Here is a 144,179-nt window from a genome sequence, read left to right on the forward strand (position 1 = left end):
ATATTCACAAGATTTCGACGATAAGAACAAAATAAAAATCATTTGCTCTTATTTGCAATTGATTTAACTAAAAAAGAAATAGATTTTCCTAAACAATTATAGTTTAGTTAAATTGAAATGAAAATAGATTTCTTTGAAAAAGTATATGAAAATTGATACCAATTAGCAGCTTAAGATAGCTTTCAGTCACTACATCTTACCAGCTGAGACTCGAGACTTAACATAATAGGTTCGCTCTGTTGTTGATTAGGTATAGTCCCAATTAAAACATTCATAAAAAAAAACCATAGTACATACTATAATATCTATTTCGTGCATTACATATGTTATCACTTTAATTAATTGTATTTTTTAGCATAAGTTCCTCGATTTGGCCTTGGTCGTAGTAATTAAAATAACTAATAATAGTTGGTGAATCATCTCAAAGGATAGATCATATTTAGAATATTCATCAGTCGTAAAAAATTGCGAACACTAGACGACAGTTATGTGAACAAAAAAATAACAAATATAGCTTATTAATAAAATAATAAATATAGTATTAAGAAAAAGTCGATAATATTATATGTAGTGGAATAATATAATTAGGATTTTTTTTGATGCTTGATGCTTCATATAGTAAGAATATATTATTTGTAGCTACTTTTACAGTTGTTAATCTTCATTTAACACCACATTTTGAACTTGCTTATTATATTATGTATAGTGTATTTCCATTACAATATAAATTCCAAAGTAAACAGATGTTATTATAATTAATAGTGTAACTATCATCGCATTCAGACCAATAAATGATATATTATGGTATATAAAAGTTTACATGAAAAATAGTAAAGTAAAACCAGTTTACCTAAAAAGCGGTTACACTATAGATCTTTTTTTATCTGTATTTATACAAATAATAAAATTAGAGCGTCTGTTTAAAATATTTATATAACCGCTTGTAACTAAATGCTTATGTATGTATACACGGTACATATAAACCAAAATAGCATTTTTTAGATTTTTTTTCTCTGTTTATTCCGGCTAATTTTTGTATTATTCTGTATTGTATAACGGCCTTTAAGATATTGACTGATATTAAACTCGTTACCTTTTTCTTTTAAACGGTGTTCCTATTATAGTAAGTTGCTTTAAACATATGAAATACTTCTATATGATATGGGTAATATCATTTTATTGATAAAATATACTGAAATAAATTTTTAACTATTGGAATATACATAAACTCATATTAAATTAATATGGTCAAGTATTGCATTACTCGATGTTATGTTGACTTACATAAATTTGAAGAGAGCAATTATTATGACATATTTTAACATGTGCAATCTTGTAAATCTAAAAGTCTAAAAGCTATTCAAAGTTTGTAAATATTTGTCTGCACTATGATTTATTTGACATAGCATATATTTTTAAGTAGGTATAATCTTAATATTATATCTTACTTTTAAAATGAAATAACATTATCTTCGGGTATAATTCGGTATATTACAATATTCTATCGAAAGAACATTATTCTTAATTTTTAATAATTAACATTTCATAAATTCCCGGCAATAGGTAAAATTCTATTCTAAAAATAAAAATATCATGAGCTTTAAATATTTTTTTTATTTTGCTATGCTTTTTGCAACCTTCTGTTAAACTATAAAAAACGAATATAATATTACATTATGTCATAGCTATATAATATCCTGTTTATGATGCCCACAAAAAGAAGTATCACAACACGTTATAATTCTTGCCAATTATAACCATATGTACGATACTGTGTATTTAATACGAAATGCAAGTCACTATGTTTTGTGCTTAGTCAGAATTGGAGTTACACTGTAAAACGGTATTAATCTGGCAAAACGCACTGCCCATTTACCTTTACATAACCCGTTGGGCACTGACCACCATCAAATGCTGATTTACTTTGAACTGTTACATTATTAAGTTTGTTTTCTGTCGCACCTTCTAAATCACTTGCTTTCCCAACGCTTTGTATAACGGTTTTATTTGTTGAAAGCTTGAAGTCGATCGTAGAATTTGCTAGACCGTTTGAATTTACTGGGAATATATCTAAAGGTTTGACCTTGATTTTATCCTCGTTATCATTACTGTTGCTCGAATTGACTTCACTTGGAGGTAACTCACTTGTATTGTTTTGATTCGACTTCTCAGACATATTTCGCAATGCTTGAAGATCAATATTCGTATTTTCTAATTGAATACTAGGAGACAATAAGGTAAAATTATTGTCTTTTTCTATAGACGATTTTATTAACTTTTTATTCGATGACGAAATTGTCTGAGGCACTCCTGTTTTCTCAATGTTTATTAATTTATTTTCCTCGTTAGGACTTGAACTTCTTGTCTTCACAATAACTGTTTCAGTTCGAGTTACTTGCGACACAACAACTTCTTGACTGACAATATTATTTACTGTCAATAAAACCAGGAAAATATGCAAATTCAACATGATGTAATGGTTTCCTTGAATCACTAGATCAATTAATAAAGTTATATGTAATATTTTGTAATGTTCTAAATAAACATTTTTTATATAAAATGTCTTTGTTTGAAAACTGTTGGATGTGTAATAACCAAGTAATCTCCGTCTTATGCAGTTAATGCTACGCTTTTTGTATCCATGAAGAAATAATATTTATAATGATGTCGTGATAAACATATGGGGGAAATCCTATTGTGACGAGGTTTAAATTATTTATTCGGCCTTGCTTCCAAGTAGTTTGAAATTTAAATGCAGTACCTGACACGGCAAATAAATGTAATTGTTCCTATCTGCCTGTACATATTATAATATATAGTGCAATATATATTATTGCGTAAAACTATACGTAGGTACATATTTACTAAAATATTTTTAATAGAAAAAATAGTAATATAAATAAATATAATATTTCCAAATGTAATAAAAGTTGCTAATATTCTTCACTATGTATACAAATCTGTTTAGTAAAGGCGGAGCAGAATATTAATTACAAACTAGTTTATAAATAACATAACACTCATCTTGTGGTTTATCATATTATTATAAAAAAAAATATAAAAATGTTCTAAGCTATATATCAAATTTCTAGTTTTAATGAAAAGCAATATAAATCGAATATTTGTACTGCCTTAGTCTTTGATCCTGATGTCTAATTCAAAATCTTCTTCTTCTTTATCCTTATCAGTTTCTCTCTTGGGCGCTGTAACATTTTTATCTTTAATGTTATCATCAGGCAAAAGAGGTATAAACAATGGAGCATCATTGTCCGGTGACTTCGTTGTCACGGTTGGTGCGACGGTAAAGCTTGGGTTTTTGGTTGAAAATTCCGTGCTTGGCTGATTATTTAAATAGCTGCCATCTGAATTTCCATTATTATTATTATTGTTACCATAATTATTGTTTTGCTGATCCTTGTCGTATATGTTTGATTGATTAGGAGTACCGTTGTTTTCATTTCCATTTCCGTAATTATTATTATTATTATTTTGCTGATCTTTGTCATATATATTTGGTCGATTAGGTCTCCCGTTGTTATTATTCCCATTTCCATAATGATTATTGTTAATATTTTGCTGTTCTTTGTCGTATAGGTTTGGTCGATTAGGTCTATCATTGTTAATATTTCCATTACCGTAATCATTGTTGTTATTTTGCTGATTATTATCATACAGGTTCGGTTGATTAGGTCTACCGTTATTATTATTCCCTGGATTTATATTTGGATTATATCCGTAATTGTTATTACCATTGTTATAGTGATTGAAATTATTATTGCCATTATTCTGTGGAGGATATTGAGGTCTTCCATAATTCAAATATCCTTCGTTCGGACGATTTGTGTGCTTATTTGGTTTGTTTCCATTATGTCCATGATTATTGGGGTACCCTTGATTAAAATTATTATAGTTACCGTTGTTGTTAAAGTTTTCATTTCCTTGATGTGGTCTTCCTTGTGGATGGGGCCTATAATCATTGTATCCTGGGCCGTAACCTCCGTTGTTATTGAAGGGAGGTCTTTGTTGATGTGGAGGTGGCCTATGATTGCCAGGAGGCCGATAGTGTTCGTTCGGATTAGTTTCACTTTCAACGACCACTATGATGGTCTCTTGAGGTGCCTTCTTAGGTTGTTCTTCGCGATTTAAATGAAGTCCTTGAGCGATGCCACCAATGATACCACCAGCAACATTATGTAATTTTGAATGTGCTGACGATATTATACTACCCAAATCAATGTTTGCGTTGCACGCAGATATAGCAACGAAAAAAATTAACAGTTTTGTTTCCATAATACACAATTAGAACAATACACAAATGCAAACACGCAGCTATTCCGTGTGTTACGAGAAGCGACTGACCGCACGGTCAACTGACACAACTCATCTTCAACGTTCGTATTCATACCTATAACAAAACCTGTTCGAATCCGTATTCGAGATTTTGTTTTTAGTAGTCATTAAATTAAAGATAAAAAGGCAATTTTTGTATTTAATGATGAAATTATCTTATGTGTTAAGTTACTAAATGAAAATATATTCGATACATTAAATAATATTTAAATACTACACGTAGTTTAATGGAGATGCCGTTTATGTTTTTTGTAATCGTTAATAAAATTGTGTTTAATAAACCTCACTTACTCGATTTATTTCTTATTCCGTAATTAAAAAAAAACGATAATATTATTAATTTAAAAATAATGGACTTTCGATGGATGTATTTGTTTTGTCATTAATGTTCCATAATAAAGTTGGCACGGATATAGAAGACGTAGTATTTATCATATTTAGTATTATTAAGTTCAATTCTCAAGTCAACTTAATTGGCTTACTCGTATTTTCAAATTTCGTTTAACAATTTGGCAACTGTACTCGTTTTTGTTCTAGATTATTTTTTAAAGTAGACGGCGGTATGACTAATAGATGTGTTTGGCTTTTAATTGGTGGCACTCGAGCGACGTTGCAAATCTCTTGTCCTTAGTGATGGAAGTTTCCATTTAAATATATTTTTTTATCACGTATTGTCTAATAAATCCTCGTTTATAACAATAGGTGTCATATCTAGATTTTTTAAAGGCTTATTATTTATTAGCACAATTATTCCTCTTATATATAAAACTATACATGGAATTATAAAATAATATTTCACCAAGTTTATAAGCACCTTCGCTGACATCAGTAATGTGTATACATTAACGGGCAACGAAAATAATTGGCCTCCTAAATTACAAAATATTAGCTACTAGTTGAGCCTGCGGCTTTACGCTCGAGAAATTTACCTTAATAGAACACAAACTGTTCCCCTATTTTAACCCCTCGAGGGGTTTAAAAGAGTAGATTATGTCTTTCATCAGTTCAGCGCTTTCAGGGTGAAGAGATAACAGAGGTACTTTCGAATTTATAATACATATTAGCATAAGTAGTGAGTTAGTTACGTGAGAAACAAAAACTAACAAATAAGGAATTAAAGTTTCTAAGATTACGGATCAAGTTTTTTATTACTTCTTGTTTTTAGTCTGTATTCACTGAAGAAATTAGCAGAAAATATAAATAATTAATAGATTAAAAAACTTTACTCATGTCAGATTGTTAAGACAAAGTTTATTAGTAGGTATGACGATTAATCTACATTTATATTAGAAAGAGGTAGGTACAATTTGTTTTAATATTTAATTTTTTTTTCTATATAAAAGTAAATTTTGGAAGTATTTATCGAAGTCAAAGTCAAAAATATTTATTCAATATGGAAGTGTATCATTTTTTATTCATTGCCAAAATTTTAAAACGGGTTCGGAAATTAACAGATCTCAAATCAAAATCTCAAAGTGAACAACTGAAACAGTTCCAAAAGTCACCATCTACAAATTCTATTCACCATTACAAAATTATATTTATATAATTGATTCGAAAATATGCATATTATTAGGTCAGCTAGTAATTTTTTTATTTAATTCATTCATCCTAATTAATAATCTACACTCGGGTGAAGCTAGAACGGACATAATCGCTAATATTTATATGATTACGTTTTCTGTCTCAAAAAGATGGAATGTTATCTTTTTCGTAAAACGGGGTAAATTGTAAATAAAGAAGTAATGTCAATGACCACGATTGAGTATTAAGCAATGGAGAATTCTAAAAAGAATACCCATATTTCCTATTTAATAGCGGCTTGTAATACTTTTTCCAATACCTAATTGGATTCGAATATTGATCCACTTTGCTGTTCCACTTTCAAGACTTTTTGTTTTTGCTAACCATCTGGCATTTGTTGCGATTAGGTACTTCACGTGTACTTACCGCTGGTAAATTGGTTGGGGTTTTAAGTAAACAAATAATTACAGCATGTCCACATTTTAATAAATTAGGTAAATTATTTTTCTACGTAAGTAATTACCATACTCGATCGATTACGGGCTTATAATTTGACTATATTTTTTCTTAGGAAATACGCATTCTTGTATTATACCACAAAATATGGGTGTGTGACCATCTCCTTCCAGAGACCTCTTGCTACGTTCTAAAGATGGCGTTTATCATGTACGGCAGCAAAAGGTTTCTGCCTGTATATGAGTATGTAATAGATTTGTGGAGCCCGTACAGCGCTTTCTAGAGTGTTATAGATAACGCCCTAGACCACGGGTGCATCACACTTAAAGGCACTAAAGCAGCTGGTACGCACCTTCGTCAGCTTAAACGTCAGCGCGCTGCTATTCATCTCTACTCAGCACCTCATACGAGACCGGATCCACTGCCGCTAGACCAGCTTAAAAGGGAACCGTCCCGAACGGATGAGAACCTGTTGTGACACCTCCTGACCCCTTTACAATAGAGAATGAAAGTTTATTTGTGAAAACCGTTCAAGTACATGATACAAGAAAAATAATACACAAAATAAAACTGTAAACGTAAATTACTCCTGTATATTTAGTAAAAATTATAACAACGGATCAAATATTGGCAACCATCAATTTATGAAACAAGCATGAAAAAATATAATTCGCTGAAATTCGACTTCAACTGATAAGACTAATTATAAGACAATTCCTAGTACTTTGTAAAATCCCTGTTTTGCGGAAATTGGGCCAAAATAACAATGCAGGAAAATCATCACAATCCGCTTATGACACATACTTCCATATCCTAAATTTATTACTCGTATAAATTATTATATTTTAAGACTTAATACAAAAAATATGAAATAGTTTTTATAACAAGGAAAATCACATAAAAATTGTACGAGTATTATAATTTTAAAGAAAATCTTACATAGTAAGTTATAAGTAGTACCCGACATAAAATAATCGGGGGGCCACTGTTTTCCATGACGCGGGGATTTTATTATTTGTAATTGTAAGCTATTTCCTTGAGTAATTAAAAAAGAACTTCTACTCAGAAGTTATTATAAAAAGTATGTGAGGAATAAATTATTATATTTTTTTAGTAAGCTCTTTTTTATATTTGTTAAATAACAAAACATGGTTAATTGGCGTTAAATAAATAAAACGTTACGCAAAATACTTTGTTTTTTTTTTAATTATTTAAGTTACATAGCCGTAATAAATACTCTTATTAATTAACTGTTATAAATAAAATCAGATAAGATTTAGAACGAGTTAATCTACAATATTATGAGTTTTCTAAACTCTGTTTATGATATTAATTTATTATTGATTTATAAATATAAGCTTTTTCAAATATTCGTAATTAAAAGTATACGTAATACTGGTGAAAATCTATGATATTCTTCTACTAAGGCTAATATATTTATTAATATTATTATCGTTGTTAAGGTTAATTTAATCTTATTTCCTAATTAATTCTTCATAAGTTAAAATTCTATAGCGTTACTCATCCGACATTTCTCAGTGTGTTCAACTAACGACTTAATACGTAGCTATATACAGGAAAACCTGTTACAAACTCGTGTTGTATATCTTAGTCATGAGTTAATATAATTTTTTAATCACTCGATCAACATACTTTGATTGTTTTGTTTAAGTATGTAATACTATTTTCTGCATTTAATAAATTATAAACAGGTGTAATAATTATACCCTTGTACAAAACATATAAATGACTAAAAGGTTTACAAGTCATAGTAGTACTTAACAATGTATCATCATTCATTCATTCATTATCTTCAGCCTGATTTTGTCCACTGATGGACATAGGCCTCTCCAAGTGCACGCCACTGTGGTCTTTCTCCGGCTATTCGCATCTAGCTCCTGCCTGCCGTCTTGCGTAAATCGTCATTCCACAGTGTCTGAAGACGGCCTACACTACGTTTGCCGAGACGCGGTTTCCCCAACAGTTATCGGTAATAATGTCTAGTCACTGACTAATTACTAATACTTATATATTATATAACATTATATAATTTTGTCTATGTGATAAATCTCATTGTCTTTGATTGGGTATATATGGAGGCAACTGATAAAAAAATTAGTAGGTAAGGTAAGGTGAATAAGCAAGTACATGAGACAAAATTGAATAGTGATAACAAAACAAATACAAAATATGTAAATGTAGTAAACAAATACGATATATAAAACGAGTAAGTTTAACGCCTTAGAGTCTATAATGACCTGGGGGCTAATTCTACTATAGCCGATTCCAACGGAAGGAGGAAAAAAAGGTAAACATACCTTAAATTTGCGTATTTCGTGCAATTTGCTTATGAATTGGCAATATTGTGCACTATTAAGATATTATGATTAATATATATTTGTTTATATTACAACAATATTGCACTTGACCACTTATTTCAACTTTAATTTTACCTCAAAAATACCGATAACAGTTTCGTCAATGTTCAATACGCCCTTTTTCGCAAACCCATATTGAATATCATAGATTTATCATAAAAGCTCTCGGCCAATGATATCGCGTCAATTTGCTCATATATTATTTATTTGGTCTTTTACCTGTTATGATTGGAATAAAGTATAATTTATAACGGTTATAATACGTCTACGATAACAGAAAAATAAACCTCAACTCAATAGTAACTGAGGGTTAATTCTACTGATTTATATCGGTTATTGTATTATTTAGATCATATTCCGAACTGCAACTGAAATGTTGCGTTAGTAGAATTAAGAAAAACGGCTGGACGACTGATTATATTTCGATTTTATTAAGATAAAATGATATTTTGTTAGTAGAATCAGCATCCTGAAGAGGAAAAACTGACCGCTGAGAATGTTTTTTTTTTTAGTAAACAAAAAATACAGAGACCACCGGCTGATTTGGGTTCAAGCAACACAGTTTAAAAAAAATTGGTAGAATGAGTTAGGTACATAATAAATTTAATAAATCTATACTTATAATAAAATTGGCGTGTCTGTTTTTAATATTAAAACAGTCCTTTTTTACTCAAAGCATACGTATATACGGTACATATACTAAAATAACATTTTTTACAATATTTGTCTGTCTCTCTTTTTGTTTGTTGCGGCTATTATCTGGAACGGCTGGACTGATTTTGACGGGACATTCACGTGCAGATAACTGATATAATAAGGATTAACGTAGGCTACAATAATATTTTATTTTGTTAAATTCAAACGCGTACACACAGCTCATAACAAATATTATGACATTATTGTAAAATCATATTCCATCCATCTTATGTTATTTAGTAGAGCGTTAAAGTATGCTTTAACTCTCAGTACTAAGCAATCAGTTGACTCGTCAGCTATATACCCGACACGTTCATCGAAAAGTACCTTGGAATCAATAAAAACAAATACAATGCAATCGTTGATTATATTGTCTCCATAAATTACTTTGCCATTCAATTTGTATTGTAATAAAATCAATAGTCAATCATTTTCTAGTGAACCTTGTAACGTTGAATTCTTACAAGTTTAGGATTAAGGTTTTTGCTAACAATATACACATAGACAATTAAGACAACCATTTAATAAAAACGTTGTCTGTTTAAAAACTAAAATGATATCGTTTATATGAATATGTAATAATAATGGTCCCAAATGCGAACCTTGTGGGAGTCCGGATGGAACAGGAATAAAATGTAAGCAGAAGCCTTCCTGGCGTCTGTTAGACAGGATTTAATTTAACTCATGTACATCGATCTTAATTTTTAGAGAATATCCTTCTCAATTGAGAAATTGTGCTTAAAACTTGACAAAACAATGCACGCAGCGACCTCCCTGTAGCCGTACATCGTGTTTTGGACCAAGTCAATAAATGGTTTAAATATACTTTAAGGAATGCATCGTTTATTTATAGCATGGATTTGTGGCATCCGCATGGCAGAGTTTATTTGTTTATAATATGAACAATTCCTTGAGATCTGCAATCTACTTCAGAGGCCTGAAGGCCTTCCATCAGGTGAGCCTCCTACTAAAAAAGGAAACCGTTGTTGGGATGAGGATTTTGTAAATGTAGTTAAATATGTCCTCGTTATATTCTGTAGCAGTTACATAATTGATCATGAGATTATAGTCGACTTATATCTTAGCACATGTGAGTTAAATATTCCATATATTTAATTACCTACTTATGTAATTAATGGAAAAGAGCAATTACCGAGTAAGCCACCAGTCACCTCGGCAGAATCTACATTCCGAACAAGTAACCGTTAGCTACTTAATATTTACATTCATCTTGTAAAATGAAGATTTAGTTTTATTTAAAAGAGCTTAATACTCGATTTGAGTTGTTATAAAATAGTTTCTTAAAATACCTTTTCTTGTTCACGCGAAAATATTAGTCTTTAGTTAAGTAAGTTAGCGAGTTTATTGAGGTAAATTCACTGAAGAAGCATACCATGAAATTTGGCAATAAAATGGTTGGTTAAATCATTCTTAAATTATTATTTTAGAAATAAATTATGTCATTATTATTATCAGAATTAAGTTTCGTTTATCTGTTCAAACAAAGTCTGCGGTTTAGCCTGAAATATTTGGAGGATAGACGAAATAATGCGTTTTATCGATTTGAATTATATATTCATTGTATTATAAGCTAAATTTCTGTAAAATATTTACGTATTTAGAAATTGTGTTCTATAATGTATATTGTTTAAAGAAAATTAAATTGGCAACATACAACCAGTTCCTTACTGAACCTGTTTTTTCGTTTACGGAAATGTTATAAACAGGTTATTTCAACGGTTTTTTGTTTACGAATAAGCCATAATTGCTCTTCAGGTCCTTTTAAGCAAACTAGGGTGAGAACTAACTCGTTTTTTGAATGAAGTATTTATAATTCTACGTCATTGTATTTCATCTTCGTGAGATTCTTCGCCCTTTTTAGCAACGAAATCCAGTTTTAGTGTCTCATCTCATCAGCTCTTATAGTATTTTTACAGATTTTGTGAAATATTATCTTCTATGTGTATCGAAATATGATAAAATTGGAGGACTTTGTAATACATATTAAAATAACCGCTTTTTACTAAATGCTTATGTATACACGGCAATAATATATTTTTTTTTTAATCTGTGTATATGTATGTTCCGGATAATCTGTAGAACGATTGGACCGATTTTGGTGGGTCTCATACACCAGTATGAGACGATGTAATAAGGAGTAACTTAGGCTACTTTTATTTTAGAATTATATATACAATCAGTATCAGCTGTGCCCGCGCATGTAGTTTAATAATATTATCGAATATGATGATAATGAGTGCAGTAATCAAAATTTCAATTACCTTTAGAAATTTGAAATAGTCATTTGATAAAGATTTAAGTGTATTTTACTAAGATCCTAATAAACGAAAATTTGATAATTAATGACAACGGTGTGTCTCAAATAGGATCTTCCAATGTAGCATCAAACTCTGGGTTGAAGTCAAAATTAGTTTTATTAAATAAACCACCAGTTCTAAATAACAATTCGATAAAAATAACAAATGATCAGATTTTTACTGCTTTTTTCCCACAAATGAATTCTGTGTAATAAGAGTCATTATTGTTAATGTATTATTTTGTTTAAGAATAATACTTAAAAGCTGTTAGAACTGAGAATATATTTTTATTTATAATTTAATCGATAAAAAGTTTTTTATATTTTATAATTAATTATATAAACTATTATTTTAGAGCGGAATAATCCCTCACTTACTTTAATTATATGCGCAAGAACTTATAAATCTAATACGATCTAAATAGCTAATGTTGTAAACATAACATAACCGTATGATAAATCAATACAAAGCACGTTTTAGCAAAATATGTAAATGATTTAAAAGATAGCCGTTTAGTGACCTTTTGTAAATAATGTATTCATTTATGTCCAAATAGCTGTGATACTTAAGAAAATAACTCAATAACACTAATAAAAAACCTGTATTTTAATTTGCAATTTCAAAAGTGATGTTTCTTACAGGGTCGCATAATATTTGGTATTAGCGATATGTATGATATAAAATGTTTTAAAAAAATTATAACAGGTTCGTATCATGTTAAGATTATTAGGAATGTATGAAATCATTAAAAAATATTTAAATTGTCTATTGCTTAATCTCATTGTATCGGAATCTATGCTGAATAACTTCTTATCTGTGCCCGTGTCGCAATCTATTTGGGGGGTGCAGCGTGTCTTTTCTGATCTTTGGATTATCTTCTTTTATACGTCATCTGATCGTTCACATACGCAATCACACATACCATCCATGTCTTGTTCCTCGCTATCTACGGTCATGCTCATTATAATAATAATAAAACTTTTTATTTCAGGACTAGCCCATATAGTGTTAGTAAAACGTTTTTCTTTACTTTACAAATTTTAAAATACAAAACAATAGTATATAATTAAATTTTTTTAGATAATAATATTTATCAATAATAATTTTAAAATTTAATTTTATTTCAATAATCTTACAGTACTTCTCTCTGCGCTCACATATCCATACCATCTGAAACGGTTTCCTTTTTCCGTTATCATGTACATACTTGTTTCTTATTCTATCATTTTTTTAATCCAATCTAACATCTCAACATCCTCATCTCTGCTACATGCAATTTCATTTAATCCTTCTTCTTCAAGGCCCAGCATTCCGAGCCATACATGTCGCTTTACCAGACAATACATGAGAATCTATGCTGATTACATTTTTTTAATAATTACTTATGTAGTAAAATAAATGGCTATAGACATCTTATTTAATAGTAATAATAATGGAGTGTAATTTTATCTAAAGTAGTATTTAGTGCAACCAAAATGTGGATCAAACATTTTTTTTTCTTTTAATATTTTAGTAGAAATTATTTACTTACGTCAAACTTAAGTTCATATGTTTTATAATCTGTTCAATAGAATAAGGGATATAAGAAATAATAATTGCAAAATAGGTTTAATTAACTTTATTCTTATAAATTAGTAAGGCACACATTAGCTTTGGTTATAATATTACAATAGTTTTTAGTGACTTATACGACTATATTTTACATAATGATATATTTAACACTAGTTACATAAAATTTCTTCTTTATACTATAATAAATAATTGTTATAAGCACATTTATGTAATCCTTTTCAATAAATTTGTACAATTAAAAATTAGGTAATTATTATATTTGTACCTTTGCACAAATACTTTGTACAAATTTATTCGAAACTTACTGAAAACGTATCACCCAGTTATACAAACTTGGGTTATCGATATAAGCGTATTAAAGCGACGTCGAGATACGTAAATTTTGGCAAATTACTAAGATTTACAATATACGAAATAAAAAAAAAATGCAACACGTCGCTGTTTTAAAAAAAAAAATACAATTTATTGTAATAGACTTTTATCTAACCAATTAATAAACCCGCTTTAATTTTATTTATATTTATTTTTTTGCATTTAAGTTTTATTTTGTAAGTTTCAGGCGTATATATTTGGTATGTTACATTTATTCTTTGTTTTAATAGTGTGTGATGTACAGTTTTAATTAAAATTTTCTCCAAATATGTAAAGAAAAGTTTAATCCTTATTTATCTACAGAACTTAAAATTGCAAAACCAATAAAATGAAATATAATAACAATAATTGACAAAGTTGTTATATGACAGACCTGGTTTAGGTAAAAGTAGAAAAATAAGTTAACTTGTTGTGTTAAATTAAAATCACTTACAGTATCAATATTAAGCAGAATACAGGCTGTAAGTACTTTTTGTAACTTTTCTTAAAATAATTTCATAATTTTGCTTGTTACATGATAATCATCAAAGAGATATTTGTACAGCGTTTAAGAAACGAGTTTTCTCGCGAATGATATTTATTGTTTTAAGAAATTATTCGCATTGCTTTATCAGTGTACATAAAAAAATATTGGTTTGACTTTGTACTTAGAACTTAATCCACATAGAATTATGAATTTAAATGTTATATATAGACATTAGAGATTTTATTTGTTTTTTTTACATTGATAATAAATATTATTACGTGCGCGAAGCGTCACTAGGCGTTCATAAGACCTTAAGTAAAATAGAGCATTATTCATGTACACCCAGATAATGTAATATTTATATCAAATGATATTACTTTTAAATAAAGTTAAATTCCAAAAAGGAACATAAAAATAATGCCAAACTAAAATATAGTTCTGAATGTATATTCTAATCTTTTTTTTAAATTATGTTGTTTTTTTTAATTTATTATTTTATTATACATATTTCGATGTAATTTAATTTATACATAAATAATGGCTTAAATTTCGTTAACAAATATAGCACCTTTATTTTTAAAATAACGCGATACAAATTACGTGTAAAATATATATACACCTATAAGTTATAAAATATTACATTTTTTTATAGTTTTTTCCAAAGTGCAAATATACTTTAAAATAGGCAAAGATAAAAAAAAATATAACCAATGATCATATTATTATATGTTGCCAGTTGTTTAAAAATGTTTTTTTTTTTTTAGAAATACAATTATTTTATTATTATAGTCATAATAATTTATATCACGTTTAAAATAACATTACAAATTGCACGCTTAACACAATAATATAAATTCGGTCTTGGTGTCTAAAACTACTAACTAGATACGAACTTTTTTTTTTAATTCTAAGACAGTGTAGCACTGATGAACACACATGCAGGTCTATCTACATATCGGATACCATGTGGAGATACTACAGACTTTTCATAATTTTCTGTAATTTTTTTATATTATTTAGTGTTGATTTCTAAGAGATTTCTTTATTATCAACATAATAAATATGTATATAAATAAGTAACGCAGCCTTAATTTAAAATTAATAAAACAAAAATAATCCATATAATATAATATGTCTACCTCATATAATTAACAAAACATAACTTTGCAATAATAATTTGGTTATGTGAAAATTATATTAAATATATAATAATCTATTCATATTACAAATATTTGTTCAAATTAAATAACTTTACAAATTTTTAAAAGATTTTCTGTTTAAATGCTGACATTATCGCTGATCGTCGATATTGGAATCTTTTCCTCCTTGTCGGGGTTCGAATGTAACGGACAAGGCGCGCGTTTGAGAGATCTCTTAACTTGAGTTCGTTTGGCGATCTTTGGGGGTCTCTGCGGTTGCCTCGCCAACGGTGCCTTGGTTAAGTCACCCACGGAAGCTGACTTGTCGATAACCTTGCACTTATTGGGAGGCGCAGGGTTAGGCCGGGGTCAGTCGATCACGTGTTTTATCTTCACGTACAGCACGCACGAGAAGAAAAACCCGAATATGGGTATGACAGACATCCCGACGCCCACTGCTGCTAGTATTATTAGGTTGTCTCGTATGTGGTTTGTAAATTGAAGCATACATCCCTGGAAAATATAAACGACAATTTGCTTAGTTTGTAAACATATTATTTGAAAAAATACGATAAACTTAATTTATATATATAACCTTAAATGAAATGTCTCGTACACATAAAAGTTCATGAACGAATTAGTGAATGATACTTGTTTTTTTTTTAATAATATTAAATATTACTAGTACCGACTATGTTTTACTAAATCAATTTAATCAGGCTTATATTGTATACAGCCTGTTGTGTTTTCAATTAGTTGGGAGTATATATTAGAATTTATGAGTAATACAATATAGAAAATATATTCGGTGGCCTGAATTTACTTCTCGAGTCATTCGTTCACATAACACGGTAAAAAATAAGATAATAACACTATTGTGACTGCTATATTGCTAATATATATAAACTCGCAACTCCAGATATGCTACTGTCTGAAAGTCCGAACCCACCGCATTTGTTCACAAAATAATAATTTTATTTAGATGGTTCGGTAAGTGGTGAGACGGGGGACTATTGACTACGAGCAGTGATGCCAACTTCTGCAAATATTTCCCAATCGGGCCAACTTTGTATTCCCCTAAGTATGGCTATATTAAACACACCTAAAGTTTTCATGTTTGTGTGCACATTGTCAGAGAGGAAATTACCAATGTAAGTGTAACAATTTTAACCTGTAAATCTTTATTCGTAACTCTTTTCTTAAATTTTTTGCTTCCGCCTATTTTTCGATTCTTTTATCTCTTATCACACAATTTATTAATGCTTTTCCCGTCAAAATCCCTCTAAATGTTCATACATTTAGAGGGATTTTGACGGGGCTCATGCCCCTGGGCAGGTAGGCACTGTGGTGGCGCGACTCACGTCGTAGTAGATGTTGGAGGGGTGGTCGCGTGCGCCGCAGCGCGCGCGCACGCTGCGGCAGCACGAGTCGGGCACGAGCAGGCGCGGGTCGTGCTCGTGCCACGCGCTACGTCGCCAGTCCGAGTAGCGCAGCGCGCCGCAGCACTTGAACTGCGAGACACGTGCAAACTCAAAACTCAAACTCAAATAACTTTATTCAATATAGAAGCATTACACTTTCTTATTGATGGTTAATTAAAACACTACCACCGGTTCGGAAAAGAAAATACCCTGACCTGAGAAGAACCGGCGAAAGAAACTCAGCGGTTTTTTTTTTATTTTTTTTATTTGTCTCATATATTATTTAAACAATTTAATATGAGATGAAATAGCCAGGAGGCGATCGTTTCATTCCCAAGGTGTGCTATCGATCATAAACTCATTAATTGTATAGTAACCTTTTGCACACAAGCGTTCCTTAATAATTTTCTTAAATTTGGCAACAGAGGCATTTTGAACGCTTTCTGGGATCCTGTTGTAAAACCGTATACATTGCCCCACAAAGGAGTTACTGACTCTATGTAGTCGAGTAACAGGAGTAACAAGTTTGTGTTTGTTCCTTGTACCAATGCTATGAGTATCACATTTTCTCATGAAATCATTAATATTTTTTCGTACATACATAACATTGCAGAATATATATTGAGAAGCAACAGTCAATATCTTGATTTCTCTAAATTTATTCCTTAACGATTCTTTAGCTCCTAGGTTATAGATTGCGCGAATAGCCCTCTTCTGTAGCACAAATATAGTATGGATAGCGGCTGCGTTGCCCCACAGCATAATACCGTATGACATTATACTGTGAAAGTAACTGAAATATACTAAGCGAGCCGTATCAACATCGGTACATAATCTAATCTTTTTGACCGCGAATGCCGCAGAACTCAGTCTACTCGCCAATCCGTTAATATGGGGGCCCCATTGCAACTTGGCATCAACAGTAAGGCCAAGAAACTCAGCAGAATCAATTGGATCTATAGATTCCCCGTTAATGAGTACATCGGCTTTTACATTATGTACATTTGGTGTACTAAATTTCACAATTTTTGTTTTATTATTATTAAGCCTAAGATTGTTTACGCTAAACCAATGTACTATATCAGCTATAGCATTGTTTACGTCGTCGTACTGTACCTGTTTTCTATTAATTTTAAAAACTAAGGAGGTATCATCAGCAAACAATACTATATCATGTTTGTTCCCAACAAGAAAGGGCAAGTCATTTATATATGTGAGAAACAGAAAAGGTCCAAGAATTGATCCCTGAGGGACCCCCATACCAACTGAGACCCCAGGAGACCTATTTCCTTTAACGTCAACCCTCTGAATTCTATTGTTAAGATAAGAAGTCAGAAGGTCAAGCGCACATTCTCTAATTCCATAGTGATAAAGTTTCCTGACCAGAGTCTCATGTTGAACACAATCAAAGGCTTTGGATAAGTCACAGTAAACCCCTAAGGCATCCCGTGACTATTCCCAGGCTTCATAGATATTCTTAATAAGCTCGATACCAGCGTCTGTTGTCGAGCGACCCCTCGTGAATCCAAATTGTTTACTATGAAGCAGATTATGTTTGTTAAAATGTTCTAATAATTGATTTAGAATAATTTTCTCAAATATTTTGCTCAGGGTAGGTAGAATCGAAATTGGCCTATAGTTATTGGGGTCTGAAGAACTACCAGATTTAAATATTGGAATAACTTTACTATGTTTCATCAGGTCAGGAAATATACCACGTTGGACACAACTATTAAATATTAAAGCAAGAAAAGGTGCAATTACATCAATAATCAAATTTATCACCTTTAGAGAAATACCCCATAAATCAGCCGCTTTCTTGATGTCTAGTGACTTAAAGGCGCGTATTATGTCGTTGGGGTTTACAAGGGTAAAATTAAAGTTAGATTTACAAGCTCTTACATTTTCTTTCATCAATGACTCGGCAACATCTGGAGAAGATATAAGTGACTTAGTTGTCAAAACTGGTATGTCAGCAAAAAATTTTTCAAAAACTGTAGCAACTTCCTTTTGACTATTTACTACTTTATTATTATAATTCAGGCTCAATTCGGAGTTGCAACTGCCAACTCTACCAGTTTCACAATTAATAATTTTCCAAGTCATTTTTATCTTGTTATGAGCATTCTTAATTTTATTTTTTATAGTTAAAGATTTTGCCAAAAAGCACACTTTTTAAATAATTTAGAATAGTTACTTACATAATTGGCAAAAGTGGCATTATGATTGTACGTTCTTTCATTGTAAAGCTCATACATTCGTTGCCTACTTTTATGAATTCCAATAGTCGCCCAATCACTGAATTTTAAAAAGTTTTTTGTATTAACTGTTTTAGAAGTGAATATAGATTTAAAACTGTTTTTAATTAATTTAAATAGATTGTTATATAATACATTGGGATTATCATTGAAATGTATGTGAGGGTGATTAGCCATAATATTACTTCTAAACTTCTCAATACGACTTGCGGTCAAAGGAACAAACATTATCTTTTCAGAAGTACTTATTTTTTTAACATGAAAATTAAATAAGGCTTGTTGTCCACAATGATCTGAACTTAGGTTATTAATAATAATTTTGTTTTGTGGAATATAGGTAGCAAATATGTTATCAATGCAAGTTGCTGTGGAATCTGTTATTCTAGTTGGTTCTAAGAACAGATTTACCAGATTATATGAACTTAACAAAGATCTGAATCTAATACTTGTGGTTGAATTATGCAATAAATTTATATTAAAATCACCAGTAACAATATCTGGATCTAATAATTTCTTTATTAGATCCAGATAATTTAGATAGAACATTGTCCAATATATTTTCAAACAATTCATATAATCCACTAGGGGGCCTGTATACGCATACAACAATGACACGCTCAAGCTCTGCACAGGCTATTTCTATAGTTTGCTCAATAGAAAGGCTCACAATATCTTTACGTTCTTTAAATTTTATATATTTACACAGGAGTATTAAAGAGCCACCACGTATAGCTTTATTTCTACTGAACAGACTAGCAATCTGGTGCCCACTAAAGTTAAAGATAACCTGATAATTTAGAAGCCAATGTTCAGTTAAACACAAAATATCAATGCCATTACAGGTCAAAAATAATTCAATTTCTAAGTCTTTCCCTAACATTCCTTGAATATTTTGGTGCACCAGATTTACAATTTTTTTGTTATTTACTTTCTTATTATTTTTATTGGCTTCTATAGTAACTATTTTTTCACAATTATAGTTAGAATTATTATCGTTGCCAGAGACTACCTCTATTGTCTTAGAACTTAATTTAAATTACTTGGAACATGTTCCAAAATATATGGTCTTAAATTGTTATTATTATACTGCTCAATAGAAGCAGTTGTCTAGTCAACCAAACCATTGGTTGATTTTTTAATAATAAAATATGATAGCAAACTAGCTATCTGTCTCTTATAAAAATTAGATAGGTGACACCTATCACATGTCAATAAACAAGAATTATAATTAATTATGTTATTAATGTCAATTAGTTTTATTTTATTACATATATCATTTTTTGTTACATAATAAGTATTTGAAAGTGCACAACGACGGCATATTAAGGCCGATCATATTTCACAGTAAAAGAGTCGATATGTCCCAGTGGTAAGAACGAGCGCATCTTAACAAAAAATAGACACTTATTGTTATTCTCAATATATGCGGTTTAAAAAACTTTGGAAAATTTTATGGGAATATCATTACACATTAGAAAATCGAACTACATTTTTTTTAATATTTTAATAATACAAATGTACGTTCAATATTGGGCTTATCTATATAATTATAAATAAACTGAAAGGAGGTAATCCCTTCTTGGAAATAGGTCGTATTTTCAGTTTTTATAGACTAATTAATTTGTATGTTATCAATCTACTCAATATTATATCGAATTTAGATTGCTTTACATTTATCTTTTTATTTCATTGTGCTATCAAAAGTATGAACATACAAGCAAGCATCTTTAAAGTCTGGTACCTCAGTCTGCATGCTGTCAACGGCGTTGGTGACGATGGTGTCCAGAGCGTAGTTGGTTATGAAGGTGGTGTTTAGCTCGGCCCGCAACTCGTCTTCGACGGCCACCTCGTAGTAGTACGCGAGGCCGCCCGCACCCGCCTCCAGAATGAACGTGATCAACAGGAAATATGTATACTGAAATAGCACAACATTATATATTTTTTTCGTTATTACAACAACAACAACAGCCTGTAATTTCCCACTGCTGGGCTAAAGGCCTCCTCTCTCTTTGAGGAGAAGGTTTGGAACATATTCCACCACGCTGTTCCAATGCGGGTTGGTGGAATGCACATGTGGCAGAATTTCTATGGAATTTGTCACATGCAGGTTTCCTCACGATGTTTTCCTTCACCACTGAGCACGAGATGAATTATAAAGACAAATTAAGCACATGAAACAGCGGTGCTTGCCTGGGTTTGAACCCGCAATCATCGGTTAAGATGCACGCGTTATAACCACTGGGCCATCTCGACTATATATTTCGTTATTAGTTTATTTATAATAATAATAATAATAAATCTTTATTCATTAAAAAGAGATTGAACAGAGTGGTTTATAGTTTTATAATTGATTTGTACAATTGTATCTTATTTCAATCAGTTGATTGTAGTACTGTACTCCTCGCTAGTTTATAAAATAATCTGTAATAAGGAGTAACAGTCCCATTCCCTTCTTTGGATTTACATTGGCAAGTGCGTTTTTTGAGTTCTTGTAAATTGAATTAAAACTAGTGATTCCTATCAATAGAGAGATGAGATACATTGGTTCAGTCAAGGCAAAAACGATTTTATCTCGCATAATAGATTGGATTTAAATTAAGGAAATTTTCAACGGCCATAAGGATATTGTATAAAAAATATAAAAGCTTATTTTGATGTGTTATTAATATTAATTTATTTTTATTAGAAACATTTCAGTTACAGTCAAGTATCAAAAATTGTATATATTAATCATAGACAAAAAGATTAAGGCATAGACTATTTGACTGGTTTTTAAAATTCATTTTATATTTAGTAGAGGTTGAGGAACCCAGCAAAAGTTGATTTTTAAATTTCTCGTACATATTTGTCATATTTAAATAGCGCACGAAAACGCTACTTGGACAAAATGGCGCTCAATGAGGTCGGTGACGTCACTTGCCTGTTTTAATCTATGGTATATGTAGAAGACGAGCAAGGTTAACAAGCAAGTGACTTCATCATAAGCTCGGCCAATCAGAAGCGTTTTGTGTCACGTGACAAACGTTTAAAAAAAATTGATTTATATTCATTTATTTTTGAAGTTTTATTTTCAACTCTAGTTAATAAATAACCTTTTTTAAACTCATAATATATACTGATTACAATAACTGAGTCTTTATTTTTCGCATTGTCAAATAGCCTATTGTATTACTATTTACTTATTTGATATATTCCCAAAATTACATATAAAATGAACATATATTCGTTTATTAATTGAAAACGCTTTAACTCTGTAATTTTTTTTCAACGTTCATTCTCAAGCATCGCCATCTTAATTTCATATATTTTAACGGATACTTTTTATTGATGATAATTCTTATCTTTTCACTCGAAATAAATATGACGCATTATTAAAGAACGTTGGATCGATATAAAAAATAGATACATTCCGAATATTTATATTTTTATTCGTTGTTATTATTTAGATAAAAGATACGCTTCTAATTATAATTTCGATTGCGATAACAATAATATGTTAATCCACAATCGAGATAAAAAAAAATACTTACACAGAGTAAACTGGTTCTGTTTTCAGTCTTAAGACCGCAGCAGCCGAGGGCGCAAAGCGGTACGCCTAAAGCACCAGCGATTATCAGAAGGTATGCTATCGCGGGGTATGTTGGCGTCGGCAGGAGGGAGACGAATCTGTGCCTAGATGTCACTGTCCAAGCGCCAACTAGTAGAACACCGGCTCCTGCAAACTAGATATTAACAAATAAGTCACTAGTAATCATACCCGGCTTCCCAGGGGTCTACATACAACAACAGCCTGTAAATTCCCACTGCTGGACTAAAGGCCTCCCCTCCCCTTGAGGAGAAGGTTTGGAACATATTCCACCACGCTGTTCCAATGCAGGTTGGTGGAATACACATGTGGCACAATTTCTATGAAATTTGTCACATGCAGGTTTCCTCACGATGTTTTCCTTCACCGCTGAGCACGTGATGAATTATAAAGACAAATTAAGCACATAAATCAGCGGTGCTCGCCTGGGTTTGAACCCGCAATCATCGGTTAAGAGGCACGCGTTCTAACCACTGGGCCATCTCGACTAGTCTACATAAAACATTTATAAATAATTGGTCCTATTGGTTGGCACATTTTATCCTGACAACTTCAACAATCATATATTTCAGTCAATTTAGTCGAAATCTTAACGAATTATACACAACCTTATTTATGAATCACCGCGTCTATTGTTGAAAACGGTAGTTTTTTAGTCTATCGCATCCGAACTGTATGACTTTATTTATAATATGGGTTGAAAATAGAGCATGCAAAAGGTATCGATAAAAGGTATCGATTAAAGCGAGTTCAATCAGCAAATAATAATCTGTTATAGTACGACACAAATTAGATGTAGAATCGGAAAATGCAAGGGAATGAAAATAAAACCGATTACTGCCGATTTACACAACCAATAGAAATAGCTTCCTATCGCGCCATTCGACGCTATTCGTCGCTATAGATTCACGCGTCAGAGAAAGCAAGTGCATTTATATCGAGGCGTCAAATTGATGAATATATTAGGTCATATGATATTACAAGTTATTACGTTTGTGTAAAGATCATATTCGCATGAGAAATAAATATTGATAATTTGGGATAGCGTACTTAATTCGGATGTGATCGGTTTTACGAATTTAGCCGATGCGACATCTAAGTTGTGTCGTACTATACGAAATATTTCATCTGGTATAAGTTAAGATTACATTTACATTACAAAAATTATACTTTCTGACTTGTGTGAACAATTTAATTAATAACTTTAATTACAGTTAACAACAAACAATTTAATTAATAACACTCAGGATTAGTTAGAATATGAATAACATAAATGTTGTTTAAATATTGATTAACGAAATGAAATTATTGTATGTTGATAAGATTAATGTACTCTATTTGAAGTAGGCGAATGCAAGCAATTGAGTGGTATCATTAATATGCTCAAAGTTCATATTTCAACTTCGTTAAATATAACTAAGAATATAAACTATAATATAAATTATCAATTAAAAAAATAAATTTTTAAACATTCAAAAAATATATTTTTTATATTAGGAATTTTAATTTAGTTCTTAAACTGTTTCAGATTTAAAAAACGGTAACCGTTCTATTCCTATCACGCGCGAGGCGTTAATTACTTTAAAACAGACACGTCGGAAATTAGAAATCTTATGTAGGTTAAAAACTATAACAGTAGGCGTGCTACAACATAGGCGATGACATAACTTATCTGTTACACGTAAACACAGTTAAGGTAGTTTTCGTTAAGCCTAGCGATTGTGTAAACTGACAGAAAAATTCCAAACGGAGTATTCAATGTATAATATCACGACCAGTTTTAGTTTTAAATTTAACCGAAATTGCTCGTGACACTAGTTAGAAGCTGCCGCCAATATTTCCCGCGTTAATCGCAGTGTTTTTTTTAGTCTATAACCATTTTAACAAATAGGTTATTAAAAATAAAAATTAGTATTTGGAACTGGTTTGCTAGATCTTGATAAGCGCGTTTAAACAAACAATAAAACGATTCGGCTTTATTCATAACGATATATATCGGTTTAATTGGCTTAAACATGTCGAGATTAAACTTTAATAGTGTTAATTCGGGGCGTGGCGATAGTCGTTGATAAAGTATTAAAATCAATATAAGACAACGGTTACAAGAAAATCCGAGAAGAAATAAAAAAATTGCATGTTAAAATTTTTAATGTTAACATCTAATATAACTCATAGTATCATCTTGATCACAAAACTATTTTTTTTTTATTACAGATTACTTATAACGAGATACATGGCACTAAACCTTATCAGCAATAGATTATACCTGTATCGTTATAATCTTGTTAGTTTTGTGTAAATAGTTTAAGTTTTATTTACACAGCCAATAAAAATAATTGTTATACATTGGCATTACTTATTTGTTTTTTTTTGTTAGTTTTTTATGTATGTATCCAAACTAAATCTCTTTATTAACCTGTGCATTGAACATATATATGAGTTCATCTATTTCTTAATTTCAGTCTATTTCAATCGAAAGAATAAAGGTAAACAAAAGTTAGATTTTGGTATTCCATGTGATTTACTAATAGTTCTGCTATATCAAAACTACATGCAATTATTGATTGATGTATCTTAATTTATGATACAACACTTTTGATGTTATATGACTCAATAAAGGTATAGTAAAATTGTAGTCAATATTTAAAGAGATAAAAAAGCCAGCGCTGCGTCGTTCTGGTAAATGTTATCTGAGATATAGTTAATCGAGTAACTCTCACAGTAAAAGGAGAAAAACAAAATAAATAACTTTGACCTTGAATTTACGTATTACAGTGATATACGGCGAGTATTGTTGCCTAAAAAGGTCCTTTATTTTTTAATATAAATAAATTGTAATATTATTATAACAGTTTCAAGTACCTAGCTTATTAATTATAGCTTTAAGTGTAATGCTGTAAAGCTACATATTAAATGCAATTAAGAATTTGTAATTCAGAACGCAGTAAATAATTTCACTAGTTTCACGAAGCAACTTAACTTTTATTAGATTTCCATCATATTCCAATATAGGAATTTTCACTGAGGTTTATGCATAGAGGTACTGTATTGGTTCTCAAACTAAAACGGTTCTTCATTTTATTATAGAATTGATTAGAAATTAACTTTTTTCGTTTTCTTTTTTATTTAGTTAGCCTTTTTCAATTGATACCGCTTGTCTATTACTTGCCATAGATAATAATTTGGTTATAATATAAATATCATTTAAAAAAAATAGAAACTTACCAAAAATATAACATTGAATATATGCAGAACACACTTTAGGAAATTGACGCTACAACAGTCTGCGTCTCTCGATTTTCTTGGTTTAACTTTTTTCTTCTTAACCAATAATGCACTCGAGTCCTTCTTTTTTTCTTCTGCCATTATATTTTGCAGATTCTGTGGACCTCTGAAGATCTGAACAATTCGTTTTGAAACTCAGCATAAGTGGACACCTTACTTGTCACTTTCGCCCATGAAGATATCCTGAAATAACGAAAAAAAAAGTTATCTTGGTATATAAGTTACAGAAATATATTTAAAAGATCGTCATACTTACTATGTATAATTCGTATGTTATTTTTAAGTAACGAAAGTCATAAAATCAGTAACAATATAATAAAAGACAATAAGAACGATTTTACTTTTTATTGTTTTACTTTAAAAATGGAATATTACAACACTTATGCTACACAATGTCTCAAAATAAATGAAAAAAATATTAGTAAAAGTTCAAATAAAAAATCGTATATAAGTGATAAAAAATATTATTTTATGGAAAATTTAACATAGCAAACTATATACAGAACATCTCAGTATATAAAAATTAAACAGTTTTGTGTGTATTAAGCATTATTTTACATTCAGTCACTTTCATCACAATATAAATTCATTATCAAGTCCATTTCAATCCTAAGATTTAGATATACCTACAAAATATCAATACCAATATTATAATAGGATACAATGGCAATAGTCCATATTCAAAATGCTCATTGAAAATTTTCAATTCTATCAGTAGTCATTTAATTGAGGTATTATTCATCGTACTGGTTAAGAGTTACTTCCAATTTTTCGACTATTCTTTTATAGAAATTAATTTGCTGTCGCAAAAATTTTTGCATTGTAGCTTTCAAGTCCTCTGTTCTTTCTGATTTGAAGTGATTGATTTCGGCAAGAAGGGCATATGATATGACATCGGTTCTTCTCAATACTTCATTCAGTTGTGCTACTTCCATTTTGTGTTCAGCTGTCAATCTCTCACACTCTCGTCTTTTCTGCACAGCTCCCTTGTGATTCGCTAAAACGTCTGGAAATGAACCTACTATGCCCTTGTACAGATGGAATTTGTCACCGAGGGGTTCCCAATCATATTTCGGTTGATCCTCATACATCCTGCCAATTTCGATATAAGCACCGCCAGTCATTTTTATAGCAGATGTTAGTTTTGCAGTTGATATGACAGTCCCCTCGTCCAAGCTGAGGGCATTTCCTAAGTTATAAATTGCTTCACCCACCTTTTGACAGTCAGTTTTGTAAGGTCCTTGGAACCTCTTTGTTTGTGCTAAACACATATTGGTAACAGATTTTACTGCCGTGTCCATACTACCTATAAATGTGTGACATTGCTCTGTAATATGGTCTACTTGTGATTGCAATAAAGCTTTCTCAGGTACAACTAATGATACACAGTAGTTAAGGCCTAATAAGTTATCCCGCTCTGCTTGTCTTTTACCAGCTTTCCAACGTTTTTCATCTGTGCAAGTAAGAAAATGTTGCCACACATCACTTTTAGATAAAACAGGATGTTTACACATCCAATCTACAAACTCCTGTAACTGTACTCGCCTGCGTTCAATTAATTGTTCATCATAGCGGCCTGATATTTGTTTATCTGGTAGCGGTGGGATGGGTATAAGTGTAAATTTCTCTTGTAATCTTTCATGTAGCCAATCAAAATGCTTATATCTTCTAGACACTTGTATATTATTAAAGGAAGGAGTTAATTGATATGCTATAAAGCTCTTAATACCCTTGAATTTTGATTCTTTCTTCGGAGATGCAACTGTTACATTATACGGCTGTGTAATTTGGGCCCATACATAGCCATCTCCTTCTTGAACTATATAAACTTTTTCAGTTTCGGGCACCTCAACATTTAATGTTGCCAATAAATAGCTCTCTCCGCTAATTTTTGAAGATGGTGCAAATTTATTTTTTCTCACTGTTCCAACTGTTGAACCAAATGAGGAGGTGTTATCATCCATTTGTTGATTGAAGTCACTAATAGGCATTCCAGGTAATGGAGTAAGTTGTTGCTGACGGCTCATTGATGGCTTACTTTGAGGAGCACCTGGACCTATTTCTGAATATGTGTCATCGTCCCAATCATCATCCCAGCCATCATCATGTGAAGCTGCTCTCTGGTAATTATTATCTCCTGCACTATATTGTTGTTCACCCCATTCATCAGCTGCCTGGTCATATCTGGGTGCGGGAGGAGCTACTTTTGTTGGTGCTGATTCTTCTGGAGAGAGCTTCCTTACGTATGCTGCGGGAAACAAACCTGTTTGACCCTGAGCATTTTTTCCTTCCCACCATCCTTCACCGATATCTGTATTCAAAAGTGTTAACACTTCTCCGCAGGTGATTGACATTTCTGTGGTCCCTGGTTCACCCGCGAAGTCATACAGGGCTTGTACTTGGGCCGCCATTGTGGACCCTGCAACCTACAACAATATCGGAACATATTATTCACTGCAAAACATTATTGAAAGATTGATGTAGCAATTTTATTTTATCTTATCAGTGTTATCTAGTAATGTAGGGAGTATGCATAAAGGTGTGATAAAAGTAATATTCGCGTGGATTTAGTCACTAACAACTAAATTGGAACAAACAAATTAGGACGATATTCGTCGCGTAAGGAGTCGACACATTTTCGTAATAACGTCAATTAAGAACGAGATAAATTAATGAATGACTCTATGCCTTTATATTGAGTAGTTTCTAACTGATTTCTTATAGAAGTATACAATGTTTTCTGTATTCAAAAAAACAGTCCGTTGTGATGAAATTCGAATATGTAAATAATATGTTATGAAGCAGTTTTATTGAATTGCTAAGAGCCACCAATTTATTTATTTACTTATTTTTACTCAATATTTTTTACATTATATATAATAAGATTTCAAAAAGGCAATTATTGTAATAAAAGATTGAAGCTAAATTCTTGTTTTGTGATGGAAATCAATGACGTCAATGTAATAAGGTCTTGTAATAAAAGCACTGCACTAGGATAAAACTTGTTAATTGCATAATTTCATAGATCGATTCATACACAGTTAATATATTCGAAAAGATTAATTTATTACTTACTTTTGTTCACAAAAAATTTAATTCAAGGCGGATACACTACTCGTACAGTCATCTGAATGACAGATTGATTCACAGGAATTTGTTTTCTATACTACTATTGTTTTCATTTACGTGGCAGAACATTGATGAACCTCGTTTTTTTATTGGTTGTTAGAATATTTATTGAAAAGTAGCCAATCACAAGGCAGATACTAAACGTTAAAATCAATGTCAGGCTTGTGTTGCTTAGTTCGAAAATAAAGTTACGTTTTATAGAAGTTTGCGGATATACCCATAGATGGCGTTGAATACAAATAAAAAAATATTCTTTTAACGCCATCTATTTAACAACCCGATACATTAAGGTACAACACGGACAGTACAGTTCAATTAATTATCTTTATTGATAATGCCCTCTGTTTTTTATTGTTATTTGTGTATACAAATAAAGGATAGTGCATGAAGGTTTATATGGGAACTCTAACTGCGTACTGACATTTCATGAATAATACAAGATAATAATTATAATCCTAGTTAGGTTTTTACAAATGAATGCCCGTAGAAATTATTTAATAATATTTTTCAAGGATAGTTTGTTGTTTAGTAATACTCTTTGAATTTTAGAAATACAATAGTTACAGTTGCAACACAATAAATAACATTAAAATTATTTTTTATATTATCTAGCTTTTTGTAAAACTGCTACTTTAAATACTTAGGTATATTATTAGTGCTAAGGGCATTAAACGCAAAAGTGTTTAACTTTTATTATACTTAAAACAATTAGCTACCAATTTATAAGAACATTCATTGCCAAAACCGCTAAAAACATTGATCTAATACATCTAAATTAAATATTAAAGAGGCAATGAACTTCAGCACACGGTACCGACTTGTATATTTTGGAGTGAAGCTTCATCGGGAGCGAAGAGAGTACAATTTTCAATTTCGAATATGAGTAAAAAATTCCTATTACATAATATGATGCTTGAATAAAACATTTTTAATGAAAGCAATATTATTATTATTTGAGATGTGAAAAGGAGGTTTTAGTTTCAGTTTATTTATACTCGTATTTGTCATTTACAAAATTAGTTTTCAAATCATTATTACAATTTATATATTTTCTCAAAGGGCTCCTATGGGCTGCCATTTTACTTTGCAGTTTGTCTTTGTTAAATTCTAAAAACAATAAATAATTTCATAATTTCTTCCTTAATTTATAGTTATAAATATAATAATATCAAAAAATGCTTATTTCCTGTTTTTAAGCACAAATTTCATAATTAATTATGACCTTGGATAAGTTTTAGCTCACCGCAGAACTTCACGCTCGTTAGTTGTTTTCCTCAAAAATGCAAAATTAATAATGGAACAGGAATTCTTTTCTTTTCAGCGTAAATACTTAACCACCTTTCTGCTTTTCTTCCTGTTTTTTTGGTTTTATGATGTAATTTTTACGCAAGTATTAAAACTTCAGTGTAAAAATATGGACCGGCACAAAATATATTTACAAGAATATATTTAAGATTTATTTGGAATTACGGTAAGTAAGTCTTTGTGTTTTTTTTACTACCCTAACTCAACAAAATATTCTACTTTATAAATAAACTAAAATTCGTAGGAAAAATGAAATGAACTAGAAAAGAATGAAACGATTATCTTACCTTTGTATTTTTATGACTCAAAAGTATCTGTACATTTGAGTCTCACAACTGGACTAGTAATACATTGTTGGCAAGATTAAAGTGAATGACTTTCGTATTGGGGCAAAGAGAATATCCGATACAAACTATTTAAATGCTCTCCTTTGGTATTCAACAACGAGTAACATTTTTTTGAAAGCATTCCAACATAAAGTTTTATACCCAAGCATTAATTTGTTTACTTTTATTTAACATGCTATAGAATATACGTCACAGATAGGCTTGATAATACAATCATATTCAAAATTGCCAGTGCCATATATAAATTAATAGAAAAAGCATAGATTAAAAAATATATTTTAATCGTATTTTGTCTTTTCAATAACTATTTATAAACATCCTGCCAACGAGGCTTTTTAAAGTATTTCTACTAACAGCTGACAGTAACAAAAGTTTATATAATTAGGAACCATAAGTGTTCAGCCATAATTTACCCAATGTTGTGTACTTATTGATAACAAACCGCGAGGCCGGATTTGGTGAGGGTAAAATAATTAATGCAAATCTGACCATTTCTATCATCCCTTAAAGTGGATAAATTTAAAATTCTAAACATTATAAAATAGACATATGTTCCGAATTTCAGCTTTCTACACTTAGTTTTGTCTGTGCGTCGATAGTGAGAGCAAAATATTAGTTTTAAAATATGTATCTGATTTGTAAGCACCGAAAGTACCAATTTCGGTAAATCCTGATGATTGAAAATTGGCTTTTTAATGTCCATTTGTATAAAAAAAAACTGGCTACATTGACATTTTAATGAGTGCCGGTAAAGCTTATCTGAATTAAGAGTATTAAAATTAAAATCCATGCCTTTGAGCGGACTCCAATGTAATATGAAACTCGAGCCAATGCTGGCACTTTGTGGCGGGGTACGGATTAACGTAAGCACCGAGTAGGAGCACCAAAGACCGGGTGAGTGATACACAATATAAATAACATACAAACCTCCGAGTACTCTCCTTTTAAATAATCTGAAACAAGCATAAAAAGATTAAAATATTTTAAATGACAGTTGTTTTCGAAGTTTTTAAATTCAGAACACGAACAAATAATATTTGGAGATTACATTCATTCATTCATTCATTTGTCAAATGCAATTAAAGAAAATTGCGTCTTCTGGAGGTCTAAGAGGAAATTACTTAAAAGTTTATTTTTATCAAACTCATCTTTTTAATTTTTAATAACATATGCCCTAGTTTATCAACTAGCCTACTTAAAGTTATTTATAGTTAAAGTTTAGGAGTCAGATTCATGCTGTTATTATGGTATACCTCTTAATTAACGGGTCGAGTTCATAAGAGGTATAATGTTTATGAAATACAGGTGATGCTGAATTAATAATGAAATAAACAATTAAGGCAAATGAAAAATGAACATTATGATTGATTTGAGGTAACTTTTTTCTGTTTTAATAATATGTTAAGATATATATTAGTGGAGTAAAGAGACTTGAAAACAAACAAAATTTTCGGAAAAAATGTGAAGTACCTTAAGTTAGAGTTTTATTAATTACAAGCGATGTTAGCGAATTTTCTGAACAAAAGAATGTTATGTGTTGATAAAAAATTATGAACCGATATTTTCAATCATTATATTTGTATTAATTATATTTAAGATTAGTTTAATAGTAATATTTTTCAATAATTTTAATTTTACATATAACATTTGCAAAGTAAAAAACTGTAAGCCAAATATAGAGATTAAAATTTACATTCACATCCATTATTCATAGCGTAATTCTTACTACAGTTTTCATAGCCAAATGAACGAAGCTTGCAATCTCAATACACCTGTTTTGTCATTAATATGGGGCGCTCTAGAGCCCTTGAAATCAGAATATGTGACAACCGTGCACGTCTTACCGGCAGCTGCTGCCAGATGCGAGTTGCACTCTCTTCGTCACGAGCCATGTCTTTTTCGCTTGGCCGACTGCCAGCTTTAACTTCAATGTTCGAAATGCGTTTTATTCTACTAAAAAGACTAGAATATATTATCATTCCAATTTTTCTGTCACGTTTGCTTAGTTGCTACAAACCATAGATATCGATATTTTTTAACTAGTTCAATAAACGTTGCGCTTTTTTTTAAATTTAATTAACTCAGCTATTTTTAATTTTTAATCTGTGTTTAATTGTTTTTTTTTTTTGATTCAGACAATTTATGTATAGTTATATCATTATACACAAATATAATCATATACTAGCGACCCGCGTCGGCTATACACGAGTACAATGCTGATACTTAATATGCTACAGAATTTGTTTATTTACGACAAAAGAAAATTCTAAAATTATCAAGGTTTCTCTACTATATCGTGCATGTTTTATACATATAAGCCTTCCTCTTGAGTTAAATCAAATCAAATCAAAATAAACTTTATTCAAGTAGGCTTTTATAAGCACTTTTGAATCGTCATTTTACAATTAAGTGAAGCTACCACCGGTTCGGAAAGTAGATTCTACCGAAAAGAACCGGCAAGAAATTCAGTAGTTACTCTTTTTTAACATTTAAAAAATACAGAGTTATGTTAGTTAAATACCATTGTTTAAATTAATATTAGTCAATATATCTGTTGAAAAAAACCGCATCAAAATCCGTCGTGTAATTTTAAAGATCAAAACATACATAAGGACAGACAGCGGTGAGATACTTTGTTTTATACTATGTAATGATAAAAAAATATATATTACTTCAGAAATCATAAATAATTTGAGAGTATGTAGAGCAGAAAGCACAGTAATACTCCCTAAGTGTAGTGCAACTTAACATACATTATCATACATGAAATGAAGCTGCCAATATTGAAACGTAGGAAGCATAAATTAGTACGGTTCCTGAAACTCCTACGGGAACATTTCTCGGAACAAAAGTGATTAATTAAAGTGAGGGCTAGGAATAGAAGTCATAGAACGAATGCGAGTTTATTTTACTTCAATTTATTTAAGTATATGTTTAATTTCGCTAACGTGTAATTTAGCTTAAGTTATTTCATTTCATGGAAATGGTTGTATTAAAAAATACTTCTTATTTTCTATACAGACCTGCAGTCGTTATGATCGTATCATGAGAAAGTAATCTATGTTTCTATATTAATAATATAAATGTCAAAGTCAGTCTGTCAGTCTGTCTGGCGTTCTTTCGCAATTTTTATTTTTTTTATTTTTATGGTATAGGTTGGCGGATGGGCATATGAGCCACCTGATGGTTAAGTGCCGTAAGAAATATTAACTATTCCTTACATCGCCAATGTGCCACCAACCTTGGGAAGTAAGATGCTATGTCCCTTGTGCCTGTAGTAACACTGGCTCACCCTTCAAGCAATTGGAACGCAACAATACTGCGTACTGTTATTTAGTGGTAGAATATCTGATGAGTGGGTGGTACCTACCCAGGCGGGCTTGCACAAAGCCCTACCACCAAACCGCTTAACCGAATTTGATAAAATTTGGTGTGAAGCAAATTTGAACTCCAAGAAAGGAGATTTAGGTTACTTTTTTTGCCCAACACATGATTACCAACACCCTAAAACGTGTGCAAAGCCGCGGGCGACAAATAGTTGTCTACGCTAGTTGACATCAATGTCAACGTCATTTACAGCGATGTCGGCGACGGCGATTTGATATTAGCGATAGTACATTGGATCATTGTTAGAACTAGCGCGCATTGGTGATTTTTGTCACGGTGACTGTTTCGTCACTCTTATCAAGTCCGTGAATATGTACAGATGCAGACACAAATGTCACCCAATTGTCACGTCGTAACGTGCGCGAACCTCCATACATATTCATTCGACAAGAGTGACGAAACAGTCACCGTGACAAAAATCACCAGTGCGCGCTAGTTCTTACTGTTTTTGCTGAAATATGTTCGATCATTTCAATGATCCATTCGTCACTTATCATATGAAAATAAAAATATATGTTTTTCAAAATTCTTTAATAAAATTGTAGGAGTTCCGGGGTTTCAAACATTAAATTTGGTAGTTAATGATATTAATTATGGGTAATTAAAGAACACAAATAAATAATTATGGTGTAAAATAAAAAAAAAACAAAAGAGTTTCTTTGATAATATAAATTGTTATGTTATAATTATAATATAATATACAACAAAGGGTAGGGTTATAGGCTTTGAGGCTGTTGAGAGTGACGGCGGAGAGGATAGAGAACATTTAATATTATCATACGAGTCTTTTTAACCCCCAAGGCGCTTCAATATATGAGACACCTAAAGAAGTATTAGTCGGTTAATGTCTACTGCGGAGAAAAGATCGCATAATCTCTTGCGTTTCACGCTGTTCCAATCTATAGCTGATCTTTATCTAACATATGCCGGTTTTCTCATGGTTTTTTACCAACTTGCACGAGTACGACAAGGAATGGTGATGTCATCACCTCATCTTCATAATAATATATTTGAATATAATAAGATTGTCTAATTGTAAATTGGAAATATGTTTGAACAATACGCCCCTTGAAATGTCGTTCATAGTAAAATGAATTTATCAATCATACCAATGATTTAAATCTATGAAACGGCAAGATTAAAAATGTCTGGGAAATTTTATTATTGAAACAAAGTCTGAAAAAATGTAGTAAAACAATATTTGCAATAAATACATTAGTAAAGAAGGCATGTTATTCCAAACAAGGATGATGATTATAGTATAAAACGCTACACAGTTGATATTCATCTAATTGGCGTATTTCGAATATAGTTCAAAGTGTGACCTAAAAAAAAGTAAAGTAACAGCTTGTAAATTTCCCACTGCTGGGCTAATGGCCTCCTCTCCCATTAAAGAAAGGCCTTGTAAGTTGTAACATATTCCACCACGCTGTTTCAATGCGGGTTGGTGGAATGCACATGTGGCAGAACTTCAATGAAATTAGAGACATGCAGGTTTCCTCACGATGTTTTCCTTCACGGTCGAGCACGAGATAGATTATAAACACAAATTAAGCACGAATATATAGTTGGGCTTGCCTGGGTTTGAATCCGAAATCATCGGTTAAGATGCACGTGTTCTAACCACTGGGCCATCTCGGCTCAAGAGTGACCTATTTATTATTTTTTTTTTTCATATAACTCTTTATTTTGTGACATGCATGACAAGCATTACATGAACATGACCATATTTTAAATGTATAATTGTATATTTTTAATGTATTTGTAAGCCTACTTAACTGAAATATCAAAAGATTTGGAACTATATTGTTACCATTGCAACGAATTAATTTAAAAAAGATTGAACATTTAATTTAATTATTATATGGGTATTCTTTTTATAACAATATTTGCTTCTAAAACTAACGGATTCAAAAAGGCGTAAAAGCTTCCATGTAAAACATTTCAGGAATCTTATTTTCAAATACGAGATTATACCTGTGTTGTTTAGATAGGCAACGTGATTGCGCGTTGTAAGCCGAGATAAAACAAGACGTCGCATAATATGTTGCGTATAAATATACACGTATATATATTTGGAACATTACGGAATGCTCGTAAAGTAACAGACCATTACCTTTAAAGCTTAACCTAGCGGGAAACTCGAGCAGTTTAGGATTTCCAACGCCATTCCTCTTTCAAGACGGCGATAGTTCTCAATTCGTACAGCATTGTGCATTTAAAACGTATACGGACTCCTTTAATAGCTTCACGGATAGCACGGTTTCACCTGAGATTTTGAAATAGAAAAGTTTAATAGTTCTTTGAAAACATATTTGAAGGAAAACGTATGATTCTTTATTTTATAACGTTTATATATTAATTAATATGCTTCTTCTACTTATTCGTCATATCATAGAAGTTCGAGGAATCGGATTATTAAATTGGTTAGACAGTTTCAAAACAAAATGTAATACTAACTTGGCCTATTAAAAAAAAATTAAAAATAAGGCATATTACTTTTTTATTTGAACGTATTGGTAGTAGGCAGTGTATATAAAAAAAAACTGAACTTAACTGACATACTCTGTAATTAAAATGGCGAGAAACAGTAATTACTGAGTTTCTTGCCAGTTCTTCTTAATAGAATCTACTTTCCGAACCAGTGGTCGTTTTATTATATTTCAATATTGTAGTATGAACTCCTTTTACGAGCCTTCTATAAATATTATTTTAAATTTAATTTTGGTTCGAGTCGCAATTTCATCGTGTAACATAACTTAAAATTTGTAAACAACTAATGAATTCTGTTAACAGGTTATTTTAACTGGCAACATTAACAATTCACAACACACATAACTATATGTAGTATAATATTTTACAAGTTTATTTATTTATGTATTCATTAAGAAAAATATTTCTTTAATGATTTTTAGAAAATAAAATGTATGAAAAGATTCTTGCCAAATAAGATGTCCCATAGGAAACATTATTCAGAAATCGATATAAATCCACAGCAAACTAACGAAACCCTAAGCATCGATTTTTATATTTATAGAATTTTATAATTGGATCTAATACTTGTTGACTTGCAAGCCGGATGTACAACATACATATATAATTGTATTCAACTAACCGGATCCTCGATAGAATCTACTTTCCGAATCACTTGTAGCTTCACTTAATATAGTTGTTAAATGACGATTTAAAAGTACTCGTAAAAGCCTACTCGAATAATATATATTTTGATTTTGATAATTTCCGAAAATTATGTTAACTTCCGTAGAGTTTTAAATTAATTCAAAGTTTCACAAAAAATGTTTAAACATCAGTCTTTAATTCATTAAAATAACGAATACCATATTTCTCACATCAGAAAAAAATTCACAGGAGTTCCATTAGGAACAAATTTATATTTATATTTCCAATAACGAGGCCTTTATTTGATACCCGTTCCGTTTTCACACGGGAGGCTAAGGGCCTACATAAAACGTTTTTATCGAAGGACAAACATAAAGAAAAGATTTTTGGCATGAATGTGCAGAACACACAAACGAATTATTGGTTTAAGAACGAAAAACGGGCAAAAATATTCATTTTTATTCATATACTTAAAATAAAAGTATAAGGAATATGAATATTACTATATACTCTTTAAATTTTCTCATATTCAATATTCAAACTTCACAAACATATCTTAAATTCCCTGAAATAATTTATTACAACGGACATTCCGACACCCTTCTTGGTGAAATCTTAAGGGATCTTAACAATTTCTCTTTGCATTTCAGAGACAATTTGTCAACGTCACTAAAACCTAAGGAACAGTCGCGCCTATCCCTTAAATAATCAAATTAAATAATATCACTAGACAATTAAAATATAATAATAATAAAGTAAATTATCTATATAATTATCTTTGATTTAATCATCTTTTTTCATTACTTTGAAAATCGAATTAGCTCTTTTTGAAAAAGTCAAAACAATGTATTTAGGTAAAAGGTTTGGTTTGTTTGTCCACTTATTACTAATAAAATAAACATAATTATCTATGGTCTATTTCAATTTTGCTGTTTCTAATAAACGTTTAATAAATCGAAATCTTACAAGTGGTCATAAAAGGAGGAATGAAACTTTTATCCAACGAGTATATATTCATATCATTCGAAAAGTAATGTGCCATAGACACGGAAAACCAAGAAAAACATGGCCGAATGTTAGCCTCACGCGATACGAAAAAATAACCATTATTATAATTTAGCGGAAAGAAATCCGAAGTACGTTACTTTTTTTTAAGAATAAAAAACATTAAAAACTATTAAAATCAACTAATACTAATCCTACATTTTTATCATCTATCAATACAATACTGTGTTAAGTAATATTACTGTATTTTTTTAATTACTTCCAAAAAATGTTTTATGTACTATATTTGTTTGAATATTCTAATGACGTCAATTACAAAGTAAGTAACCGATGCGCCATTATTGGGTCAAGGTAAAATAACTTTTAACTAACAAAGTGGACTAATGACTATAATTAATTAGCATATGACATCAGTTTCAATGGTAAGCCTATATTCTGAGTCATCAGGGCGAGGGTTGGTCTGGTTTGAAACTTTATATTTACAGCGTAAGTTTTTGTCATAATAAATATATACATAAATTGTTAGTTTGTCACAGATTTTTTTGTCAAAGTCTGCAGCGATAAAACCAGGTATAATCAGGACAGAATTTGTATTGAGAGATGTACGACTTTTTTAAGGATGTACTGCTTTACAACCTTTTTATAAAAATATAAATAATTCGCAATAACTACTTAAATAGGCAAATAACATTTTCCCGTTGCATCTTATTTTATTTACATTTTTTACATTAACAGCCTGTAAATTTCCCACAGCTGGGCTAAGGCCTCCTCTCCCTTTGAGGAAAAGGTTTGGAATATATTCCACCACTCTGTTCCAATGTGGGTTGCTTGAATACTCATGTGGCAGAATTTCGTTAAATTAGAATTTCCTCACTATGTTTTTCTACATCGCCGAGCACGAGATGAATTATAAGCACAAATTAAGCCTGAATATGTAGTGGAGATCGCCTGGTGCTGAAACAGCAATCATCGATTAATATTAACGTGTTCTAACCACTGGGCCATCTCGGTTCTGCATGATAATACTGAAGGGAAATTTTAATCAGTCATCATGTCACCAGTGGAGGCAACAAAACGGAGTGTTATGTTTTATTGCAAATACTAGTTATTGCCCGCGGCTACGCTCGCGTTTTAGAAAATTATTTGTCATGTGTTAGGCAAAAAAGTGACTTTTGTCCTTTGTTGGCCTTCAAGTTTGCTTCTTACCAAATTAAAAGAAAATCGCTTCAATAGTTTGGTCGTGAACGAGCGGCAGACAAACAGACAGAATGAATTACTTTAACATTTATAATATTAGTAAAGATTTGTATAATATTGTAAAATGGATCAATATAATTTATTTTCGGTGTAGTTATCGCGTTGAATGTTATAAATAAATCTCATGGGCGTTAATTAGTCTAAGTATCGTGTTGCGATGTCGTTATACACGACTAACTTTTTCAGCAAACGATTTTTTATTATACACGTGACGAGCTATAAACTTTCAGTGGAATATTTCAACGTATTTCGTTAGTAATATTTCAATATTTTTTGTTGAAGTAAGATCGTCAATACAATCATCTAACTCAAGTTTACACACGTATACACACCTTTTTATAAACGAATAAGATATTTAATGGTGTATAGTAAATATAGTATACAACATTATTGCATAACAAAGGTTATTTAATTAGCCTAGCTAGGATAGCCAGTACTTCATCTGTGTTTCGTTTGATGACCGTGTTATAATACATTGAGGACTTTTGTCGTAGTTCAACCATGTAACTGTTTATAAAGATTATTTTTGTATGGAATAAATAAATTATTATTATTTTACCGTGAAAACTTCCTATGAATCAATAACATTAAATACTTAAAAATATATACAAATATGAACTAAAACTAATTACTGTATAAATCTTGACAGCGTGGAATGGTGGCAAGAATGCTTGCAGCCGTTTCCCCGTTGAATCGCAATTCCGATCCTCTGGGTAAAAAACGAACCAGCCCTCCTGTCACCAGAGGAGGCAATGAGGCGAGTGTTAACATTTTCCAAAAATCATGTAGTATGTTTTCAATATTTTTCGTCATCGCCGATATCAGAGCTGTTCAACTAATTCAATTTCGTTGTCATGTTTTCAATCTCACAACAGTTCTTTTTAGGGTATAAATATTCTGTAATGAATAATTCAATACATCGTAAGTAGTCTGTGAATATTCCCTACCACTTCTAAAGATCAATACGTACTCGACCTCAGAATACAGATTAGTTGAGAAATGATATGTGCATTAAAAAAGGTTTTAGTTGTTTTTTTTTAAGACGAAGATCTTAAGCGAAAAGTCCCGTATATTTAAATTTGTAAGTATTAATTTCGTACATCTTATACTGTGGTTTATTTTATTCTTTATAAGAAAATCTTGGCAGATGTTGTCCGTTCCGTATGCCCGTGCCTTAATGTGCCAATTGAAATGGAGGTCGGTTGAACGGTATGGAAAATAATGTCAGCACTATGTATCAAACGATATCAAAACCTTTTCAGAAAAAAATACACATCTACCCAACATTCAGTGGAATTCATAGAACAATTTTCGTAAAACAAATATTCTAATTTATTAAGTCGAAAAGAAAATTACCAAATAGCTTGGTATTATATCCAACATTAAAAAAATAAGAGAAATTTTCTTAAAAAGTAATATTAATTAAGTTCATATACGCTTTTTCATTAAGCTCTTTATTAATATCAAAGAGAAGTCAGTTAAATATTTCATGCGATATAATTAATTTTATCATAAGGAAACTGTGTTATTTTTGCACTGCCTGTTTTAAATTAATAACTAATGAGCGAATTAGTATGCCAAGTCACGATATAACAATTAAAACACATTATAATAATTACAAACTTCGTTCGTTACGATTTTTTTATGAATGTAATTTTTTAATGTATTATATATTTTTTTGTGAATTTTGTCCTAGTTCCATATACATCCAATTTTATTTTTATACTTAAAAAAAAAATTCTGTGGTCTACACAGCTGAAGGTCAATGATTTTTGAAATTATTGATAAACAACCTTATTTTCAAATGGTGTTCTATGAACAGAAGATTTATTGTATGATGTCATTCTACTCGCTGACTTCGTAAAGTGACTAGGCGTTTCTTTGAATGTCTTATTTAAACAGTTGGCTACGACATATACTGATAATACCCGTAAAATCTTTTTCGCGTGTTTCTGTACGATCGTAGTACTGCAGTTTACAATAATATGTCTAGAAATAACATGGAAATTTCGTTTCAAAGAAATTAACAGACGATTTGCCGAATATATAAAATAGTTAAGTATGTTTTATATATTTGACATTAAAACCAGCATTGTGATTTTGTTAATATTTCCTTCGTTCGACAACCGCCTTACTTATTAATTGAATATGTTATATGTTGCATATTAGATTTCACGTTCGTAATAATTTAAAAAAACCTAATTATAACCTAACCTGACCTAATTACTAATTATCAAAACAAACAAGTGATTACATTTGTTCTATTTTCATTCGGGATCGCTGTAACATCATATAAAAAAAAATTTGACAGACTTGGGCGAGGCTTGTCTTCGAAAATGTTTTCCTTCCCTGGTAGGCCTGGTTCCTACCTATAAGTTATTGAGGCGCTTGAATACTCAAAAGCATAGTTAAATGCTCTTAAAGAATAGCTCTTAATCGGCTTAATAGTTGAATCTAATAATATTGCATAAAAGTGTCGTTTTAAGGATTTAATTTATAATGTTAAGTATGTAAATGTTCTGGAAAGCAAAAGTCGCGCTGCCTGTCAAGAGCAGCCTACGTTCTCAAGTCTCGGCCAGATATAAAGGTCGGAGTGGAGATACCGCAGATATTAAAACGTATTTTTACTTTCAGGTTAAATAGTATACTGAGATATAAAAGGGAAATTCATACGATAACTTTTTTTTCTATGTTTATTACAAAACGGTTTATTTTGTTTCAATTTAAAACATGTCTCAATGATTTTTTTTTATTTAAGAGGTTTTTTTTTAAAGTCAAAAGCAGTTGAATGCGTAAGTGAAAAACGCATTAAAAATTAGTTATTATAATTTTTTTACTTCATTTTATATACAGAATAAATAAATAATAAAGCTGAAGGTTTAATTCAACGAATATTTTTAATGTGTATACGACATAATTGTCATATATTTTAATAGCAATGGCAAATGACTCAGTTGATAGAAACTGGAATTAAATCGAAGTTTACGAATTGTAAACAGTTCAACGATTTCCAGTGCTTAATTTTTGTGTTTATAAGTCTGCCTCGGCGGCGAACAAATCCTTCATACATTTGTCGAACTTTCAGCTAGATGTGTAACTCGCTCGCTCTAAACTATCCCCTTCCAACTCTTTTTGAGGCTGTTTCTCTTTACTATACACATGGTACTGTTTATTAAAGTCAGTCAGTCAGTAGATACAGTCTTTAAAACATCCCATTGCTCGCAAAGCCTGTTTAGGAGAAGAAAGGCCATTACGTTGCTAAAATGTGGATTAGTATATATGTGGAAGATTTTCTCACGAAGGTTTCCACCACCGAGCTTTTTTTTAAATACATTTTAGTTCAATAAAATTGCGCAGTGCGAGCTCTTCACTTTTAAGATTCACGTGTATTTAGCAAGTAGGCCATTTCGTTGAGTGTAATCATTAATTTCAGCAAATACCGTTATATATCAACTGGAAACTGTTTTACGGCTGGATGTAACCGATATCTGTAATCCCTTCTAATTGCGTTGAGACAATTAAGCTGAGGAATCCGAGCTACTGATCTAACTGAATTACGATTAAATTAATGGGAGATCACAAGTGAGCAGTCTTCTATTATTACATTAGACTTGTATGGTTGTATAGTAGTTGTGTCTTTTTTAAATATTTAGTATTATAGCAAGATTACCGTCTCGATATCTTTATTTTCGTGTCTTGGATTTCCTTTTCTTTCATATCTTGACTAGATCTTTACTCCGTTATAAAGTAGCAGCCTTTTAATCTCCCACTACTGGGCTAAGGTCTCTTCTCCCTTTGAGGACAATTGGAGCTTATTCTACTACGCTGCTCCAATGCGGATAGTTGGATGTACATGTGGCAGAATTTAAATATAGATACATGCAGGTTTCCTTACGGCGTTATCTTTCACCAACGAGCGCGAAAACTAAAACTCAAACTCAAACTCAAATAACTTTATTCAATATAGAAGCATTACACTTTCTTATTGATGGTCAATTGAAACACTACCACCGGTTCGGAAAAGAAAATACCCTGACCTGAGAAGAACCGGCGAAAGAAACTCAGCGGGTTTTTTTTTTTTTTTTAGTTGTCTCATATATTATTTAAACAATTTAATATGAGATGAAATAGCCAGGAGGCGATCGTTTCATTCCCAAGGTGTGCTATCGATCATAAACTCATTAATTGTATAGTAACCTTTTGCACACAAGCGTTCCTTAATAATTTTCTTAAATTTGGCAACAGAGGCATTTTGAACGCTTTCTGGGATCTTGTTGTAAAACCGTATACATTGCCCCACAAAGGAGTTACTGACTCTATGTAGTCGAGTAACAGAAGTAACAAGCTTGTGTTTGTTCCTTGTACCAATGCTATGAGTATCACATTTTCTCATGAAATCATTAATATTTTTTCGTACATACATAACATTGCAGAATATATATTGAGAAGCAACAGTCAATATCTTGATTTCTCTAAATTTATTCCTTAACGATTCTTTAGCTCCTAGGTTATAGATTGCGCGAATAGCCCTCTTCTGTAGCACAAATATAGTATGGATAGCGGCTGCGTTGCCCCACAGCATAATACCGTATGACATTATACTGTGAAAGTAACTGAAATATACTAAGCGAGCCGTATCAACATCGGTACATAATCTAATCTTTTTGACCGCGAATGCCGCAGAACTCAGTCTACTCGCCAATCCGTTAATATGGGGGCCCCATTGCAACTTGGCATCAACAGTAAGGCCAAGAAACTCAGCAGAATCAATTGGATCCATAGTTTCCCCGTTAATGAGTACATCGGCTTTTACATTATGTACATTTGGTGTACTAAATTAAGCCTAAGATTGTTTACGCTAAACCAATGTACTATATCAGCTATAGCATTGTTTACGTCGTCGTACTGTACCTGTTTTCTATTAATTTTAAAAACTAAGGAGGTATCATCAGCAAACAATACTATATCATGTTTGTTCCCAACAAGAAAGGGCAAGTCATTTATATATGTGAGAAACAGAAAAGGTCCAAGAATTGATCCCTGAGGGACCCCCATACCAACTGAGACCCCAGGAGACCTATTTCCTTTAACGTCAACCTTCTGAATTCTATTGTTAAGATAAGAAGTCAGAAGGTCAAGCGCACATTCTCTAATTCCATAGTGATAAAGTTTCCTGACCAGAGTCTCATGTTGAACACAATCAAAGGCTTTGGATAAGTCACAGAAAACCCCTAAGGCATCCCGTGACTCCTCCCAGGCTTCATAGATATTCTTAATAAGCTCGATACCAGCGTCTGTTGTCGAGCGACCCCTCGTGAATCCAAATTGTTTACTATGAAGCAGATTATGTTTGTTAAAATGTTCTAATAATTGATTCAGAATTATTTTCTCAAATATTTTGCTCAGGGTAGGTAGAATCGAAATTGGCCTATAGTTATTGGGGTCTGAAGAACTACCAGATTTAAATATTGGAATAACTTTACTATGTTTCATCAGGTCCGGAAATATACCACATTGGACACAACTATTAAATTTTAAAGCAAGAAAAGGTGCAATTACATCAATAATCGAATTTATCACCTTTAGAGAAATACCCCATAAATCAGCCGTTTTCTTGATGTCTAGTGACTTAAAGGCGCGTATTAATTAAAATGAATTATAAACGCATATTACACAAAAAAATTCAACGATGCTTGCCTAGTTTTGAACCAATTCAATTATCGTTTAATATGCACACGTTTTAACCTGGACTGTCTTGGTTCTGTTGTATTCGCATTTATTAAATACTCTTATGGCAAATAAAGGTTTTTGTCTTTGAAATATAATTCTATATTCTCCATTAAGTTAATCTTCACAATGCTTTGTTTCAATCTATTTTTATATCTTTGACGGCCGTTTTTCGGTTGTAAACTTAATTGCTTTATTTGGCTATATCAACCTATAGCTTCCAGATAAGTGTCGGTATAATAAATGCAACTTTACTGTACACATACTTATGTGTCTTTTTGATGTCATTTAGAAGTACCGTTACGAAAATTCGCCCTTATATACGGTGTTGGAACAAATACCACGCGTCTGTCGACACGAGTGCTTAGGTCTACTAGTGGATTATAGTTTAAGTTTTCAATAGTTGGCCCCCTTATACAGAGTCTACTCATATGTGGCTATTGAGGTAGCATCACTTTCTTACAGTTTCAAAATAAAAGCCCTTATTTGCACTGGGATAGGGACTGCAGAATATTTCAGCAGATTGTTCTATCATCTTTATTAATGTTGCGCCAGAAACAGATCAATTCCTGCTCCATGTAATATAATATAATAATTATGATCCTTGGAGAACATTTTGCACAAACGCAATCGTTTTAAAAGTATACAAATTTCTTCACTTGGTGTATAGGAACAACCTACTTCAACCTAGCGTTACCAACCGCTTTCGTTGTGTCATATGCATTAGTAATAGTCCTTGTTATGTCTTGTCTTGTGAGTCTGTTTGGCCATTTTTGGGCCAGTCTTTTAGCTATTAGATCGGAATCTTTCAGAGGCTCAGTGCCTAAGTCGTTTGTGAATCATGTAATTTAAGAACAAGTTTTGGTTTAAAAAATTATAATTAAGAAATGCCATAGATTTTTTTTGTAAGATCATATATTCATCAAGTACACAGCTGTGTTAATCGACAATATATTCGTTGGCAACCAACACACTAGCACCAAAGAGTTCCCGAGGGAAATGGGGAGGTATCTTTCAGTAATAAATACATTGTAAAAATAATACATCGTACAATAAACTATCCTATGGCATTGTAACTTGGAACCCGCTATAGTCTCCTTATATCGCTAAGCTTATTCTTTGAGTTACATAAGCCGAAGTCCTCGGATAGTCTAAAGTATTCGTATGGACCAGACGCACAGAATAGGCTTTTTAATATTTTTCAAATGGTTATAAAATAATGTCATTGTTCGTTATCCAGTTTCCAATAAGTTTTGTGAAAAATTGGTTGTCAACTATTTTTTATTCTTAATTTTCACGTTTATTAGAAAGTTCTTTTCGATATATGGTTTTTGCCTGATTCAGACATACATTTTATTTATACTGATATTAGTTATTTATGTCTTTTATAATTATCTTATATCAGATGTTCAAATAATGTATTTACTTTTATTATCACAGTGAAAGTCAGTTTATAGTAGTAACTGATTACAGCACAATGTTTTATCAATATTGTTGTGCTTTGTTGTATACGGCTAATACAGGTTTTTTTTTTTCAAATTGAACATTAGAAATAAAGACTGAAATAATGAGAAATATAGGGAACAGCTTTGTTCTAACTAAGACCGAGTTGTCCAATAAAGATTATGATTTTTCATGTGGAATTGTAATTTAAATTTTAGACAGACTGGTGTTATAATAATAATGTACCAATCCTTGCAAATACGCCACCAAGCTTGATAGCTAAGAAGTTATGTCCATTTGTTACACTGGATTACTCACCTTTAAGCTGGAAACACAGACCGGAACAAAAATGCTATTAACAGGTGAATGATGAGTGGGCAGTACTTACTGAGATAAGCTCGTATACAAAGCTAAATATAAGTAAAAGTCCAGTAAAACCTTATAAAAGATTTTTTTTTATGATGTTAATAATATGAGTACCTAATAAGTTGGGTTATTACAGAATATTGTCGTCAAAACAAGTGACTGCGAGCATCGCTTGCTCAAAGAATTCCTTTCAAAGAGAAGGTTTAAATTGGGATTCCATAAATAACAACAGGTTTAAAGATTATTTATTCTCATGAAAACAATTACATTACTTACACGAGAATATAATTGAAAAAAAAAATACAAACAATTTACAGGAATTTCGTTGTCGCACTTACATTTATCATCTGTTAAAATAACATACAAATCATTAAATAATATATAAACAAAAAATAACCTTGATTTGTAAATACTTTTACTCCATTTATATACTCAGATAGATGTTTTTGTAGTAATTTAATGAGACAGTTGCTTTTTGAATTTAGCAATTGTATTATTAAGATGTTAATTTTTTTAATATGTTCACTTTGCTCTTTCTGTCCATCCTAGTTAGACAGAGACATACATATGACATATTTCAGGATTGCTAGATGGATTCCTGTTTAAACTGTAACAGTTTAGTAACATTTATTGATCACTCACACAATGATTCCTTACACATACATGCATAAATCCCCGACCGTAACTCGGGTTAAGAGTATTCCCGTGTAATCACTTTGCGAGGCGTTGAATACGATTACGAATTATTGAATATTATATTATATCTGAGGGATTCAGAGTGCCTTTTTAAATATCATTTAGAAATTTAAATACAGAATGAATTTTGAATACCAAGGCCTTACCCTTAACATTTTCTCGAAGAATATTTAATTATATTAAGCCGTCAAGAATCTTAAACCCTTAGAACATTAAATTGAATGGGTTTTAATAAGATTTCTAATAATGAATTATTGATTTTTGTAATGTACGTGTAATATAAATTAAAGCATCACACACTATCAATCAGTCTTACGATTAAATAGCTTTTAAAATAATGACAAAATGTGTATGTATAAAATATCTCAGATGAGGTTTTCGTAATAAGGTTTTATATGTACCACAAAATTGTTTGGAGTACCAAGATTTTAATGAAAATTTTCAAAAGGTTTTGCTACTAAGTTCTTGATTAGGATTAAAACCGTATGTCAAATTGCCCTTAGTTGAAGGAAGTAGAAGAACGTGACACACGTAAACTCATTTATCATATAAGTATAGATGTTTATTCCAGCAGGGTTACTATTTATAGAACATAATATTTATGTTAAGGCGAGGACGTGTAGTGTACCGAGGGTCGGGTCACGTGGAGACATCCGCTATTTCACGGTCCGTGATACTCGAATATCGTCCTAAGCCAGATTTTCGTTACAACAACTCTCCAAAGGGTTCCGTACGTACATGTTTTGTCTTATAATAACAATGTTATATTTGTATTATATTATCGAGTGTTTGTTTCATCGGTTAAGTGTTTAGTACATAAGGCTTCAGATCTTGACGTATTGGGTTCAAACTCCAGGTCTCGAGAGTAAAAAGTACTTGGTTTTTCAGTCGAAGAATTCTCCGTTGTAAACTGGAATACGTTGTGAATTGGATAGTTTTAAAACTCCGGAAATATAAAACATGTAAAGTCTTCCGTGTTTTGACGAATTGTCATCCCATTGGATTATGAGTGTGTGAGAATAGACCGCAATCTAATTACGCACACACTCAAGCTTTATAATATGTACAGCAAAGCTATCTGTTGAGAATAGTCTGGAATTACCATCTAAAAGGTAATATACGTTATCACATGTATCTTTGGTAAAGAGAAATGATCGCACGAGAGAAGAAAAGGATTCAAGTTATAATATGTTGTCGCAATTATTTTGTAAAGTCAATGTGTTGATGAAATGTGGACTTATTACGTTAAGGAAAGTGGAATTTGTTTTGTAAATACTTAGGTATACAAATATGTATTTACCTATTTCTATACCTAAGTATAGCTATAGATAGCTGATATTAGATATTTACAAGGTATAACGTCACTATGTATTTATTCTAAGATCTTATGTTTTTCCTTATGTAACTATTGCGTTTTATTTATTCTCTTTATACACGTTGGATAATATCTATTTAATTACAATTTATACCTATATAATTTTATTTACTATTGATTTTTCAAAATTTTTTTTCTTACGTTACTAGTATTAAATTAAACTCATATTTAAATTTTATAGATATAACTTACATGATAATATTACACAATTTATATCAAAGTGAGTGTAATTAAACGTTAGTTAATAAAGTGTGTGTGAAGGTCTGCCATCAATCAAGAACTTCATTAACTAATCGTTTGTAAGCGATTTGCTCAGAAATTAATTGTCATGTTCATCACGTACGATGCAAATAAAACAAAAGTAGCTTCGGAATATTTTTACTGCTCTACCATTAAAAAGTTGAAATGACAATATAAAGTTATATTTTTAAAATCAAATTAAATTTATTTTATTAAAGTTGACTCAGAAAAGCACCTTCGAATAGTCATATTTTTAAACGTTGATTTTACCAAGAAGTTATGTAGCAAGAAACTCTGTAGTAGTAACTCTATTTCACTATATGATTAACAGAGGATGTCAATATATTACAAATAAACGTATATACATATATCCTTATAAATCAAGAAATATTAAATCCACACGTTTCTGTCATTGATATAATTTTGTATTAAGAAACATGCCTTATTTATGAATTTTTTTTTGTGTTCTGATACTATAAATGTTTTATATAAAAAGCCATTGATCCCCATTTCTCTCGCGAAACACTCACTCTTTTCAGTTTTATCAAATAATGTAAAACGAAAACGAATTCAATGCATAATGCAAGAAATGCTCAAACGGTCATTTATATTCTGATCATTTGTAAAGTTGCAAATTTTTGAAGATAAATCTCTCAGAATACAGTTGCATTTTCACTACTTTCGAATAGAAAATCTTGAAGCGGTGTCTTTGAATGTATTGAAGATCTTGGAACGTACTTTATCTCTCGTTTGTCATTTTGCGTGTTATGCCCTTTTGTCTTTGGCTATTTGTTTGTTTCAATTCGATTCGATATCACTTATTATCTTTGGGAGTTCATCTTATTAAATTTTTGATAACATAATTTATAATATCAAAACAATACTGCCATTTTTTCTGTACTTTGTATATCATGCTGAATTTAAGTTTATTTTAAATTCACTCTCTTTAGAACCCTTTTTAGAATGTTGTCTATTTTTAAATAACAACGTTAGAAATAACGTTTAATATTTTTTTAATATATTTTAAAAAGACGAAAGAGATATTAAAATAATATTTGTTTTTGAAAATTTTAGGAATCAGTAAGATTAACAACTGTTATGGGAAGAAAAGAAAAGTTATCACCTTTAAAAATGCTACCTTTGTATGTTCTTGTAATGCTAGGGGCTACGCCTCTAGCGTCAGAAGCCTTTAACAATTCCACTGCTCTGTCAAGCAAAAGATCAAAGATGTTATGTTCCTGTACCTCTAATTATACTGGGTCACTCAATCGTCACATACGAATACGTCCGAAAAATAATATGGCTTTGAATACCACAACTAGAGCTTGTTTCTTTAAGATCAAAAGAGAATCCGTTTCCACGGATTTTTCGAAAAAGGAATATGTTTTTTGATAAAACTCCTTTGTAAGTTCTATACAAATAATACAATTATTATAGCTGTGGACATTTACTCTAAGAACTCTTTGTTGCTATATTAAACTCTTTGTTAAACGAAATTTGCAAACTTATGTATGTAAAATTTATATAAATATCTAATGTAAAATAAAATTTATATAAATAGATAAGGTATCTGTATTTTGGTATGGTATTCAACAAATGTTTTATATAATACTTAGGTAAGTTTTTTTTCAGATATTTATGATATAGTGTGGGTTATTGAATAGTAAATAAAAAATGTAGTTTTTAGTTATTTTTCTGCCTAACATACATATAAGAAATATAGTATCGTATTATTTACTTAGTACTTCAAATTACTTAATGCACTATGTATAAAAACAAATGAAATACTTTTTTTTTAGAAACATTTAGGCTGTCGTTTTGTATATTTACAGAAGTAACTATACATATATATACTAACACTAGTAGTTGTTACTTCGCTTGATTTTCAACTAATCAAAGCTTTAGTTATGATTATCAACTGGATTGAGTAGCTTACTTATCTAACTTAACTAACTTTATCCTATGGCACATGATTGGGAGTGATTAAACAAAATGATTATGCTAGAACTTTATATTAAAATTGAAAATTAAATAAATTACTTTTTTTGTACAAGCACTTTATTTTTCAACCTTAATTATAAGATTTAATAAAAAAAATCTTTTTAATTTTTTTTATGGCTTTTCTTTGTGCCAAGAGGGCACAGATTATTTCGCCAATGTCACGTGCGGTAGAGAAGACACGATGGAGATTGAAAGGTGCAGTCGAGATTGCAGGCTTAAATTAATTTTAAGGGCACAATAGTAGTGGACTAGCAAAATTGTAATACTATTGTTGAACGTAAACTGAATGACGTGGTCAAGAAAGTGACGTCACCTGTCAAACGGAGTAAAGAAAGGAGCGTTCAAATTAGGTTGATACAGTGGTAAAAATTGTACTGTCAGTTGCGTTCTTGATGAATTTCATAGTATTTTTGTTGGTGTATAACAAAAACAAAGTCGTACGTATTTATTTTTAGTAAATGTTCAGATATAATAAATTTACAGAATTTAAAATTCTATATATTATAATTCAATAAAAAAATATAAATGAATTTCTCGCCAGTTCGTGCGGTAAAATCTATATATAGCTCTCTGTTTAATTTATATTTTAAAATTACGATTTTAAAAATGTTTCACTACGAGTAGTTTCATAAATTTTATTTCGTTCTACGTGAACACATTTATATTTTAGTATTGATATTTTAGTACATGATTTATATTTTGCATAAAGTTAAATTAATTTTAGGACAAAAAAGCTTATGTATTATACTTATGTATATGTAATTATTACATTTTTATGTATTTATTATACTGTTAATGGGATCTCTCAGTGGTCACGATAAAATGTTACGAGCTGAACTCTTGCGAGTTGACTACAAAACCCTCAAAAGGAAGGGATCGATTGAAAACAAGCAACTTTGGAAATGTGGTTCGGCTGCTGTATAATGTTCAATAAGTAATGATATTCGAACACAGAGTTTTGTTATTTATGTTATTATGTAAGGAACAAAATAATATTTAATATGCGTTGCACAAGCAGGTGACATGTGTCGTTTTGTTTCTAGTAGAACAGAAAGGAGCCTGAAAAAGAATGAGACCACTTCAGTTTAAACTTTATTAATACAGAGTGATTTGTTAAATTTAACAGAACCATTGAAGCATACAATTACGTTATAAATTCCGAACAATAGAAAATATTTTTTCTCAAACTTTCTAAATTTTAGACCATGGCTGCTGTAAGATCATCAATGGTCTTTTTGTTATAAGGATTTTACGCTTCAATAACCAAAACCATCGCCGAAGTGTCGGCATCAGCCTATTTTTGACGAAAATATCTAATAAAATTATTGTTTTAAAAAACGTCATGTCAAATAGGATAGGGTAAGCGATTAATGCTTGTACAAGTTACTAGCTTCCCATTTCCCAATTCTACTATTTTTTGAACTAGAAAATATATTAAGTAAGTAAAATACTCAATGTTTTTTCAAACAACAATAAAAATTAAAAATACACATATTTTATTTGAATGGTTTGTCCAAAAAGCCCCTAAAACTTCTTAAAACTTCAAACCTTTTCACAAGACAAACTTAAATGCCGTTTGGTATTTTGGTAGTTTCGATTTAAAATAAATTTCTTCGAATACGGTTGACATAATGACATTATTTAATATAAGACCTCTTTATACATGACTCTGATTATTTATACACTGTGCATATTTTCACGTAGTGTATTTTACGAGTTAATTTATGGTACACTTAGCGCGAATAACATTTTTTTATCAAGAATTCTTATTGTAGTACCCATATTCGTATGTTAATGTAATCGCAACACATTCGCAAGTCAAATGATAGAAGCAGACTTTTATTGACACTTGTTATACTATGTGCAAATGTTAAAGAAATGATCCTTTGTATTCCAATTACTGAAGTATCAACATATAAGATATGCGCCCTAATGTTTTCTAAAAGTACTCCCTTTATAAAGAGGTAAAACTTGTGTCTATGTAACGGGTAATCCCAGAACTAATGTTCCAATTTCAAAAATGTTATATAATTAATGAGTTGTATAGGGTATACATTATATTCATATTATTTGAATTATTAATAAATAACATTTGTATGTAGCCAGGTTTTAATTTAATTCCATTTACATTAATAATAATTGGTAAAGATATATCTGCTCAACTTTTCTTTGTTTATCAGGTTTTCTTTTATTTGGTACAGATATTGACGAGTTGTAATTTTCAATTACTTGTAATAATAATTAGAAAAATGCAAATATTTCTATTCATATGTAAGAGTAAAATATCACTTTACACTTATGTTTCTTTTAGTATTGTAATACTTGTGAACAATATTGATGACCTCAAAATATTTTTAAGATGTCCTCCGATGTTTCGGTCAGGGATTTCTTAAAAACAGCTTAAAGTTTAAATTTACAAAAGAGTGCAAGTCTGGTAATGAACACATATACTCTTTTCCATTACTCGCAGTCCGATTTTCCGTTAATTCGATACGACCGGAAAAGCCCGGATGTAAAGTATGCGGATTTACATGTTTTCCGCAGAGAATCACAATCGGGACGTCGGGATTAGCGACTGTATAAGTTGCTAAATATTCTTAATAGTATTAAATAGTTTAAAGGTTTTTTAATTATTTCTCACGAGATATTAAAGTATCTCTATTTTATTGTATGACTGACCAAAGTATGATTCACTTCCCTTTAGTTAAATTATATTTTGTTTTAATAACTTATAACAATCGTACAATCGTAACGCACCCATTGATTCAGAGTTTCTTTTATATTTACAATAATATCACGTTCTGTATTACATATTGGTTTACAGTCGTATGTTATGAAAATAGCACCTATGTAAATATAAGTGTTGTAATTAATAATTTTATTATGTTATAAGCCACGATACCACTGGATAACTGGAAAGATCTTACAACGATATACACATAATGAATTAGCTCAGGAGAGTTTCAGATATATTTATTTATTATAGATAGTGTAAGCCGTATTTAATTCCATTGTTTAAGTCCCAGGTAACAAGTTACTGGCCGGTTAGAGAGTAGTAATACGGCTGTATAAAAAAAAAGAAAAGCAAAAACAAAACTAAAGAAAATTGTTATCAACCAACTCCAATTCTTTTGAATAAACGCGAAGTTTCGCGGGAGACCCACTATTGAGTTCTGTTCAGTGGTTTGGCCTTAAAAAAAGAAACAGACGATCCGATCAGAGAGTTACTTTATACTATCTATCTTATTACTTACTACTACTACCTTATATCTTTTGAATGGCTTTGCTATATTTTTTTTTATAATGTTTTACATTACTATAATCGTAAGCAATTACTACTATACATGATCTTTATATCTCAGTGGGCCCGTGCTAAAAAAGCAAATACTCGTTTATTTTTTGTAAATTAACGGTTTAATTTTTATATATGACTCAAAATCAAAACATACTTTATTCATGTAAGCTTTTCAATACAGTATTGTTTCAAACGATATAACCTTTTCTTCTTGTTTTGAAGTCGTTATCCCTCAAGAAGCTCAGTAGTTACTCATTTTCGACCTTTAAAATACATAGTTAAGTCAGTTAAGTACAGTTAATTTCATGTATATACGATCAGAAATTTAACAAACATTAGCTCCACGTTTCTTTATCATCTATATAATCTTGTATTGAATAATAACTCATGACTGATTCATTTGCCTGTTGTTTTGGTTTAAAGCCATTTCAATTATAACTCTTAACTTTTTGTCCTCTTTTATTTCTTATAAATAGTCGCGGAATGACTGTGATATTTTAGCAGCGAGATCTGTCACGGCGAAAACTAACAAGAGTGCGACGCAAGAATCACTCCAGTTTTTTCCTAGAGCATTTTCTGTGACAGAGCAGGCATCAAGGTTAACGCGAACAATGAGGAAAGTTGCAGCATGAAATTAATATTTCAAGCTCGTTGTTATCGTCGTAGGAAAAGAGTAATGGTACTTTATTATAAATCTTTTAAAGATATTCTAGTTACTTCTATTTACAAAGCGTATAGTTTTGATTAAAATATTACGTCGTGAACTACTGGCCGTGATTTTGTTCGAGGACTTTAAACGTTTAAATACGGTCAACTATATGATCCATTTTATTTATAATAATAATATTAATTGTAAATTTTCATGAGCCGAGGTGGCTCAGTGGTTAAAAGTTCTATTAACCGACCATTGCGCGGTTGGATGAGGAAAACACTTTTGAGTTTTCGTTTACCAAAATTGTCCTATAATTCATTTCGTAATCGACAGGAAAAATATGCATATGCTGAGTAAAATTCTGCCATAGAACATTAACGATTCGCCTACATTGGTCCTTTCGACTTCCTAGGGATTTTTTTTAACTAAGAACTGATCAGTCTACAAAAAGAAGCCTTTTGTACCTCTTGTGTATTTTAATATGGGCTGATCTCTCTTCTTAAGTTAGGGTTAAAGGTTTAAGGTGGCATTTAAACCAAAAAAAAGACATCAAGAAATACTCCAAATTTAGTACGAAATTGCATTGCCTATTGGAATATATATTAAAGTTGGATTGTTAAGGATCTAAATTATAATAAAAATTACTGTACGAATTGGTCTGCATTTTCGTTAAATAAAGTGGGTTCCGTTTCCAACGTGTTAAACGTTTCGAGAAACAATTATCTTTTGATTTTGTCACGAATATTATTCAAATTTCATCGAATAATAAATACTATTCTTTTTGCCAGCGAATCGCTTTACGGTTATATTTTCTTGAATAAAGTGCTATTAAAACTCTTTGCACGAATTTTAAATATTAAAACGGAACGTGCGATTCTATTGGAAACTCTTATAAATTCAACTTCTTTTTTGAAAAATTCTCCTGTTATTTTTTTATTAAGAACGACTAAATAAGGAAGAAGTTCGAGTAAAAAGTGTACCATAATAAAGTGTATTTGTCAATTAATATTAAGTAAAAAATATACCAAAACCAGCGCTTACAATATCTAACTATACTGTACTGTACAATAAAGAAGTAATTACATTTTCTCCCGCCATTACGGCTAAAATATAATAGCAGCACAGATTTATAATAAAATTACCATCCGATGTAAAAAGCCACACCTACTTCGAGATTTTAAAAAATAAGCACTTAATGATCCTTTGTTTTAACGATAAGCTTTTATGAGTATTAAGTCAATTTACAGCAACATACATTATATGTACATTTGTTTTATGTGAGGTTATTAAAAACAAAATTATACTATTTAAAAAAAAAACTGCTCATACCGGTTTGAAGCAAATTTAGTTTTCTTTTCTTTAAGCGCCTTTTTTTTTACAATTCCCTCAATAAATAAAGTTCTTAGACCACAATAATAAAGTAAACGAAAAGTCAGATCTAAATCTTCATTAAGTTGAAAATATTTTTATAGAGTACGTGCCGGTGAGGCAATTTACTGCGGGCAATTCTCCAGTGGTTGCTGTCAGCTCGTATATCTTTTAGATATTGATTTCAATCTTGTCTAAATGAGCTCATTTCGAAGATATTACGTGAAAACGTGTCTTTTATTTTTAAACGATAGTTGATGTATACTCTTTATCGTAAAGATACCTTGCTATATTATCTTTAGACATAGCAATAATGAAGCAGTCATACTAGTGACGTAACGAATGATGATTAGCATTCGAATATCGAATACGTATAAATCATGCTAATACGTCGTGCATGTGAGTATTGGCTTATTAGTTTCTAAATACTTTATTTATTTATTTTCGGGAAACATACAGAATAGTTTTTTATTGTATGTGTTGGCGAACGAGCATATGACCCACCTGATGGTAACCTGTAATTACACTGTTTCACATTAACACTCACTTTTGTTGTTGTTTGGTAGACTAGGTTGTTTAGTAGGCTTGCATAAACTCTTATCACCAAGTGAATAAAAGTATAGTACACAAACATTTGATATCAAAACAAGTCTAACATAAGCCAACAAAGTTTCCACAGATACATTAAATGAGGGTGTAACTCTAATAAGAATAAGTAGTAAAATGGACAATAAATAATTAATTAAATATGAAAAGGTTACATACAGATGTGAATTTCGCGTTACATTTAACACACATATAATAAAACGGAAATTAACAATGATCGAAAAGAGTTTTAGCCGTATAAAAAATCGCATTAACGTACGTATTAGTAAAATAATCATCACTAGTTTATTTAAAAAATTAAGAGTGAAAATAAAAAAAAATAATTCGAATTCCTTAAAGTATAAATCGTTATATTTCCATTCAATGATTTTATACACTTTGACGGAACATAATTGAAGTAAAATGAAGCATAACACGAACAGACTGCTGGCAGATTAATTTGTGCACTTATCTAAACGACAAAAAAAAAGAATCATTTACCAATAATAATCGTATAAGACATCGTTTGTTATTAAATAATACGAAATGAATTAATGTTTGGATTTATGGATCTCTGCTGATAGAAGATAACCTTTTTGATCTTGTTTAAGAAGACATATTATATGTAAATGTATCAAAAACTATAATATATAATTTCAGTAGGATGAATATGTCTTAACAAAAGGCTGACTGGGAAGTTTTATGTAATTTATATTAAGTTGTAAACAAAAATTGTTACAAAGTTGAATAATATTTGACTCTCTGAAGGATAACCGTACTTTAGTAATATATGCTATAATTAAGTAGATAACCACAGGTCGTATATCTGTCGACTTTTCTTCGTATCTAGGTTAATTGAGGTCATATGGCTAATCTTAGATGAAAATATTGAAATTTATTGCTAGTCGAAGTTGTGTGCTCTCTGTATGGAAATTCACAATTTATGTATATATACAAAGCAGTGATGTTACAATATAGGTCATAAGATTTTATTGCATTGGTTTATACAAAATTGTTAAGAAAACTATTCCCTTGAAACTCTAAATAGATTAATTATTAGACATTATTATATTTGTAAAATTTTTGACCCGAGTCACAATTACCCGTCAAAATAAGGACACTATTCCGTTTTTTTTTAAATAATGAATAAACTTCATTTGAATAATGATCCGTACTGTAAATGTAAATGCATCGTATTTCACGCGTTCGTTTATATTTATGTAATAATTGTTTCGAATTGCACTGTAAAAGTTAATTTTGATAAATATATTATATGTCATTTGTTTTGATGATTTTATAACGATGATATTTTGTGACAATTAAATTTAACCAATGTTGTCGTTTGTCTGTGTAACCTACTATTTGTTTAATATTAGTTTTATATACATTACATCATAAAGATTGCCTCATTAATCTAGTGTCTATAAGTTTGTTAACCTCGAGGTTCTAGGCTTAAAATACAAGAGGGGCAGATTGGGAAAACCTGGCAAAATTTCTCAGTGTTAGCCCGGAGTCTTGAAATTGGAAGTGTAGACTACCTTTTCTTATAAAGAGTATTAAGTATGCGCTTAAACTCCTTCTAGTTGTGTCATTATGAGAACGCACAGAATGGAGAGAGCACAAGACTTGTGCATTATAATTTGTTTTGCGTAGTTGGTTAATGGTCTTTGAGAACAGCCTCAGAAATTAGTCAGGGGAACGTCATCATTATCTCATAATTTTAAATTTGGAATGTTTATTTTTCGTTCGTATACAAAAACTTATTGTATAATGTATAATACAGTTTTAAACTATTTATACTAGAAGCAGTAAAAACTACCAAAGATAAACTTGTTTATTAACATTGTATTGAGTATGTAGTAGGTACCAGAAAACCTTTCGTTTGCTTAATATGCTATAAAAAAACAACGTAACAATAGCTATATTTTGAATAGCTAAGAAGGTTAAGGTTATATAAAGATTAGCATACAGCCAGTCAGACTAAAAACTTTTTGCAGAGAGATTAAAAAAAAAAGTCAAGGTTTCATACAGTTCAATTCTATTATTATTTATAGCGTCATGGTCACGTGACTAAATTTGGTTTATACACTTTGATTCTTATATCAATGTTGATAAAATAGTTTATTTAAAAAAAAAAAACTACATATCATTTCGAGAAAATGTATTTTTCTTTATTTAAATGGGACCTAATAGAAAATGTACTCAAATAAAAAAGAGATATCCAAATCGGTTCATAAAAGACCGAGTTCTGTGGTAACACACAAAAAACTACGACCGTATTGAGAACTTCCTTTTTTTAAGGCAGTTTAAAAGTAAAGTTCGATAACTGAGCTGAAAATGTTCTTTTACCAAGCAAATATACTTTTAAACAAAAGGTTTCAAGCACAAGCTTCCTACTGCTTTTTTGTGGAGGAATGTCAATCAAAAATAGGTAGGTTTTCCAAATTCAAATTTGTATAATTACGTATAGTAAATATTAAAATATTATATGTAATCGAATACAAAAGTAGATTCTTAAAGTTGGTTTTCTTTGTTAATTTAAAAAAAAAAAAATTAGTGTTGTAATTTTGATAATGAATATAGATATGTCATTGCTCTGCTCAATCAAGATAACACCGTTTTTAGTTACAGAATTGTTTCAGAATTGTGTCCCGAACAATAAATTTTATGGAACTGTCACATTGTGTACTGGCAAGACTCAAAAAAAACAACTCTTATGAATTTAAAAACGAACGAAATCTATTAAATCGGAAATTTTATGAAGGCGTAACTAATTTAATAAATGCACGAGTATGTCTATTATGACTTCACATCTTAACTACACAACTCATCACTATCATCATCATCATAAAATTTCACATATACATTGTGTTACCTTTCTGGTGGTGGGTATAAAGAAACAATATTAGGTTATACAATTTTTAATGCACAGTAACATAGTGTTATAAACAACCAATTACTTAATTTACTAGTTACTTATGTTACTTCTTATAATGATTGTTATATAAAATTATGCCAGCTAGACTCAGCGTGGGTCACTTGGGATAAAAGGCAAGCTTGAAAATTCAATGTAATTCAATGCAATTCAATATAAGGTTGAAAATTAGGCGCCACTGACGATTAAATTAGTTGATGTGGTTTGAAAGAATACACCATTCGCCAGACCGGTGTAAACGAAATTTATAATATAATTAAAAGGGGGTACATCACCAAATTTTCCAGCTACACGTGGATACCGACAACAGCTTAAGGAACAGGCCTGCCTTCCTTGGAGTTGCACCAGCCGCTATCTGGGCACACTCAACCAGGAACTTGGAGCCGTTCACTCTTAATATTTCCATTCAAGAAGTCCACGTGGTGGGTAAATCCGATTAAAAAAAAAACCTCCTTCTGGAGGTTCAAAGTCCTGCTTACACAAATTGACGATCTCAACTCCGGAGAACCATTTCAAAGGGTCACTGGAAACCACAATTTACACATGACTACGACTTATCGAATTGCAAACCAATGCATTTAATCAAAAACAAGAATTAAAGACTTACAATTTTTTATGAGTCGGTAAACATGATATAAAGTTCTGTCAAACTTCAAAACTTCATTGTTAATATAAATTCTGAAAAGATAACTGCTATTAAAGCACTGAATACTAAACAACCACAAATTAAGAAACTCAATTATTAAGACAACTCACCGATATATTCAGTATATCGAATTAAAAGTTTGGATTCGGTGTGAAGCCGATAGTTCCAAAATTCAAAAAGAACGAAATCGAAAGTTCACGAACCTTTGAAAGGTTAGCGAGTGTGACCAGTATCACTACCAAAATACCCTTAATGAAAAAGGAATTATATCCATAATTAAATCAGGGAAATAATTTTGGAATAATTATTAAAATTAAGAAAAGTCAAAAATGAGGCAAAGTAAATTTATCATAACTAGACTCCGACACCTACATCGAAGAACTAACCTTCAAACTGGAAGACAGCTATTAAATTAATCTGAAACGATGTTAAATGACCTCTAATAAAATTCAACAAACGAATTAGATGATTAAAATCTTATTTTAATAATTGTTTTAATGCACCTTTAAAATAAATGTAATTTATTTTATTAATTAAAATTTTAGAAAATGCCAAGTCGAAGCGTTATACTCGCAACACCGACATAAATTAAGTGGGAAATGGGTCAATGGCACGGAATTTAGCGAATTGACACTTTTTTGACGTTTTATATAATTATAAACAAAAGTTAAAATTATGAAAATAATTTTTAATGTAACAATTGTCAGAGGTACATAAAAGGTCATGGAGTTAAAGCTGTATCTCCTCCATACGCGTAAAGACACAGGCGGAAGCTAGTTACACAAGTATACTTCGAATTAAACTTAAGCATTCCGTATAAGTAAGTGTAGGTAGTAACTATTTTTGTTATTTTATCATTGTATCAGCGAGTCAATAAGGAAGTATTGTTTTAGTATCATGACACAGTGCCGTTTCGTAGCTATAATATAATTTTAATTATGTAATTATAGCTAGTTAGATAAATTTTAAGTCCTCTCTGATTTGTATTCAAAGTCATGTTCAAACTTCACAATGAATGAATAATGTAGGTTCGGTAAAGTAATGAATGTAATGTATTGTTTATTTGCGTTTCATGTATCCGCATTAGGTTAACAATTCACAGCTAAGAAGCGCTATAGAGCTACATTGTTTGTGAAAGTTAATAAAGAGTGAAAGAGACGCAAGATTGACGGCTTCTTTTTGTAAAAGCGAGATATATCTATTTGTGATTTTAGTCGCTTCTTGTAATAGAAAATAATATGTATGTATTGATCATTAACATCTGACATATAGTCGCTGTTTGATTCTTGTATACAAGGCCAACATCAATAGTATACAATGCCATGTGTTGGTTGTAGTTTAAACTATTTTGAACCTTATTTCCTATATGATAAATTTAGTTTTACAATGTCAAAGTTTGTAATAGTATTATTTACTTGTGATAAGAAACATGCAAACTATAAAATTGTTTTTAGACTTACCTAATTTATGACGATTATTACTTTTTAAATTGCTTTTAAAAATCGATTAAAATTACTTCGGTATTAAATTTATATTTTAAGAAAAAAAAAACAAAACAATGCATTATCGATTCAAAGTGTCACTTTTATTTTTAATTCAATGTTTTCAATTATAGTTCGATATCTGTTTATATTCTTTTTTTGAAAAAAAAAAATGATTTAAATTATTTACGTAAAATTCCATAGAACTACAATTAGGTACAATTAGCTCTAGAAGCTTTACGTAATAAAACAATTATTGGAACATATCTTACCTTATATTATATATAAACTAACACATTCCAGTCACATAGTTTTAATTCACACACGCACAGATAATAATTATATTATATTAATAATTAAACATGTTCTATTTAATTTTGGCGCGAAATTAAGAACACATCGGAGCCCGCGAAACGCGATGTCGCTTCGAACGCTACAATCGAACTGACTTACATTAAGTAAGCTAATAAATAGTGTTATATAATAATTAATTCAGTTCTTCAGCTCAGTATTGTGTTCTACATAAATTAATCTTTTCTAAACTAATAATATACGACGGCAAAAACATCTGTATTTGTAGAAATTTCTAAAGCTAATAAATAATAGATTATAATTGGTGTTATAAAATATTTATCTACATATGTATTTTGTTTCGTTATTATACGGAACTCAAAATTACTAAAACAAAAAAAATATTTTATGATTACCTATTTAGTTAATAAAATGTAAAAATATATATTTGAATGTTCAATAAAGCAGTATTGTTATATTTATTCTTATATATTTTATGTTTAACATTAGCAATAAAAATACACATTGTATAACACAATAATAAACATATATAAATTTAAAGCAAAAAGCTTATGTATTTTCGTAAGAAATATTATGAAATATTATTTACTTTGTTAAGTTTTTCTAAAAATAATCGCATAGAGTTCAAGTGGCGTGGGTGCTATGGTGATTCTACTCTTAGCGATTGCCAGAAACGGTTTTCAAGAGCGGGTTTATTTAGAGACAATCTGTATCAGATTAAGGTTATCTTTTATCTATATGTACCTTTTAAATGTAACAGCTTAACTAGGAATAAATATTAGTAGTTTTGCTATTGTTTAAGTTATTAGTAATACAGCTTTGTTTTATAATATGTAAGAATCAAACAAATCTATACATATAATAAAATTGGAGTCTGTTTGTAATATTAAAATAGTAGCTTTTTACTCAATGGATATGTTACATACATGGTACATACACCAAAATAACATTTTTTACAATTTATGTCGGTCTGTCTGTCTGTCTGTCTGTTTGTTCCGGTTAATCTTTGAAACGGCTGGACCGATTTTGACAGGACTTTGACTGGCAGATAACTGTATATCATAAAGATGCTTATGCTACAATAATAATTTTTTTTCGCTTAATTCAAACGCGTACAAGATCGCGGTCACATCTACTTCGAAATAAAATTAACAAATTGGAAATATTGTTCATTTTAATTATCTGATAATGTTGAGTCTGTTGCTTATATAACCTTTTGTGTTTAATGAAGTCAAAATAAAGATGTTGAGAGGCTTCTGCGCCATTACTAAGTTACAGCAAATGTATAAAAACTTTCTCTATGATAAATTACATTTTGTATATTCGAACTTCCATACTATTCTATTAGTCTACTAATCTCGAATATATGTATAACCAAATCGATTGTAAATACCAATACAGTTTTTTCAAATTTATTTGCATTTTATTATATGTATTTAATATAATTAAACAAATGTTTTGGATGTAGTTATATGTAGTTTATTAGTATACTTAAATTATTGTTATTATCTCCTCTTTCTAACTGCACTTACCTATAATAGTCTTAAGCTTCTATCACCAAAGGTTGTCTGTGAAAGATCGCGATCGCTATCGATAAGCGATAAGACCGTCTTTGCTCAACATTTGTTGTTTTTTTTGTTTCTTTAATACCCAATAACTGTTGTGTAATGTGTTATGTAATAAAAATTAAAGTAACAGCCTGTGATTAACCACTGCTGGGCTTAGGCCTCCTCTTCCATTAAGGAGAGGTTTTGGAACATATTCCATCACACTGTTGCAATGTGGGTTGATGGAATGTACATGTAGCAGAATTTCGATGAAATTAGACACATGCAGGTTTCCTCACGATATTTTCCTTCACCGCCGAGCACGAGATGAATTATAAACACAAATTAAGCACATATATATATATATATAGTGGTGCTTGCCTGGGTTTGAGCCCGAAATCATCGATTAAGATGCACGCAATCTAACCAATGACCCATCTCAGCTCTTTCTGTTGTGTAATGAAGTATTTTAAATAAATAAATAAAATGTTTTAACACCTAAATTAAAGCGATTCCATCCCAACCAGTGGGTTTTGTAAGTCGGATATATACAAATGTTTGTATTCAGTTCATTATATCAACAGTATTAGTAGTTAATGTCTCAGTCGCTTTTGCACCAGCAAATGTTGGTTGAACTATGGTTCAACTAATGTTGGCTGGTGCAAAAGTATTCCCAAGGAAGCGACGGGATGAATTCGACTGAAAACGTTTACTTTACAGTAATTAGGTAGTAACAACAGGTATAGAGACCTAATCACTCAAGGTACGTCGCAAATGCATTAGTATGAGTGACGCTCATGCTTGCAGCTTGAGCTAAGATGGCCCAGTAGTTAGAACGCGTACGGTTAATCGAAGATTGCGGGTTCAAACCCAGGAATGTACTACTGAATTTTCATGTGCTTCATTTGTGTTTATAATTCATTTCATGTCGGATATTTTCCACATTGTGGTAACACTTGCATGTAAATAATTTCAACGAATTTTTACCACATGTGTATCCACCACCTCGCATTGGAACAGCGTAGCGTAATCTGCTCCATAAAACCTTCTCCTCAAAGGCAGAAAGGGCCTTAGCCCAGTATTGGAAAATTTACCGGCTGTTAATATTATGTAATGTTAATGTGCATGCTTGCAATACATCTTAGTGTACGTGGGACGAGTAAGAAAACGCTGCAAAAATACAAATTAGTTACATTTTATTGTGAGGAAACGCTCTTAACATTAGTTGAAGAACGTGTTAATATAAAATGTGAAATAAAACCGATTTAGCTGGTTTTAAGTAGGTAGGTAAAGTCGACTCACGCACACCAAGACATCTCATAAGTACAACCGTCATTCATTTCATTCTATTGCGAGTCTATAATATTTAAACGTGGAGACGCACCTACGTAATTGAACAGAACTATAATAATAAAGGAATATAAATAATGCACATAGGAGATGTCGTCGATGGTGTTTATTAATAACACTCAGCTAAGTACTGACTTTTTGTTCTCATATAATTATTTCTCGATTCACTCAAATATAAAAAGCTTTTCAATTATATTTATTAGTCGAGAGTGTTTTTGTGTTACTCGCTACTATTATTAAATATCAGCCATTCTTAACAAATTATTTTAGTAAAGTATACATTAATTTAAATAGCACCTTCTTAGGAAATTAATTCGAGTCCGACCTTTGTGTGAATCTCAAATAAGATAAGTAGGGATGCTGTTATCCACCCTAAATCTTAAAAGAATTCTGTTGAGAGGATCTTAACGCCTTAAGAACGCAATTTCTCGGAAGTAGCAGTTTAAAGTGTTAACTCGATTGTTTTTACTTTTTCATTTTTGTCGCCGTCGTTTATTTATCATTAAACGATTTTTTCATTTTTATAAATATTGTTGTAAAGAAAATGAAGTTTGCGGCTTCTGTTAAATATTTTTCCGGATTATTTTACCCTCTAAAAACCTTGGGACATTTTTAGATAATGAATGTTTCCACATATCGATTGGTCTCCGACTGGGAACACCGCTGTGTTCTGAGCACAGATGGCCTTGTGGAAAGGAGGTGGACTCTTTCGGTTTACATGGTCTCTCTTGCTCAAGCAGTTCAGGCAGGCTTTTCCACCACGGTTCTTTTAATGACACAATAAAAAGGGCTCTTGCCACCATCGAAGATCCTGCTCTTACTGAGCTTCGTGGAATTAGTCATAGTGATGGTAAGAGACCTGACGGATTAACAGTGGGTCCCTGGGAATGAGGACGGGCCCTTTCGTGGAACTCTACATGCGTTGACACGTTGGCCCCGCCCCCGTCTTATATTCGAGAAAAAATATTAAGAGCCGGTGCCGCTGCAAAAAATTAAATATTTTTTTTTGGTCCATTTGCTGTCGAAACGCTTGGCCCTTGGAGTAGTGGTGCAAAAAGCTTCATCAAAAGTATACTACCTCGCCTCATTTCCTCCACTGGTCATTGGAGGGCTGGTTCGTTTTTTGCCCAGAGGATCGGAATTGCGATTAAACAGGGAAATGCTGCTAGCATTCATGCCACCATTCCCCGCGGTCAAGATTACATACAGTCAAGATTATATACAGTTACTAGTTTTAGATCATATTTGTATATATTTAAGCATTTAATGTTATTAATTCTTATGTTAATAAATATTAATTATTGTAACTACGGCCACTTAATATTAACCTGTGCTGTTTACATGAATATAAAACGGCACGTATTTATTCCATCATCCTTCTCCCTTTATCCCAATTTTATTTGGGTTTAGCTCAGCATGTCTTCTTCCATACTTCATTGACTGACGTCATGTCACAAGTAACGTTCTTTCCTGCCATATCGTTTTTCACAAACACAAAGACGCGTATATGTTAGATGGAACAAATTTGATTTATGTCAAATAACGAGTTGGGAATCTTCAAGAAACGATTTTCCTCAAGGGCCAGTAAGACAATTGAAAGGTCTCCGTTGTTCCAGGATGTCCATGAGTATGGGTACCCATTTTCTGTCTGATGAAACTTAAGACTGTTTGATCCTTATTCCGTAAAAAACCCAAATGAGAGGAAATTACAATTTTGAGGCGGTCATTTCAGGATTTTATTCTTCGCAGTCTTGAGTTTCTTCGTACAGTGTAGCTCTACAGTTTAAATTTATTACGAAACCGCTGTCGTACAACTCTCTCCGAGACCTAATAAAATTACAAGTGCCCTCAAAACTTTATATTGTTTCTTTTAGCCTTCTTGTTGAGATAAATGGCAATTTTAAAGTTGCAATTACTAGTTTCAAAGAAAATGTTATAATAATAATGAAGCATCTTTATGCACTTACATAAATGAGGCAAAATCATTGAATTTTTTCTCTTGCTCGGCGGTGAAGGAAAATATTGTGATGGAATTGGATATATGTATGTCGGATGAAAGAAAAAATCTGCCACTTGTGTTTCTAACAAACCTCATTGAAACAGCAAAGTGGAAAAGCACCGAACATGTTACTCGAAATGGGAAAAGGTCTTAATTAAGGAGTGGACATTCTCAGGCTGTTACTTGATGCGATATTCGCCGGTATTTTTATTAATATAAGAAGCTATCTAGCTAGCTATTGGAATTTAAATACTTGTTATACTGTCTAGAAACATTGGAACTTTAAGGAATATTAATCAGCCCTCATACGTGACACTAACTTTGGGAACTAAGATGTCCCTTCGACCTGTATTTACATGAATTCAATTACTCCTAAAACTAGAACACAACTAAGTATTGTTGTTAGCTAGGATTTAAGACCAGTAGGTGGTACCTACAAACGAGCTTGTATCAAACTCTGCCAATAGGTAAACACATAATATGAGATTAAAAAAATGCAATATATGATTCAATTCGGTTTTTATTAAAATATACTACCTTTTAGAAGTTTTCCCATCTACACTACATGCTTATTATTACTTTATAAGTACGATTTAAGTAATTGAAAACATCGGAAGCGTCAGTTGTTAATATATATTTAATTTATTAATGGACTTCACAGTGCCTTTAACTCGTTCAGCGTCAAGTTCGTAGCATTTGTTTTAATTATAAATAAACAACTTCGGGAAGTATTTAAAGACTGAAATGGTTTCGCATCTTGTTACCGTAATTAACTTCTCGTTTTAGACAATTATAAGAAGAAATATTTATTTCAATTATAACAAATAGCATTTAGATTATCATTTCTGAATTTAAATTACCTTTCCTGTTTATTTGAACTATCTATTTAGGAACTATAATATATAGTCTTAAGAATATTGAATGATAAATTTGTATGAACATTGTTTAAAAAAAAATATGTCTATATCTTGACACCAACGCTGGAAAGTACTTGGCGGTCTCTTTTAGCCTGAGAATAACTTGAAAAGCTAAGCGCGCAAATTTGTCAATGTTGTCCCAGTTTGGGATTAAAACATGACTTATCTCAATATGCTGCCACGGAGGAGTCTTGAACTTTGCGCACATAACGCGACGTGGGGATGAGAGCGTAGAGAAGATTATTGCGTTGGTAACATCGTAGGCAAAAGAACCAGAGACCAGTTAAGTAACTAGTTAAGTAATTTTTTACTTCCACTAGGATCGCAACCTGAAAATTATTAACATGAGCTTTCATTGGTAATGGAAGCTCATATTAATAATTACCACCATAGGCTCCACGACCTTCAGAAACAAAGGAACGACTGGAGGGAAAAAGAGTAACACAGGCAGAGAGGGACATAATTTTTTTTAAATTTTAATAACATTATTTAAAAATTGGGACCAGACATTCCCAGTGGTTATAATGCTTACCTTAAAACACGATTGCAGGTTGAAAATCAGACAAACACTGCTGATTTTTCATATGCTTAATTTGTACTAATAATACATCCTGTACTTGACGGTGAAGCATTAAATTCTGCCAACAGACCCGTGTTGACATATGTGTCCCAAATATACCCATCAACGAGATAGGAGGCCTTAGCCTAGCGATGGGATATTCACAGGCTCGTACTTTACTGTGCATAATTAACATGGTTATTTCTGTTCGAATCGCTTTAATCAATTAATGTACGTAATTATTTTCGCTAGTAAAAATAACGTTCTGTTTTAAATTAAAGTTCAACGAAAATATCGGCAATAATAAATTGTAAATATCGTTGAAATTCAATCCTAAACAAATATTAGTATGGCAAAGCACCCGTGATATTAGATATTCTTAATTAAACCTACAATATTAAATTGAAAATAAAACTCTATATTAAGAAATATATATTTTATTAACAAATTATATAATCCGAAACAAATAGAAAAATATATCCGCTCTATTTCGGAAATAGAGCGGATATATTTTTCAGGTAATATTTGTTTGGGCCCGAGTTGGACTAATTAATGGTTATGGCGTTTACAACGTTTCAATTCTGTATAATTCGTATACTTACATGTGCTTTGTTTCAAAGTCCTTAGTATATCAAGATTACTTAAGGACTACTAATCTATTTTCTTATCTAAATATTTTTATCAGGCATAATTTATATTAATTGTATTATTAATATTATTAATAGTTTTCGTTACAAGTTTCATTTGTTATATACATATTACATCCAGTACAATATTTTATTGGGCGGACGGATAAATGGGCTTCTTGGGGGTAATTGGGCACCAACGCCCTTAGACATTGGCGCTGTGAGAAATATTAAGCATTTCTTACATCGCCAATGCGCAACCAACCTTGGGAAATATGTTATTCTTCGAGTCTGACTGACACTGAATACATGAAGTTTGGCTGTTTGGCGATAGAATATCAGATGAGTAAATATACTACGTATAAGCTCTTCCACTAATATTTACATAACTTTGTATGGGCTTCATTGAATGTACAAATATTTTTAGTAAGACTTTATATATCGATAAACAGATTGTAAGCCTCTCTTTACATATATTTTATTTTTAGTTAACGGGTCAACATGTCTCTCGTAACCGTCAACGTTTTTTTATGCTGAAATTGAATGAGGTATATATCACTGCTCCTAATTATAATATCTATATTTTTACATCCTTGTTATAACACTGGTTCACTTTTCACTCTCCAGATTTAAACAAAGAAATATAAGGTATTGATATTCTTGTCTAATAAATTATAGTCTGTGAGGTAGGAATGCCAAATCTATTTAATTGATTCTATTCCCTTGATAAAATAACCTTATATACAAAGTTCAGTAACCCAAACTAAAACGATGGCGCTTTTCCTTACAATTAAGTTATCTTCGTTTAGTTTTCAAACTCTTTGATAGTGTACCAAAAATAATTCAATATACATTTTACCCCGCTTGTTGTAAAGCGTTATCAGTTGTCCCTCTAAGGATACACTATATTTGAAGTTAACAAGGGAACAATTCCCTGGTGACAAGACCCGATGTTTGCTGACTGCAGAGCCATTGAGATTTCCGCATAAAGTCTCTGCAATCCGATATTTTCGAGCTTAGGACCGGAGTTAATACTCGTACTTAGATCTTTTGTGATACTTTACTATAACGTAAGATATTACACGGTTTATGACGTTGATTTACGTATAATATTACAATAATATAATGTATCAAATTTAGCAGATTTTTAAAAATTATATTTTATTTAACTTCCGTTTCAATTCCATTACAATGAAACAAAGCCTTAATATCCAGCTGCTTTCTAGCCGAGTAAACTATTTTTGAAATTAGACTTTATAGTTAACTTGAGATTAGCGGATACAGTGGAAGATTTTTGACTTTTACTTTGACATACAGACAATAAAAAAAAAGTAAAGTGAAATATTCAAAAATATTTCTTATGTTGTCATCCTTTTTTCAGCATCTCAGCCAGCGTCTAAACTCTTTCCGGTCGTATCGGATCCTATCGGATTTCGAGAGGTCAACTGTGTTTGCGACCACACTTGAACACATATACATGTCCTGCGTAGCTGGTTAGAGACCCTTAAAATTGGCGGTCATGACACAATCTTTCACGGTTATTGTTGCAATATTATAGATATAAACATATAAAAAATTACCTACATACATAACCTACGTTTGGAAATGACCTTGAAAACTAAAAATTAAAGTAGATAGACAACAGAAATCTTGACTGATGATTTCGTGTTAAAACCGGGGCACGCAAATTCAGTACATGGATAGTCAATTGTGCTTTCCATAACATTTCCATGTATTTAATTTGCGTTTATGTTTAATTCATTTCGTGCTCAGTGGTGGAGGAATATATCTTAAGAAAATGTACACCTGGAGGATGAAATTCTGCCACGAGTATTTACCAATTCGCATTGGAATAGCATGGTTATGTAAGAAAAACCCAAAACAAAAAACAAAGAACGGGCGGAACATCTGCATTATGTTTTATAATCTGTGGAAGATGACGATGATGAAATAATCTGTGATTACTTTGAAAAATGTCAAATTATATTGGAAGATATGCTATATTAAATCCAGCAGATAATGTAAAAAGATCCGGAAGAAAATCGTTTCTAGAAAAATAAACACGAATAACTAGCGTGGCTAAAAGTTTAATGTTCTGTGCTATATAAAAGAAACGAATGAATAACTGGTGTAGTACGGCGATTGTAAGCAAGCAAAGAGTTGCTGAATAAAACTACTGTCTGTTTTTTGAAACGTTACGATTTATGTGAGGTTTTGCATGTTGCGTTCACAACAGGTAAATTCACGTTATGAATATAAACTTTAATCTAGCTTCAGACTCGGATCTTTCATATTTTCGAGTCGATTCAAAATGCAAATTAATAATAAAAATTATTTACGTTTTTTTTCGGAAGAATAGTAGCAATTAATGAATTTTATTCAGGAATTACTAATGTCCCTCCTTTTAAGCTTAAAGCTTATCTTAAGAGTGGGGACGACAATAGCCCAAGGGATCAGGGACTGAAGCAACGATTTTGGCATTCTATTTTTAAATTAATTAATTAAAATTGTTTCGTTAGTTATTTGACATTGGTGTACCTAATGGTGTCCTAGGACATTTTTTATAACATATTATAAATTTGTGAACCCTCTTAAAAGCCGCCAAGGACTCTTTTCAGCCTACGTTAGATCTGAGTTTTTATACTACAAAATATTTACTTTTATCATTAACAAAACACTAACTTTGGTAATGATCAAAATATGACTGTTTCTGATGAATCATTTCTGAGTTTCTTTCGCCGGTTCTTCTTAGGTCAGGGTATTTTATTTTCCGAACCGGTGGTAGTGTTTCAATTGACCATCAATAACAAAGTATAATGCTTCTATATTGAATAAAGTTATTTGAGTTTGAGTTTTTGCTGTATATGGTCTTCTGTTGCTAATGAAAGAGTTTGATAAACCTACTAATTCCAGGTTAATATTAATGGAGTATCGTCTAATCCATATACCCAATGTCTGACTGGCGATAGTCGAGTCGAGTCGAGTTGGCGTTTGTTAGCACGTTCTTGGCTGCACGTGATCGAGACCGTTACCTTACCTAGCCCCAGGGTTTACAATATAAATTGGTTTATATATACTCAGAGAAATAGAACAGAAAATATCTATAATGGAAACTTTTCTCTATTTTCAAAGTCGCGTTCGTTCGTTCTGTTGCTAATTATTATATAGCTAGTCCCTTCCGGCTCAGTGCCACCTTGCTCATATCTACCATGTTATGCTGTGATTACTACGTGTATTTACTAATGTCACCTTTATATTTATTGGCGTATATGTGTAATTCGTATACAGATTCGTTTATATGCAACTTTACATCGTTCTTTGAACGTTTTAAATTTTGTATAATTGAAGTTTGTATAATTCAAACTATTTTTTGGTATAGCATTTTTGCTTCTTTTTTGCTTTCTTAATACATATTTTTTTATTTATATATGAATTATATATGAATAACTTGGTATTGTGCATACCATACCATACCATAGCATACCACAACAGCTTATTAAATGTTTTACTTTAATCAAGTAAACTTGCCAATTAGAAATAGTTTAATGTTGATGTGTTCCGGTTTAAAAGGTGAATGAGCCAGTGTAACTATTGGTACGAGGGACATAACATCACAACGATACATCGGTGGTATAAGAAATGGTTTTTTACGGTGCCCTTTTTTAGATACGCGGTAGTGCCTACTTACCATCGGTTGGCCCTTTGTCCGACTATCGATATTATAAAAAAACATAGAAACGATAGAATACTTACATCTTAAATAACTTATTACTTAAAATTCTCTTCATTGATCTAGCTCTTCCTTTGACTCATTCACTGTGTCGGTCGTTCGTGGGATAAATAACCAGAACTCATAATAAAATTTCCGTCACGTCTTCAAACGACTTCTTTGTAAAATATTTGACAGGAATTGCACGCCATTTTTTGTACATTAATGATACAATGCATCATCTTAGCTTATATGATTGCATTTTCTGACATTCTGGGCTTAAACAACGGACCGATCCTGATGAATGAATGAATGGCTCTATCGCTAAAAATCTTCGTAGAAGCTCGAAGTTTACGAGCTATTAGTGCTTACATTCTCGTTTTTTAAAATAACACGTTAAGCTATTAATGCTGCATCTGAACATACTCCGGTTGTGCTGGATTGTAGATTACATTATGAGTGAGTGAATAGAGAATGCCACTCTATCTGAGCGCACATTGCTATAATGTCTTCCGCGAAATTGGTAAATCCCCGCTAGGAAAGGCTATACCTAACGCTATACCTAATATTGCTAAAGAGGAAGTCGTCATCAATATTTATATAAGGTGATGGGTTTTCCAAATTAAGCCATTTGATTCATCTAAAACAGTGAATCGATATTGCAAAGTTCATGCTTTAATTTTTAGACAACAGAGACCAAATGAACATTAATTAATAAAAAAATACTTTTATAACATAAATGTCTTAAATCAATATTTTAAAATTAACTGACACTTCTCATGTCATTAAAAAAATATATAATATATTTTTTTACTGAGTCAACCTCCTTCGACTCAACTGCTAACACAAAGCTTACATTTATATTATTAAAATATATATTTTTATACATTTCTTTACTTTAACGCTTATATTTATTATTTTTTGTCTGCACCGTGTTACATAATTTAAAAACTTTCTCTTATTTATACTGAAGTATACAGTTAACAAATAAAAGAGGCGAAGTCAAGAAGACGTTTTATACTACGTAAGACGTCTTCTCTACTCGGTCTCATAATCTGTCATTTTGTAAAAACAATTTGCCTCTTCTTGCCCGAATATTGGTAAATTACTTTCGCTTTGTCAACGTAGTCGTCAGTTAAGCTCTGCTTCTGCCGGCACTGTGCCAACTCCCAACTGCCTCTCAGACACATTGACTACGAATGTTTGCCCATTTTAAGCGACTACGTTAATGACTGTAATCTTTTATAGCGTGTGTGCGATGACATTCGCTAAGTACCATTTCACGCATCTCGTATTCCGCAAAGTTAAGAACGAGGAAAACAAATTAAATGTCGTATATCGATCTTATATGTTTCTACATTTTATTATTAATAAATGTTGTTTACCTATAAAGATGTATCACTTTTAGTGTTACCTACATCAAATGTTAAATTAAGTGTTTAGCGATTAGTCGATGGTGCAACTTTTACAGTAAATAAATAAAACATTATTTTTTACGGCTGACAAAAGGCAATTGAAGCGCACTGTAATATTATTTATATTAGTGAAGATGGTAATACAAAATCAGAAGCAAATGGATATTCCTATAGAGTGTGTAGTAATTAATATTTTTTTAATTCGTCAATAATAATCAAATTGAGCCTAGATGGCTCAGCGGGTAAAACGCCAACAACGCCGCAACCGATGATTGTGGGTTCAAACCCAAGCAAGCATCACTGATTGTTCTTGATTGCAAGGAAACCTGCATGTGTCTAATTTCATAGAAATTCTGCCACATGTGTATTCCACCAACCCGCATTGGAACAGCGTGATGGAATATATTCCAAAAACCTTCTCAAGAGGAGAAGAGGCTAAGTCCTCTTAGCCTGTATTTTCCCACTGCTGTGCCGTAGCACAGAAAATACAGGCTGTTGATGATGAATGAAATTGACAGCACTTTTGATGTATTAATAAAAATACGCGTCATTTCGCACTGACGGGAATTTGCATTCGCTTTTGATTTCGTATTCACTTTTGTTGCTTCTTCACTTTAATGTTTCGCTCGCTCCATCTGCTTTTTGTTTTATAATTAAAAGGCAGATGGCGCGAAACATGGATTCCGAGAACCTATTGCCTCTCTTGATAAATGTCGCCTACAAAGGGATCAGATGTTTCTCTTCAAAATTTCAGGCGAACATTGATTCATGTTATGTTTTCAGCAAAAGCTTTTTCAGAGATCAGTGATCTGATAAGATAAATTTTATTGTTACATTAAATTTGAATAAAATACATTTAGATAAGTTATTAAGGAAACTAATTCTTAATAATAAGTAATTTTGGGCAACGATTCGTACTTGTCGCCCGCATGGATTATTTCTTTATTCCTAATTAGTTTTTGTTTTGTTTAGTTAGGGTACACTTAACTTTAGTTACAGTAGCATGCGATAGCGATCCCCTAGCGTCCACCGAAAAAACGGAGGGGTTAACGCTGGTTTTTTAGTGGGTATTCCGGTGTATCTGGGCGCACTTGGCGTACAGGCCATCGGGGAGTCCCACCACTTCTATCGTGGAGGAAGCGCGTAACGCGTAATAATATTATTTATTAATAATCTTGATTTCAATGTAGGAGCATTACAGGATACAAGATTTTATAGATGAAAAAAAACGTGGAGTTAATACCTGTTGACTTCCAAGCAGGATACATTAATTCAAATAATTGTATTTAATTAACATGACGTTGTATTTTTTAAATGTTAAAAAAGAGTAACTACTGAGTTTCTTGCCGGTTCTTCTCGGTAGAATCTACTTTCCGAACCGGTGGTAGCTTCACTTATTTGTAAAATGACGATTCAAAAGTGCTTATAAAAGCCTACTCGAATAAAGTTTATTTTGATTTTGATTTTGATTTTGACAGGATTTAGAATTATTATAATATCGACATTGGTGTACAACTTTATTTCTTGTGAAAGTTTTTATGTATAAAAATTAATTATGTATTTTTATAGCTCGATCTACTTAACAATAAATTGAAGCAATTGAGTTGAAGTATTATTAGAGGTACAAACTGCCTTAACCGCCTGCCCCAGTTTCATAATATAAAGACTATTGTAGGACCGGACCTCATTATTTCGCATAAAAGGATAATAATTGACTAGGTATAAGGATATGCCTCTACAATTTTACTTTTAAAAATCAATAAATATGTTTAAGTAATATGTTTTGTAGTTTTAAAATAGTGGCACAAACAGCAATCATTATTGAAAATGAGAAGAAACAGATATGGATTGTAGTCGTTGGACTGTTGGTTCGTTCTTCGTAAATGACTAAAGTGATTTTATTAATAACAATATGGCTAAATAATAAATAAATATTGGACAACATCACGTACATTACTCTGGTCCTCAATGTAAGTAGCTAAAGCACTTGTGTTATGGAAAATCAGAAGTAACCACCAACACCTAGCCCCAAGACAAAATAGAAAACTAATCTCTGGGACCTCAGAGTGGACCCCTGAAAACCGGTCTAAAAAGGGACAGAACGGCTATATTTTTTTGTCCATTTATGTATATGACGGCGGCTGCGATAGATATGATAGTAATCGACGACATATATATAAATACTGTTATTATTATACTTAATTTAAATTTATATAATTTATTATTTAGTCTTAGCCTTAGTCTACCCGTGAGCACGAACGCTGTAAAGTGCTCGAAACGTCGGGATGCCAAAAATAATTAATATACGCGATTCAAATCCGTTATAACTAGTTTTATTTTATTATAAATACGTTTTCATTAATCTCACAACTTCTAATTTTATGTTGGAATGTTTTTTATTATTATGAAAGCACATAATATAATGCTAGTTAATGAGTTCTAAGCGTGTCGCGTGGGACTCAAGTCTTATTCTTTAGAGACGGGATGAAAAGGATTTAATTATTAATTGAAAATATATTCCTGTAATAAAATTTTTAGCATCCATTTTAATTTTATTCTATATTAATATTATACACATGAAAGTTACTCTATCTGTCTCTCTGTCGCTCTTTCACGATCAAGCCGCTGCACCGAATTTAATGAAATTTGGTATGAAGCAAACTTGAACTTCGAGAAAGGATGTAGGCTAGTTTTTTGCCTACCACATGACAACCACTATAAAGACCTAACTTAAATTAGTCTTATGTAAATATATACTTACTTAATATTTAAAAAATAATCAAATAAATAACTAGATATTTACATTTATAATAATTAGGTAATAAAAGAACGAACGAAATTATCTTTTGAACCATAGTGGTCTAGTAGTTATATCTTAGCCTTCGATCTGTACGGAAACACCACGGGTTTCAATTCTGTGAAATGAGGCCTCATTAGATAAAACTTATTTTTTCCAAAATATCGAATATGAAAATCTGATACACGTTTACCCGCCATCTATAATTATTAATTTTTAAATCAATTATAAATCGCTAAAGATAAGTTTCAATATTTACGTCAAAGTATATTAATAGATACAAGATAAAATAATACTATTTTCTCGCGAACATTTTACATTATTTATTTAATGCGAAAGAGTTTTAAAAATCAGGTTTCACACGGGGCTTAACAACGAATATATGGGGGTAAAATGTCGGTCGTTAGTGGCCCTCCAACCCGATAAGTTCGCAGCAGCGGTAATTACGCGGATAAGATCAGTAAATATGCTGTGCCATGAATAATAAGTATCGACATCAGCGTAATGGCTCTGTTAGTGAAAATAATATAAACTAAAACTACTACGACTATTTTAGTTTTCAGAAGAGATATAGTGAAGAGTTTTTAACTTTAAAAATTTAACAGCTAGGTACATATTGTTTGGGATTTTTGGAATTAAGTGTTGCCAGGTAAATAAAGGCTTTATTGATTATATACTCCATTAAGGCAGATAAGACGTAACTTTGAGAAGAACGAGTCTGCGCCCGCATAGATTTCAGTTTATTACAAAGTCATATCGTAAGCTCCGTTTACATTTCACAAACAAATATTTAAGCATTTTATTTATGATGGTAACAATTTCATTGTTCAAAAATTCGCTCCATGGTCGAAATTAAAAATTTGTGCAAAGCTATACTTGGTTGTAGAGTTTTGAGTGAGGGTAGGTACAACCCCCTCATTAGACATTCAACCACCAAAAAAGCAATAATTGGTACTTGTTGTGTTTCGGTTTAATAGTGATCACCTTAAATTAGGTGGTCCATTTACTAGTCCACCTATATTAAACACATATTAATAAATATTCATTCGCATTCGACGACAAGAAAGCTAGCCATTTGCTTCCGAAAAAAGGAAAATTAATTGACAAACTAACAAAAAATAATGTACTAAACTGATTTGGTATCGCCTATTTATTTAAATTTTCAGGAAAAAAAAACATTTCCATTCAGCAATGGCGGTTGTTTAAGCTGTGTTTTGACAAATCATTCAAGATTTTTGTTTATATCAGCTATATTTTAACACAAGAAGAAAAACTCAAGTGTGCTGAAACAGGACTAATCGTTGGCGATCTGTCACTTCAATTTCTTAGTGATCGTTGGCAACGAGACCTGCTTAGGAATTGATTAGTGCTTATTGGGACTATTTGAAAATCCAGTGAGTTTGTTAAAACGTTTTATCATTTTACAATACCCAAGCGCACAATGTTATCCGAAGATATAGGAATTAAACAATATTTGCCAAGTATTCATGGGCTTTACATTTACCTACAGTAAATAAATAGTAACTACAATCTTCTTCATATGCAAAATGGTTATACTTTAATAATTATAAAAAATAATTTAAACCTCCTTTATATAAGCAAAAGAAATCATTTAAAAATTTCAGTAGTTGAATTTGATGAAAACAGATTAAAATCCTATTTTGTAAAACGAATGCCTAGAGAACATTACGTAAACAAGTCGATTTGTGCTTCTAGAACAATAGAATACCTACTATTAGCGAATAGGTGTGAGTGGTTTCGTTTGGCAGGCTTAGGTCGAATACGTAACGATCTTTAATCCGATTTTCCTATCGACCTTCGTTGCTTAAAAAGTAAGTCAAGAACTAGTCGTGGTTCGCGAAGCTTCGCGTTCATTCAACAGATTAATAAAATATTTATAGTATATATTTTTTGTTTTGATATTATTTTATTGTAAGTGGAAGTTATCTGTTCGTACGTTTGACATTTTTTTATACAGTCGTAGAGCAGAGCGCTTTTTACCCGAGCAGTAACTGTTTCAACTCTTAAAAAAAATATTCCTTATTAGATCGTAAAAAATATATTGCAATCAAGAATCTTCTATAATTTTCTGCATATCTAAGGCGAGAACTCTTCAAAATGAGACCATAACCGCAGCGCACAATAAACCGCACCGCAGCTATCGTCCCATAATTTCGGGGGAAAAATCGGTTTCAGCTAGTAATATATAAGGTTATCAATAACCAATTTAATTTTAAGATTTTGGTGTTTTAATTTGTTTCATTTCATCGTTCGTTCGATTCTATTAAAAGTTTGCACAACAAATCTTATCGGATACTTGCATTTGTCTTTTATACTTTCGCGCATTGTTCAACTTATATAAATGTTCGTGATAGGTTGTGTGGTAAAAAGGTGCACTAATAAAGAAAGTTGCAAAATTTTAATTTAAAGAGGAAAATTTGATGTGCGTAAATGTCGAGTGATATTTTAGTCTTGAAAATACATAAACCTGAATTAATATGGTAATATTTTGAGACAAGCGTTTAAAAACAATATGTTTGAGTAAATTGAAAACTCATCATAGTTATTCTTTCTGGTACATCTAGACGAATAATTATGGTTATATGTATACGTTTTCGTTGTGATAAATCTGTAGACTGATGGTGGGAAGAGCTAGCGAGTAATTCTGGACTAGCTTAAAATTTGTTGTTTGGCCTGAATATAGCTTTAGTAATTGCAAATTTGGCACGTATATGTGTAACACCAAGAAACACAAAATTTTCAACTTTTATAAGTTTGCAGAGCAAAGTGGTCTGCACTTTGCAGGCCCGAAGACCTGGTTGTATATGGATACGGTTGCATAAAAACTTGCTCCAACTGAAAAGCAGCACGGAAAAAATTGAGAACAGCAGCGATCACAAAAACTGAAATCTACTTAATGATTAATAAACATACTATGTAGATAGCACACTAAGAAGAAAAAAAGCTTTAGTTTATAATTGTCGAAATAAAATGGAGTCGTTGCATTTATAGATTTTCACCTTGGGATGATTGACTCATTCAAATGTCATCCCGTAAAATATTTTATCTTAAGTAGAAAGCCTTGTGGGCTTCGTATCTCTCCTTAACAGACTATTCGAAGGTATGAAAAGATTCCGATTAATTTTTACATTCAGCGCGCTAACAAACAAATCGTTCTCCACAATGGAAAATTAATTCAACGATCTACAACTAACAAGTACTGTACTTTATAAAAGAAAGAATCTATAGTAATATCTGGCAGGAGTCAGTATTTACAATGCATACCGTTCATGTCGTCTGATTATGCATTTTTATTATGCAGAAAGCAATTACCCGTCAAAGTTTGCTTAGCTATGAGTATCAATAGACTTTACGGACAATCTTGAGCGGATAATTTTTACGTTTTTTTCGTCCAAAGTGACTCGTTTGAGAAGCCCAGCCGCCTCCCTCTTCGAAGGAAGTGGCTTAACAAAGTCCTCGCTTAATTTAAGTTTAAAAAGATTGAAAGTTTTTGCCATTTACCTTGATAATCTCGTGAAATATATAAGTCTTATGCTCATAAACAAACTTACACATAATACTTATTAAATTTTTATGTTAAAAGTAATGTGTATCGAAATCATCAATCATCTTGATGACGTAAGTAAGACATTACTTACAAGTTTTATATACTAATAGCGTAATCCGGTTTTTAGCCCAGTGATTATGGGACAATAGCTGCATATAGAAAATTTATTATGATCTAATATTGAAGAGTTCTAGTTATAGATGTGTAGAAACATAAAGAGGACTCTTGATTGAAATTCAATAAACTGTTGTGATTTAATATTATAAAGTGGAACAAAGTTACTGGATGGTTAGAGAGCGATACAACGGCTGTATAAGAAAAAAATTGAAAGTCGTATTCAAAATGAAAGGAAATTGTTATCGACAAACTACAATTCCTTTGAATGAACGAGAAGTTTCGCGGGAGACTCAATTTTATTAAGAAATAATATTATAAATGCGAGATTTTGAATTTATTAATTTTTCTTACCGAATTTCGCAAGAAGATCTGGTTGGGGTACAGCGATAGATGACAGTGTGGAATAGCACTATAGTTTACTTTTTATTCCGGACAAATGTACGGTGCCCGTGGGATGGATCTGTTTGTGTTTTTCACAGAGAAAGGGATCGACATGATTTTTGCATAGTTCACGGGTCGAATGACATATGCTACTTTTCATCCCGTAAAAATTCACGTTTCTATGGGATACCATAAAGAGGGAATTTTTGTTTGTTTGCTATCAATAAAGTATGAAACAATTCCACTTTAATAATTATTTCACCACCATTTATTTATCCATGGCTAACATATGCTTCAGTAATATTAAGATATAATTATATTGGTGGAAAAATTCAGAAAAATAAACCCCACTAACTTGCATTATTCACGAGCGCTGATTTAATGGTTGGTCATACATAAATAATATGCCTTATGTAAATATATATGTATCTTAATTCTATTAACAAAATCCACATAACCCATTTAACTACCTTTTAGTAAAATTAAGCCTCAATAATGGATTTTATGATTTTTATGTCAAATATTTTTTGCAACAGCAAAAAATCATTGATTAAAACGGTAACAATTTTAACTTGAGATTGAACATTTATGTTTCAATGGAATGAACAGATGATACTAAATATTGAAATTATAATGAATGCATTACTATTGAAAAATAATAATAACTATAAAACGATACGATAGTAAAATTAGGAGGATTATCTCCGTAGCTTGAATATAAAGCAGACGACATAGCGGTTTTTTTATATGACCTATTTATATATTGAAAACAGAACCATCATTACAATCTTTAAACATGAAACGTCAAATCGTCTATGTTATATAAAAAAGTAACAGCCTGTAAATTACCCACTGCTGGGCTAAGGCCTCCTATTCCATTAAAGAGAGGGTTTGGAACATATTCCACCACGCTGTTCCAATGCGGGTGGTGGAATGTACATGTGGCAGAATTTTGATGAAATTAGACACATGCAGGTTTCCTCACGATGTTTTCCTTAACCACCGAGCATGAGATGAATTATAAATACAAATTAAGCATATATATATGGTGCTTGCCTGGATTTGAACCCGAAACCATCGGTTAAGATGCACGCGTTCTAACCACTGGGCCATCCCAGCTTTATGTTATATATTGTGCAGACGAAATTCGAGCTAGGTTATTCCGTACAAATCTAATTTCCACCGAGATGCCGGCTAAGATTTCCCGCAACCATTCGGAACTTGTGCTTTGGCTTTTGTAAAAGTTATATTTATTAAAAATAACTTTTACTCAGTACTACGAGTTTCACTACTGAATTTCTTGAAATGTACTTTAGATATGGCGACACAGAATTTGCTTATTTCTTTGCAAACCTAACATATCCGAGTTATGTATATGACATACCGCTACAAGGTAAACGCTGCCAAGCTTACGGTACGATAAGACATCTTCAAAGGAGGTTTTTATCTTTGGAAGAGTGCTAAAGAAATACTAAATTTTTGCGATACTGGTTGAATATTTTTTTCATCATCATATTATCCTCTTTTCGTAATTTGAAATCCAACCATAATTTCAGGTTTCAGTAAGTCGTGCGAATCAACCGCGTTCGTGCATGCCGATTTTAATCAATCAATAGCTAAATGGAAATACGTCTGAACAATTTCAACCAAATTAAGCAACAAAAACCGGTTTAATAAAAGTTTATTATCAACATTTGTTTATTCAATATGAATTTATTTTATTTAGATTGAGTAATAAAGTTCGATGTATTCAAATCGGCTCGATTTGAGTTGAGAGCCCGCTATTAAACAATTTTATTTCGATAATTGGGTTAACGATCTAAAGCTTTGCTTTCCTAAGCAATTTCTGCATTGTATTGCCAATTGACATTCAAACGAGTTTAATAACAGAAATACAAGCGAAAGAGAGGCCGTTTGTTAAAGTCGTAATTTTTCTAGCATGTTTAGGGAAAAACCTGTCGAAAAATCTTAAGAAATTTGAAAAATGAGCATTTTGTTTTTGTAATTTTCTATTGCGTTGATGACGCATTATTTCGAATACATAAATAATATTACATTTTTTCGTTTCCTTTTGCATTTTACACTTAGTAATATTTTTATATAAATGTAAATACCACATATACTCGTAGCATGTTAACAAAAAATGTTGAAAATTCAAACAAATAATTAATATAACTTAGGATATATTACGGGTACTGTTAGATAACAGTATAATATAGATATATTCATATTATAAATACGAAAGTAAAAAGTTTTACGCTCTCAACGCTAAGTCAATTAACTGATTTAATGAAATTTTGTTTGAAGCAAGTTTGAAGCCTAAGGAAGGACATGGACTTTTTATATCAAATACCTACAACCCCTCCTAATACGAGGGCGGAGTCACGGGCGAAAACTAATCTATAATAATACGCTAGAGGGCATAATCAGTTCATCATATTTGGTCTTGCTCGAAGAAGTTTTTTCGCTTATATTTAAAGGTTTTATTAACCTTTTCGTATCCGTACATCAAATTTTGAAAATTAATTTTAAACAAGTCCTACTATTTCTATATTGTTTAAATTCGGAGAAATACGTTGTCGTATGCTATATTTATTTATGTTATGTTTCGTTTTATTTATATTAATATCAGTATTTATAACCTGGGCACGGATTGATTAAGGGTAACATTAAAGGGTTATATTGTAATATATTGGAAGTCTTGGGTTACGAAGCAACGCCAATAAAGGTCCCATATTTTTACAAGGCTATTTTACCGATATATTCAATTATTAACGTTACATTTCAGATTTATACGAAACCATAATGATTTTTATACCATCTTATTAGTCCTTTCATTCCATCCATTATTGAATACTGTATGAACATCTGTTCCTTACTTTTTGAATTTATCGTGTTCAGACAAATAAACAGACACAGCGAGTACATTGATCTTAGATATATATATAACAATGTGTTTATATAAGGCCTTCAACGACACAGACAAACGCAAAAAGTGATTTAAATAATGATTTTTGAATGAGAATTTAAATTTTTGAGTTTAAGATCGGAATAAAATTATTAAATGTTTTTAAAAAAAAACGTTTTCAAGAACATTTAACAATTTATTATGAAGTTAAGTTAAAGTGTTTATATTGTTGCTTTTGAAATATCTCATATCAAAGTTGTTTTCTATTTTCTGATTTCGCTTCAAACGTGACGTCACTTTCAGCTTAGTGGCTGAAAATGACATCCAAAGTATAGTTTTGTACCTTTGTGAAACTGATTTGTTCTCATAGAACAAAGCTCTTGTTTCCTTGGATAGTTGTTTTATCATAAAGCTATAAGACGTACATAAGACATAAAGATCTCATATAATTAAAAGAGGTAAAAGAAGTTTTTTCTTTATTTAAACAATATAAAGTGGTTTTTTTTTATTTGAACTTGTACTTTTGACGCGATATACCGTTCGCTACATGACATCACAGCTAATCTAGAAAATCTTAACTGTAAACGTGTTATGTAAGAAGTTTATAACGAACTGAATAAATAGAAGTATATATTTTATAGGGTCAACTAATATAGATAACGGTAGGTAAACTAAGTAGGTTATAGAATAATATCATTAAAAACAACATATTAAAAAATATTCTAGCTCCGTAATAAACTGTTATTTTACGGAATACTATTAGTCGCCTGCGGCGTCTACTCGCGTTTTAGGCTGTTGGTTGTCATGTGTCAGGCAAAAAAGTAGCCTATGTCAGTTATTGGAGTTCAAGTTTGCTTCATACCAAATTTCATCAAATTCGTTTCAGCGGTTTGGTCGTGAAACAGCGACTGACAGACAGAGTTACTTTCACATTTATAATATTAATATAGCTAAACAATGGCTCACAAATAGCATGGTTGTACAATGAGTAATGACGTTAACAGACGGTCATCGTTATCAGGCGAGTTGACGACTTCAATTAACTACAAAGCCGTGCAGCCTCAAAGGCCGCCCCTCTGGTAGTGGAGTCTGTTACATTTGATTGTACCGAGCAGATTAATAAATCTGTAACTTTACTTTTTTCATTCAACTAAATGTAACATTAATGTTTATGAAAACTTTAATTATAATATACTCGTCGAAGCATCAAAAAGTTTAGTTAGAATTTATTTTATTTTTTTATCGTACATACTGACGACGTCAGTATTACGTAAAAGATGGTAGTGAAAAAAGGGATATTTCCAAAAAAAAAATATCGAGAGAAAGATATTACGAACGTGAACGACTAGACTTATATTTTGTATATCATCGTATTTGTTAACGATATATAAGTATGCCTAACTCCTCCTTATACTTATGGTTCCATTTACAAAAAAAACTAATTTTGCACGAAAATCGTTTTGCTGCCTTATTCCTTAAAAGCGGAGGGTTAAAACATAAAATCAACGTGATAGCGATAGAAGTCTGAATAACTTCAAAAACGATCAAGGGGACTAAAGCTCGGTTCAACGACATACGATGTTTTTGTGATATAGAAGTTGGTCTGGGTTCTGTTTTAAAATGTAGCAAGAATCGACTAAAGGTCTGTTTTAAAATATAACAAGAATCGAGTAACGAAAAAATAAGGCCAAGCGTCGGAGCGCGAGTACGAAACAGACACTATCGAAATACGAGGGCGTTAAGACTTACGCTATATTATTGAGCGACTCGAATTAAAAAAAAAAAAGTCCATCCTTCTTGTAAAGCTTATAATGTCATTTTATTTATAGTGCGAAACAACTTCGTAAAAACGATCACATCCGAATTGAGTACGGTATCCCAAATTATCAATATTTATTTCTCATGTGAATATGATCTTTACACAAACGTAATAACTTTTAAGATTTATTAACAGAAGAATTAACAACATTAAATGCTTAAATATATAGATACAAATATGAACTAAAACTAGTTACTGTATAAATCTTGACCGCGTGGAATGGTGGCAAGAATGCTAGCAGCATTTCCCCGTTGAATCGCAATCCCGATCCTCTGGGCAAAAAAAGAACCAGCCCTCCTGTCACCAGTGGAGGCAATAAGGCGAGTTGTTGATAACTTGTAATATAATATGAGTTAATATATTCGTCAATTTGACACGTCGATTTACATGCACTTGCTTCCTCGGGTTGAATAGACGCGTGAATCTATAGCGATCGAATCAATCGGCGGTAATCGGTTTTATCATATCATTTTCCGATACTACATCTAATTTGTGTCGTAATATACCTTTACATATTTATAACTATTATAAACAGTCGTCAGTAGTCAGATCATAAAAAACGTGTAACTTTAATATGATTAATTGTGTAGTTATACGTACATATATATAAGGAAAATTATTATGATATTTTTATGTACATAAATCAAATGAGCACTTTAGTAAAGTAGCTAGATTAGTAGTGTCGCAGATACGGTGGAGATAAAAATAACGTCGTAAAATAAGCTTGGACAAACGCGACTGCCATCTGGTTTCCAAATATATCTTAAATAACCTTCCACTTTATTATGTATATCAAAAGAAAACTTATTTTGTACATAAAGTGTAAATATAAACCAATTATGTAATTTATTATAACATTAATATTGCCGAATGATTATATTTTAAAATGTTGGTGCTGTTTATTTGTCGATGAGTTTTTCTTCTATATCAATACTTTAAACTGTTTTTATGTTCGAAAATATATTTTGTTACAAATAAACGGTAAAGCCGGTATAAGTTTGTGATACAATAAGTCTAGTTCATCAATTGTGTTGCAGTTCGAACCTTTGTGGTATACAATCCACCGTTCACAAGTTTCATTTCATCAATTCTGTGTCAATATGTATTTGCTTACAATGACTCTATTCACGATCTACAATACATTTTCGTTTCAATGTTGCAATATTAAAGTAACAAATTTTTGTTAGTGAATTGCTTTAACGCCATTTGAATATTATTGAGTTTTTTTTTACCCAGAAAAAATATAGATTAAGCGGCTCAGTTTTTTTTAAATTGTAATTTAATTAATATAAAATTATCCTTATAAGTACTTTTATGATCGTATTCTATGTTTGTATTATAAATACAAAAGAAACTGGCTGTCTGTCGTTCTACTACAATGTCCTTTGCCCTTCTCTCTAATATGCAGGGAAAATCGCAGACAAAAATCCGTATTAAAAAATATCGAATTGTACTTCAGTACAAATAAAATAATAAAAATTATGTTTTTAAAAAATAGTAACTGCATAAATCACGTTCGCTTGGAATAGGCGTAACACACACACACACACAAAAAATGTCAGGGTCTATGGGCATTCCATTCCACGGAGATCCAATTATGAATAACGAAAACTGGGTTACTTTGTCAATTAATTAATCAACTTCTTTTAATAGACGGTATAATATGCCACTATCCTTTATCCCTTTAAATTAAATAATTAAATGTATTAATTAGAGGCGTGCATTAGTCCGAAGGGTTAGAATCGAACCTTCCAACTTTCAATGTAACGACACTTTACCTTCGAATTGTTAAGGTTATATGTGCCTTTATTTACATCGAGGGCGTAATGAGGGTCTGGTCGAAAATTAAATGCTGAGGATCTTTTCGACCGTTTTGTTCTCGAGGTTAGTCGGGAAGGAAATTATATTAAGAACAAAATAATTAGGAAACCACTTGAATAAATTGTTAAGCGATTATTTCACTTGTTATTTAAATATAAAACTGGGTGCAAGCCCGTCTAGGTAGGTAACACCCACTCATCAGTGATTCTACCACCAAACAGCAGTACTCAGTATTGTTTTGTTCCGGTTTGAAGGATGAGTGAGTCAGTGTAACTACGGGCATTAGGGACATAACATCTTAGTTCCCAAGGTTGGTGGCACATTGACGATGGAATGAATAGTTGATATTACCTATAATTTCATTGTCTATGGGTGGCCAATATGCTCGTCCGCCAACCTATACAATAAAAAAGGTTATAATTTTCTTCATCGTAATACTATATTATGAGTCGGTCTTATTAGTGAGTAGCGATGCCTGATAACCTTGTAGACATAGTAAAAAATTTAATCTAAGTAGTTGTAGTTAATAACTGTTTAGAATTTGAAGAATGAGTGAGCCAGTGTAAATACATACAAGGGCCATAACATCTTATAGACCAAGGTTGACGGCGTATCGATGATGTAAGGAATGTTAAAAATTTCTTATGACGTCAGTGTCTATGGGTAGATACGACCACTTACGCATATCTATGTAATATTGTAATTTGTATTATTTTTGTACCTCAATGTCAGAAGTCTATTTTGATCGAATAAAAATTAGTTACTTCACAAAATGTTTGAGACGCTTTTCGTCCAAAATTACCAAGAGTACGACTAAAAGTTGTTTCCAGGTGTCAATCAAAAACGAGATAGACTAAATCAAATAATAAAACAATCTCATTAAACTTTATTATATACTTTAAAATAAACCATACTCACGATTGTGTGCGTTTTAAATATTTTACCTAATATAATATTACTTGGGATGGTCAAGTTTAAACATCAATATTCCCCCAGATTCATTTAACACTAATACTATTTTCACATTTATTTTACCCACAAAGCCATGTTTTACAAGAAGTAGATCGCGTATTTAATATTTATCCAAATCTAGCAAGAACAAAACACTGCCGCCTCGTTCGATTGTCTTGACATTATTTTTTCTTACCGGTCAGTATCAGACATTCAGCCAGTATTAATCGTGAAAAATTAAAATATTGTATTACAGCATATTCTAAAAATCGAGTCAATTGACATATTATTAATTAAATTATTCTAATAAATTATAGTTATACAATGTAATGTAAAAAAAATAACTCTAACTATTATAAATGCGAAAATAAATTTATCGTGTTATGTATGACATCTCAAGAATTCATAAGATCACCTGAAGTTTTGCACAGATTATCAGAAACGGACCTAAAATCTGAACCATGTCTCTCGTCAGTCAAAAGTTGGAAGTTTCTTATATATTTTAAAAGGAGAGGTAATTCAGTGACGTAGCGTCAAAAGGTTGAAGTGTTGCATACGTTGATTACTTTTGGATATACTCGTACTAGCTTTGAGAGGGTTCGATAGACTTGTTTTGACACGATTCGAACGCCAGCAGCTCGCATGTATAGGGTGTTATTACTTAAGTGAAATTGGTACACATACTGGTAGCATGTGTAGGATGATGTAAAAAGCATAAATAGCAACGACAAATAGTCTTATAGTAAGATATTAAGATACAAATATTCTTTATACATCATCCTGATTTTAGATTATGACACAAAAGGAAAATGAAGCAGAGAATATTTGATGATGGGACAAAAATCAAATACGAATGTCTTTTTCCTATCTAATGAAGATCTGACTTTCAAATGAGAGAAGTATTTGGTTATAACTATTTAATTACCAATTAATTATAAAACTTTATTGCCCATATTTTGGGCTCCTAAGTAGTTGACTGGAGTGCCTAACGGATAATCCGACCTAAAATATATGTTAAATAATTAAATCCTGTATGCAAATTAAGGAATATGAACTCCACGCTTTCTATATATTCCTAATAATCCCTATAAATTGTATCGTATGTGTTTACAACATAAGATTTGAATTTATTCATCATTTTGCATTTTTCTTCTGATCTTCAAATCAGGGGTAGGTATCAATAACGTTCTATCTTCATAATATACAAAATACACAAAAGTAAGATTAAGATAAAATATGATAATAAGAAAAATCTTAATGTAATGCAAATATCCAGAAATATATACGATTTATGAAATTCTTTAAGAAGTTGGCTCGTCGCCATATTGGCTGGTCCCGCACTAATCGAGTTTGAACGCTTCGATGATGACACCAATCCTATGACATGATATTTGGATTTTAAAGAAAAGTTGAATTATATAGTATAAATTTATTTCGTAATAGAAATCGTTGGCGGTAGTTGCAAATAATATTTTCTTTTGTTCTTCAAATAGACAAATGCCACCTTAGTCTACCCGTGACTACGAACGCTGTAAAGTGCTCGAAACGTCGGGATGTCCAAAATAATTAATATACGCGATTAAAATCCGTAATAACTAGTTTTATTTAAATGTGTAATAATCGCGAAAATTTAAGACAACAACATAATCATTTCGTTATATTTAATTAAAATTTAATTTGTTTTATTATGATTGTCTTACAATTAAATATTTTTCAAAGGAATTTATGAGGTTGCAATCTAAAGCATTGTACTGGCAACAACCGAGACAGAAAAGAAGATTGTAAGGAGAAAAACTGAGGTTTATAATCGTTTACAACAAATTAAAATTGTAACAAATTATTATTGAAAGTTTATTTTACTTTAGGAATTGGCTAACACAAAATATATACTGTTAAATTATTTGTGCACGTTTTCTTCTTAACAATTTATAAAAAATCTTGAAAATCTCAGTAACATAATATGTGGTAATGTATTATGTAAATGTAAAGTGTACTTCACTCGCTGAAATTTAATGATTATAAAACATAAAATGAAGAAATGCTGTAAGCAGACTGAACAAAAATACAAGGTGCGACGGCGATGTGACAAGCATAATTAATGCAAACGTAATTAAAATCTCGAGTTTACACAAAAATGTCTTTAGATAACGAAAAAGTCCTTGTATGAAAACGTTTCCACACTCTAAATGTTAACACTGAACCTTAGATTCATATAATATTCACTTAGGATTTTTTTTATGGTATAGGTTGGCGGCCGAGCATATGGGCCACCTAATGGTAAGTGGTCACCATCACCCATAGACAATGACGCTGTAAGAAATATTAATTATTATTCTTTAAATCGTCAATGCGCCACTAACCTTGGGAACTAAGATATTATGTCCCTTGTGCCAGTAGTTACACTGGCTCACTCACTTCAAACCGGAACACAACAATACTGAGTACTGTTGTTTGGTGGTAGAATAACTGATGAGTGGGTGGTACCTACCCAGACGGGCTTGCACAATGCCCTACCACCAAAGAAAAAAAATTATAGCTTTTATTTCCTTTTTATTGTATTGAACGAATAGGCCAATCCATTGACTTTGAAAAAGAAGAATGTTCTGTCTTCGTCCGTGAAGGTTTAATATTGATTAGTTTAGATTCATTCATAAGCCGATTAGAATAATTAAAAAAATAGTGTCCCGAGATGTTGCTGTTTATTGTTCCGTATTTATTTTTTCACGAAATGTAAATTAATAAAAATCCTGCTAAAGATGTTTTGTTGCGATTAATTATACATATATAAAGTATTTTCAAAATAGTTCTTCACGTCCCAGCTTATTGTGCCTGTGTATACAGAGTTTATTATCTATACTAATTTTATAAATGCGTAAGTAACACCTGTCTTTATGTTGCTATATAATGGTCAAACCGTACCCTTGACCATATTATATTTTTTCAGTCTCGTAAACAAGACCTTCTTAGATAATGTCGAAATATCGAGCTCCACTAAACAAAAGAGAAAAAATATTGTAAATATCCCGTATTTAATAACTGTATAGTTCTTTATCCAAGGAAGGACGACCAAACCCTAAAATGCGAAGCTGACGCGACAACTATTGCCTTGATATGTCTCTGTAACTAATCATAGGTTTGCCCTTGATTCTAATGATGATCTTATCTCCAGTGATGTCAGCGTAAAAACAAGTTTTGTGTATTGCTATATGAAAAAAATATAATAAAATTTAAGTAATATACATATTGAGGGATTTGTTTATTAAATATCTATTATTGACTTTTAATGAAAGGACTGAATACTAACTCTATAAATATAAATCGGATTACACAAACAGTAATATTAAATTTCCAATAATATATGAAGTCAATTTGTTTTAGAATGGCAACAAACACACACAACACAAACATAAAGCTCTATAACAGAGATACTTGTTAGTTTTGTATTTGTTTACAACAACGGCAACAACAGCCTGTAAATTTCCCACTGCTGGGCTAAGGCCTCCTCTTCCTTTGAGGAGATTTGGAACATGCTCCACCACGCTGTTCCATTACGGTTTGGTGGAATTCAGATGGTAACATTTCTATGAAATTAGACACATGCAGGTTTTCTCACGAGCACGAGCACTATTGAGCACGAGATGAATTATACACACATTAAGAACATGAATATTCAGTGGTGTTTGCCTGGGTTTGAACCTGCAAACATCAGCAAAGATGTACGTTTTAACCACTGAGCCATATCGGCTCAATTGGCGGCTCTTGTATTTGTTAGCGATATAAAAATAAATAATAAACTTTATTTTTTACAGTGATATTTGTTTATTCAAATATATTAAAATTTAGGAAAAGTTATTTTATAGATATGATTATTATTTTTATTGTCAGTTTTTATTTAACTTTGATAAGGTTGTAAAAACAACAGAGTTTTAAAAAGTCTGATGAGCATGTTTTTCACCGGGAAACACAAACATAAACTTGTTTCAACTGATGCCTGATTATACAGGGCTAACAATGATTCTGCGGGACAATGTAACGCGTTCACAAAAGGATTCAAATACTACCAATTGTAAAATTGAGAAATTAGGGAAATAATGTTTGTGTGTTTCTATTTTTATCATAAATGTAGATGCACACTTACTTAGGTAAAGAAAATATACTGACAGGAAAGAAGAAAAAAACATTATATTATATCATCATTACATAGTATAAAATAAGTCGCTGACCGCTGTCTGTCGATATGTATGCTTACATCTTTATAATTACGCAACGGATTTTCATACAGTTTTTTTAAATGGATAATGGACAATATAGTTAAAAAAAACAAGAAAAATTCTGTACTAATTTAGTATCAGTATTGAACCGGTGCGAAGCAGAGGCGGGTCGTTAGTATCAAATACTTATTGTTTATTAGTATCGAAAAGATAAATTTCACTAAGTTTCTGTTGGAACTGAACTGGTTGTTAATATAAGTTTATAATCAGTAAACAATAGTAACTAAAATTGAGGTGTTATTAAAAATTCACGTTGAATTAGGATTATGAATTTAGCACATAAAGAAATATTACACAAGACTAATAGATATTTAAGTAACATTACTGATTTTTCACGTGTTCAAATTGCTTTTCAACCGACTTCAAAAAGGAGGAGGTTATCAATTCGTCTGTTTTTTTTTTTTTTTTTTATTTATTTATTATTCTCGTATTATTTTTTGATAGATATACTGTAGGGTTTTCTTGGCTGATACCGGCTCCAAATATAACAATAACTATAACTACGTTATATAATCGTAAATCGACTTTTAAGTAGTCTAATATTTTTCATTTCATTTTACTTAGGAGGACTCTTAAAAATACGTTGAATATGCCATTACTTTTATTATATTTTAGTGCATATTCATTTGTTTTAAAATAGTGTTTTGTTTGAAGTCGGTTTTTCTTTTTGTTAAAATTTCTATTTATCTAATACAAACTGTGCACATAAAATATTAATGGTCTCAAGTATGAGCAGATACAGGTGCACTTTATTACCTCTCATCCGACAAGTCCGGAGAGCGGTCAGGTGAACTATATGTGCTTTCTAAACCAGGATGATTTAAAACTGTAAAACACTGGCAATTTAGAAACGCCGAGGTACTCCCAAAAAAAAAATGAAAAAATGAAATGAATTTTATCTGGAGTTTGAATTTAGAATGGTGAATGCGCCTTTATAAGTTATCTAATACACATACATAAGTATGTATATATATCCCAAAAGTTATCATCTTAGATTTTTTATGAAGATAGAGTGTTATATTACAAACTAGCTATGCCCGCGATCTTGTACACATTTGAATTTAACAAAATAAATATTATGGTAGCCTAAGTTACTCCTTATTATGACAGTTATCTGCCAGTGAAAGTCCCGTCAAAATCGGTCCAGTCGGAACAAAGAGACAGACAAAAATTCTAAAAAACAATATTTTGGTATATGTACCAAAAAAAACCCTCATATTTTATTATACGTATAGATGAACCGAAATAAATGGGCCGACATTATTATCTTGGTGCGCGCTCCGTTATACAACTTTACGAGTGTGCGTGTGCTTACTGGCCAATAGTTTGCCACTATTTTCTGCGACATGTTCTTAGCTTTGACAGTCTATGTAATGATATAAATATTATAGTTATATTAATTAATTATTCTGTTTTATTACAAATAGAGAACATCAAATATGTATCTAGCTTAGCCAAGTCAATTAGTCCTTATAATATGTCACGTCAAATATATTGTGTCACGCGCGGTCGAATAAAAAATTCAGTTTAAATGTGGCTAACAATCCGCTGTTTAAACGAATTAAATCATTTAATACTTGAAATAAAAATTCAATTACTATTTCATTTATTTAAAATTGTATGCCGTGATAATTTTCATTATTAAGCCTTTCCGAGACTTTAGTACATATATATTTTTAACACTTATATATAATTCAGTTAAACAGATTGTCCATACGAAATCACTCCTAAGAAAAAGTCTCGTAATAAAATATGATATTTGTTATTATTTTGTTAAAACATCGCGAACTTCTAATCGTGATTCGAATTTTTATGACATAATTTAGTATAAAAATTGTTTCTTCCAGAAAACTAGGTACTTCTTTAAGATATTAACGACAAGTAGACATTTTTATCGATTTCGAACCCAGATCACGTGTCAACTCTGTCAAATTCTTCTTCCTTAAGTTTATCTTTGACGTGAAAACTTCAGAACTAAATGGATCAGTGGCTTGTTAAGTAATTTATCATCTTGAATAAACGTAAATTTACAAAACATTATCAAAAAACTATACCTTAAAATCGATGTTGTTGATGTTCTTTTTTTTATGTTCTAGGTTGGCGAACGAGTTTGTGGGCCACCTGATGGTAAGTGGTCACCATCACCCATAAACAATGACGCTGTAAGAAATATTAACTATTCCTTAAATCTTCAATGTGCCACCAACCTTGGGAACTAAGATGTTATGTCCCTTGTGCCTGTAGTTACACTGGCTCACTCACCCTTCAAACCGGAACACAACAATACTGAGTACTGTTATTTGGCGGTACAATAATTGATGAGTGGGTGGTACCTACCCAGACGGTTTTACACAAAGCCCTACTACCAAGTAAATTAATAATAAAGTGTTTAAACCTTTATTTTATGTCAAAACATACAAAAGTCATTTTAGAAAACACACTGTATTGGCTTCAAATATAGAGATTAAAGTATGAAATAAAAGTCATATTTGAGAAACAAAAGAACGTTTCGCAAGTATTATTAAAATAAATTGACAAAAGCCAATTATAAATATGATTTAAACAGAACAGAACTTCAATATCTAGATAGTAAATCTAGTAATAAAATAAAAGTCGTTGAAATACTCTTGAATGAGCTAAAACAAAAGCCAGCATCAAATTAAGGGAGATTTACTAAGGAAAACAAGATTTAATTCGAGATAATTCTCGGTAAAAGAATCCCGTGCAATGCAAAGGCTAAGTAGCTGATAATATAAATTAACCCGGCACTAGTAATGCTGTAAAATATTCTGTAACTATAAACTTCGTAAAGAACTACTAATAAGTTTGTTGTGTTTCTATTAATATTACGGAGTGTATGTCTTTTGGTATGTTTTTAGTGATATCCCAAATTGATGATCTTTTATTTTCTGGTAAGATATCTAAAGTATTCCCAAGTGGTTTAAGATACACGTGCGAAAACGGAATGGATTGCTTGTCGTTTATAAACTACTAGCAACCCGTCCCGGCTTCGCACTCATGGTTGTAATGCTGATACTATAAATATACTACAGAAATTGTTTATTTAGGATATCACATTAGAAACTTCTACAATTGTCAGCGTTTCTTTACTATATCATACAAGTATTACATACAAAAACCTTCCTTTCGAATAATTCTATCTATTAAAAAAACAACAAACAAACTCCGTTGCATAATTTTAAAGATTTAAGCATACATAGGGACAGAGATCGGTAAGCGACTTTGTTTTATACCATGTAAGGATAAGGAAGAGGATATGTATAAGATTATTTAAATGCTTTTCTGATACAAAAATAAAACATAAATATAAGTACTTTTTTGTTTTGTATGTCGACGTTCAATTTAATACTCCTAATTGGAGAAAAATATTGTTGTTCGTAAGGACGTTATTAAAATTTTCTCCTTGCTAATGATTTGCTATCGACATTATTGGTACTATTTTTCTGAATTTATTTTTAACCGTCTAATGATTTATATCATTATGAAAAGAAACAATAATACCATACATTATACATGGAAATTATTCCGTATCTTATTTTAAATTCAAATATATTTTATTTTCAGAGGTACAATTCGATCAAGTTAGAATTTAATGATTAATACTTACTGTTAAACAATTACTCAACAGACAGGCAATTTTGATTGTTTGTTTTACAGGGAATAATAACTTGTTCTTGATTTGAATATTGCACCAAAGAAATTCGTCAATCGTCAATGTTTGAGTTTCCGGTATAAACATTATTTCTTTAAACTACCAGGTCTAAAAAACTTATGTGCCTTTGGTGAATCAAAATTATTTACAGGTGAGTAGTTTGATGATTCTTGTTTTTTTTAGGCAGCATTTGAAGATAAATTTCAAGATTACGGTTACCTTCTTTTTTTAAATATTTTTTTTACGCGGCTTATAATAGAGTGAATGAAACGTCACGTTAGGAAAAGCGATAAGCCTCCTTCCAGGTGACCTTGCCTTCTCTATCTATTCCTTATGTGTCTATCTATTGTATAGCTTTCATGATAATATTATTTAAACTTATTTTTTATTATTGATTTATTTCACGCGCATTTTTTATTAAAAAATGTCATTTTACAATTTTTATTAAAATAACGCTTAGCAAGGGTTTTATATACTCCGTAATACGAAGGACTTCAAGAGAACTTCTACAAAAATTAAAATATTCATGACTCTAGACTGCTCATACACATTTGCATTGGAATGGATTCCATATTATGATGTCTATATCAATATATTAAAAAAAGTTAAGGAACACTTTCTCCCTTCATTTTTTTAGATACATACGTGTGGCGGTTTACAAGTCTTTTTCCAATTCTCGCTAGTTTTCATCATTTGAGTACATCGTCATTGTTGAAAGACGCGGCCTACACTGACTTAATACTTTCTTTGCATAGTACATAATATATTGGATGGTACAATCGTCAACCCGCATTGGAACAGCGTGGTGGAATATGCTCCAAACTTTCTCCTCAATGGGAGGGCTTAGCCCAGCAGTTGGAAATTTACAGGCTGTTCGAAAGCAATTTCTTTTCATCTGAGTGTGACATATATCATTTTTTTTTGCTTCGGGAACCGTTTCTCTTTTAAAGGTTGTTATTGATTTTGTTAGATATTTGATTGTAAAGTATATCTGGAACTAATAAAAGTTTTAAGTGTATTTGTATGTACTGTTCAATTTTTCAATTGTGGAGATGGTGCAAGTTTTAAAAATGGAATTCGATTTACAATAGAAAATATGGCTACCAAGGTTATCGAATAATGGTTAAGTAAACAAAATTTTAATTACGACGTAAAATTTTAATTTCCTATCGAGGGAAGCGGAGCATGTTGCGCTCAGTCCAATTAATTTTATGCTTTAATTAAAACATCGACTACGATATAGCTTCAAACCATTATTCACACTAATTCACTTAAATATAATCAAAATCTCGTTCAAAACTATAAGCATTAAAGTTATCTGGCTTCGTGTGAGTTCGATAGCTATGTTTTATTCTTATTTCATCATAGAACGGACGCATAAAAAGATAGATATTAATATGGAACGTACGGAAATTATTTTATTCTTTAGAATAATGACCATTAAGTAATCTGCGTTAATAACATTTATAGTATTCATTCATAAATAACGTTGGAATCAATTATTTTAAATTTGGAATAAATTCGAAGTTCGTCAAAGCATTTGAACGGCGTAGTTGTGTTTTGAAAATAAACATCTTAACCGCCTTCCGACAATCTTAGAGCTCTGACAGTTTTAAGGAGTAACTACTGAGTTTTTAACTTAACATGGTTATTTGTATTGTTAAAGTTATTAATTTCGGAAATTAAAATTAAATTAATGAAATCAATAACTTTAATAACTACTGAGTTTTTTTGCGTTTCTACATTCAGTACTGGTGGTCACTTAACAATGAATTTCATTATGTAAAATAATGTTTCGAAGCGCGCAAGATTTTATTTGAATATTTTGATTTGATTTCACAGGCTGATGCATCTTCGATATAGACAAAATATATACTGTGATATTTTTATGTATAAACACAATTCATGTTTTATGTTAATTATTGACGACCTCTATGGTCGAGTGGTGTGTACACCGGTTTTCATGGGTACGCCACTCTGAGGTCCCGGGTTCAATTCCCGGCCGAATCAATGTAGATTACCATTAGTTTTCTATGTTGTCTTGGGTCTGGGTGCCGTCGTTATTTCTGATCAGAGTAATGTATGTGATGTTGTCTCATATTTATTGCACATATTGTAATTAGTCTTTATTTCTTTGTATCAAAACACATAAAATGGTTTTCATTTAATTTGATGGATGGATATCAAAATATCTGATCAGTCACTTAGGTTAATAGCGACACATTAGTAATGGAACATCACACATGTACTTATCCCGCTAATCGCAGTACTTAATTAATTAATCCTGTAATTAATATATTTGGTCTTTGTATAGTAAATGTTGAACCTGGAGTAACTGACTGTCACAAATCTGAAACTAGTATGTACATGTCTCACTGTTGGATCTGGGTATTCTCCCATTCAATGAGAAGTTTTGGTACTTATTCCATCTCACTGTTCCAATGCAAGTTGGTAGACACACATGAGGTAGTTTCATATCCGGTTACGATGTTTTTTCTCATCGCCGAAAATAAAATGAATTATAAACAGAAATTAAACATACGAAAAATCATAGGTGTTTCTAAGTCCAATCAAAATTATATTGGTTGTACAATATTATTTACAGCTAAAATGTCTATGATCAGTGGAGACCACTTATAATCTAAACAAGAACAGCCTGTAAATTCCCACTGCTGGGCTAAAGGCCTCCCCTCAATTTTAAGGTGATGGTTTGGAACATATTCCACCACGCTGTTCCAATGCGGGTTGGTGGAATACACATGTGGCAGAATTTTTATGAAATTTGTCACATGCAGGTTTCCTCACGATGTTTTCCTTATTTATTATAAAGACAAATTAAGCACATGAATCAGCGGTGCTTGCCTGGGTTTGAACCCTCAATCATCGGTTAAGATGCACGCGTTCTAACCACTGGGCCATCTCTGCTCATCATCTATTAGTAGCTATCTATTACTATAGTCCGTCCTACCTATTTAATAATAATTAAACATTCACTAATCCTTTATCTTTATTCTTTCACCGATTCTTCTATTCAGTCAATACATCATTAATTAATTAACGCGCGAGATATATTTACGCCCGGAGCATTCAATATCGACCTCGAAAAACAAAGTATTTGTAAATAAAAGGTCACGCTAAAAAAGCATGTCTAAAAATAAGCAATCTATTAGCTATATGGAGTTCATTTCATTAAAATCGTTCAACTTTCACCGATCGCCGGTGCATTACGTATTCGGCGAGTGCATTTAACTTATCGCCCTAATGGTATCATAGAGGTTGTGTTCGGAGCTAAAAGTTGAATTTAGGTAATATTTGTATGCACATATTGAATTATTTACCTTGTTCAGGCTCCTTTATATCCAAGATCTGTAAAGAAAAAAATTGATTTTAGATTATTTTCTCCTGATATATGTACACATAATACAAAGTATATGCTATGGAAAAAACGTTTCAGGCGTATAGATATGATCAAAGAAAATCTTAATCGTAACGTTTAAGCCGTAAAATTGTTATTGTTAATAAGAAACCCTTTTTATTTGAATACCTTAACATTATGAAAAGAAAATATATTAATAAATATGGAGCTTGTAGCTCAATACTGGTCTAATGAATCCTCTCCCATTGAGAAGAAGGTTTGGAGTTTATCCCAATATGCTGCTCCAGTGTGGATTAGTACACATGTGGCAAAATTTCGTTGAAATAATGTTATTAATTTTTTCCTACACCGCCGAGCAAGATGAATTATAAAGACAAATTACCGTAGGATAATTTTGTGATGATTGCCTGAGTTTGAACCTGCGATCATCGATTAAGATGCACATGTTCTAACCACTAGGCCATCTATGCTCTAATAAATATATATATCGCCGAAAATATTTATTAATGTATTATTAGAAATTAAACTTCTCAATACGTTTTGTCGTATATATTTTTAATCTGTCTCAAATTTTATATTTAGACCAGGGCAAGAAAGAAGGTTACTTATCCCTCCATTTTACAAAGCAATCGCCAATAAGTAGATTCTTTGTTGCAGATAACGGAGGTAAAAATGATCAAACCGAATGAAATATTTTTGTTATTGTTCGTATACAAAAGAAATACTCAAAATATAATCAAAGCAAAATGTATCTTTTACGATAAAGTAGCATTTAATCCAACACAACAGATACCTAAAAATTGTAATTCGAATTCATTATTTTTTTAATTAAAAAGGTAAAGGTAAGGTGTTGAACGTCAAGATACTTTCCGATATTGGTTTTTAAATTTCGAATACTCGAAAGCTTAAACCAATTTATCTTTTATTTCATGTTAATTTCTATTTTTAAATAACTATCAAGAAACAAATGATAGATGCAATGAAAATTGTTTAATACTGAAACCCTAATGTTTAGAAGTATCCTGCCCACGAAAATAAATGATCCAAATATTCTGTAAGAACTCACTGCGTATATCACTCGTGAAATGTTTGTAACCGTCTTATAGTGATACGTTTATTCGACGTATGTAACATGTAAATATTATAATTATCATAGTTGATGACGCGTATGATTTTCTGACATCTCATGTCTTGATCGTGATCTACGATGAATGTGGAAGCTTTTTTTTATAGAATAGCTATGTGAAATACATTTATGTACTAGCTGTGCCCGGGACTTGAATTAAAAGTAATTTTATATATTATAATTCTAAAATTTAAGTAGCCTTTGTTACTCCTTATTACATCAGCAATCTTCCAGTGAAAGTCTCGTCAACATCAAGTCTAACCATTCCAAACAGACAGTCAGACAAAATTTTTTCTTCAAAAATATATATTTCGGTATAAATACCTTGTATACCATACATAGGCATTTTTAATTGGCGATAGTGCTTAACAGCTTAGGTCCCAATTTCAGTGGCGTGTTGTAATGTAATGAAAGATTGAATATTCATTCGTTGACAATGTCAGCTCCTTAATAGTGATCACTATTAGGGTACCGTTTGGCGTCCGTACTTACCTACTACATTTTTGAGTAGGTGACATAATGACGTAGGCCTTTTTAAAATTTGAACATACTCAACCCAGAAAAAAAAAAACAAACTAAAACCTCACCTCTTTGTAATATAAGTATGATTGTGTGAGTACGCAGGCAAGTTATAAATAAATACACGCACACTAGTGTGGAATACGCATATAATATTTGAACGTCTGGAAATACATTAAGGGAAATTGTTGAATGACGCGTTTTCAGCGCTGCTCTTCAATCATGCAAGCGTTTCAGGAATGTCTTAAAGAATTTTTCGATTAAGCTCGTTTCGGCCGTGTAACTTGTACCGCAATCCTTGTCAAGTTGAATGTGACGTGTAAGTATGGGATACGTTTGACTTTGTATTAGTTATGTTGCTGTTATTTACGAGTTCTTATTACGGTTTTATTTGTATTTAATTTTGATTACAAGTGATTGTTTTGTGTTGTTTTAGAGATTAACGTTAATTTCAACCTATGTTTAATTTAGGGTCACCCGATCGCCACCCCTAGTAATAGGTACTACTAACCTAACAACGGTTATGACTAAGATGATATGTCAATCATCCACCATTCACAATTAGAATACAGCAATTTTATATCTTGCTCTCTGGCGGTATAATCTATGCGGGATTGGAGAATAAAAGAAAGTTTTAAATTTTCGCCACGCTTGTATCGGAATTTCGATAGTAAAATTAAAGTGGATAATAGTACGTGGAAATAATACGTAGCTAAATGTTATAATTTTATATTATATGTTTTATAGTAGATATTGACATATTGATCAAGAACTTTTGTTGCCTATATGGGGCGGTCCTAAATAAAATTAATTTAAATCTGTAACAAGACGATTCAAAGTAGCTTACAAGTTATTTTTTTAGTAAAGAATATTAAAATTATAAAATGTTGCAAAAAAGTTAAACAATTTTTCATATCATCTAGGATTTTTACATAAATTTGTTGTAAGTAATAAATGTATTTCCATTTTTCGTACTGGAATATAATTGCAATTAAAATCATCACTAGAAAAAGACTGGAAAAAGTTAACATATTTATAAAAACCCAAAGATTAAAATATTTTTATAACAATAAGATAGATGGATAGATAGATTATTATGATACAAAAGAGGTGTATACAAAATGTGTACTCTTTTTTTTTTTTTTTTTTTTTTTTTTTTTTTTTTTTAAAGAGGGTTTTTTCTGTAAGAAAATGCCACCCTCATAGTGCTTACAAAACATTAAACTTAACAAATTGATTAATTACATCGATTCTTAAAAACACCATTCACTAATTTGTACAAAACTTGCGCTGGTTCTGATGTAGGGTCAGCGAGGACACTATTACATGCCCCCACCTCCCCGCAATAATTGATTAAACGTAAAAAAGAAATTCTATCAGTCTCATTCCGAGCACACTCCATTATTACGTGATACGTGTCTTCTATGCTGTTACATACACTACAGTTAGGTGATGGTGTTTTACCCATAAGAAAACCAAAGTTATTTAATGGAATGTGGCCGGAACGAAGTCGAAGAGCTGTGACAATTGAAGACCTGCTCATATTGGCTCCATCAAACCAAAGACTTTTCCGTAGTCCGGGTTGCATAGTTCTGTACCAGATCCCTTTAGTCAGCGATCGCTCATCAAAATATTCTCTCCAAAATTTGTAATACTTTTCTTTGGCTAGATATAATAATTCCGTATAATATGGTACGCATTGGTAGTAAACACCATTTCGTGCTGCATTTTTTGCTAAAATATCTACTTTTTCATTATCCTCTAGACCAATATGAGCAGGAATCCACTGCAACATCACTTTTTTATTTTGACGAGAGAAACTTAGAATAGATTTTAAAATTGCATAGGCTATCGGAGCTCCTCGAAAGGTCGAGGTAGACCGAGCCACATGTTGAAGAGCACTTTTAGAATCGGAAAAAATTACAAATTTATCACGATCTATTGTACTGATATATGATAAAGCCTCCAAAATTCCTAATAACTCTGCACGCATCACAGATATCTTAGAATCTACTCTAAGTTGACAATTAGTATTAGTTTGAGGGTCATAAAAAGCAACACCAACATCAGAGCTATCTTTTGAGCCATCTGTAAACACTTTATAAAATGATGAATATATTTCTGAAATTTCCCGTTCCGATAATATTTTTAAAGCTGCATTACTATATTTACTTTTACTTTTGTCAATTGATGCTAAAGAACATTTAATGTGAGAGGATAAATCCACACTGCTAACCCACGTGTCTAGACTAAACATATCTAGTTTATTACTTTGGTGAATTTTGAGAACATTATAATCATTGTGGATCTTAATGAGCAATGGTAGTTTTTTATTTCGCCAATAAGAATTGGTACACATATTTTGGAATATATTTAACAACTTGATAATTTCATTGTTAGCCATAGATTTACATTTTAACCAAAATTTAACTCCCAAATAATACCTTCTGATCGACAAAGGTGGTACGCAAAGCTCATTTTCCATAATATAGATCGGTGTAGTTTTAACAAAGCCACCAATAAATCTGAGACTTTGATTCTGTAACGCATCGATTTTTTTCAAATTTGTGTTACAACTATTATCATATAAGAAACTCGCATAATCTATTCTGCTCCGAATCAACCCAAAATACAACCGCCTTAAATGAATAGGATGTATACCCCAGCCCGGTCCTCTTAGAATTTTAATAATATTTAATAAATTCAAAATTTTGCCTCTTAAGTAATTAATATGTTTTGACCATCTCAATGAATTGTCAAGCCACACTCCTAAATACTTAAAAGCGTTAACCTCTTCAATTATTTTGTCATTCAATAATATTTTCACTGTATATTTTTTATGCCCCCTTTTAAATATGCAAACTTTAGTTTTAGTAGACGAAATCTCTAACCCTATATCTAATAAGTGGACAGCCATCGTGTGCAATGACGACTGCAGTTTCTCAGAGCTTTCTGTCAAATCATGACATGAAGTAAATAAAAGAAAATCGTCCGCATATTGCAATATAGAAACTGGGCTGGTACGTTTGCAGATTTTATGGGTCGCGATATTAAACAATAAGGGCGCTAATGGATCTCCTTGAGCCAATCCTAGGCTGGTACTTCTTGCCATAGTGTTTCCGTTATTAAGAATTTTAAGAATTCTATGGTTTAAAAAATTCCACAGATAACTGCAAAATTTTGATCCTACCCCCAAACTATCCAGAATCGAAATGAGTGAAGATATATTGACATTATTGTATGCGTTATGGATGTCAACAAAACACGCGATGGTTGGTTTATTTTCCGAAAATCCAGCTGAAGTTTTAGTTATGAAGTAAGAAAGATTATCCGCACACTGATATGATTTTCTAAATCCTGTAGTATTTATCGAAAAAATATTATTCTTTTCGCAGAACCATTCCAATCGCTTATTAAGAATACTATGGAAAATTTTACATAAGCAAGACATTAAAGCAATTGGGCGTAGTGACGAAATAGATTCTGAATCTCTACCTGCTTTCGAAATAGGGACAACGATGATATTTTTCCACTGGCAAGGGAGAAAGCCTTTCTCATAAAATAAATTGTAAAGTGTTGTCAATACATGTTTACTATTTTTTGGAAGGTGTTTTATCATTAGGTATGTAATTCCATCATCACCAGGTGCTGTATTTTTAGATGGAATACAGCTTTCTAGCTCAGTTATACAAATTTTGGAACCTATTTTATTATTATGAGAACGTAACACAGGGCACATAGGGGAGACATAATCGGGAGTTAAGCTACGCAAAAGTTCGTTTACTAGATTTCCATTAATTTGTTGTTTAGGAGTTTTATAGCCCTTTATCCACTTCATTTTAAGCCATAACTCTGTTGGTGTAGTTTTGTGATGTACAGACGAACAAAAATTTTGAAAAGATTTACTTTGAGAGTTACGCATCAGGTTTTGTGCAGAGTGAATTTTATCCTTCAATATATCCAAATTACGTGGGATTGGATTACGACGGAGTTGTGACAAAGCCAAACGTCTCTCAGACACTGCTTTAGACAAATGCTGATTCCAGTACGGCTTGGGGGTGAAGTTCGTAGTAGGGCTTTCGTTAAATCTTATTAGAGGAATAGATATTTCTGCAGCTATATTTATATAATCTACGAAGGAGTCGTAGTCTTTTTGGGGATCATTAAACCAAGAAAAATTATTAAACAAGTCTTCAAGTATTTGCGTGTATAAATTCCAATCCGCTAATTTAAAATTTCTTTTATATATCCATGGATATGAATTACTGACATTGGTTGATATTTTAATGACCCTGTGGTCACTGCCCAAAGTTTCATTGAGAACTGTATAAGTAAATTTTAGCGCAATATCAGAGGTAACCAAAGATATATCAGGGGAGTACTCTTGTAAAGTACCGTTAACTAATTTTACCCTAGTTGGTGTGCGGTCATTTAAGGTCACAAGCTGGTTATCCGAAAGCGCATCGAATATTTGAAGGCCTCTTTGGTCAATTTTTTGTGACCAGTTAGTGTGATGCCCATTAAAGTCTCCAATTATAATTGTTTTAGAATTAGCTATCGAGAAAATGGCGTCCCAATCATGAGTGCTGGTTCGGGCAGAAGATGGGCAATAAACAGAAATTACATTATCAAAGTCTCCGCAATTCAAAAGCCTAACATGGATGATCTGGATTAATGAATTAGTTTGACGTACTTTGCATACCTGAGATTTGATGGATTTATGTACAATTATGGCTATCCCTCCATACGAATCAGCACGATCGCATCGGTGTATATTGTAATTTTTGATATTTAAGTAACCATTTGGCTCTAACCAAGTCTCACATACGGCAGCAATATGGATCTTTTCCTGCCACAGCAAATTTTCAAAACTTGTCAATTTAGGTCTAAGACTTTGTGCGTTCCACTGAAATATGTTTAGTTTTGTGAATTTATGTGTTTAAATAGTCTAAAATTAACTTTAGGATAGGCCAATCAGAAATATTTTCAACTACAATTAAAATCAACCACTCAACACAACACTTAATTGATTTCTTTACTTTTTGTTGAAAAGATCCGCTTTTAAGAAATAAAATTTCTTTTAGTCTGCTTAATAGTTCTGAGAAATTGATATCTCTATCTAATGGTTTTTCGAGATTTGTATGATGTAATTCTTCAGATTCAATTTTAGAATCAGACTGGTTATGGCTTGTAGATAGGTTTGTAGTTTCGGTTTTAGGCGCTTTATGTTTTCTAGGTACATTTTCGGATTTACGTTTTATTCTTGGCATTTTAGTCTGTTCACTTGAAACTTGTGCCGAAGATTCCTCTTCTGAATCCACATGAGTAGGAAACACATGTGAAACAACATTTGCGTATGTGCGATTTGTATGAATGTGTGTTTGATCAACGTGAGTATTCACAGTTTGGATGTTAAATTTTGGGGCCGGAGACTCTGGTAACATTGTACGAGCTTTCCTGTATGTACAATTAAATTGAGACATGATCTCGCGAATCTTTTTTTCATTCAAAAAAACAGGGCATCCTTTATTGAGTGCCATGTGTGGACCTTGACAGTTAACACAAACAAACTTCTTTGTCTCGCAATTTGCATGATTACTACCACATTTAGGGCAAATAATCTTATTTGATGGGCATCTAGATAGTGTATGTCCTAATTTCCAGCACTTGGAGCACTGAGACACAGGGAATGTGTAAGAGTCAACATTAATGCGGAGACTGTCCACGAAGACATGAGTAGGCAAATACGAACCCTTAAAACAGAGACGAACTCTCTCAGAGTCAATCCAGCTACCATCCACATCACGTCGTTTCAATCTACTCACTGAACTTAATTCAGCACGACTATCACATTTAATGCGCATTTTAATTTCTTCTTCCGTTAAATCGAGATCCACGTCCTTGATTGTACCATATGTAAAATTGACTTGAAATGCTTTTTGAAATTTCCACCCTTTATTTAACAAATCTTCACAAGTCATCATTCTATTCATACAGTGCACATTATCAAATTCAACTCTAATTTTGTAGGGGCTTAAGTATTTTATTTTAGTTATATCAGTAATTTTCAACTCCTTTAATAATTTTGCAAGGGCAAATTGTTTGGGAAACTTTTCTTTACATGAAATGTACATTTCCATGTCTGTGTCTTGAGTTTTAATTTTTTTTTCTTTCATAACTGTCTGCCAACCTTCGTCTTCGTCTTTATCATCTCTTTCTCTTTTATTAACTCGCGCTGACCACTGTTCTGCATCATCTTCCATGGGTATATATTCTGTCTCTTTCTCACAATTCTCTTTTCTTTCTTTCCGTAACATCTCACTTAAATAGATAGTTGGGCTTGGAGTCCTCAACTCATTATTCACATTGTTCTCATCAATCGAAGCATCATTTTCATCCATGTATAATAATAAATTAAAGAATACACAGAATGAATACAAATACAATCATTCAATAGTTATCTGTTCGATAGATAAGCGGCACCGGTCGGCCCGCACGCCGAACGGGTTTCACAGTAATTAGCTAATGACTTGTAAACAAGAAAGAATGCATTCAAAACAATAAACGTCCACCTCGTACGAGTACCGATACGAGACTCCTAAATGTGTACTCTTAATGGCGTACATATACAATAGTCTGACATTATGTGTACAGTGTAGCTACGTTTAATGTTCCAAAAATAATGACTACAGTTTTAAACATAGTGTAATCGAATACCGTGTTTGGGGAAATAATTAAAATTATCTTAGGATCGGTTTAAAATTAACTTTGTACACTTTTAAACGTACATATGTTTATTTTATGTTTGTGTGCGTTTAATACGAAGTAAGTTAATAATGTAGTACTAAGAAATAAAGGCGAAGTTCATTTGACACTTATAGCATGAAATAAATTATATATGCAAGAAATCTAAGCGGTATCGATACTGGATTATACCTGTCGACTTGTAGGCAGGATATATTACATACATATATAATTGTTTTTAACTAACATGACTGTAATTATTAAATTTTGAAAAAGAGTAAAGTTTCTTGGCGGTTTTTCTCGGTAGAATTTATTTTTCGAACAGGTGGTAGCTTCACTTAATTATTAAATGACGATCCAAAAGTACTTGTAACAGCCTATTTGAATAAAGTTTATTTTGATTTTGATTAGAACGCCATACTCAATTAAGATTGATGTTCTACCCACTGGGCGATCTCATATTAATCCTTTACAATAATAACTTTAGACGGTAAACCAATTGATAGGGGTGTTGTGAATGTTATAGAAATATTTTTCTACAATACTGGTATTTGCCTCGTTGTCCAAACATAGTCGGAAAACTGCAACTTCGATTTATTCGGTAATTTTACTTTGAGATATGAAAAGATTCCCATATCTGAGGTTAATAAAGACGTATGTTCGTGCCTCTAAAATGTGAATTTCGTCGCTGATAGAAGGTCGTGAAACAAAAGACGACAAATGAACCGAACGTCATTAGCCAGTTCGAATGCTTACGGGAAACTAAACTGCAATTTTCTTAAATTGTTCTCTAATCGAGATACATTTGTATTTATTTCAATTGTATTATTAATTATTTTTGAGGAGTAAAAGTCCCAATAATCAATTCATTAATCGATGAAATTCATAATCACTCACAATCAATCATAACTAAGTTTCAGTATTAAATAAAATGGTAAAAATAATGACTGAATGGTGTAGCCATTGAATTACCTTCGATTAAGAAGAATATTCGAATATTATTTCAGTCTGTATATACTCGCACATGTAGCAAATGTAATTTGAGATGTTACTAAATATGCTTCTTTTCACCATATTTACATATAAAAATAGCGCGGGATTTGAAATTCGGATATTATCACCATTTTGACGTCTGAAACATAGACTTACGAATCAGAGACTTAACTAAATAAAATGAAAAGACACGGCTCATTAAACGATATGATAGGTATAAATAATTATAAATAGGTATGTCTGCTTTAGACATTACATCTATATTATAATATTATAAATGAGAAATTAACTCTGTCTGTCTGTCGCTCTTTCACGACAAAACCGCTGAACTGAATTTAATGAAATTTGGTATGAAGCAAGTTTGAACTTCCAAAAAGGGCATAGGCTATTTTTATTGCCTAACACATGACAACCAACACCGTAAAACTCGAGCGAGGCATCGGGTGATTACCAGTTATTTCAAATCAAACCAAATCAAAATACCCTTTATTGTACACCAATAAATAAATTATTTAAACACGGATGAGAAAGATGCACAAGAGGCGGCCTTATCGCTAAAACAGCGATCTCTTCCAGGCAACCTTAATTTATTTCATATCTGTACTTCATTTAGTCATCTCAATGTTGGTTTGTTTCTATCAATACCAATAGCGAGCGGTTGTCGGCACCAGGTGAATGTTATAAGCTGAATTTCACATCTTTTTAACTTGGCCCTTTGCCGAACGACGAATTAAGACCAACATGTGTTAGAAATTTCTCGTTTAAAAAGCGAACGAATGCTCTCGTTTAAAATATAAAATTGTAATATTGGGTGCACAAATAGCTTACTTATGACCTTTTTATACAGTGAAAAGTTTTTTTTTTTTAAATCATAATCATAGACGATCGCGTTGTATACAAATCACAGAATCAAAGTTTTTTTTTAATAGTAAATGTAATAATGTATTGCTGCCGTAGATTGGATATAATCGACCAAAGATAAGTGTTTCGATCTTTAAAATTTAATTATCTATATGTACAGTCTTGTTATTTGATATATTCAAAACAATTGTAAATAATCAATAATTTCTGTTGTATCATATATAAAACATACTACTCCCAGGTATCAGATATGCACTAGCGAGCATATCGCCTAGTGCAATAATACAGGCAGTGTTGTTTTTTCAAAATCAACACGTTCCATTTCGGCGCCTAAAATAGATTTTATGGCGCCGTATTTTCAGTACTTTTCGTTAAAATTGAGCCGAGAATCTTTTGAGCATTTTTCGCATGTTTTCAATTTTTTTGTTTCAGACTAAATAATATTCAGGTAATTTATATGTACATGTATTTATACATTCAATAACAAAAACGACATTAAAATCCGTAAATTTCCCACTGCTGAGCTCCCTTCGAGAAGAAGGTTTGGAGTATATTCCACCGCGCTGCTCTGGTGTGGGTTGGTGAATTCACATGTGGCAGAATTTCGTTGACAATAAACACAGGCAGGTTTCCTCACGTTTTACTTCACCTCTGAGCTCGAGATGAATTATAAACACAAATTCGCGTATGAAAATTGGGTGGTGACTACCTGGTGGGTGGTGATGGTGGGTTTGAACCCGCAATTTGAATGCAAACGTTTTAACCACTGGGCTATCTCGGCATTCAATAAGTTCATTTCTAAATGTAAAATTAAGTGCTAATGTACTGAACATTTAAACGAATGGCGATATAATGTCCTGGCAGCAGGGGCAATTTGTTGCGGTCGCTATTTGTGCCAACCCAATGTCCCCTTAACTAGAGAACGATACGATTTCTAATATATTTATCATTAAATTGGATAATATTACGTGTTATATTAGGCAAATATGATAAGTTATAACAATTGTTTTCGTTGAAATTGAATTTAACTGTTGAATAAAACATCCAATAAAATAAATAAATTAGAAAAAAAGCAAAGATTCTGAAAAACGAATAACTAATGCTATAATATAATACATTAATCTTTTACGAATTACATCTGCCTTGTAAAATAGAATAACGAATTATTTTATAAAAATATATTAGTAATAGCATACCTTTTTTATGATAAATCAATAATATATCAAAAGATGAGCAGAGATGGCCCAGTGGTTAGAACGCGTGCATCTTAACCGATGATTTCGGGTTCAAACCCAGGCAAGCACCACTTTATATATGTGCTTAATTTGTGTTTATAATTCATCTCCTGCTCGGCAGTGAAGGAAAACATCGTGACGAAACCTTCATGTGTCTAATTTCATCGAAATTCTGCCACATGTGCATTCCACCAACCCGCATTGGAACAGCGTGGTGGAATATGTTTCAAACCCTCTCCTTAATGGAAGAGGAGGCCTTTATCCCAGCAGTGGGAATTTACAGGCTGTTGTTGTTGTTGTTGTTATATCAAAAGATATTAATTTTCCTCAGATAACTTTAATTCATTAGATGATAAGTTATAGACATATAAATTATATTCGTAGTTAATGAAAATCATGTTCAACTGCAAACAGTAGTTTATAAGTCGCATTCCCATTTAAAGTTTAAACTCATGTGGTCGTGAACGAGCAGTCTCGTGTACATCGAGGTGCGCACAAACTATTTTATTTGCTCGCTTAACCATACGAAAGTGTAATTTAAAATCTATTTTCTGCGCTCGTTCGAACAACAAAACGCCATTAAGCAAACAATTCCACTAAATTAAATTTTGCGTTGTATTTTTCGTTAATTCACTCGACAAATACTCCGAGTAATTGATGATTTTATTAACCGTTATTTAATGAATTTTCAATTGTTTTTATATGGTTCCTACCATACCTAAATTATAAGTGCTCAAGGTTTTTTTTTATAGGAAAGTTGATGAGATAAATAAAAATTTTAACAAAAAGAAAAACCGACTTCACACAAAACACTATTTTACAACAAATAAATGTACACTAAAAGTAATAAAAAAAAATTGCATATTCAACATATTTTTTAGAGTCCTCCTAAGTAAAATGAAATAAAAAATATTAGACTATTCAAAAGTCGATTCACGATTATATAACGTAGTTATTGTTATTGTTATATTTGGAGCTGGTGTCAGCCAAGAAAACCCTACAGTTCAAAAAAAGACTTATATCGTTTTCATATGGATACCATCATCAGAACTGGATTAAATTAAAATGGGACCACAAGGGAAGCACTAGCTTTCGAACAAAAAAAAAATATCAAAATTGGTCCACTCGGTTGAAAATTATTATAAACAAGAGATAGAATATACAAAATATAACAATAGATATATAGATATATAATATACAAAAGATAACAAACATTAAAAAAATACAGGCGAATTGACAACCTCCTCCTTTTTGAAGACGGTTGAAAACAGGTCAGGCGTACCTATTTAAAACCTGTATAGGGCTATGATCTGCATAATTGATTAACAGTACCACTATCTTACTTCGTACCGCAGAAAAAAAACTCTTACTTACTTTACTACTTTTTATATGATTATTAAAAATATATTTCGTATAGGTATTTTGTGTTTATACTTTCGATAGTTAAGGAGTTTCACTATCTCGGACCAGTTCTGTGAACAACTCAGGTACATGTCCTATCCACTCCATAGGATAATAGGTTCTTATGCAGATGATATTTGACCTAAAAAATCAAAAATTACAAGTTACACTAGCTTATAAAAATATACATATATTTTTTTATCATATATTAATGGTAACCGCATCTGTATATATTTTTAGAATGACAAATTACTTTCATCTATACTATTATATCGTATAAAAAAGACTTACCAAGATTATGAACTGGTATCTACAATGTTTTATTTGGGATAAAATTGCTGCAAATTATTTCAGATATTTCAGATCTCGTAAAATCTTAACTATAATGTAATTTAGTGAGTACGACACATTGATTTATATTCAATTATTATACGATATCATTACAAGTAAAGTTAAAACCGATTTTATTATCACTTTCATTTAAATTATATAACATTACGAAAAAGGTTTTAATGTTTTAAATATTTATCAACAATCAATATTATAGAATAATCAAAAATAAAAATAAAATCTTTGTCGTATCGTGTAGTGTAACAATGATAAAGTGGTTAATTAATCAAAAAGTACATTGTCGTTAAATCGTTATTCATGGGGAAGTTTTCCAATGTAGCATTGGAAGTTTGACGAGTTCTGGAAACAGCTCGCTTCGAGGCGTAGCCGTAATATATTAACGTCATAAAAATGGGTAATAGAGAATGAGTTGAGTGTTTAATATTACGACACTTAGATCTGGTTACGAGTTATGAGACGTAAAATATTGAATACAATCTTTGAATTAAAATAATTTGATATTTTGGATTTGAATTTTCAATTTATTCTTGTACAAATAATAAATTATCTGGTACAAAAGATCTATTCTGACAATTGTAGACGCGATAAAGATTAATTACGAAAAACATTAATTTATATCCAATTTCGTCTCGGCTGTTCCAAGCTAACTTCTTGTGCTATACAAATATGTACATAGCTGAGAGATATCATCTACTTATTTATACTTCGATCGAACCGCTACTGGACTGTTGCGTAAGTAAAATAGGAAAACTGTCAAAGATATCAAGGATTCATTTCGATAAGATTTCGAAAAGATTTGACGACCTCCGTGGTCGAGTGGTGTGGACACCGAATTTCATGGTTCGATTCCCGGTCGAGTCAATGTAGATTATAATTAGTTATCTATGTTGTCTCAGGTCTGGGTGTTTGTGGTACCGTCGTTACTTCTGATCATCCATAACACAAGTGCTTTAGCTACTTACATTGGGATCAGAGTAATGTATGTAATGTTGTCTCATATTCATATTTATTATTATTTATTAAGATTTCAATAAATTTGTAATTTAAATAGAATTCGTCTTTGATTTTCCCTTAACACAAATATTCTAAGTAGACCTAATTGAGCGAAGCTGGGACGGAATGAATCTATTTTTGTAACTCGGTCTGTCTTATCTGTAAAATAAATTTTATGAAATTTCATATGAAGCTTGAACTCCACCTGCTAATACCTAAAACGAGAGTAAAGCCGCATGCGATAACTAGTATATACTACAAAAAATATATTTTTTTATCCTCTTGGTGTAAGTCTCCCTCTATGATATTAGGAATGTAAGAAGTTTAAAGTAGTTCTTAAAAACATGAAATATAAGATATTAAAACTTTTTAGTAATGGCTTTACATGGTCAGTCGTCAGGACTCTCTTGCGCCAGTAATGATGCACAGTTCAAACCGGAATAAAAAAATACCAGTAAAGTTAATATTTGAGGGTAGTATTATAAAAATGCTGGTACGTATTCAGAGGGACTTTAACAAAGTGTTTTTCTACAAAAATATTAAATGCCATCACAACACATGCTTATGCAATTATTCTGTAAGAACTCACCAAAAAACATGCGAGTATATCAGATTCTGATATTCGAATTATTAAAGTTTTAAGATACTGTTATCGAAACTGCGAATCACCGTTATCGTTTGTCACGAGTGAGGTACGAATATTCTTGCAGAATCGGACTTCTATGTTTTATATTTCGTATAAAATCAGAACGTAAAGCTGAAAAGCGAAATTTGTGGATAGATTTCGTTCCCATATTGTTTCTGTGGCAAGGAAAATATTACGAATTGAAGTTTTATCCGCGCCGCCTCACAGCGCACTGCTTGTGTTTGCTCACTTGATATTACAACAAACTTATCTCCAAAGATATGGCTAAATTTATACGTAATGTCCAATGATTTAGATTAAATTGTTTATTATTGTAGATTTGTTTATTCTTATAATGCTTTGGCTACAGAAATTCATCCATATTTATAGTTTTTAACGTATTTAGTATACATCCATTAAATTGCAGTTAGGTAAGCTCATAACTATATGTATATTTAAGACATCACATTTACGAAAAATACTTGTATTTTCCACTATTTGACAGTTAAAAGAATGCAAGGCACGTTTTATGACATGTGTTGTACGCCATAAAACGAGCAAGATGCTCGTCTGATAAAAAAGTGACTACTACCGCTCATGAGGCGTCTGTAACATCCCTTATTTTGTTTGCAGGTGAGTTACCTTTAAGGAATGGGTAGGCTCTTTTCTTGAAGCTTTTCAATTCGTATGGTATCGTATAAGATTTATATTTTATTGACTTGTCTTAAGAGACGAGATGGCCTAGTGGTAAAAACGCCGAATCTTAACCGATGATTGCAGGTTCAAACCCAGGGAAGTACCACTGAATATTCAATTTAATTAGTGTTTATAATTAACCTCGTGCTTGGCGGTGAAGGAAAACATCGTACGGAAACCTGCATATGTCTGATTTCATAAAAAAATTCTGCCACATATGTATTCCACGAACCCGCATTGGAACAGCGTGGTGGAATGTATTTCAAACCTTCTCCTCAAAGGGAGAGGAGGCCTAATCTATCATTCTCTATCTAGTTATAGGTTGTTGTTGTACCTTTAAGGAATGAGTAGGCTCTTTTTTGAAGTTTTCTAATTAATAGGGTGTCGTATACGACACCCTATTAATCAAATCCATGAAATACAAATCTTATAAGAGTTATATTTCATTGATTTGTCTTTGAGTTTTACCATATCAACCTCATTTTGATATTTTTTTCTTCGAGACAAAGTAATATAATACAAAAAATAATCAATATTACACAAAAGGCGAAGATATTGCATAACAAACAAACAAAACAGTGAAATTCAAAATTTCCTTTTTGAAGACGCTCAAAAACAAAAGACAACCAAATCTTTTGTTACGATTATGTAAATTAATTATCCGTAATTATGATTATATCTTATAAGTTTGAGTTAATTAAATGTTGTATCAATATGATTTAAAATTTGTACTTAAAATAAAAGAAAATGTATTATTTTTTAAACTCTAATCTAAACTCAAGGCGTTTGCGAGAAAGTTTCCGTCACACCAGAGTATTAGCCCACCGAGCAAAGTTTAATCAAGTTGGAATGTAGCAATGCGTGAGAATTCTCGAAAAAAAAAAAAAATATAATTTTGATAAAAAAAAGCGAAATGAAAAAATCTCTCATTGCGGGTTAACGAACCGCTGGAAGGAATGAAGTTAAGCCTCCACAATTTCCTTTTATTTCTTACAAAGAACTTGATTTAGGTATTTTGCTAAATGAAAATTGGATACTTTGTGGTATACTTGATGTTTGAGGAAATAAATAAATACTTCACGTGATATTGCTTTTTATAATATTTCAGACTTCATTTAGATCATATACAAATTTCGTATATGTTAATATATGTATGATACGATATGTCACTAATGAAAATCATATACCAAAGATTAAAGGTAACCGTTACTCTTTAGTATATGACAATATTTTTAAGTTATATATTATATTGTATTTATATCATAAACAGATGTTCACAATATAAACATATATTTTTTTAATTTTTAAATAAAGTGTCTACTGAGTTATTTGCCGGTTAGTTTCGATAGAGTCTCCATTTTAAACACACAAAGCTCTTTACAGCAATTTATACAAAGCCCCCATCTAGTAAAACATGTGAATTGATAAAATCTTTTAAAATAAAAATTTCATTTGAACGATTCGTAAGTACTTATAGTGGCGTCAATGAAGCCTTTGCTTCGAAAGTCCTCAAGAACAGCTCCGATTTTGATGTTTTTTTTTTTAAAAAATTTGTTTTTTTATATTATTTAAAATCAGAAACCTCTTAGAGCGGGGACGGAACTATTTATATTGTTTAAACAATATCAACGATATTTATATAAAAAATTAAGTTTGGTCTCTATTTTTTTGTAAAAAAATCTCCATATAATAATCTCATTGTAACAAATAGTTGTTACAAAGAAGTTTTTAACAACAATTTAATATTAAAATAAGAAAAAAATGTTTCCTTTTTTTTTAAAATATATATGTCAAGGCGATTTTCTTCACTAATTTTTTAAATAGAATTATTTAGCTAAAGAAGCAGCGCATCCGTAACAACATATATATATATAATTGTTATCCAAACGGATGTTAGTGATGTTACTAAATTTTTCTATGTTATTGATGGTGGTATGCTACTTCATAGATTAAAATGGGAAAAAAATAAAAAATTTGCAGATATTTGTCAACAGTATGTTAGATATTTACGTAATAATTATGGCAATAATGTTAAAGTTGTATTTGATGGATATAGTAATGATGGAACTAAAGTGTCTGAGAGAAATCGTAGATACATCGGCAATACTTCCATTGATTATTTATTTGAAGAAGACATGCCTTTAAACACAACGAAAGAGAAACTTTTAGGTAATAGCAAAAATAAAAATAGGTTTATTAATCTTCTCTGCAGAAAACTAGGCGAAAATAATATTGAGTGGAGTCAAGCCGAAAGTGATGCTGATCGATTAATTGTGCAATCTGCTATAGATTGTTCCTCTCTTAAAGTAGTTGTTGTAGCTGAAGATATTGATGTGTTAGTTTTATTAATGGTTTTAGCACCTGGTGATAAAGATATTTTTTTTTTAAAACCACTAAAAAATAATATCTTGCAACGAGTTTACTCAACAAAAACAACATTAGAGAAATATCCAAATATTAAAAAAACCCATCTGTTTTTTATTCATGCATTCACAGGATGTGATACCACATCCGCTTTCTATAACAAAGGAAAAAATAGTTTTATTAAAGTTTTTAATGATAATCAAAAATTACATGCAGCAGCAGAAAATTTTATGATTGAAAAGCAAAATGAAGAAGTGCTTTTTAATGATGGTATTGATTGTATTCTTACAATGTATGGTGCTAAAACTGCCAAATGCTTAAATGAACTGCGATATAAATGTTTCATAGCATTAGCTTCAAAAAATAAAAGCGTACAACTTAATTCCTTACCTCCGACAGAAGATGCAGCAAAACAACATATTAAAAGAGTGTACTTACAAGTTCAGCAATGGAAAAATAATTCATCGATACCACCTGAAGAATGGGGTTGGCGAAGAGAGAATTATTTAAAACCAATCAAAATGACACAACCAGTAGCACCTGACAACGTTTTAAAATTAATATTTTGCTCTTGCAAAACAGGATGCGGTTCAGCGTGTGGCTGCAGAAAAAGTGGTCTTCATTGCTCACCAGCCTGCATAGTTTGCAGTGGAAATGACTGCAGTAACCACCCACAACTTGAAGAAGATGAAGAAGTCTCCGAAATGCAAAATGATAATGAAAATTAAATGTACTTTTTTTGTATTTAACATAATGAATTTTCTACGGTCAATAAAAAATTTATATTTTGGTTCACAAATTAATTCCATGTCATTACTACACAGAACAAACTTATAGATAATTGTTTATAACATTCATTAATATATTTACAAGTTTTTAATGGATATTGTATAGTAGAATTTTTTTTTGTGCATAAATCGTTGATATTGTTTAAACAATATAAATAGTTCCGTCCCCGCTCTAAGAGGTTTCTGATTTTGAATAATATAAAAAAACAAAATTAAAAAAAAAAAACATCAAAATCGGAGCTGTTCTTGAGGACTTCCGAAGATTGCCTGTTTTATGTATTCATTGACTCCACTATTATGATACATCTAATTGATTCATGTACTTGACGATTTTCATTAAGATCTATACCAACAATTTCGCGCATGTTACACTCTCATAGATCGTTAATAAAATGAATTTTTAGTTGACAACATATATCCGAAAATTTCGTATAATCGAGATTACGATATTAAATCCGTAAAATTCAATGACATGAAGTTCAACGGGCGGCCATATTTGACGTTTAACGGGTGCGTTCAGAGTGTTTCAAATAACAATTTCGTGCGGTAAACTCAAAGGAAATTTATCTATAATAAAATGTTAATAAATGGTATTTGTTTAGTTGTATCTCTTTAACTCGAGCGGAGTCGGTTTTTTTATATAGTCTTATATAATATATAAAGAGTGTTACAACAACAACAACAGCCTGTAAATTCCCACTGCTGGGCTAAAGGCCTCCTCTCCTTTTGAGGAGAAGGCTTGGAACATATTCTACCACGCTGTTCCAATGCGGGTTAGTGGAATACACATGTGGCAGAATTTTTATGAAATTTGTCACATGCAGATTTCCTCACGGTGTTTTTCTTCACCGCTGAGCACGAGATGAATTATAAAGACAAATTAAGCTCATGAATCAGCGGTGCTTGCCTGGGTTTGAACCCGCAATCATCGGTTAAGATTCACGCGTTCTAACCACTGGGCCATCTCGACTCATTATTATGCTTTAAGAGTAAATAAGCTAGCGTAATTACGAACAAAAAAGATATAACATCAGATGTAGGAGGAATAGCTAATATTCAATGGCTATGAGTAGCGACCACCTACTACGTAATTTATCTTACGATGTAATATAAGATCCTTATCAACTCTTCTACCATGGATGTGAAAAAGATTTAATAATGTGTAAAATAATATCTAGTATCTATAATAAATTATATTTAGTAGTACTAATACCTTGTTTGATAATGATGATAAAAATAAAGGTTAGTACATCTTACAGCATAAAATTAATAAATTTAAAATAAAATGTAAATAGTATGTTTAGTTTTGCTTTGGATGACATAATCTTTAGCTATATCGGAGTGGTCCACTATTCTATAATTTACGTCGTAAAAAAATGCTTTCATGAACTAGGCTACAAGGTAATGTTATGTAATGTATAGGTCATTATGTCTACTTACTATCGGGGGAATACCCTGGTCGCTCATCTTATTTTATAAATAAAGATCTAGCGATTCGACCCAATAATAAAGAACTTTCTATTAAATAGATATAAATAACTAGCAGAACTGGCGACTTTACTCGCACGAAATTTTGTTAAACAAACTTCCAACCTCTACTTTGCCCCCTAAGGGATGCAGTTTCGTGAAATTCTTAGCCGATATCTACACCCTGTAAGGAACCTACCGGTCAAAATTCAAGTTTGCAGGTGGTTCTGAGATTTTGCGATAAATCTGTAAGTGGTATTTCATTTATATATAATATAGATGTATACCCTGTAGGGTATTGCTGTATCACTCAGGAATAATATAGGAACAAATTAAATAGAATTTGATAATAAGTTCCGAAGAAAACCGCCGTATAACATTTTACCTCTTTGTAAGAATTGTATGGATGACAATAATAAATTATGTTTATACTTAGCTATATTTATACATAAAAAAACAGAAATATGTTGAACTGGAAGGATATTGTTCAAGTGACATCTCTTTGTTGTGTTACAACGAAGTAATGAGGTTATTAATCTTATAATGAGGGCGGAGGTCGGGGGCCGGTACGACTATTGAGACAGGCTTATTATTTATGATTATCTTAATTGTTTTCTTCTCTTTTAAGAAACAGCATATTCATGTATTACAAAATGAGATTACATATATATTTGTGTTAATATAATCTCATTTCGTTATTACAAGAGCTATTTTATGACAGAAAGGTAATGAACCGTGGATAATTTTACCTTATGTCCAAGCCACATATTTTGATGAGTTGTAGAGTTTCTCAAGCTATGTGTTGTAGAGTCAGGGCTTGTAGAGTCAGAAACTTGGCGCTACATAAGATCTGATAACTTTTTGACAGTGCGAGTCATATGATCTCGTCTTGGCAATATCTTATATGTAAATTTGCTCGGATTTAATAAGAAGTATTGTGTTACAAAATAATACGTCACTTATAAATAATGTTTGTAGTTGTAAAATATAAACATTATTCACAGATATAATTTTTATTTTTAAAAAGTATGCATCTATGTCAATGGAAATTTTATTTATGTATTAATGTCTCACTTCTTTTTAAATTAAAATTACTTCGAAAAAAATTTAGAAGCGATTTATCAATCTCTACGAAAAACACGTTTGACTTGCGATTAGATACAATATATTAACATATAAATTAAACTTTTTTGTATTTGATCTAAATATATATTTCTCAACAGAATTTTTTACTTTTTATATCTTAATTTGCTATTGACGTTGTCCCTCTCGTGTAAATTATTAATTAATGATTTATATGTATATATAGCTAGGTGAGTAAATTATCATTTATTTACCTTAATAACTAATTAACATATACACCTTATATGATACATGGATTCTGTATAATATTGGTTTATTTAACTTTTTGTTCGAGTATACTATACTATGCGTATATAGTCTATTTTATTGTTGGGTAATTATCATTTGTTAACATGAGAATTAATAACATTTAATGCTTAAATATATACATATGTGAATTAAAAATAGTTACTGTATAAATGTCGTCTGCGTGGAAATTTGGCAAGAATGCTAGAAGCATTTTCCCGCCCTCCTGTCACCAGTGGAGGCAATAAGGCTAGGTGTTATACTTTTGATGAATCTTTTTGCACCACTATTCCAAGGGCTAAGTGTTTCGACGGCAAATGAGACAAAAAGGTAATATGACATAAGCACGAATATTTAGATCTTTTTTTGCTTCACCTTTTTTCCATTAGTATATAATATATATGAATATTTTTTATGGTAAGTGATCACCGCTGCCCACAAACATTAGCGTTAAACATTACTCCAATGAGCTTTGGGAATTAAGATGTTACGTCCCTTTGCCTGGGGTTAAACTAGCTTACCAACCCTTCAAACCGGAACACAACAATAACAAGTATTCTTGTTTTCCAGTGGAATATGTAATGTGCTTAAGCTATATACGTATAAGTAAACTATTAGCCTAAAGTACAATATATAGAGGCGAGATGGCCCAGTGATTAACCGTGCATATTATCCTATGATTTCGGATTCAAACTTAGGCAAGCAACACTATATATATGTGCTTAATTTGTGTTTATAATTCATCTTGTTTTTGGTGGTTAAAGAAAACATCGTGAGGAAACCTGCCTACATCTAATTTCATCGAAATTCTGCCACATATGCATTTCACCAACCCAAATTGGAACAGCGTGGTGGGATATGTTCAAAGCCTTCTCCTTAATGGGAGAAGAGGCCTTAGCCCAGCAGCGGGAAATTATCAGGCTGTTACTTTACTTCACTACTATATATATTTATGTATTTTCTTTTAATTATAAATTATAATATAATACATATAAATATCGATCAGAGTGCCTCTCTTTAATAATTCGTTTAAGACAACATTTTCTCATACAAACTATATACCTAAGTATCTGATATCGAATGTGCTCGAGATGTGTGTGCTATGGTTGTCTGTTGTCCTCTACCAGCAGTCAAGGTTGTTAAGCGTGCTCGTAGACTGAGCAATGTTTGGTATTTTGTTAAGAGACCGAATTTGAAATCACGGAATCCATTGACGAACGAAGATAGCCGACGGATCGACATTGCAGAGTTAGGTTGCTGAAGTAGCAAAGACTAAGAGTAGAAAAGAGAGATTAATTCGTATAGAGAAGCACCCGGGTTAGGTGCTAGAAGACGTGGTGTAATTCAAATTTAGTAGTTATTAGGGAGTAGGGTTGTTCTACAGCATTTGATCATTAAAGTTTTGTCGATGAGTGAGTCTACAAATATAGCGAATATCTCTAAATTTGGCTAATTGTATCTTACCTTAATTATAGTTAAGTGTTTGTATAAATACAGACATGCACATTAATCACTTAAAGGTATGTTGCATCACACTTTTTTTATTGTTATGTTAGTATATCCAAAGAAATGTCTGTGCCTATGGTGTATGTATCTATAAATTGTTTTTTTTTTTTTTTTAATTTATGTGTGCCAGTATATTTTTATTACTAGGCAGTATCACCCTTAGAAATGGCTATTGAAACTGAACTTGCGTTGAAACGGTAGAAAATAATAATATGTTAGTGTTTGATACGACTGAACATTTAACGCAAGTATAATTACATATACTTCATAATTATCCATTAATATATTTCTTACAAAGAAATATGGATATTTCAAAATTTAATAAACCGTTTTTAAAATATGAATTTAAAATGCAGAAGTTGACTAGTGCGTAGTAGTATTAGTTTTTAGTTATTTGCTAGTATAGTATGTATAGTATAGTAAAGTGCGTAGTATTATTAGTTACTAGTAGTCAATATAGATTATCATTAGTTTTCTATGTTGTCTTGGGTCAGGGTGTTTGTGGTACCGTCGTTACTTCTGATTTTCCATAGCACAAGCGCTTTAGCTACTTACATTGGGATCAGAGTAATGTATGTGATGTTGTCTCATGTAATGATATATCTCGTGACGAATATTTTATTGGAGTAAATAAAGGTCATATTCCAGTAAAATGCCTTTGTACTATTTACCTTAAACTTTGTATGACTTACCCGTACTAAACCAGAACCTTAAACTGAGTACAACAAATTCAATATGATGGTAACAATTTGTGGGTTGCGTAAATCTATATTAATATTGTAAAAGTAAAAATTACTCTGCCTGTCTATCCGTATTCACTTGGTGGTAGGGCTTTGTGCTAGCCCTTCTAGGTAGGTACCACCCACTCATCAGTTATTCTACCGCCAAATAACAGTACTCAGTATTGTTGCGTTCCGGTTTGAAGGGTGAGTGAGCCAGTGTAACTACAAGCACAAAGAAAATAACATCTTAGTTCCCAAGGTTGGTGGCACATTGACGATGTAAGGAATAGTTAATATTTCTTACAGCGTCATTGTCTATGGATGATGGTGACTAATTACCATCAGGTGGCCCATATGCTCGTCCGCCAACTTATACCATAATAAAATGTCGCTCTTTCACAACCAAACCGCTGAACTGATTTTGATGAAATTTGGTATGAAGCAAACTTGAACTCCAGGAAAGGCTATTTTGACTGTTACATGACAACCAACACCCGAAAACGAGCGGCGACTACTAATTAAATACAATTCAATAGAATAAAGTAAAATGGTAAGTGAAATTTTGTTTATAGTACATACGTTGCTTGTACTCATTTAATTAAGGTAAGGGTGCCTCGTGAGATATGACAGCTCATATTACATGCGATGTTTTAAACTCGAAACTCATGTCGTCAATCCGTCTCGACCCGAAATGAAATAATATTTGTTTAAGTATCTCATTTTTGTTTAATGTGAATTGTTCACGACATCGTTAGACGATACTTTGAACAGAGATTTTATTTATTTTATGCGCCCTTATTTCATTGGTAGAGGTTACTTTTTTTTTTTAATAAATATTTATCATAGGGTATAAATCTAAAGTTCTTTGGCGTCAAAAATCAGTGAATTTAAAAAGTTAAATTAATAACAAATATATTTTTATACGATAAAAACATTAGAGAAGTACTTTAGATTTTATTTATTTCATATTCGTGGTATTTACCTGGAATAATGGATGGAATTGTTAATAAATATTCGTAAAAAACCAGCCAGCGAGTTAATAAAAAAGGAATCTAAAAAGTAAATTTGTTACAGGAATATTTTTCATAACATAAAATATTTTTGGTTCGTTTTGCGATAAAATGGTTGCAACATGTATTTTACTTAAAATTTATCATAAAAATAACCCAATTTGAAAGCTTCAAACGCACTCCATTATAATTATGCCTCTACAATGCCCCTACAATATTCGGTATAGAGTATGGTTTAAAGTAAGTGAGGAGTTAGTTATGAGTCTTTATAGTTCAATGGAACTGAAGCCGCATTGCAGTGTCGAATCCGAATACAAATATGGCCCCTTTAATGGTTACCGTAATCATAGAACTATTTTACTTGTTGCTTATTGATGTAGATAAATATTAATAGCTATATGTGTTAGCAATTGTAAAATAATCTATTAAATATTTAGGACATTATAATAATACGTGATAAATAATCTATAATTAAAGTTTTTTTTGTAAATGGTAATACCAAAGACAAACTTCCGGTTTCCGCCAATTTATCTCATGGCGTCATCATCATGGCGTCAACTTCGGCAGTTCATCTTTGATGGTAACTATGGTAAACATCGGTAAGTAAAAATCGCAGTTGTTCTTAAGAGAATAAAACGTGTACAACATTATACCAGGAGTGTGTATCTGTAAAAAAAAGGTTTGATACAATATACGAGTAAGTATCTTTTAAATTGTTGGCTATAAAAGATCCCGCCACAATCTGAACTGATAAAATTGAGGCCCTATAGTTCAATGTTATTTCAATATTAAATGATGTAGTTTTAGTCCACGGGGCACCACTAATTTAGCAGTTCAAACTGTGCCATGAATAGTAGCTCAACAGTTAGCCCCTTACAATCGAACTCTGTAAGAGGAACGCATAACCATGTATATGTAATTTGATTTAAAGGCGATATCGATTGAAAGGGGCTACTGCCGTTAACATTTGAAAAGCCATAATGTTGTCTTAGATTTTCGCGATTATTACACATTGAAATAAAACTAATTTTAACGGATTTAAATCGCGTATATTAAGTATTTTTGTTCGTGGTCACGGGTAGACTGAGGTAACAGTCCTCAGTCTAATATAGTCCTCAGTCTTTTCATATTGAAATAAAACTAGTTTTATTTCAATATGTAAAGCCAGCTTCGATCGGGTAAAATTAATAAAACTAATCAAATACAGGACATCATTTACTTTTCATGTAATATATAACTTTTTCATAAACGTCGTGATTATTTACATAACACGTAAACGTCAAACATGGCAGCCTGTTGAACTGTCATGTCATTGAATTTTATGGATTTAATATCGAAGTATCTCGATTATACGAATTTCGTGGATATAAATATAGTATTATTGACTAAAAAACGATTTTTTCATTGTAGATAGGTTTGCATCGGATCTATCGCAGTAATGCACTAAATTAATAATACACATACTCCAAAAATAACATAGCGGAAATAAAGAATCATTTGTTACTAATAAATAGATTATTTCTTGATAAAAATGTATTAATGTATTTAGTGTGTAAAGCGTGTGGAAACGTTGACATTTTAAAAAGTCTACCTTCATATTCATTTTCACGTGGAACACCAGAAGTGACGTGAACTAAATACTCTATAGTTAGAAATGAATTTACAGAAGGGGTAACACCGTTGGGAGTTTTGAGTTACATCAAAAAGCTTACGTCCACCAGTGGCCTATGATTGACGGAATCGTGATCATACAAAAAAGAGCCAGACTAAAAGACAAATTTAATTTTATTTACTATCATTAAATTGCATAAGAATTCAATTAATCTGCGTGTCAATAAACAACATTTTAAAATTGGAAGTAAACAAAAATAAATAGTGCGCCTCTGTTGTTATGAAATGCTAATTATAGGAATTAATTGAGCAATTATGATAATTGTATTGAAATACGATGTAATCAACTATAATTATTAAAAAATGAGACTGGACAAGGGTGACGGCTTATTATCTGTTTTCCTGTAGGAGTCCTGGGTATAAATCATGAGCCAGAATAATCAGTTTCGTTGGTTCAATTCTTTAATTGACTTAAGATATCGTTAGTGGCAACACTGTTTTGGTTAGGAAAACGTGTATGCATCAGAGACATTTCCAATCCATAAGATTGTTCTTGTCTTGCCTTGTTGTGGCCGTGTCCAGTCAGTATATGAAAAATAATTTTCCCTTCGAAAATTGTTCTTGTACTTTATACTCGTGTCATTTGGCTTTCGTCACATATGTAGTAGTTTGCTTTTAATATATGAAAATGGATCAAAAGCATGTCTTACTACATGCGAAATGGTGATAATACATTGCGAATTTAACCTTTAGGCGTATTATTCGAAATTCAAAAAGTTTTTAATTCCAAATAATTGCAACCATACACAAACGAAAAATAACATAAAAAGTTCGATATTCAAAATGTTTTGACGTCATCAATGACGAAAATATTGCACGCAAGGCCAGATTCACTTTACTCACACATATGATTTTCTACACAAATGGTACACATGAACGACGACAGGAACACATATAAATGCATTAGCCTAAAATGAACGGGAATAGTAAAAGCACAATTACGTTGTCATGTACTCTCTATCATTAATTAGTATTAAGTAAAGGGTCCCTTTGACTCTATATGACGCTGACCGGACTGACCTGGCCTCTTTTAACGAGATTGCGACTGTAGCGGGTTGTTAAACTAATTTAATAAGGCTTCGAAATGGCCTGCACGTTCAATCAGACTTGATTATATCGCCGATTGGATTTAGGCAAAATATTTTTTATCAAATAACAAATCAGATTGTGTGCGTACCGTTTCAATTAAATGTTTTCCGGTCAGCGGTTGAATGTTACGCTAATTTCTACATTTCATATTATTATTACACATAATGTGACAATAGATTTATATACAACATAATAAAACATAGTGTGAATTAATAATTATTTCATAAAACTTAATTATTATTTTCTAATTCTGGTAATTCCTTTCAATTATTTGAACTTGTCTTCCATTTAACAACCTGGTTACAGAAACTGACTTACTGTGAAGGTGAGGTTTGCTTTCGTTAGTTTTATTGGTATTAGTATTAATATAACCCTTATGCTGCATGAACAACAGGAGGCCCTGCAACTTTGAATGAAAGGCCTCTACCAGAACAACTCAGTACCACATAACTACACAGTAAGATAATTAACAATCCTACGTAACTTGGCCCCCTTAATTGACACTCGACCGTAGGCTCTTCCAGCCAGAATCTCGAAATTGAAAATTATCGAATGTTGTAATTTGTTGACTTAAATGTAGTTTAAATTTTTTAACTGAAAATATGTATTAAAATTTATTTATAGAAAATTTATTAATAGCCTAAAGAGTAATTCATTATTTATCATCTCAAACTGCACGAAAGACTGCCACTTGTGCGCAATGAGCTCCATACTGATATAATTAATCGTAAGGACCATGCATATTAAACATTTAAGAAAACTGATCGTTTACATTCGACCGTAATTTGTTACTAATAATTTCATGCTTATGTAATTAGATGCCTTGGATCGAAAGATAGGAAAGGAAGAATTACACAAAACTGACACAAAACAACACTATTAAAAAAATTCAAATGCAAAAAATATGTCACTGATTTTTATCTTTGACATGACGTTTGTTGTCATAGGCAGTATATACAAAAAACTATGAATATTTTATATTGAATATTATGTAGATAAACGTGTATGTGTTAAACGTATTGTAGTGTGTGTAATGTTCTTTTTTTCAATTTATTTAAATATTTCTAACGCATATAAAAAAAAAACTACATTTGCTTCACGTGTTAATAAGTAAATAAAGGTTAAATGAAGTATGAAATTGAATGAAACTAATTTTAATACTGTTTCATTCGTTAATAACGGAAGTGTAATATTTAGCAGTATAACTAACTATTGATTGGGCTCATAAAATTAGTAATTACTGTAGCCTGTAATGTCATGTCAAATGTCACGTGCAAATTTTAATCTTGACACATCGGTCAGTAGAATATGTCAAAAATATTAACCTTTTATTCATATAAATAAAAATTTTAACAAAAAGAAAAACCGACTTCAAACAAAACACTATTTTAAAACAAATGAATATGCACGAAAAAGTAATAAAAATAATTGCGTATTCAACATATTTTTTAGAGTCTTCCTAAGTTAAATGAAATGTAAAATATTAGACTACTTAAAAGTCGATTAACGATTATATCATGTAGTTATAATTATTGGTATATTTGGAGCCGGTGTCAGCCACGGTGCCCTTGCCCCAACAATCAAAAGAAAGAAGCGATACGAGCCCCTTGATTGATCCAGTATATTAATGTGTAAAAGGTAATTTGTAAAAAACATATTTGTTAAAGTATTCTCGTATTGTTTTTTGATAGATATACTGTAGGGTTTTATTGGCTGACACCGACTCCAAATATAACAATAATTATAACTACATGATATAATCGTTAATCGACTTTTAAGTAGTCTAATATTTTACATTTCATTTAACTTAGGAAGACTCTAAAAAATATGTTGAATACGCAATTATTTTTATTACTTTTTCGTGCATATTCATTTGTTTTAAAATAGTGTTTTGTTTGAAGTCGGTTTTTCTTTTTGTTAAAATTTTTATTTATTTTTTGATTTTAAGTGAAGCTGATGTTGACTAACTAATTTTTTTTAATATGGATAGATTAAGCGTTCCGTTTATATGAGTCAGAAACTACTTCGAGGACAATTTCAAAGGAAACTTGCGAATAAAGCAAAAATAGACTTTCGAAAATGCGGATTTAATACGTCACGCGGCGTAAACTACAAGGATCCCTCGAAAGAGCTTTAATCGAACTCAGCAAAAAAACTTTGAAAAAGACCAACTATATTTCGTACATCATATGACATCACATCACATACACAAAATTTGATTAAAGAAAGTAAGAAATTCTGCCCCATATCGCACCCTAACTGCGAGCGGTATAGGAGTTCCATCACTACATAGTACAAAACAAAGTCGCTTTCTCTGTCCCTATATCTTTAAATCTACGCAACGGATTTTGGTGCGGTTTTTTTTAAAAGATAGTGTGATTCAAGGGGAAGGTTTGTGTATATAATACATGAACAATATAGTAAAGAAACACTGATAATTTTAGAAGTTTGCGATGTGATGTCGTAAATAAACAATTTCTGTAGTATATTTAGTATCAGTATTGCACCCGTGCGAAGCCGGGGTGGGTAGCTAGTTGATTATAATATTCGACTATGATAATTACATAAACATAACCACATTACGGAAGGTGACTCAAATATCCAAATAACCTATAAATAAAAGATTCGATTGAGTATCGCTAACGTGCTCCTCAGAATTGTTCCGTTCCCTTCCGTTCCGTTACTTTGTCATGAATCCTGTACTCAGAACCTTACCAAACTTTCACCAAATTACCCTTGAAGTATATATTTTATAATAAAAAAAGAATTATCAAAATTGGTTAACGTGATTTTCAGTTATTCACCTATTTGTCGCGCATATACATAATGCAAATTTAAGACTAATGTCGTTTTCATATGGATACCATCATCGGAAAAAAAAATAAAAAAAATGGGACCCCACGGGAAGCACTACCTTTCAAACAAAAAAAAAATTATCAAAATCGGTCCACCCAGTAAAAAGTTATGAGGTAACAAACATAAAAAAAAAAAAAAAAAAAAAAAAAAATACAGACGAATTGATAACCTCCTCCTTTTGGAAGTCGGTTGAAAATATTGGTCTTTATCCAACATTACATATACGCTATAAAATAGACTCTAAATTAATCATTTTAATATTAAATTCGTCCGTAATGAAATAAGTGGTCATTTGAACATTTCCTGTCGATTTTATTTTGCTTGCGTAAGCCGAATAATAAAATCTTACGCTATAAAAGGGAGTTATGCGTTTCGCCGTTTTATGGACGGAGTGTTCAATCTCCGCTTCTATATTAGAAAGTTTAGTAGGGATTCAAATACGTATTACTTTTTATGGGCAGCTCATGTGGCGATGTATGATCAGGTATCTTGAAAATTCGCTAACGCTGAGAAAATGATTTAAGCGAACTACAAATAATAATTTCAATTACTTTATTACACTCATATTATTTTTTATTTAAATAGTTTATTTAACGCGGTGAAATTTAATAGCTTATTATAAAATTAAATCGTAAACGGGATTCCATAATATCTTTATTCATTAATATTTTTCCTGCAGCCATTTGTATAAACTTTTGACTCGATGTAGACAAGAGGACTAATGTAAATAAATTAATATGACAAATGCTTTGTATTGATAATATTACAACTAAAATAATTCATAGTTCTCTGTAGAAATTACTTTTTGAACCTCGCGGTGATCTTTACAAAATTCAAAAGCTTTTATGAACACTTGAATAAAGTATATATTGATTTTGATTTTCGATTAATAATTTGTAATATATGGGTTATAGGAATATATAAATACAACATACATTACTCTAATTTCAATGTAAGTAGCTAAAGTACCCAAGACAACTAAGAAAAGTAACCTTTTTCTACATCGACTCAGCCGGGAAGCGAGCCCGGGATTTCGGAGTGGCGTATCCATGAAAACCGGTGAACACACTCCTCGACCACAGACGTCGTCAAATGAAATAATTAATACAATTACATCGATTCGTTTAGATGAAAAAGGGCATCAGAGGGAGGTCGTATATCAAGAAGTCTAAAGGATATATAAGGAACGCGTGGGTGCGATCGGAAATGTCTCTAATTATACCGCACAGCTAGCGCCAGTTAGAAATATAAATTCTACCGACAACAAGCAGAAACTTATAATTGCAACATTCAAATTTTGCATTTATTATATTACAAAATTACATAACAGAATATGACATTCGTTTTAACTGTGGAAGTACTGTCTGCCTTTAGTTATTATTAAATAACATGAGTTATATTTGGATCACACGTGCGTAAGAGTGGAGTCTATAATCGGAATCATAAACATTAAACATGCACTAAATATTTAAGTATAATTATTTCTAATCTAAAGGTATGCTATTCTGACTGTGGTGTATTTAAGATTGACTTGATCATTGATTGTCTAAAGTTATCGTTCTTTTATTCTCGAAAACATCAATTTACATAGATTGCTTAGCAGGCAAGGTAACCTATGTCACAATGTAATTGTGTTGTGGTTTTTAAATACGTTAGTAGATCTTTAATCAAAAGATATATTTATTTCAGTTATAAATATAAACAACTGTTTATAGATTTTACTAGCTGAGTTCTTGCGTTTTAATTTAACAAAAAAAAATATTGATGTAGCCTAAGTTACTCCCTATTATATCAGCTTTCTACTAGAATAAGTCCTGTCAAAACGCTATTCCAGACGTTAAACCGGAAAAAACCAACAGACAGACATAAATTGTAAAGTGTTATTTTGGCATACGTGCCATGTATATATGTACATATACATTTAGTAAATTGCGCTTATATTAATATTACATACATACATACATACAGAAAATATCAAATGGGATTCTAGATGCCAAAAGATACTGTCAATTTTCTCTCTGGGTTTGACATAACATCAACAAAAAATAGATAAGTACATATGTTTTATGTTTACAGGCCATGCCTTACAGTAAATGACTATGTTTTCCAATACAACTGATTCGAAAAATTTAGAACTAAAACATATTGGAACAGTATTGAACCTTTGACTATAATATTGTTACATGACACAAATACACTTGAGTAATTGTGCCTTCATAATACATTACTATCTCAATTAAAATATACTTCAGTAGTAGTAGAATTAAGATAGCAATGTATAACGAAATTACCAAAAAATATTCATCTTAAGATAAGAAAAATTCATTTAATAAAGTCACAATAATTTATTTGAATACGTTTCTAGTTCATTTCTTTGTTTCATAAACAAGTTTATTTAATCAACCTTTTTATAAAGAATACTATTTGATTAATTTTATTTGAGGTTTTAATAGAAGTTGTCTTAGAAAGAGCAAGATGTTTTTAGATTAAGGTTACGTTCGTAAATGAGAGTCATAAGTGATGTTAGAAGGCTCAATGAGAGCTCACTCAACGTCAATAGTGTCAAAGTCGTTCACATTTCCACTAGTGGCCTTATATCTTAATTGACCTCTTTCTGTTGTCACATTGCCAAATGTGTAAGAAGCGAAGATGTAACTGTAGCATATACCTAAACGTTTTCATAATCGAAATATCGATGATTTGTAATCTTTCTGTTGGCTAAAATTTACTTTTGTAGATTAAAAACTACGGAAAAATAGTGCAGTAAGCAGTATGTTACGGCTTACAGTCTTTCGGTACAATTTCTCGAGACAAAAATCTTGCAGTGTTTTTAATTTTACGGTGACATGTATATTGTATAATCTCTAGGAGATAGTGGTAACTGAATTGTATATTAATAATTACAGATTATTATTTAATAATGATTAGCTGAGATGGCCCAGTGGTTAGAATGCGTGCATCTTAATCGATGATTTCGGGTTCAAACCCAGGCAAGCATCACTATATATATATATGCTTAATTTGTGTATATAATTCATCTGGTGCTTGGCGGTGAAGGAAAATACCGTGAGAAAACCTGCATGTGTCTAATTTCATCGAAATTCTGCCACATGTGCATTCCACCAACCCTCATTGGAACAGAGATAGAGAGAAGATAGGGCCTTGGCCCACCATACCTTACCATTATTTAATAATAAACTGACGGATTTACTTTTAATATAAACATTATGTATAGATTGATTAGTAAATAATGCTGTAATCTCTTTCTATTAAAATACTTTTTTGAAAGTTTTATTTTTTAAATCACAAAATCCACTGACTCACCGTTGGCCGTGCCATGTTTTACATTGTACTTATTACATTTGGCGTTTACAATTTTACAGGACATCAGCACATCTTCGCTGGACTTCAAGCTCGTCGTCTCCTTGGAAGAATTTAATAAATAGAGGACTTCTCCTCTATTTATTAAATTACTCTATTTATTAAATACTGTTATCATTTAACTCCGACTTAGTATCAACTGAATTATGTACGATTCGAAATTCCTATTTCCTTTTCTTTTATAATCATAGGTAAACAAAATGATAAATTGGGGGTACCTAGGCAAGTGATCACCACCGTCCATAGACCTTGTGATAAACATTAGGCATTCCTTCCATCGTCAATGCGCCACCTCGGTAACTAAGTTATGTCGCTCGCAGTTAAATAGATGATGATGTGTTCGGGAAATCGAATTAGGGGATTATCGTACTGATTCTAATATACTAGCAGTTTGATTGGCTTGTTTTAGAATTCAAAATGTCAATCAATTTTCCATAGGCCATGACCCTATTACGTATTTACGTGACCCGTTCCTCCTCTTATAAACTGTCAGTTAGTGTTTAGTAACCAGAATCTAGGAGTTTCTGACGAGTTTTGTGCTTGTGTAAATATTCGGTTCAATTGTCATTACATTTTTTTTATTAAAGGGTTTCAAGAAAGAGTTAACAAATTTGTTATTTTATCCATTACTTTCCGATGAGTTTTGCACGTATTCATTAAAATGAGGTAAATGATTCAGTAGTTGCATTTTTATTTTATTTTATTTTATTAAATAGTTTTGTAATTAGGTTCCAGGTTTATGTATAAATATTTTTACATTATATTATGATCGGCGTGTATTAGTGAGTGCGTGAGTACGAAATATCTTAATTTTCACGAGGCAAATAAGATTAAATACGTAAAACTTATTTAAATAAGATGACTTTCTGGTCGGATCGGTTTGGTATTGGTATAATTGTAAGGTATTTTCATATCTTGTTTTTGATTTATTAGAAACGTATCTCTGTTAAGTATCCAAATATTTATAGTTAGTTGAGTATTAATTTTAGAAATTTTTTTTTTTACCAAAAATTGTTTTATTTATATTTTTCGTTGATAGTAGTACGTTAATACGTTCACGCGTCGTTCACCCGATTGCATTTAATCTAGGCGTTTGTGGTTGACAATTGCAGGTGGCATTCGAGTCGTGTTATGTTTGTTTACAAAACAAGCGGTTGATACAGCCATCCCTACAACTTCTGACTATTTTCGAGATTAAAGCGTTCGAAAATGTATACATTTATTTTTAAATATTTTTAGTCTTATGAAACGAGTTTTGATTACCTTTACTAATATTTATCAAACAATACTAATATAACAATAATATATACAATAATAATAATATATAGTTTTATCTTAATTGATGTAAAGATTTAAGTTTGCTCGGAGGTAGACTTTGCTGTAAAACTACTCCTGACAAAACTACTCAGGAAAGACCTTTGCTGAAGAGAGTATTTAATAGCTGTTTCATTACGTTAATGTACATTTCTTGGATCCACATTAAGTATGAAAATCAAAATAAACTTTATTCAAGTGGGATTTTACAAACACTTTTGAATTGTCATTTAACAATTAAGTGAAGCTACCACCGGTTTGGAAAGCAGATTCTACCGAATAGAACCGGCAAGAAACTCAGTAATTATTCTTTTTCAACATCAAAGAATACAATCATATTTGTTAAATATAATTATATATGTATGTAATGTATCCTGCCTGGAAGTCAACAAGTATAAATTCCAAGCTTTTTTATTATCTACAAATGTATGTAGAGTTTCTGATACTACTAATACTATTTATATAAGATAAATATTCCATTTATGACGTGACTTCAGTGATCATTGTAATGAAAGCTTTACCTAGAGGCTCTTTACTTGAACCTGTCAGCATGAGGTCTCACACAAGCGATCTCAAAATAGCGGCGATAAAAGCCGGAAAACAACGAGCTACTGCCAGCAAATGCTCCTGCAATAAATTTTAGCATGACTTCGATGCTCATTCTTTTTGCAGAGAAAAATATATTTGGTTAAAAGTGAAATGAAAGTAGGCTTATGTTAACCTTGCTTGTATGTGGTCATTATCAATGATGAGACTGGAATAAGGTACATCTACAGATACATTTTGCTCCAAGCAAGTATTCATTTTTAGCACTAGTATGATAATGGTAATATTAAAATAACATGATGTGTTTGTAATGAGCTCCTTTATTGTATTTATTTAATAATAAAATGACAATGAAAAAATTTTTAAAATCCCGAGTATATTAAAACATAAATAAAAAAGTTGAAACAGTATTATGTAAAACCGTAAACACTAGAAAGAGACAGTCGTTTTTCATTCGATTCACCCTACTATAAGCCGCGTTAAAGAAGAACTTCATACCAAAATTCTTGTTCACAACCTTTTATTTCAACAGTTCAGGTCATGATATTAACTGCTAAGGAGTTTCTTCTACTAAAGCCAATCCTGAGCGTAATATCAGAACATATAACACATTATCATCATAACTGTATCAACATGTATTATTTCAACTCGGTAGAGTAACAGGAAGTGGTTGGTAAGCTTGCAAGATTTAACTCAAATAAACGAACATTGCATTGCAAGTTAAGCAGAACATTGTTGAATAGAAGCTCGCAAAAATAATGTTTGTCAAACGTTTGTATATATGTATATACAAAAGGTGAAAAATGTCACCGTGAGATTACAAAATTCGTTAGATTACAATCTGACGTGACAGATTGTAATTTGATTAATTTAAATTGTTATTTAGTTAATTTAAATTACAATATAGCGAAAAATAATATGTTAAATTGTAATCATATTTCTCGGTTCACAATATTTCGACATATTACATATCTTATTAATCTATAGTTACAAAATTCGTATTACAAAATTACAAAATTCGTATTTATTCGTAATTCGTAGTATAAATACTTATATATGAATAACAAAAAAGATAATTAAATTTGTTTGGAGGGATCTCAACCAGAAAATATTATTGTATCAAATCTTTTTAAATGGAAAAGTTCTGAGGTAACAAACGTAAAAAAATTCAAATGAATTGATGTCCTCCTATTTCATAAGTTATAAAAATATACTGCAATGAATGAATACAGTAAACAAGGGGAGCAAACGATCACGTGCAGCCAGTTTAGTTAAATAAGAAACCATAAACAAAGGCTTACCAAGCAAGTAGCCCTTTTTTGCCGGTACAACTTCGTTCATCTTCGGACATCTTCGGTGTACTTTATATGAAGCACTATCATTACATAGTAAAAAACAAAATCTCTTTTTCTATCCCTATGTCCCTATGTATGCTTAAATCTTTAAAACTACGCACTGGATTTTGATGAGGTTTATTTGAATGGATAGAGTGATTCGAGAGGAAGGTTTTTGTATGTAATACATTGACAATTTAGTAAAGAACCGGATTATTTTAGTAATTAATAGAAATATTAATTCTATAGAATATTTAGTATAAGTATTGCACCCGTGCGAAGCCGGGGCGGGTCGCAAGTCGATAATAAAAGAGTAATGCTTTATGTTGAAACAAAACTGTTCTAGTATTTCTGTGCTAACGGGCCACCCGATGGTGAGTGTTCACTGCTACTGATATTGGTGCCGTAAGGATGTCTCCTATATTTATAAACAAAATGGTTTACTCATTATTTAAACCGGAACACAACAATTCTAAGGATTGATCCTTGATGATCGATTAAGTTATGAGTTGAAAGCTACCAACTCACATCTGGATAGCTATCCAGACTTGCACGAAGCCCCGCCACCAAGTGTTGATGGGAAGGTACCGAATTGTGTTTATATTTTGATAATCGTTTATCTTTTATTGAAATTTATCTGATATTAGGTTAGGATTAAATCTTTCAAATGAATCTTAAAGTAGTTTCAATTAACCAAGCATGTAACACTCTTCATCCCGGAGATACTACAATCTTCTATACTACATTTTATTCGTTTTAGAAGATGAGAATATATGCTTGTCTTTTAAAAATGTTTTTCTTTTATCTATTTCGCTCTAACCTGAGGTATTATTTATGACGTCACAACCACAGAACAAGGATTGTAATGTTTCCAGTGATAAATCTTTTCAATAGATTATAATTATTTTAATAAAACTTTACTAATTAGTTTGGTTTGTTTTGTAATCCCTTATCAATTGGAAGGTGTATTTTTTGTATGATATACATATATATTCCGGCGCATACTGCCAACTGTTGGTATATGGTTCCCACAGTTTAGATATTAGCGCCGTAAGATATATTAACCATTCCTTACATTACCAATGCGTCACCAATCGCCAAGGTTGGTGACGCTTTGGCGATGTCCGTGTATTTACACTGGCTCAATCAACCTTCAAATTGAAACACAACAATACTAAGCATTGCTGATTGGCAATAGAATATACGATGAGTGGGTGGAAGCTACCCAGACGTGCTTGCAAAAAACCCGACCCCCAAAAAGTTCGTTGAAAAGTTTTGTACGAGGATAATTTGAGACAGTGATTTGGAAATACGGAGAAGTACGTTGGCTTGTTATAAGGTTCAAATGGTAATTTGAAATACTTAGTCGGAAATACCGGGACGTATTTTGAATAGCTATTCAGTACTAGGATAAATCTAAACAAAGAAACGGACAAGCTGTGTAATAATAAAATCCTGCAAAATCGGAAAATAAAACCTCGATAAAACGAGAGCTTCGAAAATAAAACGGTTCTAAGCCGAGTTTTTAACAATTACAAATAACAATAATAATAATTAATTAAACTCCATATTAAAACACATTTATTAACATAACAATGAATTAAAAATTGTTACTACACAGATCTTGACCGCGTGGAATGATGGTAGGAATGCTAGCAGCGTTCCCTCGTTGAATCGTAAACTCGATCCTCTGGGCAACAAAACGAACCAGCCCTCCTGTCACTTCATATTTAATGATTTCCATAACATATAGATGCGTAAAATCTTGAAAAAACATCCCTTTCGATGTTTCATATAATTTATCCTACTAGTACATGACATTCTGTGACGGCAGCTTTTCTTTCTTCCATTTACTTTGTGTCTCCATGCAATTCACTACTTAAAGTATGTACATATATGTGTTGGTACTAGTGTGTGAGGTTGTATGGAAGTTTTCACGTTATTTACCCGTCCATGACCTTTATAAAGTAGTCGCAAAGGCATATTACACGTTTTCACAGTAACTGTATAGGCCCTAAGGCCTCATATACATAAAAGCAGAGATGAATCTTGTATACCACAGTCACTTTTTCTCCGAAATGTGTAGAAGTTCCTACCTATTTTTACAGCACGTCATAGTATAACTAATAATACTAATAATTAATTGAACGTAATGTATTTGTGACGTCATTTGAAGTGACTATACTGTATTTCCTGATTGTTGTTAGCGTTCCGTATCCAAATGGTAAAACAGGACCATATTATTACTAAGACTCCGCCGTGCTACCGTCCGCCTGTCTGACCATCTATCATCACGATGTATCTCATCAATTTTGGTAGTTAGACAGTTGAAATTCACTGATGATATTTTGTATTGCTGCTATAAAGGTAAACTAAAAAATAAAATAAAATATACACGTAATGCTCTAACGTAATTTTTTTCTCGTTTTTTGGTTAATTTTGATAACGGCAACAGGTAGACGACTGAAATATTCACTTTAAAAATAAATGATGACCTCCATGTTGACAGTTACACTCTGGACTATTCACTAATATTATGTGGGTAATATAATTAACGCCAATATGAAGTAATTCATGTTAGATTATTTACATCAGAAAACTTAGAACCGTTATTAATATATACTATATATAATATATACTAATAATACAAATATGAAGTCAACTGACTCGAATTTAATGAAATTTGTTATAAAGCTTTAACCCTGTTTTTCAAGCTGAAAAAACGCTTTACTCGTTTCCAGACTATGTGGGACTCGTCTGTGTCCAGTAAGCCGAGAACGCCCCATCACACCGGAATACCCACTAAAAAACCAGCGGTACCCTCTCCGTATTTTCAGCGCCACAGGACATTTCTCTTTCGCATGCATAACATGAAGCTTTATGGATAAACACAAATTCGTCACAAACGAATAGATAACGATGACCTAGTTGACGACCTCCGTGGTCGAGTGGCGTGTACACCGGTTTTCATGGGTACGCCATTCTGAGGTCCCGGGATCGATTCCCGGCCGAGTCAATGTAGATTACCATTACTTTTCTATGTTGGCTTGGGTCTGGGTATATATATATATACATATATATTCAAAAAGAAAAGAATAAAAAAAATATATTTAACTTAAATAATGCAAACATTTAAATTTCGACGTTTTTATATATAATAGTACGAAACCCTAAATGCCCGAGCTCAAATCACCCTTGACCATTTTTTTTTTATTTAAATTTTTCAAGGAGTAACGTTTGATGCATATATAGATTATACAAATGTACAAAATGACCGTCAGCGACAAAACGTTTATCAAATGTTTTAGTCCCAGATTAAATATTTACAAACAGACGGTGCTGGTCGATACATGTATATATAAATGGTATCATAGGCTATTTCTATTTCTGCGAATCGTACATCATAACTATTAGCATAGCCATACGGTATTTCCTCTCGCCTAGAGCCGAGATCTGTATTTCCGGATGGTGATTCATGGTTTTTGTGAAAATAAATGATTCATGGTTGTCATCATCAGAGATTGATTTTTTGTTTTATCTGTCTGTTAGTTAAACCAACATGATACTTACAATAAAGAGTATAGGATAAATACATTTCATAACGAATGTTACCTTAAAAGACTACACAAGTGTCTTAGATATTAAAAAAAATATATTATGATGCCTTATTTCTTATTCATGTGTAGTTAATTAAAATTAAATACTCAATTTACTTGTTTTAGGTGTGTAGGTATGTGTGAGTTTTTGGTTTAATTATATAACTAACTGTGACCGCGACTTTTTGCGCTATTGAATTTAAAAAAAATGTTAGCCTAAATTACTCCTTATGACATCAGCGAACTGCCAGTGAAAGTTCCATCAAAATCGGTTCAGCCTATCCAGAGATTAGCCGGAACAAATTAGCCGGACAGACAGATATACAAAAATAATAAAATATATTTTTGGTATATGTACCGTGTATAATATGCATTTAGTAAATAGCGGTTATTTTTATTACAAACAGACACACAGACAATTTTATTATATGGATACATATATATTTGTTAGATGCGTTGTTAAATTCTACACTTATAATACAATTTTAACAGTGTAATTATTGAGGATTTGTATTCGATTAATTTAATTTAATTTATGGAAAGTAAAGGGAGAAATGGTTTGAAAATGGCTTAAGGGCTTCTGTAGATGATGATCAAAAGAAATCCCTTCACATCTCGATATATTCCAAAAATAATATGCAGGCATGTTTGTTTAAATTGAGTTACGTTGCTTGTAAATTGTAATTGCGGTCTTGTGTACTAACATCTGTAGATTTGTGGTGCACAAGCATTCTAGTGCTTCTATAGTATATTGAACTGAAATGCTATGTTCATACTGCGCATCACTAGTGTTTGCACCAGATATAATATAGCCTTAACAGGTATATACGACAGCCAAATTATTGAGTTGAATATTAATCTTTAATTGATAACTTAGTTTTACCATTACTGTAAGTATTCAATTAATAATCAGTCTACAGTCTAAGTAGCTATTGTTATATTGTTTATAAGAGTTGGAAAGTAACAGCCCATTTCTTGGTTAAGCGTCTTCTTCCTTTTGTGGTGAAGCTCAACTTCGCTGCTCCAATGTTTTGTAATTAAACAATCACTTTACTCACGATGTTTTCCTTCACCAGCACGAGGTGAATTATAACACAAATTAAGTTCATACACATATAGCGGTTCTTACCTAAAGCTAGCTTGGGTTTAAACCCGCGATCATCGGTTTTCTTAACCGATAGCAAGAAGAAGCACGGGTTCTAACCACTGGGCCATCTCGGCTACTCTAATGTAGTATGAATTTAATATTCATTACTAGTTTTTTTAATAAAGAAAATAGTACTCTTTTATAGATACAGCAATCTATTCCACCGCTTACAATAAATACTTTTGTAATGTTGCTATTTTGTTTCTGTGTAAAGGGTTGCATTACATTGCGCGTCGTTAGTGTGACCACTAGCTGTTTGTAGTATAAGTCTCTTCGTGTGAATATTTAATACAATAATATCAGATGAGACATGACATCCTTAAATAAATAATAAATATTCGCAAGCACTTATTATCGGTTTATATGAATGAAGTCCGTGTGAAAACGTTAGCCAGAATTTCTTTGATATGAATCCGAAATAAATAATATACTTTTTACAGTAACTTATCGTTCAAAATATAACAAAAAACACAAAAGACAAAATTGACAGACAAGTGATAAGTGGTCACCGCTACTCGTAGACATGGTACCGTTAGAAATATTAGCTAATCCCTATCAATATTTACGTCTAAATATTAATAATAAAGTATATACTAAGGTTTTTCTGGAATCGTCTTAATAAATTATTGGATACCTTATATAAAGAGGTTACCAAAGACAAAGACACTTTAAGAAATATTAACTAATCTTTTCATTGCCAAAGCGCCACCAACCTTGAGAACATAGGTGTTACATTCAAAGCGGAATTAAACTAACAAAATAGCGGTTGAGGGGATAGTATTCAAATTTTTTTATATTAAATCTAGAAATCTATCACGAAAATATACCTATATAATATCTCTCTTATTAATAATCTGTCTCATTTTGAAAATATTAAAATTTGTTAGTTAGTTTAAAATAGGTTTTGTAAAAAAAAGTAAAAAAGTAAAGTAAACAGCCTGTAAATTTCCCACTGCTTGGCTAAGGCCTCCTCTTCCATTAAGGAGAGGGTTTGGAATATATTCCAACCCTCTGTTCCAATGTAGGTTGGTGGAATACACATGTGGTAGAATTTCTATGATATTTGACACATGCAGGTTTCCTCACGATGTTTTCCTTCACCGCCGAGAACGCGATGAATTATAAACCCAAATTAACACATGAATATTCAGTGGTGCTTACCTGGGTTTGAACCCGTAATCATTGGTTAAGATGCACGCGTTCTAACCGCTGAGCCATCTCGCCTGTATGTTTTGTAAACATAAAATAATCTGTAAATACAAATATACATAGACATACATAGATAGGAGATGTTGACGACCTTAGGTAATGTTTATACTGTTTTTGGTGCGGAATACTAAAATGGTGGCTGTAATCGGAGTCGAAGGTGAGATATGGTACAAGGCCGAACAGGAATACTAACGATACCTACCGTATGTGCGCACATATGGTGTAGAAACAATGTATCATTGTGTTTTACGATACCAATGTTTATATGTATACGAGTACATACTTATTCGTGTAATAAAAGTATTTACATGTACAGCTTAGTCGTAATAAGTCGTAATATCTAGTATATAAATAAGAATTAATAACATTAAGTGATTACCTAAATATATGCAAATATGAATCAAAATTTGTTGCTTTATAAATGGAAAAAGGAAATGAACTAACTGTCCTTTGATATTAATATTGTATATGTTTGTTTAAAACATTGACAAATTGAGTTATAATATCGTATTGTATTAGTCAATATAAATCTATGTACAAGATAAACATAGTTGTTTACATTTAACTGAATACAGTAATATGATAAATGTATTTTATGGAGGTTTAATTGAATAAAAACATGTGTTGTATTTGGGACATTATATTTTATTTTATTATTTACTCACGAAAATAAAACAAATACGCAAAATGTGGTATAAATTCGATGGTGATATATGTCTGTGACATCGTTGCTAAAACGCATCGAGAGATTTTGATAGTTTCTTTTTGAGGTTAATTTAATCACCTTAATTTTTAGTAATCACTATTAAGATAACAGTTATGATTTCCCAGAAGCAATAGTGTTTAGTTTTAGTCAGTGACTAAAAACACTTGATTATATTTCGGTCATCTTTTGCTTTATCATTTTTAGAGCAAGGCTGTGTCACAGGTGTGAACGTGTGTTAGTAATTATGATAAGTAATTCAAGCAA

General features: G+C 31.4%; 3 protein-coding genes across 5 annotated transcripts; all 3 read right to left on the minus strand.

The window, feature by feature from the left end:
• Nucleotides 1-1,594: 1,594 nt before the first annotated feature.
• On the minus strand, nucleotides 1,595-4,371 carry LOC124544312 (homeobox protein 2-like). The gene has a single exon (XM_047122807.1). It carries the CDS (start codon nucleotides 4,288-4,290, stop codon nucleotides 3,133-3,135), a length of 1,158 nt encoding a protein of 385 aa, XP_046978763.1. The 5' UTR covers nucleotides 4,291-4,371; the 3' UTR covers nucleotides 1,595-3,132.
• A 10,957-nt stretch (nucleotides 4,372-15,328) lies between these two features.
• Nucleotides 15,329-100,292, minus strand: LOC124544052 (CD151 antigen-like). 3 transcript variants are annotated; one of them, XM_047122446.1, is made up of 7 exons: nucleotides 100,260-100,292; nucleotides 31,530-31,555; nucleotides 25,762-26,004; nucleotides 22,481-22,672; nucleotides 20,692-20,865; nucleotides 16,633-16,782; nucleotides 15,329-15,784 (listed from the first exon to the last, which is right to left on the minus strand). In XM_047122446.1, exons 3-7 carry the CDS (start codon nucleotides 25,900-25,902, stop codon nucleotides 15,641-15,643), a joined length of 801 nt encoding a protein of 266 aa, XP_046978402.1. In that variant the 5' UTR covers nucleotides 25,903-26,004; nucleotides 31,530-31,555; nucleotides 100,260-100,292; the 3' UTR covers nucleotides 15,329-15,640. The 3 variants fall into 3 exon arrangements, with proteins under 3 accessions (XP_046978402.1, XP_046978403.1, XP_046978404.1); XM_047122447.1 differs by lacking the exon at nucleotides 100,260-100,292 and adding an exon at nucleotides 62,454-62,629; XM_047122448.1 differs by lacking the exon at nucleotides 31,530-31,555 and having other exon boundaries at nucleotides 100,260-100,278.
• On the minus strand, nucleotides 26,152-29,040 carry LOC124544050 (sorting nexin lst-4). Its single transcript, XM_047122445.1, has 2 exons — nucleotides 28,897-29,040; nucleotides 26,152-28,247 (listed from the first exon to the last, which is right to left on the minus strand). The coding sequence occupies exon 2, from the start codon at nucleotides 28,230-28,232 to the stop codon at nucleotides 26,556-26,558; it is 1,677 nt and encodes a 558-aa protein (XP_046978401.1). The 5' UTR covers nucleotides 28,233-28,247; nucleotides 28,897-29,040; the 3' UTR covers nucleotides 26,152-26,555.
• Nucleotides 100,293-144,179: the final 43,887 nt, after the last annotated feature.

Source organism: Vanessa cardui, chromosome 4, assembly GCF_905220365.1.
Source record: "Vanessa cardui chromosome 4, ilVanCard2.1, whole genome shotgun sequence".
NCBI classification, from domain to species: Eukaryota; Metazoa; Arthropoda; class Insecta; order Lepidoptera; family Nymphalidae; genus Vanessa; species Vanessa cardui.

What these genes read in the sequence shown, in the direction of transcription:
- LOC124544312 (XM_047122807.1), bottom strand. Translation starts at nt 4,290, where the DNA reads ATGGAAACAAAACTGTTAATTTTTTTCGTTGCTATATCTGCGTGCAAC.
- LOC124544052 (XM_047122446.1), bottom strand. Translation starts at nt 25,902, where the DNA reads ATGGCAGAAGAAAAAAAGAAGGACTCGAGTGCATTATTGGTTAAGAAG. An exon ending in TATTCAATGTTATATTTTTG is followed by an intron (nt 22,673 to 25,761) that starts GTAAGTTTCTAT and finishes GTTAATATCTAG; the next exon opens with TTTGCAGGAGCCGGTGTTCT. An exon ending in CCTCCAACATCTACTACGAC is followed by an intron (nt 15,785 to 16,632) that starts GTGAGTCGCGCC and finishes TATATTTTCCAG; the next exon opens with GGATGTATGCTTCAATTTAC.
- LOC124544050 (XM_047122445.1), bottom strand. Translation starts at nt 28,232, where the DNA reads ATGGCGGCCCAAGTACAAGCCCTGTATGACTTCGCGGGTGAACCAGGG.